Source organism: Phyllopteryx taeniolatus, chromosome 14 (assembly GCF_024500385.1).
Source record: "Phyllopteryx taeniolatus isolate TA_2022b chromosome 14, UOR_Ptae_1.2, whole genome shotgun sequence".
In the NCBI taxonomy this organism is placed as follows: Eukaryota; Metazoa; Chordata; class Actinopteri; order Syngnathiformes; family Syngnathidae; genus Phyllopteryx; species Phyllopteryx taeniolatus.
In genome coordinates this window covers 26,852,044-26,996,222 of record NC_084515.1, presented here as the reverse complement: position 1 = coordinate 26,996,222, position 144,179 = coordinate 26,852,044, and the positions used below count along the sequence as shown (strand labels likewise).

The following is a 144,179-nucleotide window of genomic DNA, read 5'->3' as shown; positions in this document are numbered from 1 at the left end:
ACATTGGGGGAAAAGACGGTATACCAATTTGAATTGTGTAAGGTGGTAAATTGTGCACCCTGGGGCGACGCGGCGGGATACGATATTTACTTTTTATGTAAATATATTTTTATGTAAATTTTATGATATTACACTTTTATGGATTATTATGATGCGGCCCGATGAAGTAAGATGAGGTGTGATTTGTGGTGGATGTGTGGGGATGGTCTGTTGTGGGACTTCCTGCCCGGGGAATGGACAGGCACTTGTGCATTGGTCTCTATGATAGCTCCCACAGTGATTAAGCCCCTCTCTGAGCAGGAAATCACTCAAATGGCGGATTTCACCTGGGAGCGTGACTGGTGGGGTAGCTTGAACCGTTTCCGCCGTATGGTCAGTGGCTTCAACGTGGGTGGAAATGCTTGGGAAGAAGGTGAGGACCCCACCTACCTGGATGCCATTGGAATTCCCAGAGGTATCCCGGATGAGTATAAAGCTCGCTGTCAAATTTCCACAGGTCTTGAGAGTATTTTTATATGGGTAACTCCGAATAAAAATGTTGATTTCATAAATTACCATTATTACCAAATTCAAAAATTGGTGAATTTCACCTCCCAACTAGCGGAGGGCATCCATGAGCAACTATCAGCTACATCTCTCATGGCATTCCAAAATAGGTTGGTCCTTGATAGTATGTTAGCGGAAGAAGGGGGTGCCTGCTCTCGAATTAAAGGACATTGTTATACAATGATCCTGTTAGATTTATCTTACCCAACATTATAAAAAATAGACACAAAAGGAATGAAGACGCTGGTTTCTTTTTCTCATGAGGAGGGCGTATGGGAGATTGTTCAGATCACAGCCTCTCAACACGCTCTAAACCGTTTAACACGGTATAACACGCTCCCCCCCCCTCGCTCCTGCTTTTATTTGAAATAGGAGGGATTTACAAATCATAATGTTCTAAGCAATAAGACACAACACAAAATATTTGATAATAAGAGGGTTTTTCCCAGACATAGTATTCTAAACAATAAGACACGACACATAATATTTGATAATAAGAGGGTTTTTTCCAGACATAGTATTCTAAGCAATAAGACACAACACAAAATATTGGACCAACACTTGTCCCGACCCGACCACATCCGATCACGTCCTTGGTCCAGGCGCCCTTCCATCGGATGATGCTGAGTCATCTTTTCGAAGGCGAGACATCTAAAATCGTCCATAATACTAATGCAAGCTAAGCAAATAAATGATAACTTCTAGAATATATTTAACATTTCCCTCCTGTTTATCATGTATTTGCACAAATTCTCATATCATCTTACAGTCACTTCATTTCGATTTTTAATTGTAGAATCATTTTTATGAAACAAATACATTTACACTCAGAGTAAACTTGTCATACATGAATGTTGTAGTTTAAACATCGTAATCACCTGGATCAGGAAACAAATCAGGTAAAACAACATCATCATCATCATCGTCATTATTATCAACCTCCAATAAAGGATAAATCTGCTCCATACGGTTCCATGTGGGTTATGGCTGTGGTGATTAATTTACTGATTAATGCCCGAATGCATGGGATACAACAACATCCACACAATGTCAGAATGGCTGCAAAAACAGCAATTGATATCAATATTGGTGAAATTAGGGTTTTATATTTACCAAAAACGTCCATTCAGCTGTTTCACAAGGAGTGTTGATTGAGGGTCCGTAGACCATCGATGGCTCTGGTCAAGCTGCCATCTGAAGCAGTATTGTTTGTTCTCCAAACATACCGCAAACACCTCCCTCTCTTGCGAGGAGCATGTCGACAGCTATGCGGTCTTTGGAACGTCCTTGAGCTGCTCGTGCACAGCTTCCAACCCACTCTGAGTCCAATTTCCTAATCTCTGTACATTGAAGTGGATATAGTTTATCCCATCAACATTTTTATTAATCGTACACCAACAGCATATGAAGTATTCAAATCCTCCTGCAACTTGGTCAGCTAATTTGTATTGATTAGGAACCCCACGAGGAACACCATGTATGTTTTATGTTGGATAATTTTGCCTCTGCCAGGATGAATCTCTTTTTTGTCAAGTATGTCCAAAACACACAAGGAATTTGTCTCCGGTAGTTGGAGCCGCTCTAGTACAACAGACAGTCAATTTACAGAAAACTTTGGAGACATAAAGACATTGACAAAAAACAATTGTGCAAAAAGATGCAGTCCTCTAGCAGCAGTTTGAATGACTAATATCGCAATAGTCCGGTGCAAAGATCATTGTGCAAAGGGCGCTGAGACTTCAAGGAGTGTATGCGGTTTAAAGTGACGAGTAGTGCGATAATCTGGGACAATGGTTGTGCAAATGTTGCATATGCTCCTCAATCAGTGTGCAAATGGAATAATACAATCTTGTGATAATTATGCCGGAACTATGCGCAACAAAGGCCTGGGACCCATGCAAACAACACAATCTTTTCTCGCTACATTTGCTGCTTGTTCCATCAATAGTAACCAATTGTTATTTTGTCCTGAAACTCCTGTGACAACAAGGAACCAATCATCAGTAGTTATGTAGTTAACCATTAAAATTTGTCTACCTTTCTTTGAAGTTTTCAATGGCATTTTTGGTTTAACACGGTTCCTATAACACAATACTACTTGGAAGTAGGGATCTTTTCCACCCGAATAGGGCCACAAGCTCACTATCAAACACATTGGGTGACTTGATTTGTATTTCAATATTAAACTATGGGCCGTTTTGCTTATGTTAAACTTCTTTCTTTTTTTGCTGTTCTTTTTGACCAACTGGACCAATCATAACCTGTTTCACCAATAAGGTGTTTCCATTCAAAACCTATAGTTGCATACCAGTCATATCTAAATCCCCAATTCTGCCCATTCTCTTGAGCATCATTAGTGAGAGCCGCATATGGAATTATGATTAAAGCAGCTTGATTTTGGGGGCACAAAATATTAAACCGTTTTGCCGCATTTGGAGGCCATGCCCACAATTTTGATCATCAGCTGTACTCCTTTTGATACGAGTTAATGATTCAAAAAAATTTTTTTTATTATTATTGGGTTCGTCATATTGGTCCAGTTGGTAGGTGATTTTCTATCTAAAAAATGGGTTTTATCATTGAGGGTGGGACGTCCCATGTACCACAAAAACAAAACCAACATCATAGTAGCCAAAGTTGCTACGTAACAACTTATCGAATCTCATAACCAACGTGGGTGTGCCTTTCTGCTGAGTTCTCACTAAAAGGGTTGGTGTCTTTTTTCTTCACTGACCAGCAAGCGTTTTCAGAATCTACACATCTGCTCCCGCTCCGTTATCAGACTTTTGCTCACCTTCCCTATTTGAGTACTCAGCTGAAATGACTCTTACAGTGTGTTAAATGAACCCACGTGTTTCTTTCTGCTATTTTTTAGGGCTGTAAAGTGTCAATCTATCTGTGCCACCATCCCTCCGGTTGAGACGTGACACAGCATGTCTCAATATAGCAGCCCATTTGAATAGGTTTTTTTTTTTTTTTTTTTTCCTGTGCTAATGTAAATTTCATTTTGTAGTTTTGCACTTTGTTTTTCCCAATAATTGCGTTATTGTTGTGGAATACTCATATTGGCTATCAGTATAGATTGTACCATCTTTATTCATCATTAGTTTGCATGCCTCGATTAATGCTACTAATTCAGCAGCTTGTTCAGCCAATTCCTGTCAATCATGCTGCGTGCCTTCATCAAGTAAGGGTATTAGTGTGGCTGGATTTAAGGTTGTGCATCGCTCAACAGTCAAATGTGGTTGTGATAGCAAGATGGCAATGCAAGATAAATGTCTTGCAGGTGATTTGCAATAGGAGAGCAGACACTGTATGTGGGACCTTTAGGGTGAGCTGCTCTCTAGTTGAAAAATAAGCTATTGGTCTTAGCTTATCACCGTATTGTTGTGTAAGTACGGAGGTCATGCAATAGCTTTTACAATCTACCATTTGAATGAATGTTTTATCATTAAATTTGGAAGGCCTAGCGCAGCACTGGACACCAAATGTTGTTTAATGTCACAGAAGGCCTTTTCTGCCTCTGTACTCCATTAAACAGGTGATGTAATTTTAAGGTTGTTTTCATACATTAATTTTGACAATGGTGCAACAATTTCTGCATAGTTTGGAATCCATGCTCTACAATAATTTGTCAGACCTAAAAATGATTATTATATGTTTCTTTGTCTGTGGTTTAGGATTTTTTAAGACTATACCTCTCCTGTCTTCTAATATAGTCTTTCCTCCTATACTTAAATTATGGCCTAGATATTTAACTTGTCTTTTACATCATTGCAATTTATTTTTGTTAACTTTAACTGTTAACTTTGTTAACTCTTCTGTTAGATGATGCAGTAAGGTCAATGAATCTTTGCATGTGTCTTCATCTGTAGATGCCAGAAGACGTGTGTTGTGAATTAACTTGTGAATAAATAGTTGGACTTTCACAGTAATCTTGCGGTAATCTAGTAAATGTATATATATATATTTGTTTTTTTCTCAAATGTGAATGCAAACCAAAATTGACTGTTATTTTCTATTGGTACTGAAAAGAATGCATTACTGCATTAATGCATTAATGTCCACTACTGTAAACACAGTAGCGTCTGGTCTTAATGAATTTAACAATGTGCGTGGGTTTGGTATGCATGCTCTGTATTACTGCAGCTCATCACATTCTTTTTTATCTTCTATTTTTGTGATAAGCTGCAAGGCTGCAGACAACAGGGCCTTTCCCACGTTTAACGGTGGCTTGTCTTTTATTTTTTATATAATTTAATTCCTGCAACGCGGCTATTTTTTGTGTATTTAACCAACCATTAAAGCCGTGTTCGGTTATCCCTGTCTCTAAATATTAAATTTTATCAGGATCCTGTTTTTTTTTTCTTTTAAATTTAATTTAATGAACCTCCAACCTGGCGGCACGGTGGCCGACTGGTTAGAGCGTCATCCTCACAGTTCTGAGGTGCGGGGTTCAATCCCCGTCCCCGCCTGTGTGGAGTTTGCATGTTCTCCCCGTGCCTGCGTGGGTTTTCTCCGGGTACTCCGGTTTCCTCCCACATCCCAAAAACATGCATGAATTGGGGACTCTAAATTGCCCGTAGGCATGACTGTGAGTGCGAATGGTTGTTTGTTCCTATGTGCCCTGCGATTGGCTGGCAACCAGTTCAGGGTGTACCCCGCCTCCTGCCCGATGACAGCTGGGATAGGCTCCAGCACGCCCGCGACCCTAGTGAGGAGAAGCGGCTCAGAAAATGGATGGATGGATGGATGAACCTCCAACCTTTACACTGCAGTGTATTCCTGTTTTTTATTTTACTACTTCCTTTCCCCATTTGAAAGAATTTGGTTCAGTGTAATACTACCTAGGGTAGTCTAGAACACTGTTTTTTTTTTTTTCAGTAGGACGGTGATTCAAATTTACTTTCTGTGGTAATTCTCACTTCAACTCTTTCGAGTGGAGAATTCTTGCCTTTGCATCCACAAAAAGTCCACCGTTTACTTTCCCACTGTTTTGGTATGGAATGAAAAACCTAGTGGTTTCCCATTTCCCATTTACACTCTCATTCAAACAGTTTTCATTCACACTGGCTCATCAGAGGACTCCGCCGTCCTATACGGAATTTAACTACGTCTGTCAACAGCTCATTAGAGGACTCCGCCATCCTATACGGAATTTAACTACGACGCCACGAAACTTTCCTAGTTTCTTTATTCATTAAACACGGAATTTAAGTACGTACAGGACTCCGGCATCCTCGCGGAATATGTCGGACTCCGCCGTCCATTACTTGCCAGTGACTAGTATTACACAAGGTTTATTAAACACGGAATTTAAGTACGTACAGGACTCCGCCGTCCTCGCGGAATTTGTGGACTCCGGCGTCCTTTTTCCTAAAAATTTTTTTTAAATTTAACTCACCAGTCGTCTTCAATCCTGTGGATTGTCGTCAACCTTCAGATCCCAGTTGAGGAGAACGAAGACCAGTCCCGTAAAGGGTCTTACTTGCTGTGGCCACGGTCTCTTAACTGGAAGTCGGCTCCACAACTGGAATCCTCGGGTGTGTTGACATCCGGCTCGAAGGACCAATTTAATGTTAGATTTATCTTACCCAACATTATAAAAAATAGACACAAAAGGAATGAAGACGCTGGTTTCTTTTTCTCATGAGGAGGGCGTATGGGAGATTGTTCAGATCACAGCCTCTCAACACGCTCTAAACCGTTTAACACGGTATAACACGCTCCCCCCCCCCTCGCTCCTGCTTTTATTTGAAATAGGAGGGATTTACAAATCATAATGTTCTAAGCAATAAGACACAACACAAAATATTTGATAATGAAAGGGTTTTTCCCAGACATAGTATTCTAAACAATAAGACACGACACATAATATTTGATAATAAGAGGGTTTTTCCCAGACATAGTATTCTAAGCAATAAGACACAACACAAAATATTGGACCAACACTTGTCCCGACCCGACCACATCCGATCACGTCCTTGGTCCAGGCGCCCTTCCATCGGATGATGCTGAGTCATCTTTTCGAAGCCGAGACATCTAAAATCGTCCATAATACTAATGCAAGCTAAGCAAATAAATGATAACTTCTAGAATATATTTAACAGATCCCCAATAATACGGCGCCGAACGGAAAGATCACCAGAGCCATGAAAGGTTTGCAAGCCATGTCTGTTAAACTTCAATCAATGTCTGGAGTGGAGGACAACCCATTCTATAGCCTGCTTAATAGGATGTTTGGTAAATGGAGAGGTCTCATACTGACTTTGGCAACTACCATCATAATTGTCATGGCTGTGCTTGCTTTTTGTGGATGTTGTATTATCCCTTGTCTCAGGAACCTGGTTCTCAGAATTGTCCTCAAGGCCTTTGTGGGTAAGGACCCCTACGGCCAATATCAGCTGCTGTCCCTGGACGAGGACAGGGTGGCCATGGAATCGATCGCTCCATTGAACGATACCGGTGTATCCTCTCTTTAAAGTTTTAAAATTTAAAGTTTTGTTTTGCTGTGCTTAGATTAGGTTTATTGAGTATTGTAGTGAAAATGGTAGTAGGTATATGGGTTGTTGATCTTCTGATTATCAGAAGATCAACTTGGGGGATTGAAGGGAATATAGAATACTTTATATTGTAATGTGTAATTCTAACTAGTTTGGAAGAGAATGTGTATTGGAGTATAGGGGTATTTGGCCCCATCGGGGGGTATTTGGAGACACATCTCAAGGAAGAAAGAAACTGCGGGGAGCCACTATAAACATTGAATGCAGGAATGTGAGCCGACATCTGCAGGCGACACCTGGAGCAGAAGTCTGGAGCCAGATCAAATGGTCATCATTCTGCAGGACAACGATGACGTCAGATTACGGACCAATCAGACGACAGCGATTACATACATAATTGTTTTTTTCACCAGACCTGATCTTCTTCTTTTCCTTTCGGCTTGTCACTTTAGAGGTCGCCACAGCGCGTCATTCTTTTCCTTGTAAGCCTATCTCCTGCATCCTCCTCTTGAATACCAACTGCCCTCATGTCTTCCCTCACGACATCCATCAGCCTTCTCTTTTGTCTTCCTCTAGCTCTCTTGCCTGGCAGCTCCATCCTCATCATCCTTCTACCCATATACTCACTATTTCTCCCCTGGACGTGTCCAAACCATCGAAGTCTGCTCTCTCTAACTTTGTCTCCAAAACATCGAACTTCGGCTGTCCCTCTGATGAGCTCATTTCTAATTGTATCCAACTTGGTCACTCCGAAAGCAAACCTCAACATCTTCATTTCCGCCACCTCCAGCTCTGCTTCCTGTTGTCTCTTCAATGCCACTGTCTCTCATCCGTACATTATGGCTGGCCTCAGCACTGTTTTATAAACTTTGCCCTTCATCCTAGCAGAGACTCTTCTGTCACATAACACACCTGACACCTTCCGCCACCCGTTCCAACCTGCTTGGACCCGTTTCTTTACTTCCTGACCACACTCACCATTGCTCTGGACGGTTGACCCCAAGTATTTAAAGTCCTCCACCCTTGCTATTTCCCTGTCGCCTCACTCCTCCCCCACCACCCCTCTCATTCATGCACATATATTCTGTCTTACTTCGGCTAATCTTTATTCCTCTGCTTTCCAGTGCATGCCTCCATCTTTCTCACTGTTCCTCCACCTGCTCCCTGCTTTCACTGCAGCTCACAATGTCATCTGCAAACATCATGGTCCAAGGGGATTCTAACTTCCCCCTTACTAATACTGCCACTTCCTGGTCCACCACACTTGCCTCTTGTACTCTCCCTTCCCTCTCATTTTCCTCATTCCTCAACTCCTTGAAGTATTCTTTCCATCTAGCTAGCACACTGCTGGCACCAGTCAACATATTTCTATCTCTATCCTTAATCACCCTAACCTGCTGCACATCCTTCCCATCTCTATCCCTCTGTCTGGCCAGCCTGTATAGATCCTTTTCTCCTTCTTTAGTGTCCAACCTGCAATACATGTCCTCATATGCTTCTTGTTTGGCCTTTGCCACCTCTACCTTTGCCCTGTGTCGCATCTCAATGTATTCCTTTCGCCTCTCCTCAGTCCTCACAGTGTCCCATTTCTTCTCAGCTAACATTTTTCCTTGTATGATTTCCTGTACTGTGAGGTTCCACCACCAAGTCTCCATCTCTCCTTTCCTCCCAGAAGATATACCAAGTACTCTCCTGCCTGCCTCTCTGATCACCTTGGCTGCAGTGGTCCAGTCTTCTGGAAGCTCCTCCTGTCCACCGAGAGCCTGTCTCACCTCTTCCCGAAAAGCTGCAAAACACTCGTCCTGTCTCAGCTTCCACCACATGGTTCTCTGCTCTGCGTTTGTCTTCCTAATTTTCCTCCCCACCACCAGAGTCATCTTACACACCACCATCCTTTGCTCTCTAGTCACACTCTCCCCTACCACTACCTTACAGTCGGTAACCTCCTTCAGTTTACATCGTCTGCACAAGATGTAATCCACCTGCGTGCTTCAACCTCCGCTCTTGTAGGTCACCCTATGTTCGTGCCTCTTCTGGAAAAAAGTGTTCACTACAGCCATTTGCATCCTTGTTGCAAAGTCTACCACCATCTGTCCCTCCAAGTTCCTTTCCTGGATGCCGTACTTAACCATCACTTCTTCATCACCCCTATTTCCTTCACCAACATGTCCATTACAATCTGCACCAATTATGACTCTCTCTCTGTCTGGGATGCTCAGAAGTACTTCGTCTAGCTGCTTCCAGAATTTCTCTTTCACCTCTAGGTCACATCCTACCTGTGGGGCATAGCCACTAATCACATTATAAATAACACCCTCAATTTCAAGTTTCAGCCTCATCACTCGATCTGATAATCTTTTAACCTCCAAGACATTCTTAGCCAACTCTTCTTTTAAAATAACCCCGACTCCATTTCTCTTCCCATCTACACCATGTTAAATAATTTAAACCCTGCCCCTAAACTTCTAGCCTTCCTGCCTTTCCACCTGGTCTCCTGGACACACAATATATCAACCTTTCTCCTAATCATCATGTCAACCAACTCCTGAGATTTTCCTGTCATAGTCCCAACATTCAAAGTCCCCACATTCAGTTCTAGGCTCTGTGCTTTCCTCTTCTCTTTCTGCTGAATAATTCTTTTTCTTCGACTTCGACTGAAGTCTAAGCAAATCAATCACCGTTATACAGAAGTGAGAGAGACAGAGAAGTAAAGGAAAGCAAATCACTTATCTTTGGCCAGCTGCACTCAACTTATCTTTATGGACAAACAGCTAATAGTCACAACATGGCTGGGAACAACCAGGACGCACAAAACGGCTGGAAACCCGCCAGGAGTCACAGCATAGAACAATAAAGCATGTGAAGGTTATATAAAACTAACAGAAGTAATATTTGGTATATATAAAACATACATTTTCCAACTCACCGATTATTTAGCATAACAAGCATTTAAATGAGAAGAATTGATAGCAATATCAAAAATAAGTAGAGGGAGGCTAACCGATGAGATGAAGAAAAGTGGGGTTCCAGTATTTTATCTTAAAAATCTATTGAGTCCCTCAAAGCCTTGTTTCAGTTTTTAAGGATTGATAAAGAGAATCTAGTTTTTCTTAATTAATTAATTTTAATTTATTCCTCGTACTGTACATACAGTAGGTACATACGTATACGGTGACCCAGACTCCGGCACACTGGATGGCAGTAATGCACCTTGGATGTTAGATGCCACCCGCCAATAAAGAAGAAGAAGAGAATACAAAAATACGTTTATGGTGAAAGATACTGGACAAAAGCGAGGGGAACAGCCTGAGGGTGGAATACAGGTGATACCTCTGCGAGTCTGGGTGGTCGGAGGTGATGCTCGATCTTCAACAACATGTAAAAAAATTCAGCAAGTTGAAGACAGAGTTGGCAGGTAGGCTCAAGTGTGCTGTTAATGGGTCATAGTGTGGAGATTTAGTAAATGACAACAGCGATGATGACATAAATGTTAAATTTGACAGTGAAGTGAATGGAGGGAAAAGGGACAATCATTTTGAGGGAGTAGGTACAAAAAAAGCAAAGGATGACTTCAAAGAATGATGAGGTAGGGTATAGAAATAATGTGGTGCTGGAGAGGGAATTTAAAGTGATTCTTCTTCGGTTTAGTGATGAGAAAGGAGATTTTTCTGGACAGCGTAGTATATTTAAATAGTACCGAAGTCAGAATTCCTTTGAGAGGACCAAATATTTTGAGATCAGTATACAAGCCAACCATCTTTTTTTCTTTATGTCTACATCAAAGGAATTCCTTCAGCCATTTGTATGTTTATTAGGGTTTTCCTTCTCTTCTCAGACAATAACCTGTCTTTGGTTCTTTGGTCTTCAAAGAGGACTGATTTGCATCTTATGAGATAAGGGTTCCATTTGGGCACCAGGCCAGTCTGTTAGATGCCAGCAGGTGGGTGTGGGTATTTCACAGACACAGAGTGTCACCTTGTGGCCAGCAGAACACTCCAAATATGGTCATGCGGAGCGACCGCCTTCCAGGTAAACCCAAAGGCGGCTCTAATTCCCCGCCCAGATAATTAAACCTGGCATCCAGGAGTTTCAGTGGCTTTCGGGCAGCCGTGGCCCAATGGTTAAGATCACCGGCTGCCACCGTGGGGGACCTAGGTTCAAGACCCCGACTGGACCATCCGCCAACATCCCCTGGGCTCACGGCTGTGGTGTCCTTGAGCAAGACACTGATACCCAGAAATGCTCCCCATGCGCTTCAGCTACCCCCTGCTCCATTGTGTTCCACTAACATGTGTATGTGTTCACTGTGATGGGTTAAATGCAGAGAACAAATTTCAAAAGTCTTCATTCATTCCTGCCCAACGGAAGCCGGTGTTCTCCCAGGGTACCACCGACTCAGAACCACCGGCGAAAAAATCTAACTCAAAGTGGCGTCGCAAACAGGATTCTTTGAGTGGCTTGTGTGCGGGACTGAAATGGCTGTAGTGGGTGTGCCTGTGGATCTGTGTTGGCAGGGGTGTTTGAATGCTTTGTCAAAATTTGTTGTTCTTTTGTTTTAAGAAAGTAATGAGGGGATGGCCCTCTTGGATGAATGAGACACGCGATGAAGTGAGAGAAAGAAATGAGAGTTTCAAAGTGAAACTAAGTGGTACCGGTAGAATGCTCGACAGAGGGCATGCGCTTGGCTTCAGAACGGATGCATTCGTGCAAATGTTTGAGCTCGCATAACCGCATGATGTCAGTCAGGCTGTATATTAGCAAGTCACGTCACCTTGTGAGTACAATAGCCCATAGTCTTTAGTTACCAATTGAATACAACATGGCCAAGTTACCATTTAGTTGAATGAGAGTGGTCACTGATGGTGTAGTGGTACACTCGCCTGACTTTGGTGCAGGCAGCGTGGGTTCAGTTCCCACTCAGTGACAGCTATCATCGGGCAGGAGGAGGTGTACACCCTGAACTGGTTGCCAGCCAATCGCAGGTCACATAAAAACAAACAACCATTCACACTCACACCTACGGGCAATTTAGAGTCTTCAATTAATGCATGTTTTTGGGATGTGGGAGGAAACCGGAGTGCCCGGAGAAAACCCACACAGGTACGGGGAGAACATGCAAACTCCATACAGGTGGGGCCGGGGATTGAACCCGGGTCCTCAGAACTGTGAGGCTGACGCTCTAACCAGTCGTCCACCGTGCCGCCTATATATATGTGCCCGGGGAAGCAGCCTGAAAACAGTAATGTACATTTTTGTTGTCGGAAGACGCTTCGGTGTTTGGATAAAGGAGGCTGTTAACTCTTTTGTGGAGTCCCGGCTGTGTTAAGGCGCCTTTCCAAACAGGTCGGAGATGTATCGGTGTAGGTCGGGGCGTTTCCGGTCCACTTCGGGCTGCACGCGAAGTTTGAATAAATGGCGTGCAAGTTGCTGTCTGAGATGGAGTGTACGGTATGAGCACGATGTGGAAAATAATAAGTGGGCGAGTGTATTTTAGTGTGTTACGAGTGTCGCGAGTTGTGTATGTGCGGATGACATGAGTGTGCGTGGAGAGACGGCAGTCACAGCTAGCTGGCTAAATGTTTTCGATGGATGAACTGGATGTGGCTAAAAGTGGTGTAAAGGAGTTTTGAAAGTCAGAAAGGGGGAATGCGAAAGACAATAGTCAGGGTTACAGAATAACTTTAGTCTAGTACCGAAGGGATTGACATTAAAAAGCACGGAAGTTTAATATTCAACTCGTGTGATGACAATGACGTTAGAAAGTGGGTAAAGGGCTTTGCAGTGAGCTCAGTTTTAGGGAGAACTTGAGAAATGAGTTGTTAATGCATGTTGGATCGGGGATTTGAAATGTATTGCTTCGAGAGCACTTGAAATGATACAGGATCGTGAGAAGCACATTAACGCATACGGTGGGTCTAGTCTTGTTTGGGCCTAGAAGAAAAGCTATGACATACGTTGCAAAGTAATAAAAGATGTGTTAACTTGCGTGTCAAAGGGAGTCATTTTTCGTCTTACAGAGTGGCACACAAGTAAGCGGCTGGAATTACATTCAGGTTAATAAAGTGAAGTAATGAGGGAAGAGCATATTTGTAATATAAAAGCACCTTCGTGATTACATTAGGCTGTCAACCAGTCTATGGTACATGAAAATTTGGGAATATAAAGAGAGTCTGTAATTATAGTAAGTAGATATATAAAGAAGTTCCTGTTTGTGGCAAACCGGATTAAGAAAATTACTCAAGGGACACAAGTCGACTATAGACATCATTACAATATTAAATTGAGACAGTATAGTGAATATTAATACAGTATAGTGAATGCAATCCTTTCCATTCACAGAAGAGGGAAGATGTGCCAGAGGTGTCAAGTTGATTTGCTACTTAACATAGTGTCTTGCCAATTATGTAGGAAGGGAAAATACAATAGATTAGAATAGAGGGAGTTCGGGTGGTTATAATGACCAGCGACATACGCCATGTGACAGTGCCTAATTTTCATCATGTCCAAGGGAAATTATGTGGAGTACTTGTCTTTGAGAATGACTAATTTGGTATGAGGATTAATCTGTTTGATTGTCTCCCCAAATTCAGCAGAAGAGCAGGGAGGACAAATAGGATTTCTTTTCGATCTGTCTGGCAAGTAAATTTTGAGGAGATTTATTTATTTGCATTCTGTCTCCTAATTCAGGTTGATTGACTAGTTAATGCACCCTGGAGCCATAGCAGACAGAAGAACCTGTGAAGTCCTTATTTGCCCCAGAGCCCTAAAATTTAAGTGAAATGGCACCCAAATGTTTATGACAGGACACAGGCTTCTCAGCTGGGGGGCCAGCTTTACGACTGGGCACGTGTCCGAGTTTATCAGCGGACCAGATGGTTGAGCGTAAGGGACTGAGGTCAGGATGGGTGCAGAGCATGCAAAACTGTAAACCAGAATCAGAATCATCTTTATTTGCCAAGTATGTCCAAAAAAAACACACAAGGAATTTGTCTCCGGTAGTTGGAGCCGATCTAGTACGACAACACACAATGAATTGACAGAGAACACTTTTGAGACATAAAAACATTGACAAAAAAACAGTCACTGAGCAATAAAGGGTTAATAGTTATCTGGTAATGCCGGTACATTTTTTTTGGACAATTGTGCAAAAGATACAGAGTCCTCTAGCACTTAGAGCAGTTTGAATGACTAATATTGCAATAGTCCGGTGCAATGACCATTGTGCAAAGGGCGCCGAGACTTAAAGGAGTGTATGCAGTTTAAAGTGATGAGTAGCGCGATAATCTGGGACAATGTTGATTGTGCAAATGTTGCAGATACTCCTCAATCAGTGTGCAAATGGAGCAGATGCTACTCTGGCATGAGTGGCCAGTATTGGTCAACAACAGATATGCAAATAGTGCAGCGTGGCGAGACTACTACAGTGAGTGCACGAGTAATATATAATTGGCCCCACAGAAATGTGACAACGAACTCAAGTCAGAAAAATTGCCAGCATGTTGGAATAGAAGTTGATCGCAAGAGGGAAGAAGCTGTTGGAAAGTCTGCGAGTTCTAGTTTGCATTGATCGGTAGCGCCTACCTGGGGGAAGGAGCTGGAAGAGCTGGTGACCGGGATGTGGAGGGTCCGAGAGGATTTTGCACGCTCTTGTCTTAGTTCTGGCAGTGTGCTAGTCCTCAAGGGTGGGTAGGGAGGTACCGACAATCCTTTCAGCAGTTTTGATTGTCCGTTGCAGTCGGAGTTTGTCCTTTTTTGTACCAGCACCAAACCAGACTGTGATGGAAGAACACATGACTGGTTCGATGACCGCTGTGTAGAACTGCCTCAGCAGCTCCTGTGGCAGGCCGTGCTTTCTCAGAAGCCGCAGGAAGTACATCCTCTGCTGGGCTTTTTTGAGGACGGAGTTGATGTTGGTTGCCCACTTCAGGTCCTGAGAGACTGTAATTCCCAGGAACTTGAAGGTTCGACGGTTGACACAAGGCACCTGGACAACGTGAGGGGCAGCTGTGGTGAAGGATGCCTCCTGAAGTCCACGATCATCTCTACAGTCTTGAGCGTGTTCAGCTCCAGGTTGTATCGGCCGCACCACAGCTCCAGCTGCTCCACTTCCTGTCGATATGCAGACTCATCACCGTCCTTGATGAGGCCGATGACAGTGGTGTCATCTGCAAACTTGAGGAGTTTGACAGCCGGGTGCGCTGAAGTGCAGTCGTTCGTGTAGAGAGAGAAGAGCAGCGGAGAGAGGACACAACCTTGGGGCGCCCCAGTGCTGATGCTGCGTGTGGATGAGGTGGTCTCTCCCAGCCTCACCTGCTGTGTCCTGCCCGTCAGGAAGCTGTAAATCCACTGGCAGATGGCAGGTGAGACGCTGACCTGGAGAAGCTTGGAGGAAAGGTGTTCAGGTATGATGGTGTTGAACGCCTAGCTGAAGTCCACAAACAGGATCCGCGCGTAGGTCCCTGCACTGTTGAGGTGTTCTAGGATGAAGTGCAGTCCCATGTTGACTGCATCATCCGCAGACCTGTTCACTCGGTAGGCAAACTGCAGGGGGTCCAGCAGGGGACCTGTGACGCTCTTGAGGTGGTCCAGCACGAGACGTTCAAAGGACTTCATGACCACAGATTTCAAGGCGACAGGCCTGTAGTCTTTTAGACCCGAGATTGCAGGTTTCTTGGGGACTGGAATGATGGTGGAGCGTTTGAAACAGGATGGTACTTCGCTCAGTTCCAGAGATCTATTGAAGATCTGAGTGAAGACTGCTGCGAGCTGGTCCGCGCAGACTTTGAGGCAGGATGGGGACACATGGTCTGGGCCTGCCGCTTTGTTAATATTTTGTTGTTTGAAGATGCGTCTCACATCCTGTTCGTGGATGGTAAACGCAGAAGTCAGAGGTGTAATTGTGGTCGGGGTGCGGCCGAGTGGGTATGGTGTGTGAAAGTGTCCTTTTCAAATCTGCAGTAGAAGGTATTCAAGTCGTTGGCTATTGTGCTATTGTTCTCAGCTTGGGGGGGATCGTCGCTTGTAATTAGTCAGCGATTAGAATGCATGCCAGACTGATTTAGAGACGTTAGCACTAAACTGTTTTTCCAACTTTGCTGCATAGTTCCTCTTTGCAATGTTAATTTCTTTAGTCAGCAGGTTTCTAGCGCGATTATACACGGCCGTGTCCCCGCTCTGATATGCGTCCTCCTTAGGTTGGCGAAGCTGCTTAAGTTTGGCAGTGAACCACGGCTTGTTGTTGTTGAAAGTGCGAAATGACTTTGTTGGTACACACACATCTTCACAGAAACTGATATAGGATGTGACAGTGTCCGTATATTCATCCAAGCTGCCAGCTGAATGTTTAAAGACACTCCAGTCTGTGCAGTCAAAACAGCTTTGAAGTTCCATCTTTGCTTCATTGGTCCACTTTTTCACTGTTTTCACTGTAGGCTTCACGCATTTAACTTCTTGCCTGTACGTCGGTATTAAGTGAATTAAGCAGTGATCAGAGAAGCCTAGGGCGGCACGAGGTATAGCACGGTATGCGTTTTTTAGCGTAGTATAGCAGTGGTCTAATATGTTATTTTACCTGGTAGGACAGTCGATGTGCTGCTTGTATTTAGGGAGTTTGTGGTTGAGTTTAGCTTTGTTAAAGTCCCCAAGAATAATGAGGGGTGAGTCCGGGTGGTTTTTTTCAATTTCGTTGACTTGTTCGGCGAGTGTTAGGAGTGTGGCGTTCGTGTTACCTTGAGGCGGGATGTACGCTCCAGCGAGGATGAATGATGCGAACTCACGAGGCGAGTAGACTGGCTTACAGTTCAAAAACAGCGACTCCAAATGCGGGCTGCAGTGTGTGCTGAGCTCCGTGACGTTGATATAGAAGCATATCCCGCCGCCTTTTGTTTTCCCTGATAACTCCGTGATACGATCTGCTCGGTGAAGATGAAAACCCGGAAGCATGACGGCGCCGTCGGGTACAGCGTCGCAAAGCCAGGTCTCCATAAAGCACATGGCGGCGGAATGTCCGAAGTCTTTACTGGTCTTTAACAGAAGATGAAGCTCGTCCATTTTGTTGGGTAGGGAGCGTACATTCGCGAGGTGGATCGACGGGAACGCCAATCTGTATCCTCTCTTGCGGAGTTTCACCTGCATGCCGGCTCGCTTCCCTCTGTGGTGTCGCCTCCGCCTCCATGCGCCGAAAACCGCGGACGCCGCTACGGTGAGTAACTCGGGGAAAAAACTGAGCGGATTTGCGAAAGTTGGTGAAAGAAAGTCCGGAGTAGCCTCCTTGACGGTTAGCAAGTCTCCCCTTGTGTAAGTGAGTCGTGTAATGTCTCCAAAGACGAACGAAAAACACAAATACAAAAACAATACTAGACAGCGCGTAACCGAGGCGACCACACTTGTACGTGCCATCTTGTAAACGACTGTTGGTCGTGATCAGTGGCTCGTCGGAACATTGTGGGGGACACACTTGAGGTAATTTGGTAATTGGTATTAAGCAGGTCACCTGCCCTTGGACAGAAAAAAGGTTAAATGCTATAAAGTACATGGTTAAGTTTTACTTGGAGTCAGACGTCTCCCTTGTCAGCGGGGTTTGTAGAGTCACTCGAAAAGATTGTGGGAGAAATTATGGCAAGAAATATTTTTATCATTACGGGAGTATGGGGTCGTGCAGTCCTCAGACGGGCTTCACTTCAAAGTTTGTATTCAGCTTCGGTAGGGCTTTTAAGAGAGAGGTCAAAAAGGAGCAAACCTGCTACTTGATTTCGCCTACCATTTTTCAAAGATTCTGCTAGTAGTCTTGTTAGAAAATGCCTCGCTAAGCATCCTACGTCGCACATGTAAATATAGATGGACCAAGAACTTCTATGGTACCTCTATTGTTGGCTGACTAGGAGTACTAAAATACAGAAGTTGTCGATTTATGTAAAGGCGTGGTATTAGGGCCTTTTTGGGGTCAACCCTCTTGACTTTGTTCTGGAGTAATAAAAAGTGGGATACAAGGGGGGTGGTATTGCAAAGGCCAGGGAGAGATTTACAATAGGGTCGATTAATTAATGCAATGGATAGAGGCCGGGTCTTAGTGGTAGGGGGTGACTTGATTTTGATAATTTGCCAGATGTAATAATGGGAATTAGGGGACTGCAGCAAACCGTTAGTTACGGCATGTTAGCAAAAGCTATGAAGGACACCTGTAGACTTGTAAAGGAACCTGGGGAAAATTATGCGCAGTAATGTGTGGTTACTTGAGCGACCCGCCGCTTTTACACTTGCAAGCCGCCGCTTTTACACTTGGATAGTGATAAAAATGAATCATTATTAGCCAGAGCTATTTTTAAATCGTTACTCTAGCAGGAATATCGCTTTACTGAGGAGGAAGACCCAGTGTAGTGATTGTAATATTTATTTCAAACCTATCAACTTTCAAATACAAGCTACGTGGTTGCAGGTGATGATTCAACTGTTTGCTCAAACAGGAACGAGGGAAGTTGGATATTAATTGCATTAGAGAAGCCTCAGGTGGCTGTACAAGTTTCATAACTCTCACATTACAGATGTAGATCCGCTAACTGGGTAAGAACACAAATGCTTCAAAATGGGATGGTTGGGAGTTACAGTTCAACCAATAAGTATTCTGTGTTCAGTTTTGTCTGTGTGGTGTGTAATGGGAATGGACATCCACTCCTGGGTCCAGGTCAATGTTATTGTCTGAGAAGTCTCGCTTGTCATGTCGTGTTAAATGTTTATGTTTTGTGTTAAATGTTTATGTTTCGTGTTTAATGTTTGTCGTGTTAATTCAAAGCAGAAATGGAGCACCAATGGTGTCGGCTAACAGAAGTGATTGTGGGGATGTGATCACATGCAAGAGTAAGTCTCACTCAAATATAGCATCCCAAGATGTTGGGAGCGTGAGTTCAAATTAAGTACTCTTGTGCCATGACCCTTTTTTAGGACTTAGAACATTTAGTTCATGTGTGATTTGAAGCACCACTGGGTCAAATTCACCCATGTGTAGAAGGCTTCTATGCACTTTGTGGGGTCACCTGAGATGACGTTGTCATCAGATATGTTTATGACAACCGAGGACAGTGTGACTGACAAGTGAATACGGTTTACACAGACTGTTGAATGACTGACCTTTGCGACTGTGTACATGATGAAGAGGGGAAGACTGATTTGTGGAAATAACATTATTTTTCAGGACGCCCAGGAGGATGCAGCTTGACAGTGTTGTTGTATTGCAGGTTGTTGGAGTGCTGACTTAACGCTGATTTTTCTGTGATTCTTGGCCTATTGACATTGACACTTTTGTGAAACATGTTAACAATGAATTGGGGAATAATATCAATGTTTGGTGACAATCGCCGACTTGTCCCTTCTCTGGGGTATGTATACAGGAATTATGTAGTCCACCCCCTTGGCAGGAGCATCTTTTGCAGAGTTGTGATTAATTTATTAAAAGGCTTGTTTGCAGGACTTGTCAGCTGGGCCTCTGCGATGGGGAAGATGACCTGTTTAAATGTGGATGGTGTTTTGTATTCCTGTTGTCTTTAGGAACTTTGCTGTACTGACTCCCACCAGTAGCATCTACTGTCGGGTGGACCAGGGACAGCTGTCGACAAAGCGTGCCTCGGGTAAAGTGGACACATAGATTCGTAATGTATTCCCAAGGGAGGTTAGTATTCCAATTTCGAACTTTTATTCAACGCTGTACTTTTATTGGAGTTTTCTGATTTTAGCAGGTTCATCACAGGAGGTTGGATGGAGGAGAGAAGCTGTCTCCATGAGGGGACGGTGGATGGATGAAAGCTTAGGAAAAAATGGTGCATGTCTAGTGGGGTACAGACGATGACCAATATAGGAATGTCTAATGCAATAATGTTGAGGAATTTCACATGATATGGTAGTAAGTACATAAGCGTCACAATGACGCTGAGTACGATATGATTGAAGGTAAATAATTAAAAAGAAAAAAAACATCTATTAACACCCCTGCAGAAGTTATAATTCTTCAGTGGCAGCTATATGGAAGTTGGCATTAACAATAAAGATAGAGTAACTATGGTATAATGAGTTATTATAGTCTGGGGTCGAATCTAGTCATCTATGTGCTAGATGATGCAGTCGTGTCCGAACTCGGGTCTAAAAGATGTACTGGACTAAAATGGGAACGGTGAGAAAACTAAGTCAAATTTGAGTTAAAACATTACAAGCAGCTGTGGGTTGATAGGGGAGCGTGCCAAGACTCCACTGGTTTGTAGAGAAATCATGAGGGTCTCATCGTGGCACCCCCGAACCTGTTGGGTCTGTTAATTCAGGAGGCGCATGGGCAAGCCCATGGCGCAAGAGGGGTAGTGAAGCGGAAAATTACGAAAGAATGTTTTGTTGGGCACCATATTTGCTGGAACAAATTGACTATATTATAGGCAGATGCACCATATGTCTGAAAATAAATGTCAGGAGAGGGGTGATAACACCTCCAGGTTACATTCCAACACCCAATGGGCCAATGTGGGAACTAGTTGTGGACTTTGGTGATATGGTAAAACCAATTGAAGGGGAAAGTTTCTTGGTCTTGTATAAGACCGTTATCGAGCAATCGAGTTGACCTTACTACATGGCTAAAGCTAACCTATACGACCCATATAGTCGACCTGGTAGAAGAAAAGGACGAGTTAGAGCCACAGCTAAAAGGATAACTATTAAAGGAAGTATCGTTTCCTCAAGGCAGTAGACGGAATAAAGGTCCCTTAAAGTCTGATGTCAAAAGGAAAACTGCTGTTCTGACCTCTCAAGGTGAACACACATTGCACCGGAGACCAGGCTTGTCGCGAGTGAAAGGGACAAGAACTATTTATTCAGGCCAGTGGGGTCACAAGAAGTAGCAAACTGATTTAGGGGATTTAACCCTCCTGTTATGTTATGGGTCAAATTAACCCGTTTTAAGGTTTGAAGATCTAGGAAAAATAGTTAAAAGTATTTTTGCAGCATGAAACTTCTTCTGCTTGCCTTAATTAGTGCAATCAACATAGAAAATGAAAATGGTTCATCTCACATATTTGCAACCACCCCCTGCATGTTTATATCACATAGATACTGTTCGGGTCAATTTGACCCACCAGTCAACCCTGAGGTAAAAGGGTGTCAGAAATGTCAGCGTATTTCTTTCTTTATAACTGTGAGACTTTGTCTCACTCACACACACACACCCTCTCACACACACACACACACACACCTTTGACAGGAACCATTTTTGTTCTCCACCCACATTCAGTGGACACTCAACAGGGAGGGGCAAAACAAATAAAGATTCTCTGCATGGGAGTCCTACCAACATTACACTCTGTCAGGTAGACCTTTCCAAAATGAGCAACAGAAGAAAAAGGATGACAGTCCAGAAGGCTCTGGAAGTCATCTTTGATCATGACAGTGAAATAGAGGAGGATGTGTCTGAAGATGAAGACTATCTTGAGCTAAATTCTGATTCTAATGATTCTGATTTTGAACCAGATGAGGGAATTGATATTCCTATTCCTCCAAGCAAGACAAGAAAATGGTGAAATACAGTGGTCTTCATCCCCAAATATGTCAGTCAATCTTCCATGTTTGCCTTCACAGACACCACAGCCCTAGTGTCTTACTGCCCCGAAAGGGGGAAAATGTTGTGCTCATGAGCACTGCACAAAACTGCTGAAATCAGCCCAAGAGAGGACCAAAAACCAAGCATGATCCTGGATTACAATGCCACCAAAGGTGGGGTAGACAACTTGGACAAAGTAACACGGCCCTACAGAACCAAGCGAACGACTGCGCGCTGGCCATTGGTCATCTTTCATAACATGATCAATGTATCGGCCTATAATGCGTTTGTCATCTGGACTGAGATCTTTCCTGACTGGAATGTGTCAAAGCTGTACAAGAGGCGCATCGTTCTCGATGAGCTGGGGAAGGCACTTGTGACACCACCCATCCAATGGAGGCAGCACCTGCCAAGGACCCCAGCTGCTGCAGCCACAGTGAGGGAGATCCAGGAGAGGACTGCACCTTGTACACTAGAAGGTGAGGTAAGTGTGCGTATATAAGTGTATGAGAGTGTGTTGTGTGTGTCTTGGGATCACCGAAAAGATACCATAATAAAGTAATCATGGTCCTCTTGTTTCTAGGTTACTGCTGGGGGGGTGGAAGGAAGAGGAAGAGGTGCCATGTCTGCAGGCCATCTGATGATGTTAAGACAAGCATGACCTGTGTGAAATGTGCAAAATTAATTTGCACAAAGCACAGTGTGATGACATGCCACTCGTGTGTTGTGTAGATGTACAGACAGACACACGCACACCTTGTTATATTGCTATTGCTTGTTATTTTGTTCATTTCTGTTTCACAAACAGTGCATGTCTGTCAAACAAAATGTTATGTTTCAATTTTATGTGAAACTATTGTGTTTTATATGTTGGTCTTTCAAAAGTAATAAAGTGGTGAAACAATAAAAAAAGTTTGAACATGGTTTTTTTTTAATGAAAAACGAGTGAATTATCCTAATTAAACCATTACATGTGAGAGGTAAGGAATAAATATTGATAGAATAGTTAGTAATGGAGTTATTAATGAAATATTAACAACGCTTATTGGGAATTTTTTTGGTTTTGGACATCTTTTGGATAATTAAACATGCACCGGGTCAAATTGACCCGGGAACATCATTGATGTACCTGACAAATGAACATAACAGGAGGGTTAAAGAACCGTCAAGCTAAATGGAAGGCATTGGATTTTTTTCATTGTATGGAGTGACATTTTTGGTTGATCACATTGATAATATAACGCACACTTTTGCAGGGTTTTGCTAATGAAACGATTGAGGGATTCAAGCTTTTGTCGAATACACATAGAAGCCATCGACTAACTCTGCTTAAACACGACATGGCACTTGACTACATTTTGGCCAGGCAAAATTTGGTTTGTGTGTTTCTCTGAATTTGACAGGAGATGCTTGTTACACTTTGATACCAGACAACTCTGATAATAACACCAGCGTAATGGAAGCATTACAGGTCATTAGAGATACTTTTGGCCCTTCGGCTGAAGCAGGCTGCTCAGCCAATACCTGGTTACAGGATAGGTTTGGGCCTATGGGTGCAGTGTTAGTTCAAATTTTAGCAGCACTCGCATTGGCTTTGTGTGTGATGTTTTACTTCTACACATTGCTGCTCACGGTTGCAAAGGCAATGATCCTTAGGTGGGTTGGCGTAATGCCGAGTGACAAAGTACAATTGCCGGTATTAAAGGGGGATGAAACTAATGGTGACATGGTATCAATGGAGTCCACTGTACTAGATGCATATCCAATGTGAACTTTTGTGGATTGTTTTTAATTGGAAGTTAAGTCATTTTCTTTACAAAGATTCCTTCGTGCTATTTTGTTTCAAAGAGTAATGATGACATGACATAACAGGAGTCATGTCCACATTGGTTTGGAGGCCTAAGGCGATGCAAGGGGGGTATTGGGCACTTAAGTATTAACCGACTCCCCCTACTGTGTCTGCTGCAGCTTTGTGGATATAACTGCCCTTCATATGATGTATGGTTAGATATCCATTTGAAAAGTTGTTGTATTATGTTTGATTTTGTTGCAGATGTACTGGCAGATGTTTTTGTTTTTCCAGGAGTATTCTGGAGCTGTTCGAGGTCCCTCTTGTATAAACCTGGACTATGGTCCTTGTTCATGGACTGTGATTATGGAAAGCAGGCCCTGGGCAGAATGGTTCTGAATTTCTTCATCAACGTCACGAACGGGAGACCACCATTAAGAATTTGTTTCTATTTTCGTTTGTGTGTATTTTGATGTTTGCTTCCACAGTTGTTTTTTGTGGTTTCCACTGTTTTTGTTCATTTATTTCGATGATTGTATTATTCTGTTGTGTATGTTTTGTTATCCGTGTCAGGGTCCCCTTGGGTGATTTGCTACAAGGGGCTCTGAAGGAGGCTTGATATGGCTTTCTCTCTTTTCCTCGTCTCTTAAGAGAGAGGTTTTTTTGACGGGCAGCCGAGAAACCTTGGCGCTTCCACGAGGCTGCACGTCCAAATGCATAAATTTAGGATTGGCTAGCGTCGTGTCGTTATTGTTCGCGGGGAGGAAATTTGGTTTATTTGGCTGTTTGGTACTCACGTGTGGCCTCAGGGTACGACGAGGGGACGCAGGGAGTAATTCAGCCTTATTAGGATAATTGTTTTTCCTAGTTAATGGTTAACCTTAATTAGATGCCTTGGAGCATGATAGACTTTCTTGACCAAGTAGATTCTTCCAAATTTTAGATAATGGGTTACCTTTTTGGGCTAACGCTGTTTTGTTTTTTCTTGCCAGGTGTCAGTTGCTGCTTCTATGTCTTGTAATGAGTTCGGGGATCTCATTAAAGGGGGGAATATGTACTATATTTAAATAGTACCAAAGTCAGAATTCCTTTGAGAGGACCAAATGTTTTGAGATCAGTATTCAAGCCAACCATCTTTTCTTTGTATGTCTACATCAAAGGAATTCCTTCAGCCATTTGTATGTTTATTCGGGTTTTCCTTCTCTTCTCAGACAATAACCTGTCTTTGGTTTACAGCAGAGGTTCGAGTCTTCAAAGAGGACTGATTTGCATCTTACGAGATAAGGGTACCATTTGGGCACCAGGCCAGTCTGTTAGACGCCAGCAGGCGGGCGTGGGTATTTTATGGACACAGAGTGTCACCTTGTGGCCATCAGAACACTCCAAATATGGTCATGCGGAGCAGCCACCTTCCAGGTAAACCCAGGGGCGGGGCTAATTCCACGCCCAGATAATTAAACCTTTATAAACTGGCATCCAGGAGTTTCGGGGGCTTTTTCATTGTCCTGGCTTTGTAAGCAGCTGCTATGACACTAAGGCTTGTTCAATCTAATTAGCCCAAAAGCCAAGTGTCTCCAAGTCTTCATTCATTCCTGCCCAACGGAAGCCGGTGTTCTCCCGGGAGACCACCGACTCAGAACCACAGGCGAAAAAATCCACCTCAACAGTAAGTCCGGTTAAACTGACTTTGATACTTAAACAACAATTCTGAGATATTAAAATGGCGAGATTGTTCAGGGATGGGAATTTACTGATTAATTGTAAAGATGAGGAGCAAAGGGAAAACGCGCGCAGGATAAAGGAGGAAGGAAGGTACTGTATCAGGTCATGAGTGCGAGTCGGGTGAAAGTAGAAACTGACTTTGATACTTAAACAACAATTCTGAGATATTAAAATGGCGAGATTGTTCAGGGATGGGAATTTACTGATTAATTGTAAAGATGAGGACCAAAGGGAAAACGCGCGCAGGATAAAGGAGGTAGGAAGGTACTGTATCAGGTCATGAGTGCGAGTCGGGTGAAAGTAGAAACTGACTTTGATACTTAAACAACAATTCTGAGATATTAAAATGGCGAGATTGTTCAGGGATGGGAATTTACTGATTAATTGTAAAGATGAGGAGCAAAGGGAAAACGCGCGCAGGATAAAGGAGGTAGGAAGGTACTGTATCAGGTCATGAGTGTGAGTCGGGTGAAAGTAGGGGTTAAGTGGATTAAAGGGGTGATTTGGGGAATACCGGATGAGGTATCAATGGAGGAAATAAAATAAAATTTGAGAGGAGGAGCACTGATTGAGGCGTGGAGGTTGCAAATATCGAGGGATGGGGTGAAAATTAATAGTAAGAGCGTGTTATTGGTTTTTGAGTACACCCGGAGAAAGTGTCACCTGGCTATATGACATACAATATGAGGGAATATGTGCCCAAACTGTCAGAGATTTGGTCATACAGCAATGACATGTAAAGAAAAGAGTAGTTGTGCAAGGTGTGGGGGGGATCATGAGTATGCACAGTGCACGAATGATCAACAACCCAGGTCTTATAATTGTGGAGGGAATCACTGTGTGGTGTATGGGGGCTGTGAGGTGATGAAAAAGGAATAACGGGTACAACAGGTCAGAGTTAAAAAGAAAATAAGAGGCTCTAAGGGTGGTAAACAAGCAGAGTGAGGGAGAGACAGTGGAAAGAAGTGTAAAACTGCAAAATAAACCAGAACAAGCAGGTGAGGGAAAAGTTTGAATTGATATGAAGAGACTCATAACATTCATTGCAGGTGTTATAAAGGCAACAATGGGAATAAACTCAAAAACGGAACAAATACATATAATAGTTAAAGCAGCAGAAAATCATCTTAATATCAAACAACTAACATGGGAAGAGGTGAGAGATGACCTTTGCAACACATTCCAACAGCTTCTTCCCTGTTGCAATCAACTTCTTAAACAGCTAATTTACAATTACATTGCAACATGCTGCCAATTTCTTTTGTCTGAGTTTGTTGTCACATTTCTGTCGGGCCAATTATATACTTCTCGTGCACTCACTGTAGTAGTTTCGCCACGCTGCACTATTTGCATATCTGTTGTTGAACAATACTGGCCACTCATGCCAGAGTAGCATCTGCCCCATTTGCACACTGACTGAGGAGTATTTGCAACATTTGCACAATCGACATTGTCCCAGATTATCGCACTACTAGTCACTTTAAACTGGATACATTCCTTGAAGTCTCGGCGCCCTTTGCATAATGGTCATTGCACCAGACTATTGCTATATTAGTCATTCAAACTGCTCTCAGTGCTAGAGGACTCTGCATCTTTTTGCATAATTGTAAAAAAATAAAATACAATTGTACCGGCATTACCAGATAACTAGCAACACTTTATTGCTAGTGACTGTTTTTCTCAATGTCTGTATGTCTCAAAAGTGTTCTCTGTCAATTGACTGTTGTCGTACTAGAGCGGCTCCAACTACCGGAGACAAATTCCTTGTGTTTTTTGGACATACTTGGCAAATAAAGATGATTCTGGTTTTTATGTGGATAAAATTTAGGAGAAGCGACGAGAAACCTTTTTATCAGTCTCATAATCTGAAGGTTGCTGCACTTTAGATAACTTTGATAAGAGTTCGAGATGTTCCAGAGGTTTTTTTCCCCAAACCCAAACACACACACACACAATGCAAGTAGTGTATTTTATGGAAACTTTAATGATCTAACATGGGGGAATTTACAGGGGAAGAACAAAGAAAAACACAAAACAAACAAAGTACAGATGAACATTGGCAAGGGAAACTGACTTGTGATGTGAGATTAGTAGAATGAGCGTGCAGTGAATGCATATAGCTGGGGATTCCTCTTCTCGTTAATTTAAACCCAAATATGCACTAATCTGTACTTTTAGTAGACCACAATGTTGGCGGGTCACGCTTGTTTTCCCGCACCGGGAACAGGTGGATTTGGCGGAAAGGGAGAAGAGAAAGGGAAAAAAAGGAGACCAAAAAGTTCCCAGGCATGACGTCTCTCGGGCGTCTCTACTCCCCAGACGTTCGGAGCGGCCGCGTTATGTCCGCTTCCATCCCCTCGGAGTGAGCTCAGGTCCCCAAACAGGGAAGCTCGGAGTGCTTGCAGGATGCTCTGCAGTCGAGGATGCTCCGATGTGTCCTTGTCACCTCGTGGTGAGGTGGGCGTCCTGCCTGGGCCAGTCATCGGCAAGTTGGTCGGGTGAGACAAAAATATTAATTGTTTCGGTGTCTCGGTCGGGAGTCTGCGTGGCAATGATGCTGTCATGGAGGTTGGACCTGCTTGACCGGTCCGGTCTCAGTGAGTTGACCATCCTCCGTTTTGTGCATCGTGCATCGTAGGCGGAGTCTTGTGTGACCCCCTTTCACACCGTTAGGCCACGACTGGCTGTGAAGTGCACTTCACGGAGGCGCAATACCTGAAGTCCACGATAATGCAAATGAACAGGTGCAAAGTTAAGGTGAAACCAAAGTCGAGCTTGCGCAGCGCGCAGGAAGGAAGAAGTGAAGGAGCGTCGATCACGGCAAGCCACAGAAGGAGCAAAAGAAAAGCAGGCAACTTTGCCATCACGAACAATGTGGAACAGAAGAGGAAGGCTGGGAACCAGCACAGAAGGAGGCTTTAATCACCAGTGGTTGCTGCTGGTGAATTAGAAGAGCCAGGTCGGTTTTGTGCTCGGCGTCAAGTTGTGCGATGTTATCATTGAGGACTTCAAGGCCAGCATTTTTGACACTCTGCATAGCCCGGGACAAGGTCCCTAGTTAAATTGCTGACGAGCTCTTCCAGATTGTCAAGATTGTTCTATTGACTGAGACTTTCTGAAAGTTCCGCCATGATTGCGTTGCGTGTGCGGTAGCTTGTACGAAGTACGCAACTAACTTGTTTGTAATGTAGGCTCGTTTGAGCAGTGCGTCTAGTTTTGAATTGAGGCACAATATAGGCGATGTAATTATGGGTTAAACACTTAAATTGTGTTTGCAAATTATGGTGTGAGGGTTTATCACGTACTTTAAAGGTGTATGAGAAGGTGCATAGAAGCAGTGATCGAGTAGCACAAACGTTTTGACAGCATCAATCTATGCGCACAAAATGTATTTGATCGAATTAAATTGTTGCGTGAGAGTTGGCAATTTAATTGTTTTTTTTAAATAATTCCGAAGGGCTTTTGGTGGAGTGAAACGAATCAGCTTGTTGACTAAATTTGAAACTAATTTATTTAGTTTGTATAAATAAATACATTTCAGTTATAATTTAGTTAAGCAACTTCATTTGACGGTGTGTGATGGCTATCACTGCAAGTCAATTCAATTGGTGAAGCAATTTAGGACTTCAGCTGATTCACATAAGTTTTATTTAACTTTGGGTGAAAGCCAAATGTACTTATAATTAGGCTTGTGAATTAATTAATTGCTTGTATGGCTAGTAATGGTGTGGGCTTTAGGCCTAGTGAAAAGTCATCACAAAAAAACAAGAAACGATTCAAAGAAAGAAAAAAAAATTTTTTTTCAAAAAGAATTATACAGAGCACCTAAAGGGACATGGAAAAAAAAAGAAACTTCTTTCTCATTCGAATGAGAATTCTCATGTTTCTCATTAGAATGAGAAAGTTTCTTGTTCGAATGAGAAACTTTCTTGTTACAATGGGAAACGTCTACCTGTGAGTGCTTATTTACCTGCTAGCGGGAGCTTCCTGCGTTTGGGTAGCCACACAGTAGCTTATTTACAACTTGCTTCCAGCGCATGTCAGCTGAGAGAATGGCAACAGAAGAGGACTTACTCTCTTTCCTCAAAACAAGGAATATACCTGATAGTGTCATCGACCAACTAAAAGAAGATAAGGTAAATGTAAATCTAAATGTAAACTTTCATAACACGAATATAGCAGTATAGGCTATAGAATAGCTGAGCCATATTTGCTAGTGTGTGTGCGTGTGTGTGTGTGTGTGTGTGTGTGCGTGCGTGTGTGTGTGTGTGTGTGTGTGTGTGTGTGTGTGTGTGTGTGTGTAAATAGGCTACCACTCACAGGTAGACTTTTCTCGAGAAGGGTTCTCATTGCAAAGAGAAAGTTTCTCATTGTAACGAGAAACTTTCTCGTTACAATGAATTGCTTGTCAGTTTTTAATCACTTTGGGTTTTCTTTTTTTTATATATAATTTTAAAAAAAAGAAAAACTTCATTTGATTTAAATTTTTTCAAAAAACGTTTTTTTTTTACTTTTTTAAAAAAAATCATAATTTTATTTTTTTTATATTTTAAATACATTTTTGTTTTGAATTCTACGGAGCCCCTAAAGGGACATGGAAAAAAAAAAGAGACATGTTTCTCATTGTAACGAGAAACTTTCTCGTTACGAGAAACTTTCTCTTACAATGAGAAAGTTTCTCGTAGATTTCAAAACAAAAATTGATTTTAAAAAATAAAAAATAAAAATAAAAAATAATAACGATTTTTTAAAAAAGTTTAAAAAAAAACGTTTTTCGGAAAAATTTTAATCAAATCAAGTTTTTCTTTTTTATTATATAAAAAAATGAAAACCCAAAGTGATTAAAAACAAACAAGCAATTAATTAATAAACTCCACTTTGTAAAAGAAATCTGTTAAAATTAACTGTGGTTGCTGTAAGCGGTTGTCAGTTTAAATCGTCAGAAGGTGTTGTGCGTGTTTGCTGGAGGAAGGTGGCGTCGTTGCTGTATAGCAATGTCACGCCTTCCGGTGGGGAAATCGTTAAGAGTCTCACGTTGTAAATCCCGAAACTGCGATAAGGCTTTAAAGTACGATCGCGGCGTCGGCGTTTTGAAAATGAGCGAAAACGGAGGCTTTTAACTTAAAACGCTCTTTCTAACTGTCGTGAATTGAGGCAAGCTCCGGGGGGTTCGGGTGCCTAGGAAACAGGTGACGCCGGGTCGCGCGTGTTCCCAGTGGAGCAGCGCTCACTGGAAGCCTACCAGCAGAAAGAGCACACGGCGATGCTTATGAAGCCTACGTTTATTGTTTCAAAAGCAACGACCCAAGATGAACGCAATGCCTTAGCACGCAATCGGTAATAGCTTACTAGCTGAGCAGCGGCTAGTCAGCGAAGGTTTCCAGTGCTGGGTGGCATCTTTTCATGGCGTGTCTGCTACAGTGTTCAAGAGACATGTCGGAAGAGTAATTTTGACTTTTATGAGTAAAGATTGTACTGAAATTCAATGTGATAGGCTGGCTGGTGTTGGTGGAGGGTATGCAACTTTTGTCAAGGACAATATACTGTATTAGATAGTAAATCAGGGGAAAGATTAATAATTTACAGTTATAGAGATAAGGACAAACATAGGGCGAATACAAATTAACAAAATTTATAATCCATGCAAAAATGTACATATTAACAAACTAAAACAAATTCAGGGACAGTCGAATGGTTACATTATCTGGAATGCTGACTAATGCACATAGCACATTATGGGGAGGATGGAATACTGTTACAAATGGGGGGTAATAGAGAAATTCTTGGAGGAGGAACACTTGGTGTGTTTAAATGCTGGCAGAGGCAGGAAGCCCAGGTCAACGAAGAATCAGTACTTGCAGTATTTTTTGATGGTGAAAAAAACCAATATGATATGATGTGGAAGGAGGGGTTATTGATGAAACTGTATAAAATGGGGATTAATGGAAGAACATTTACAGTAATTGGATCCGAGATTTTTTGTTGGACAGGCAGATTTAAGTATAGATGGGCACTACTTTATCAACTGCCTACAGGGTGGGAAATGGCACACCAGTTATCAATCCGTTGTTGTTTTCTATTATGATTAATGATTTTTTGTTGTTGTTGCAGCAATAGACCCAGATATAGGAAAGTCATTGCTTGCAGTTGATTGAGCACTATGGAAGAGAAGCAATAATATCCAGTTTATCTAAGATACAAAAAGCAATATGGATGGTTGAGAAATGGTCATATAGATGGGGATTTCAGTTTTCTGTTGAAAAGACAAAGGTAATGTTGTTTACTAGGAAACGGATAAAAGATGTCGATAAAGAAAAGCCCCGAAAATTTCAAGTCACCAGTTTATAAAGTTTTGCATGTGGGCGTACTCTTAGGTACCGCCCCTAAGCCTGATTGGTTCACTAAGGCTTTGAGTTGTACAGCTACTTCCTCTTACCTATATTTGGTGTCACTTTTTGTCCACCAGGTGCCCCTCTTATCATTGAATCAACCGAACCTCAAAAAAATGAATGAGTCTGGTTTTGACCCACGAAATGGCGATCGTAATCTTTGCTGTTACACAAGCAGCCCCCGTTTATGGCTCATCTCATAGTTTACCCAGAGGACGTATTGCCCTGTAAACTGCAGGGGAGATCTATGGATAAGTATTTGGTCTCAGGAATGCAAGATATTTGAAAGAGAAATAGCTGAAGCAGTCACACTTTTGCAGGCATTCTACTATACTGTTAAAATGTCTCTCTTCAGGTGCTTATTAAAAATACACGATATAACCCCCCTTAAAGAGCTCTTTATGAGTTCATTACAAAACATTGAGCCGATAAGTGACACTAGGCAATAAACATTCATAGCCCAAAGAAAATGTGTAACATATCTACAATTTGGAAAATGTCTAATTGGTCAAAGAAATCCGACAATGCTCTAAGGCATCTACTTAAGGTTAACTTTTAACTTGGAAAGGCATTTATCCTATTAAGGTCAAACTGCTCCCTGCATCCCCTTGCCGCCCTGGTGAGGTCACACGGAAGACTCAAACAGCCAAATAAACCAAATTTCCTATGCATGAACAATGACAGAAAGCCAACTAAATCTCATTTTATACATTTGTACGTGCATCCTGGTGGGATCGCCAAGGTTTCGCGGCACCCCAAAAAACCTTCCTCGAGGAGAAGAGGAAAAGAGGGGGAGCCATTCTATTATAAAACCATAATATTCTACTCCAGATAACATAAGACAACACACTTAAGCACAGAAAAAAAGAATACGTTTCAGTTATATATCATCGCTGTTGGGGTGGGACCACGTACCACCAAATCCCAATGTAATGTGGGACACAAAAACAACTATTTCATTAAACCCTCAATGAAACACTTTTTAATGACAAATCTTTTACAAATCCCATAACTACAGACCCCCCTTGGAACTGCTCCAATCATCGAACTTAAACAGTATAATAAATATCAAGTCAAGTAACGGTCCCCTCCCAACACCGACTAATGTACAACTAGAATTAATACATATAAATATATATGTATGTCGCAGTTGACTCTCGGTCCTATGGCAAATCCATCATCCGCAGCCAGTCCTTGTGGTCTCAGCTGCTCCATCCCCGGGCCGCCCTTCTGGTCACTGTCTCCGCGAGACCACACGTCTCTTCTTCTCCTGGAAGAAGGAGACCTCCCAGCAGCAGTGTTCAAACCATCATCTATACTGCAACCCCCAACCACGTCTTAACACAATGTAGATTGGTGACAGTCATATCCAAAATCGGATATCCAATTCGGAGGCCCAAAGGTGGCTTTCCAAGCATTCATCTATCACATGACACACTGTATAGTTCCTAATAGTCAATTAACAATTCACTGGAGCCTTTCAAATATCTGTATCCCCCAGCTATTTCTAATGTTTTAGCACTCAGTCATACTCAAACTTAAATTTGCCTTAATTTTCTCACCGTTCCCCCTTTAATTCAGTATGACTTTTCGAGCCCAAGTTCGGACATGACTGCGTCATCCAGTACAGTATATAGTAGACCCCAAACCTAAAATAACACATTATACCATAATCACAACATCCTTATGTTCTTGACTCTATCACTGAGGAATTATAAATTCACCATATAATTGTGAAATTCCTGGACATTATTGCATTAGACATTATTCCTATATTTGTCATACCCTGCACCCCACTAGACATGCACCATTTTTTCCTATGCTTCCATCCATCCACTGTCCACTGGAGAAGATAGCTTCTCCACTTCTCCATCCTCAGAATCAGAATCATCTTTATTTGCCAATTATGTCCAAAAAACACACAAGGAATTTGTCTCCGGTAGTTGGAGCAGCTCTAGTATGACAACAGACAGTCAATTGACAGAGAACACTTTTGAGACATAAAGACATTGACAAAAAACAGTCACTGAGCAATAAAGGGTTAATAGTTATCTGGTAATGCCGGTACAGTTTTTTTTTTGACAATTGTGCAAAAGATGCAGAGTCCTCTAGCACTTAGAGCAGTTCGAATGGCTAATATTGCAATAGTCCGGTGCAATGACCATTGTGCAAAGGGCGCCGAGACTTCAAGGAGTGAATGCAGTTTAAAGTGACGAGTAGCGCGATAATCTGGGACAATGTTGATTGTGCAAATGTTGCAGATACTCCTCAATCAGTGTGCAAATGGAGAAGATGCTACTCTGGCATGAGTGGCCAGTATTGGTCAACAACAGATATGCAAATAGTGCAGCGTGGCGAGACTACTACAGTGAGTGCACGAGTAATATATAATTGGCCTCACAGAAATGTGACAACGAACTCAAGTCAAAAAATTGCCAGCATGTTGTAATGGAATTGTAGGTTAGGTGTTTAAGAAGTTGATCGCAAGAGGGAAGAAGCTGTTGGAATGTCTGCTAGTTCTAGTTTGCATTGATCGGTAGCACCTACCTGAGGGAAGGAGCTGGAAGACCTGGTGACCGGGATGTGGAGGGTCCGAGAGGATTTTGCACGCTCTTGTCTTAGTTCTGGCAGCGTGCAAGTCCTCAAGGGTGGGTAGGGGGGTACCGACAATCCTTTCAGCAGTTTTGATTGTACGTTCCAGTCGGAGTTTGTCCTTTTTTGTAGCAGCACCAACCAGACTGTGATGGAAGAACACAGGACTGATTCGATGACCGCTGTGTAGAAGTGCCTCAGCAGTTCCTGTGGCAGGCTGTGCTTTCTCAGAAGCCGCAGGAAGTACATCCTGTGCTGGGCCTTTTTGAGGATGAAGTTGATGTTGGTCGCCCACTTCAGGTCCTGAGAGACTGTAATTCCCAGGAATTTGAAGGTCTCAACGGTTGACACAAGGGAGCTGGACAACGTGAGGGGCAGCTGTGGCGAAGGATGCCTCCTGAAGTCCACGATCATCTCTACAGTCTTGAGCGTGTTCAGCTCCAGGTTGTGTCGGCCGCACCACAGCTCCAGCCGCTCCACTTCCTGTCGATATGTAGACTCGTCACTGTCCTTGATGAGGCAGACTCCTCTGTCAGGAATTAATTGGTTGACTTTTAACACGTTGTTATAATTGTAGTTCTTCCACAAAAACGAACACGCATGGAACCTCAAGAGTAATAGGTGATTATAAAATTAAGGTTCCTTCAAAATTCATAACAACCCTGCAAAAGATGCTCTTGCCAGGGGAGTGGACGAAATCCTTCCGGTACAAACATTCCAGAGGAGAGACAAATTGGCAATTGTCACCAAACATTGATATTAGTCCCCAAGTCAGGGTTAACATCCATCCATCCATCCATCCATCCGTTTTCTACCGCTTATCCGAGGTCGGATCACGGGGGCAGTAGCTTTAGCAGGGACGCCCAGACTTCCCTCTCTCCAGCCACTTCATCCAGCTCTTCCGGGGGATCCCGAAGTGTTCCCGGGCCAGCCGAAAGACGTAGTCTCTCCAGCGTGTCCTGGGTCGTCGGGAGGCATCCGAATCAGATGCCCCAGCAACCTCATCTGGCTCCTCTCGATGTGGAGGAGCAGCGGCTCGACTCTGAGATCCTCCCGGATGACTGAGCTTCTCACCCTATTTCTAAGGGAGCCACCCTGCGGAGGAAACTCATTTCGGCCGTTCTTGTTCTTGTTCTTTCGGTCACAACCCACAGCTCGTGACCATAGGTGAGGGTAGGAACGTAGATCGACTGGTAAATTGAGAGTTTCGCCTTTCGGCTTAGCTCCTTCTTCACCGCAACGGACCGATACAAAGCCCGCATCACTGCAGACGCTGCACCGATCCGCCTGTCGATCTCTTGTTCCATTCATCAAGACCCCAAGATACTTGAACTCCTCCACTCGGGGCAGGATCTCATCCCCGACCTGGAGAGGGCAGGCCACCCTTTTCCGACTGAGGACCATGGGCTCAGATTTGGAGGTGCTGATTCTCATCCCAGCTGCTTCACACTCGGATACGAACTGCTCCAGTGAGAGTTGGAGATCACGGCTTGATGAAGCCAACAGAACCACATCATCTGCAAAAAGCAGAGATGAAATACTGAGGCCACCAAACCGGACCCCCTCTACGCCTCGGCTGCGCCTTGAAATTCTGTCCATAAAAGTTATGAACAGAATCGGTGACAAAGGGCAGCCTTGACGGAGTCCAACCATCACCGGGAACGAGTCCGACTTACTGCCAGCTTTGCGGACCAAACTCTGACTCCGGTCGCACAGGGACCGAACAGCCCATATCAGCCATTTATCAACAACACCCAGAAACGCGGCCGCCTTCTCTGAGCCCGAGCTCATCTAAGATGGACTGATGTAAAGTGGAAAAGTGTTCTGTGGTCCGACGAGTCCACATTTCACGAGACCCCTTATGATGACGACAAAATATGGACTCAGGTTTCCCTTGCCCGGACGTGGGTCATTGGGGCCCCCCTCTGGCGCAAGGCCTGGAGATGGGGCTCGACGGCGAGCGCCTAGTGGCCGGGCCTGCACCCATGGGGTTCGTCCGGGCACAGCCCGAAAGGGTAACGTGGGTCCCCCTTCCCATGGGCTCACCACCTGGGGGAGGGGCCTTAGGGGTCAGGTGCAGTGCGAGCTGGGGGGTGGGCGAAGGCGGGGACCTCGGCGATCCGATCCCCGGCTACAGAAGCTGGCTCTCGGGACGTGGAATGTCACCTTTCTGGCACGGAAGGAGCCCGAGCTGGTGTGTGAGGTCGAGAAGTTCCGACTAGATATAGTCGGACTCGCCTCCACGCACAGCTTGGGCTCTGGTACCAGTCCTCACGAGAGGGGTTGGACTCTCTTCCACTCTGGAGTTGCCCACGGTGAGAGGCGCCGAGCAGGTTTGGGTATACTTATTGCTCCCCGGCTCGGCGCCTGTACGTTGGGGTTCACCCCGATGGATGAGAGGGTAGCCTCCCTCCCCCTTCGGGTGGGGGGACGGGTCCTTACTGTTGTTTGTGCCTATGCACCAAACAGCAGTTCAGAGTACCCACCCTTTTTGGAATCCTTGGAGGGGGTGCTAGAGAGCGCTCCCGCTGGGGGCTCCATCGTTCTGCTGGGGGACTTCAATGCTCACGTGGGCAATGACAGTGAAACCTGGAAGGGCGTGATTGGGAGGAACGGCCCCCCCGATCAGAACCCGAGCGGAATAGAGAATAGAGAGATTGATTACAGGTGTAGGTCACTTTTCTTAAAGTTTATGAATATAAAAAGACATGTGGTGCCCCATTATGAAATAAAATCGAGCTAAACCGGAGGCGACGCCGCCTAAATTAATTACGTTTTTATCCAAAACCAGTATAGGCTACAGTCTAGAGTAACGAGGCCAGTTCTCGCCTAGAAAGCCCCAGAGTTGGCTTGGAAGCCAGCCTGTGTGAAGATATCATCCATCCATCCATCAATTTTCTGAGCCGCTTCTCCTCACTAGGGTCGCGGGCGTGCTGGAGCCTATCCCAGCTGTCATCGGGCAGGGGGCGGGGTACATCCTGAACTGGTTGCCAGCCAATCGCAGGACACATAGAAACAAACAACCATTCGCACTCACAGTCATGCCAATTTAGAGTCTCCAATTAATGCATGTTTTTGGGATGTGGGAGGAAACCGGAGTGCCCGGAGAAAACCCACGCAGGCACGGGGAGAACATGCAAACTCCACACAGGCGGGGACGGGGATTGAACCCCGCACCTCAGAACTGTGAGGCTGACGCTCTAACCAGTCGGCCACCGTGCCGCGTGAAGATATCAATGAAAATAAAAAAATATATATGTTAAGCAGGCACTGTGAGTAAATATAAAGCAATAAAAACTGCAAAGGTTTATAAAACCCCAACCAATAGCTGGGGATTCAAACCATTGCCTGTAACTCATCAAAAGGGGCCAATTATAGCATAAAAAGCCCCAGATTTGGCTTGAAAGACAGACTGTGTCAAATTAAATATATGTATTTGTACAGCAGGTCTTGGGATGAACTTTAAAGCAATACAAAAAAAGAAAAGTTGTGTAAAAGCCCAACCAAAAGCTGGGGATTCAAACCGCCGCCTGAAACTAGTGGAACGGGGCCAGTTCTAGCCTAGAAAACCCCGAAATTGGCTTGGAATCCAATATGTGCGAAGTTATCAATGAAAATACAAAATGTGTAACAGCAGGTGCTGTGAAGCAATTTAAAGCAATAAAAACTGCAAAGGTATGTAAAGCCCAACCAAAGGCCGGGGATTCAAACCACCGCCTGTAACTAGTGCAACGTTGCCAGTTCTAGCCTCGAACGTGTGGCGGATTTCCAGGTCTGTGAAACGCCCTCATCCGGTTGAGTAGCCCTTATGTCTTGCAAGAGCAAAGGAAGACTTCGAGACACAGGCATTTGGGTTATCTTTATTATTAAGAAGCCTTTGTGTCATAACAGCTGTTTTCAAGGGGGGCATTGCCGAGTGAGCAAACTGCCCCAAGTATGCAATTACCCTTCTTTGAAGTAGACAGTTCAAAAGGCACCTGATTAAAAGACTAACTCTTACAAGCACTATACTGTACAGTAAGAATGTCTGAAATGAGGTACTATTGAAAATACACACCATAGCCCCCCTTAATAGACTCTAAATTAGAGTCCATTACAAAAACATTGAGGCAATAAGGAACATGAGGCAACAAACCTTCAATAGCCCAAAAGAAATTGAACTTATTACCTACAAAAAGAACAAAATCTGATTGGTCAAAGAAACCTTACAATGCTCCAAGGCATCTACTTAAGGTTAACTTTTAACTAGGACCGACAATTATCAATTTCTCCCTGCGCGTTCTCTGGCACCTCCTACACCACACCCGCAAGGCTCCTAGCCAGACTAACTTTAGACCCTGAGATTAAGAGTCTCATGCTGTACTGACTGAGCTAGCCGGACACACAAAAATAACCTTTCACACTCACATTCACCCCTACGGGCAATTCAGTGTCATCAACCTAGTATGCATATTTTTGGAAGCTGAGAGGAAATCAGAAAACCTGGAGAAAAATCTCACAGGCACAGGGAGAATATGTAAACTCCACACAGGCGAGGCCGGATTTGAGCCCAGTTCCTCAGAACTGTGAGGCAGACGTGCTCAGTTGTTCACCGTGCCACCTTCACCTAAATTTAAATAATTAATGGTGTAGCTATGTGGGGGTGCCAAAGATTCATGGACTGTCAGTCGAAAAAAAAACTTGTCTATTTAAGTTAGAAAAGAGTGACCAGTCATTCCATAATACATAGAACATTCTGATTCACAAAGCATAAAACAGTAAAATTAATACATATCAGTCAGACATGATTGCTGTTGGGGTGGGACCGCCACCACCAAAACTCCTTATAATGAGGTACAAAAAAACAACACTTTTATTAAACCCCCAATTAAACACCTCCATCCATCCATCCATCCATTTTCTGAGCCGCTTCTCCTCACTAGGGTCACGGGCGTGCTGGAGCCTATCTCAGCTATCATTGGGCAGGAGGCGGGGTATACCCTGAACTGGTTGCCAGCCAATCACAGGGCACATATAAACAAACAACCATTTGCACTCACATTCACACCTACGGGCAATTTAGAATTGTCAATTAACCTACCATGCATGTTTTGGGAATGTGGGAGGAAACCCGGACTGCCCAGAGAAAACCCACGCAGACACGGGGAGAACATGCAAACTCCACACAGGCGGGGCCGAGGATCGAACCCCGTACCTCAGAACTGTGAGGCAGATGCTCTAACCAGTGCTGCCCAATTAAACACCTATTAAAGGCAAATAAATCTTGAAAAATGCAATGATTGTAGACCCCCCTGGGGACTGACCCAATTATTAAATTTACACAAAGTATTAAAATACCATGCCCTGTGATTGGCTGGCAACCAGTTCAGGGTGTACCCTGCCTCCTGCCAGATGATAGCTGTGATAGGCTCCAGCACGCCCGCGACCCTAGTGAGGAGAAGCGGCTCAGAAAATGGATGGATGGATAAAAATACCAATTGAAGCAACGGTCCCCTCCCAACAGCGATGAAATGTACAACTATATGTTATATGTATTTTTTCAAAATGCAGCCGACTCTTGGTGCCGTGGCCAATGCATTATCCGCAGCCATTCCTCCTGGTCTCAGCCACTCCAACCCTGGGCTGGCCTTCCGGTCACTGTCCCCACTCGGACAATACATGCTGAGGCCATCATTTCCACACAAGGGACCCCAGACATCTGCCCCGATCTGTAAGAATGAGACCTTCTGCTAGTAGTGTGCAAAACAACAAATATAATACAACACCACACTCAACCACATCATAACACAATGTAATTTGGGGACAGTCATATACAAAGTCGGGTATCAGAATCAAAAGCCACATGTGGTTCCCCAAGCATATACCACATATGGTTCAACAACTCAGTCTAGCATTCCAATTATCTTTATCCCACTGCTATTCCTCTTCTTTTATCACTAACTTAAAGCTGCCTTAATTTTCTCATCTTTCCTCCTGAAAATTAGTACGTCTTCCGACCCGAATTTGGACATGACTGCATCACCTATGAAATAGACCAAACAACACATCATACCATAATCACTATATCTTTATAGTCACGGCCAATATTCTTATTTCTTGAATAAGTCACTGAGGAATGATTATAAATACTGTGGGGGGGGGGGGGGGGGGGGGGGGGTAACAGATGTTGTTGGTTATTACCCGTTAATAATATTATTCTCAGAGCTGTCGAAAAGTACCCACTTACCACCATACCGTTTGAAATTCCTGGAAGTTATTGAAATAGACATTATTCCCATTCATTTGTCATACACTGCCCCTCACTAATTTCCTCCAAAGCTTTCATCCATTCATTGTCCACTCAAGGAGACAGCTTCTCAATTCAACACCTTTGTCTTCTTACCTATTTAGCATATCTAAAATTTTATATAATTTTGAGTTATAAAACATGTACAGCCCCCAGAGCTGTTTTTTATTTATCTGATATTGTAACTTCCATCATTCCTGTCTGGGCAAAGAGTTGACTTGCATACTTCAACTAAAGAACAATTATTCAAAATCTGAAGATGTTTGAAATAATTATTACATTCATCACACTTTATCTCTCACTCCTTGGCAAGTCGACACTCTTGCTAGGCTGACAATTTAGAAATATCTCAGACTAATAATGTTTTAATTCTATCACTACCCAAGTGTAAAGTTAACGACTCGATTGGTTGTCACTCACTTAACCACATACAGTGGGTACGCAAAGTTTTCTGACCCTCTTAAATTAATCACTCTTTTATATTGGAGCCATTTGTTAAAATAATTTCAGTTAATTTTTTTCCTCATTATTGTACACACAGCACCCCATATTGACAGAAAAAAAATGTAATTGTTGAAATTTTTGCTGATTTATTAAAAAAGAAAAACTGAAAAGAAAATATCACACAGTATTCCAACCCTTTGCTGTGACACTCATACATGGATCATTCCACTGTGGTGGTACACAATTTGTGACATGTAAGAAAAATGTAAGAACGTGAATCATTTTGTTGAAAATATGTTAGTAAAATTTCTTTGAAGTAAACCAGTTACATTTAGGGGTTCATGGGATAAAAACATACATAGTTTACTTAATATGACCATTATTTGACCATTGGTCACTTGTAACACTGACTCTAGATGTGAACATGAAAAGCTGTTTATTGTATGAAAACCTTTTTCACACAAATACTAGGGTTAGAGTAGGTTCACAAACCAGGGTTAGGGTTACTTGTTAATGCACCGCAAAGTATCGAGTAAAAAAAAATTACTTAGGGCAAATATAGATGTGTGTAACTTTGACTAAAAATACAACATGGAAAATGAAGGACCTGAATACTAACAGGTATAAGTGAATGTATAATGCAGCCCTATGGGGGGCACAAGTCAGTGCAAACTGTAGGCCGGTCCCAAGCCCGGATAAATGCAGAGGGTTGCGTCAGGAAGGGCATCCGGCTTAAAACCTTGCCAAACAAATATGAGCGTTCATCCAAAGAATTCCATACCGGATCGGTCGTGGCCCGGGTTAACAAAGTCCGCCACCGGCGCCGTCAACCTGCAGGGCGCTGTTGGAAATTCAGCTACTGTGGGTCGAAGTCGAAGTCAAAGAAGAAGAAGAAGAGGTGGAAAGCGGGTTCTTCGGCAGAAAGAGAAGAGGAAAACACAGAGCCTAGAACTGAATGTGGGGACTTTGAATGTTGGGACTATGACAGGAAAATCTCGGGAGTTGGTTGACATGATGATTAGGAGAAAGGTTGATATATTGTGTGTCCAGGAGACCAGGTGGAAAGGCAGTAAGGCTAGAAGTTTAGGGGCAGGGTTTAAATTATTTTACCATGGTGTAGATGGGAAGAGAAATGGAGTCGGGGTTATTTTAAAAGAAGAGTTGGCTAAGAATGTCTTGGAGGTGAAAAGAGTATCAGATCGAGTGATGAGGCTGAAATTTGAAATTGAGGGTGTTATGTGTAATGTGATTAGTGGCTATGCCCCACAGGTAGGATGTGACCTAGAGGTGAAAGAGAAATTCTGGAAGGAGCTAGATGATGTAGTTCTGAGCATCCCAGACAGAGAGAGAGTCGTGATTGGTGCAGATTGTAATGGACATGTTGGTGAAGGTAATAGGGGTGATGAAGAAGTGATGGGTAAGTACGGCATCCAGGAAAGGAACTTGGAGGGACAGATGGTGGTAGACTTTGCAACAAGGATGCAAATGGCTGTAGTGAACACTTTTTTCCAGAAGAGGCACGAACATAGGGTGACTTACAAGAGCGGAGGTAGAAGCACACAGGTGGATTACATCTTGTGCAGACGATGTAATCTGAAGGAGGTTACCAACTGTAAGGTAGTGGTAGGGGAGAGTGTGGCTAGACAGCATAGGATGGTGGTGTGTAAGATGACTCTGATGGTTGGGAGGAAAATTAGGAAGACAAAGGCAGAGAAGAGAACCATGTGGTGGAAGCTGAGACAGGACGAGTGTTGTGCAGCTTTTCGGGAGGAGGTGATACAGGCTCTCGGTGGACGGGAAGAGCTTCCAGAAGACTGGACCACTGCAGCCAAGGTGATCAGAGAAGCAGGCAGGAGAGTACTTGGTGTATCTTCTGGCAGGAAAGGAGAGAAGGAGACTTGGTGGTGGAACCTCACAGTACAGGAAATCATACAAGGAAAATGGTTAGCTAAGAAGAAGTGGGACACTGAGAGGACCGAGGAGAGGCGAAAGGAATACATTGAGATGCGACACAGGGCAAAGGTAGAGGTGGCAAAGGCAAAACAAGAGGCATATGATGACATGTATGGCAGGTTGGACACTAAAGAAGGAGAAAAGGATCTATACAGGCTGGCCAGACAGAGGGATAGAGATGGGAAGGATGTGCAGCAGGTTAGGGTGATTAAGGATAGAGATGGAAATATGTTGACTGGTGCCAGCAGTGTGCTAGGTAGATGGAAAGAATACTTCGAGGAGTTGATGAATGAGGAAAATGATAGAGAAGGGAGAGTAGAAGAGGCAAGTGTGGTGGACCAGGAAGTGGCAATGATTAGTAAGGGGGAAGTTAGAAAGGCATTAAAGAGAATGAAAAATGGAAAGGCAGTTGGTCCTGATGACATTCCTGTGGAGGTATGGAAGCATCTAGGAGAGGTGGCTGTGGAGTTTTTGACCAGCTTGTTCAATAGAATTCTAGTGCGAGAGAAGATGCCTGAGGAATGGAGGAAAAGTGTACTGGTGCCCATTTTTAAGAACAAAGGTGATGTGCAGAGCTGTGGGAACTATAGAGGAATAAAGTTGATGAGCCACACAATGAAGTTATGGGAAAGAGTAGTGGAGGCTAGACTCAGGACAGAAGTGAGTATTTGCGAGCAACAGTATGGTTTCATGCCTAGAAAGAGTACCACAGATGCATTATTTGCCTTGAGGATGTTGATGGAAAAGTACAGAGAAGGTCAGAAGGAGCTACATTGTGTCTTTGTAGATCTAGAGAAAGCCTATGACAGAGTACCCAGAGAGGAACTGTGGTACTGCATGCAGAAGTCTGGAGTGGCAGAGAAGTATGTTAGAATAATACAGGACATGTACGAGGGCAGCAGAACAGCGGTGAGGTGTGCTGTCGGTGTGACAGAAGAATTTAAGGTGGACGTGGGACTGCATCAGGGATCAGCCCTGAGCACCTTCCTTTTTGCAGTGGTGATGGATAGGCTGACAGATGAGGTTAGACTGGAATCCCCGTGGACCATGATGTTTGCAGATGACATTGTGATCTGCAGTGAAAGCAGGGAGCAGCTGGAGGAACAGTTAGAAAGATGGAGGCATGCACTGGAAAGCAGAGGAATGAAGATTAGCCGAAGTAAAACAGAATATATGTGCATGAATGAGAGGGGTGGTGGGGGAAAAATGAGGCTACAGGGAGAAGAGATGGCAAGGGTAGAGGACTTTAAATACTTGGGGTCAACCGTCCAGAGCAATGGTGAGTGTGGTCAGGAAGTGAAGAAACGGGTCCAAGCAGGTTGGAACGGGTGGAGGAAGGTGTCAGGTGTGTTATGTGACAGAAGAGTCTCTGCTAGGATGAAGGGCAAAGTTTATAAAACAGTGGTGAGGCCAGCCATGATGTATGGATTAGAGACAGTGGCACTGAAGAGAAAACAGGAAGCAGAGCTGGAGGTGGCGGAAATGAAGATGTTGAGGTTCGCTCTCGGAGTGACCAGGTTGGATAAAATTAGAAATGAGCTCATCAGAGGGACAGCCAAGGTTCGATGTTTTGGAGACAAAGTTAGAGAGAGCAGACTTCAATGGTTTGGACACGTCCAGAGGAGAGAGAGTGAGTATATTGGTAGAAGGATGATGAGGATGGAGCTGCCAGGCAAGAGAGCTAGAGGAAGACCAAAGAGAAGGTTGATGGATGTCGTGAGGGAAGACATGATGGCAGTTGGTGTTCGAGAGGAGGATGCAGGAGATAGGCATGGAAAAGGATGACGCGCTGTGGCGACCCCTAACGGGACAAGCCGAAAGGAAAAGAAGAAGATAAGTGAATGTATTCAGTGGATAACAGAACTTAATAGGACGGGTGAATTTTTCAATATCAGTTTCCTTACTTGGTATGATACCCTTCACAGTTAGACCATCAACTTCAAGCTTGAACATTGACATGTTCCATCACTTGCCATTTTTAACTTCCAATTGCATCATTTGAACAACTATGTGTATCTAATTGTTTGTACATGATAAACAATGTCAAGTCAACATTTTAGATCATAGGGAACATTAAGGTTGTTTATATTTTTATTTTAATTCAGGTTTAACTATTGCTATTTTTTACTGCTAAAACCCTAGATGTACCTTTCCAGTGTTATGCTTTGTCAGTTGGAAATACACACAAAATTGTTTATGAAGAACAGCATGTATGTTACTTTGACTGGGATTTCTGCCAGTCAAACACATTTCCAGCTACACACACCATGGCATTCCAGAGTTTCAACATGTATTCCAAATACCAATCCTTGACTGAACAATACTATGATTTCAAAATGTTAACACATAGTTCTGAACACAATGTCTCTACAGAAGTCAGTGTTAGTAAACGATAATACAGCCATTGAGACCTGTGGGTAATTTTGAATCAGCGGTCTTTGCCAGTGCCCATGTCATGTTACAAGCACCAGTAACAATCCACAGTGCACCACACAACCTCGACATTTTTATCAACAAAGTGAATCATGTTTTAATCAAAGATAGTTAAAAACGTTTGACAGGAGGCCTTTATAATCGAGCACGATGCCTATTTCTAATAAGTGCCTCTAAGAAATCTTGCCGTGGAATGTCATTAACTTCTGTTGAGTGGTAGGTGCACCCTTTTAGCAGATATTGGCGAACTGGTTGCATGATTTTGCCGATATTTTTCACACTGTGCCTATTTCCGTTGATGATTGCTAAAATGTCAAAAATACCTCACAGCGCATGTCAGAGCAAATGAGTATCATGAGGTCAAAGGAACTGCCTGAAGAGCTCAGAGACAGAATTGTGGCAAGGCACAGATCTGGCCAAGGTTACAAAAAAAAATTCTGCTGCACTTACGGTTCCTAAGAGCACAGTGGCCTCCAAAATCCTGAAATGGAAGACATTTGGGACGACAAGACCCTTTCTTAGAGCTGGCCGTCTGGCCAAACTGAGTAATTGGGGGAGAAGAGCCTTGGTGAGAGAGGTAAAGAAGAACCCAAATGATCACTGTGGCTGAGCTCCAGAGATGCAGTCGGGAGATGGGAGAAAGTTCTAGAAAGTCAACCATCACTGTAGCCCTTCACCAATCGGGGTTTTATGGCAGAGTGGCCCGACGGAAGCCTCTCCTCAGTGCAAGAGACATGAAAGCCCGCATGGAGTTTGCTAAAAAAAACTCCTGAAGTACTCCAAGATGGTGAGAAATAAGATTCTATGCTCTGATGAGACCAAGATAGAACTTTTTGGCCATAATTCTAAGTGGCATTTGTGTAGAAAACCAGGCACTGCTCATCACCTGTCCAATACAGTCCCAACAATGAAGAATGGTGGTGGCAGCATCAGGCTGTGGGTGTGTTTTTCAGCTGCAGGGACAGAGAGACTGGTTTCAATCGAAGAAAAGATGAATGCGGCCAAGAACAGGGATATCCTGGACAAAAACCTTCTACAGAGTGCTCAGGACCTCAAACTGGGCCGAAGGTTCACCTTCCAACAAGACAATGACCCTAAGCACACAGCTAGAATAACAAAGGAGTGGCTTCAGACCAACTCCTTGACTGTTCTTGAATGGCCCAGCCAGAAACCTGACTTAAACCCAATTGAACATCTCTGGAAAGACCTCAAAATGGCTGCCTACCCACATTCACCATCCAACCTGACAGAACTGGAGAGGATCTGCAAGGAGGAATGGCAGAGGATCCCCAAATCCAGGTGTGAAAAACTTCCCAAAAAGACTCATGGCTGTATTAGCTCAAAAGGGTCTGAATACTTATGGCTGTGTGATATTTAAGTTTTTATTTTTTAATAAATTTCCAAAAATTTCAACAATTCTGTTATTTTCTGTTAATATGGGGTGCTGTGTGTACATTAATGTGGGGGAAATGAACTTAAATGATTTTAGCAAATGGCTGCAATATAAAAAAAAAATTAAAATTTAAGGGGGTCTGAATACTTTTCCTACCCACTGTATATCACTGCAAATAGTTTCCCCCCAGAATCTTCGTGAATCTACAGGTGTCATTCATGGCTTCTGCTAATACGCTGCAACTAACTAACTTGCTTAAGTCCCCACGATTCCCACTATCCTATCTTGGGAACTATCAAAATCAAGTCAAAATTCACTAGAGCAAAATAAGCCTTTACTAAATTTCAATAAAATAATCGATCCAATTACAAATCGTATTGCCCTATGCAATTCTACCCCCCTTGTATCCCACTTTAACCTGCCTCCATTGGGAACAACATCGACAAAAATACAAAAAGACTTCTAAATCCAATACCTCTTTTCTGTATTCCACGTTTACCCCTAAGCAACTACTTTCACTACATTGCTTTATAATGTTAACCTTGTACTGTCATAATGTCAAACGTTTGCGCCATAATTTCCACTGTAGCGTGTACTGGTTTGGATAAAAATGGAATTAATTTGGAGAAAGATACGAAGTAAGGTAACGCCTGCGTTCACTTCCGGGTTTGTCCTATTTACGCTTTAACGTTAAAATCAAACTAATTTGTCTCGTAAAGGGGCACCACGTCTCGTATAAAAATTTAGGAGAAAGTGACGACAAACCTTTTATCAGTCTCATAATCTAAAGGTTGCTACATTTTATGTAATACGAGTTCTAGATAACAGAGGCTTACTTAAACTCAAAACACACACAAAACACAACCAAGATTGAAATTCTATAGAATATTTAATGACATCTACAAGGGATGGATCAAGAGGGAAACACACAAAGGGGTCTAACTCAAGAAAGAAAATAATACTAATAATGATACAAACAAGAAAAATAGGCATACGAAAAAGGGAACTACGACATCGTGTGTTGGTCTAAAGTTGAAAATGCGAGCGTTTAATGCGTCCAGTCTGGACGAGAGAGAGAGGACAAAGTTGGGATTTTGTGTGAAGCTAGCAATTTCCCCCGAAATTATTAGGCACTAATATTGTACAGTCTGGCAAACACTGGTGTGTTACTAACGAACGTAGATCAGCTGGTCTTTGGGAGTTGCCTTTCCTCGCATGTCTCAGGAGGCGAGGAGGTAGGTCTGGTGGACAAAAAAGATGCAAAAAATAAAACAAAAACAGGCAGAAAAGGGGAAAGAAGTTGTTCGTCACGGGTTCTGTGGGAGGTTTCTCTCCCTGCCTTGTCATGGACTCAATTTCAGAGCAATCACGCTTGGCTGGAAGCGTACTTGGTACTATAAGTAGGAGCTACTCTGATCGCCTTGCAGTCGCCCATGTAGAGGCTGGGAAGCCGAGTCTGTTCTCATCCCAGCATTCGCGTTGGCCGAACTGCGTGTCCGAACAAAAGGAAAGGGGGGGGGGGGGGCGCGGAGGGGGGGGCCGAAGGCCGCCCCATAGCTGGGGAGCTGATAGCAGGAGCGAAGAACCAAAAGACAAGAGAGCTTGGCAGTGGGAGTCAGGGGTTAAATACCCAGGGGGCGTGTTCAAAGAGGACCAGACAAGACCACACCCATCAGCTTGAATCTAGTCTACAATTTTGACCCATAAAATGGGTTTAAAATCATATATTAATACAAAATACTCCCAACTTTGTACTCTCTCCTCAGGGGTCAAGCATATAGAATGGCTGTTTATACTTTATTCTTGGCAAATCAACTGCTTTTGGTTCAAATCACATTTCATGCTGCTTGGAGTCAAATCAAGACAAACAGTTCTCAAAATCTCACAGCTGTGCTTGTAAAGTTGACACACTGACCTGTCAAGGCATACATTTGGCATAATTCGGCAGAGTTTGTAAAATATCAAAACTGAATTATTTTCTCTGGTTAGACATCAACTGAATGGCAGTTCATGGATTGCAGTACTCTCAAACGCCAGTGGGTGGCGCTCTCTCTCTTTTGGCTGCTGTCAGTTCAAACGAAGAAAAGGACTCTTTGATGACTGTAAACCAAGATTACGAGGGGACCTGCTAATTACTCTAAGGCCCAGTAGGCATCTTCTTGTAGTCTCACAGCCACTTGGAAGAATACAGTTTATCAAGCTATGGGGGAGTCACTGTGACAGGTTGCGGGGTGCATGTCCGCTACACCACATTTTCTCCGAGTGAAACTATAAACTCCAGCTGACGAGAGAGGAGTTCCTACTCTTTCTAAGCAAAACATTACACCAACAAGTCATAAGTATATATCGTTCATCTCATTTAGCCTTTATTTCTGTCCTTCAAGGGCAAGTGCTTAATACCATTACCAAATTACCTCAACTGTGTCACCACCAGATTCTGACCAGCCACCGATCATCAACCAGCTCCGACATCAGCCAATTAGTGTCCTTTATTGCCCCACTGAAACAGACTTTCATCACATTACTACTACCAACTTGGTAAACGTTGATTCATAGGATTATTTTGGTCTCTTTTGGTCAGCCATTCAATGTCTCCCCCACAACGGCCTTGCGCTTCCAATTTCATCAAATTCATTTCCTCCGAAAAATAACCAGCTTCAACTTGTTTGAAGTCCTTCCTACTTGTTCAAACAAACCCCATAATATTAAGATATGGTTAATATTTGTTGTTAATGTTCTCTGTAGAGTCGTAAAATGTTCTGCAACCATCCTGACCTCAGGTCTCTTTTGACCACTCATTTGCTCCACCTATCGTAAACAGGCTCCCCTTGGACTCCTTGCAAAAGTGCCCTGTCATAAATTTGGTCCCCCAACTGGGACCCCTGCGTCCTGTCATAAACATTAACAGTGGTCATTTTCCTGCTAATTCAGGGGCTTGGCGACGAAGAAATCATTCTCCTCATGTCCTAAACGTTTGCTACAAACTGAAAACGAGTATCAACCATCCATCCATCCATTTTCTGAGCCGCTTCTCCTCACTCGGGTCGCGGGCGTGCTGGAGCCTGTCCCAGCTATCATCGGGCAGGAGGCGGGGTACACCCTGAACTGGTTGCCAGCCAATTGCAGGGCACATAGAAACAAACAACATTCGCACTCACATTCACACCTACGGGCAATTTAGAGTCTCCAATTAATGCATGTTTTTTGGGATGTGGGAGGAAACCGGAGTGCCCGGAGAAAACCCACGCAGGAACGGGGAGAACATGCAAACTCCACACAGGCGGGACCGGGGATTGAACCCCGCTCCTCAGAACTGTGAGGCTGACGCTCTAACCAGCCGGCCACCGTGCCGCCCGAGTATCAACCAGTACCTATAAATTAATATACTGTGCTCTACTATTAAACTTTCTTAATTTATTATGACTTTATGCCAATCATGATCATCACCTTGAATAAGCCCCTCATCCATTATTATCCTATTCTCCTAATTATTCATTCATCTTCCGTTCCGCTTATCCTCACTAGGGTCACGGGCGTGCTGGAACCTATCCCAGCTATCTTCGGGCGAAAGGCGGGGTACACCCTGAACTGGTCACCAGGCAATCACAGTTCTCCTCATTACTACTTCTTAAATTTAACCACAATCTCCTCAACATTCATGATCTCCAAACTTCTGTTGCCCTAATCTACCTCAGAAATTCCTTAAAAATAACCATAATGCCTATAAAACATTCCCTTTCTTTAACTCAAATCGTACTTCTTCATTGTATTCAACAGAAGACCTCTCTGTTTACAATTCGCTCCTCCAGCAACTGTTCAAATTGGTTATAACCAAGCACTAAATCTATATGTCTGGGATTAAAGTACTCTCCAAACTGATAATCTTATCAGAATCCAATCACTACTGAAATAATATCTGTGCAAAAATAGAATACAACTGTACTATGTTGCCTATACAAATGCTTCTGTCTGTCTCACTCCGTACTATAGGTGACTTAAACTTTGTGAAACATAAAAATAAAAACTCTAATAAAATTTGCCCCCTTTAGTTTAAAATAAACTCTACAATTGTACATAAATAATCTCAATTGACCTAAATAATGAGACTGAATGCAAATTAATCCCACTCTTAAAGATGACTTGACAACTGCAACAGTCATTTCGTCCTCCTTGCCTCTAGTGTTGCATCTAGGGGAGACAATCAGACAGATTAATGATCATCCAAAAATGTGTCATTTTGAAAAAAAACAACCAAAGAAACAAGTACTCAACATATAATTTCCCCTGTACATCCTGAATTTCCCTGTCCCAAATTAGGCGCTGTGTAACTGGTCCCTGTAATCACAAGAAATCACGCTCTTCTATCCATCCATCCATTTTCTGAGCCCCTTCTCCTCACTGGGGTCGCGGGCACGCTGGAGCCCATCCCAGCTATCATCGGGCAGGAGGCGGGGTACACCCTGAACTGGTTGCCAGCCAATCACAGGGCACATACAAACAAACAACCATTCGCACTCACATTCACACCCATGGCCAATTTAGAGTCTCCAATTCATGGATGTTTTTGGGATGTGGGAGGAAACCAGAGTGCCCGGAGAAAACCCACGCAGGCACGGGGAGAACATGCAAACTCCACACAGGCGGGGCCGGGGATTGAACCCCGGTCCTCAGAACTGTGAGGCTGACGCTCTAACCAGTCGTCCACCATGCCACCCACGCGCTTCTAATTACCCTTATTTTTCTTTTGTCCTTCCTGACTAACCAAAAAGTCGCTATGTAAACCAGCAAAATGTTCCCATATATCTTCTACTTAAAATTAACGGCAGTGGAAATTTTGTCAGCTAATCAGCAAAATAACTTGACATAACATCCCTCGTCCCTCCATTTTATTAGAATGGAAAGAAGATGGTTTTACGATACTAATTTAATAACCTGTTTCTCCTTATATTGTCTAATTGTGTCTATTTATTTATTTTCTCCAAAGCGGTTTGCCACAAACAGAAACTTCTGTATATACTGTACAGATTTAGTATAATCTCTCTATATCCCAAATGTTTTATGTAGCACGGACTGGTCGTCATCCTAATTTAATCATAGATGTGCGTCACATTTTATGCACGCTTTTTCAACTCATTAGTCAACATTAATACACTATGAAATTCTTCCAACACTCACTCATGTGACGCTTCATAAACACAAATAATGCCCCTGACGCATAATTTAATACTTATTCCAGTCTTTTACAATGCACGTCAGAGCTATTCTCCCGGGAAAAAGCAAAAACAAAACGCCACATTAACAGATAATTTATTCCTCACGATCATCTGTTTCAACTGTTCTCTTAACTATGAATTTTAATCCCTGAGCCATTTTAATCCCTGGGCCAATTTACATTACAATCTTTTAAATAGGGGGAGATTCTTCCCCTCTTCTATTTATTTCTCCACAAATTTCTTTCATTCCTTTCTGATTTTCCGACTTTTATTTACCGCCACTCATCCTATGTTACTGTTTGTCATATTATCAAAACATCTCTCAATTTATCACGAACATCTGTCCACCGCAAAATCCTATTGATAATTCTATTTTCAATCCCATGACGTAAACCGAATATTAAACTTTCGGGCATTCTAACTTCACCCCCCCTTTAACTTGTGTTACAGTCGCTCATTGTATTCTCTATTTACTTGTTTTGTCATTCCCTTTCGCTTCTACGCCATCTAGTGGTGATTATTACTGCGAAGCAATTGTTTACCGGAAGGGTTCCAACCGACGCCAATTATACGAGAGCATTCGTTAACCAGCACACACTCAGCCGACTACTTTGTTAGTCGTACGCAGCATTGAACATATACAACTAAAATGACGCCAAAGAATGAATAACTATTAACTACAAGGTAGAAAGAAGGCTATTTAGCCCCTTGCGGATGTGAACCGAGGTGTGTGTATCTTTTGTTTTAATACTTTGTCTTTCTAAATGTTTATTTTTTCATAAGGCCAACATATATTTATTTGCTTTATGTTTGTGACCAGTTCTCACGGGTTGTCAAGCTGAAGAATAAACCCTGTTTTTTGCTAAACCTCGTTTCGTGCTGACGCGACATTCGGAGGGTGCTCCAAAGTGCATTCCCACTTTCAACCCTTCAATAACTCAATAACACCAAACAAATTCGTAGTTTACCAGCATTTTAACCACTTCCATTCCAAAGTTTTAAAAGTACATTTACACAGCTGCTTCCGTCATCTCCTCGTGCTCACACGTGAAATTATGTCGCCACCCCCGCCGACCGGGCTGTAATAACGTCATAACACTTCCGCGGCTCCACAAATATGCCCGTGCAACTTCAACAGCCTCCTTAATCAATACCGAAACGTTTTCCATCGACCAAAGCTCACCCGGAAGTGGAAAGCCGCAACTTGTGTTGTTTTGTTCGCGAGCGTTTCGTTCAGAAGAACGAATCTTTTTAGTGAACGAACTGAACTGAATCAGTTTATGAAATGATTCGTTCTTTTAGCTTGGCTGCCGTTCGCTGCCGTGAGGCGAGCAAGTCGGCTGGGAGCGGAAACGGAAGTGCTTGAGCGTTCTGTCACTCACTTCTGAATCTTCGGTGAATGACCAATGAGCAGCTAGCATGCAGGCGGGGGCGGGACTTATTTAAGTGTACAGCCATGTGATTTGCGATTCGCCGGCGTTGTCACTCACTTCGGTGAATAACCAATGAGCAGCCAGCGTCAGGCAGCACCGTGCAGGCGGGGCAGCGACTTAAGTGATTTTAATATGCTGGAGAACCGAAGAGTGATTCGTTCAGGGGAGGGATTTAAGTGAACTGAGTGATTCGTTTAGTGAACTGGTGAACTGAAGAGCTATTCGTTCAAGGTTGGGACTTAAGTAAACTGAATTGGACCGGTGTACTGAGGAACTGAAGAGTGATTTGTTCGTCGAACTTATCATTCGCGATCCGATAGACACGAGTGATTCGTTCGTTGAACATCTTCGTTTGTGATTCGCTAAGGGGCGATGTACACCATGGTACGATGAGTGATTTGTTTGCGCAAGGAACAACGTACTACGCAGTGAACGTACTCATGAGTCCTAACGTCTTCGCGAGTATAGCTTTCACTAGCAGTAGTTTCTTCAGGCTAAAAGCCTATGTTGAGTCAGTCAAGCCCATGAAAACAAGCACACAACCATCAATCCATTTTCTGTACCGCCTATCCTCACTCGGGTCGCGGGGGTGCTAGAGCCTATCCCAGCTATCTTCGGGCGAGAGGCGGGGTACGCCCTGAACTGGTCGCCAGCCAATCGCAGGGCACATAGAACAACCATTCGCACTCACATTCACACCTACGGGCATTTTAGAGTCTTCAATTAACCTACCGTGCATGTTTTTTGGGGATGTGGGAGGAAACTGGAGCACCCGGAGAAAACCCACGCAGACATGGGGAGAACATGCAAACTCCCCACAGGTGCCGCCTTTTTTATTTCATCATAATAATAATACATTCAACTTATATAGCGCTTCTCAAGACATTCAGACGCTTTCCACTCATCATATGACAATACTGTAACAGTTAGGTGAGTGAGTAGGAAGCCCGGGTGGCGGAGGCTGGTCAGCGATGCTGTCCACCGCGGTGGAAAGCAGAAAAGTCACGCCGGCCGGCGAGAGCCTTGCTGGACGTCAGGGGACGCGGAAGGATGGTCGGCAGCTAAGCTCGCTGCACGCATGTTCACGAGTCACAACCGAGGCCGGGTGTTTAAGAGCTTGCTGAGAGAGAGAGAGGTGATAATTTAGCTTAAGTTTTTTTTCCTTTCTTTTTTAATTTCCCCACCTTTCCTAGTTTACAATACGTGACAACAACGCATAGTCCTTCGGTGAATGTGTTGAGTGAACATGAACCTCAGGGATGGATCATTAACTGAATGAGGAAGCACTTGAATCATTTTGTGAAAAAGAACTGAACGATTCAGTGAACAAATCATTTTAAAAAACTGATTGGAATGATTCAGCACTCAAAAGAACTACCGTGCCCATCACTCATGTGGTGGTAAAGGAGAGCCAGCTTGGGTGTGCAGATGTAGTGAAGAAATCTCATTCCCCAATCCTTGAAAGAGGGTGCTGGCCACTGAGGGGGCAGCCGAGGGCTTTTAGTTCAACGGTCAGCGCACTCCCCTCGCAATGCATTCACTCTAGCGGCGTGGAATTGAACCTCGGTGCGGTGAAGCGCACAGAAGAGTCACCGCAATTACGTAAAAAAACCAGGCGGGTTACACGCGCTCAGCGTTAGTGAAAGCTTGTGTGCATTTAGACTGGCTGTAAGCTGCGACGGTGTGTACCTGGGTTTAAATTTTTTTAATCGTTGCAAAATCAGTGGCAGACTTCCCCGTCATTCATGAAAACAGTTGCCAAACCACATCCACACTAAGCGACAGTTCAGCCAGGTCACTCGGTGTGTGGCAGCCTTTAGCTCGGCAGAGGGCAGCAATTTTTTTTCAAACTTTATTGCAATGGATGACTGTTTACAATACAACTGTGCAGATTTAAACATTTAACTAATACAGTATAAGAGAGGGCAGCAATGTACGGTGTTACCATTATACCTTATACATTATACATGTACGCCATCAATACCAGAATGTACTGCGCATGCAAAAACATGGCAGTCACTGTGTATCAAATTATGGTGTAAACAAAAACTATTTCAAACTTAAAACAATAATCTATAAATATGTAAACCATATTTCAAAAGTAGAGGTCAGTGGTTTATTGTAACACATTTATCATACAGAAGGGAACCCCCTTTTAAAATTCAGCGAGTTATGATTTTTATTTATTATTTTTTGTGCGGTCATGACCAGTGTCTCAATAGATATTAATGGAGTGGAGAGGTCGGACCACCACTCCTGGTTCAAGATGGCAGCCACTTCTGCAGGTCGCTCGAAATCCAGGGTCCATCTATTGTTGTATATGATATCTATGGTTCAACATAATATCTGCAATGCCATAGATATCTTCAATAGGGTTGATGCTGAGGGTGGCACATGGGTTAACTGGATAGCACATCTGCCTCACTGTTCTGAGGACCGGGGTTCAAATCAATGCATGTTCTCCGTGCCTGTGTGGTTTCCTCCCTTCCTCCTCAGAGAGGCAGGCAGGAGAGTACTTGCTGTATCTTCTGGCAGGAAAGGAGAGAAGGAGACTTGGTGGTGGAACCTCATAGTACAGGAAAACATAAAAGGAAAAAGGTTAGCTAAGAAGTGGGACACAGAGGACCGAGGAGAGGCGAAAGGAATACATTGAGATGCGACACAGGGCAAAGGTAGAGGTGGCAAAGGCCAAACAAGAGGCATATGATGACATGTATGGCAGGTTGGACACTAAAGAAGGAGAAAAGGATCAATACAGGTTGGCCAGACAGAGGGATAGCGATGGGAAGGAGGTTTGGTTGATTAAGGATAGAGATGGAAATATGTTGACTGGTGCCAGCAGTGTAGTCTAGATGGAAAGAATACTTCGAGGAGTTGATGAATGAGGAAAATGAGAGAGAAGAGAGTAGAAGAGGCAAGTGTGGTGGACCAGGAAGTGGCAATGATTAGTAAGGGGGAAGTTAGAAAGGCATTAAAGAGGATGAAAAATGGAAAGGCAGTTGGTCCGGATGACGTTCCTGTGGAGGTATGGAAGCATCTAGGAGAGGTGGCTGTGGAGCTTTTGACCAGCTTGTTCAATAGAATTCTAGCGGGTGAGAAGATGCCTGAGGAATGGAGGAAAAGTGTGCTGGTGCCCATTTTTAAGAACCAGGGTGATGTGCAGAGCTGTGGGAACTATAGAGGAATAAAGTTGATGAGCCACACAATGAAGTTATGGGAAAGAGTAGTGGAGGCTAGACTCAGGACAGAAGTGAGTATTTGCGAGCAACAGTATGGTTTCATGCCTAGAAAGAGTACCACAGATGCATTATTTGCCTTGAGGATGTTGATGGAAAAGTACAGAGAAGGTCAGAAGGAGCTACATTGTGTATTTGTAGATTTAGAGAAAGCATATGACAGAGTACCCAGAGAGGAACTGTGGTACTGCATGCGGAAGTCTGGAGTGGCAGAGAAGTATGTTAGAATAATACAGGACATGTACTAGGGCAGCAGAACAGCGGTGAGGTGTGCTATAGGTGTGACAGACGAATTTAAGGTGGAGGTGGGACTGCATCAGGGATCAGCCCTGAGCCCCTTCCTGTTTACAGTGGTGATGGATAGGCTGACAGATGAGGTTAGACTGGAATCCCCGTGGACCATGATGTTTGCAGATGACATTGTGAGCTGCAGTGAAAGCAGGGAGCAGGTGGAGGAACAGTTAGAAAGTTGGAGGCATGCACTGGAAAGCAGAGGAATAAAGATTAGCCTAAGTAAGACAGAATATATGTGCATGAATGAGAGGGGTGGTGGGGGAAGAGTGAGGCTACAGGGAGACGAGATAGCAAGGGTGGAGGACTTTAGATACTTGGGGTCAACCGTCCAGAGCAATGGTGAGTGTGGTCAGGAAGTGAAGAAACGGGTCCAAGCAGGTTGGAACGGGTGGAGGAAGGTGTCAGGTGTGTTATGTGACAGAAGAGTCTCTGTTAGGATGAAGGGCAAAGTTTATAAAACAGTGGTGAGGCCAGCCATGATGTACGGATTAGAGACAGTGGCAGTGAAGAGACAACAGGAAGCAGAGCTGGAGGTGGCGGAAACGAAGATGTTGAGGTTCGCCTTCGGAGTGACCAGGTTGGATAAAATTAGACTTCGATGGTTTGGACACGTCCAGAGGAGAAATAGTGAGTATATTGGTAAAGGATGATGATGGAGCTGCCAGGCAAGAGAGCTAGCGGAAGACCAAAGAGAAGGTTGATGGATGTCGTGAGGGAAGACATGAGGGCAGTTGGTGTTCGAGAGGAGGATGCAGGAGATAGGCTTACATGGAAAAGGATGATGGGCTGTGGCGACCCCTAAAGGGACAAGACGAAAGGAAAAGAAGACGACGACGACGACGCTGGTTTCCTCCCACATCCCAAAAACATGCGTGGTCGGTTGACTGAACACTCTAAATTGGGTGTAGGTGTGAATGTGAGTGTGAATGTTTGTTTGTTTATATGTGCCCTGCGATTGGCTGGCGACCAGTTCAGGGTGTACCCCACCTCTCGCCCGAAGATAGCTGGGATAGGCTCCAGCATGCTCGCGACCTGAGTCAGGATAAGCGGTACAGAAAATTGATAGATGGATGGATGGATGAAATTAACATTTTTATTTTAAATTATCCTGAATTCCTTACTTTGAAAAGGGATATGAATTAAATGATTAAAAAAAAACAATCAATTAATTGAAAAAGACCAATTAATCGATTTTTGAAATAATCATTAGTTGCAGCTCTAATTAAAAAACATTTCAACGAGTTGTATGGGTTATACTGTAGGTCACATTCATGGTGGAAAAAGTTAGGAAATTATTTATCTTGGTCCCATATTTTTCTGTCAATAAAACCTGACATTTGAACAGTATTGTGGATATTTTTTGTGTCCACTGCAAGTGCCCATGTGACTTTTCGTATTTCGAGAGTTCGAGTTATAAGTCACGCGACATACAAAAATACAACCTGTTAATGTCGTCTCCCGGGAATCACATTAGATACAAATTTTTACCCTGATTCAATGTTGTTGTTATTTTAAACAGTGTTGTGAACTATCGTTCCATGGAAGACCTCTGGACTAAAGTCTACTAGGACACTTGTAAAGGCCTTTTCACACCGCACTTGGCTACGGGCAAGCCACCGTCACCTTCACTGTGATTGGTTGCCTCCGTGTAGAAGACCCCCTGGCTAGAGCACACGTTTGTTACAGAATGATGACAGCGCTGGCTCGGGAACGTACAGGGAAGGCGGAGATCTTCGCGAGTGACAAAAACAGTCCCCTCGAAAAGTATTGGAACGGCAAGGTCAATTCTTTTGTTTTTGTTGTTAACTGAAGACATTTGGGTTTCAGATCAAAAGATTTCCAGTTCAGAATTACAGCTTTCCTTTCATGGTATTTACATCTAGATGTGTTCAACAATTCAGGACAGAGCACCTTTTGTTTGAAGGCACCCACTTTCCAAGTAAGCAAAAGTATTGGAATAGACGATTAAATTAAAGTGAATAACATTTAATATTTGGTGGCATAACCCTTACTTGCAATAACTGCATCAAGCATGCAACCCATTGACTTCACCAGACTGTTCCATTCTTCATTTGAAATGATTTTCCAGGCCTTTACTGCAGCCTCTTTCAGTTCTTGTTTGTTTCTGGGGGTGTCCCCCTTCAGCCTCTTCAGGAGGTAAAATGCATGCTCTATTTTGTTAAGGTCTGGCGATTGACTTGGCCAGTCCAAAACCTTCCACTTTTCCCCCCTGATGAAGTCATTTGTTGTTTTGGCACTGTGTTTTGGGTCATTGTCTTGTTGCACGATGAAGCTTCTCCCGATTAGTTTGGATGCATTGCAAAATATGTCCCCTTTAAAATAAGGAAAGCCAAATACAAATACATATTGTCGAGTTGCGGTCTACTCAGCGGGGAAAGCCTCCCAACTTCCTCGCAGGCTGCTACGTCAGGACTTCCAAATAAGGACATCGTCTGCAGTGGCCGCACTGGGGTGCTGTTGTACTTGCGTGTTGCCATACGTACCTTTCACGCTGGCCAAGTGTAGTGAGAAAAGGCCAACTCCCTTAATTGAGAAGGTACAGCATTCCAGGATTTCCAACTCCAGAAACTACTGATTGAAAAACACTTTGTTACCCATTATTGAAAGAATTTGTGACCCTCCAGCACAAAACCGACTGGAAGTCGCACAGCCGTGTTTTGAGCTACAGTGCTGTGGTATTGGTATTGGCCCCCTTCTCAAATTCTTTTATTTTGCCTAATTTGCCCACTTTAATCTTTAAGATCATCAAACAAATGTAAATATCAGACAAATATAACACAAGTGAACTTAAAATGCTGTTTAAAATGGCGATTTCATTTATTAAGCAGAACAAAACTTCAGTTACCTGGCCCTGTGTGAAAAAGTTATGGCAGATCACATTTGGTGAAACAAGTCAACATAACATAACATAGTAAAAAGATTCTGCCAAATCGACAAAAGTTTCATGATTAGCACATGATCATGACGTCATCGTGGTGCGTAAATAAGACTGTAATATGCAACTTGTTTCACTTAACATTAAGGGAGTCTTGAGACATAATTCCCGCATCCCTTTCTCAAACTTGCACCCAGAAATACTGATTCATAGATTTGTCACAACTATGAATGGGGGTCTTTAGTGCTACACAGCCCCATGAAGGTATAGGGCAAGGAATTTGGTGAATGTCTCTGGCTTGTATCCTGCAAGACCAGCTGGTACCTAGAGAGGATGATACAAAATTAAAGACGTTTTAGTTACACTGGAAATTTTGGCACTCAAAATGCCTTTAATATAGGGTGATAAAGCATTATGAGCACTTCAAGACAGACCTAGGTAAGATCGCACACCATGATCTCTTCTTTTTGTTAAAGTCAGCAATGAAGTAGCATTATTCTCAAGTAGGAGACTGAGACTGTAGATTGCAGATTCTAAAGCCCTCTTTATACTCTCGCAGTTGCGCGGCCGACAACGCCTGTATTGCATCACGTGACCGACGAATTGGCCCTCTTTGTAGCTTGACGCGCACATGGCAAAAATTGTTGCTGGACGTAGAATGCCGGAGATCATCTCTCCTGATTGGTCCGTTTTAGTCACATGCTGTGATGACGTACGCAGCATGCCCCTTGGTTCTACATACCATCGACGCCGCTGCCTTCTCGATCAATTTGGCAGCATAATTAAAGGTATCATCTGGTCATCTCGGTCCATTTGTTCTAGCAGACACTGTTCCACGGTCGCCATTGTTGTTGCTTTGTTCCTTGTTACTGAAAGGAAAGTAAAAACGGCTACCGGAAATGGCCAAAAAATGCAGAGGAAATTCCACCCTGTGGTGTCCGAGCCAATACCCACCGTAGCGACACCCCCGACTTGGAGGTGAACTGCAGTACATTTTCAAAACTGCGTGCGTGGGTTGTGCTAGAGCAGGGGTGGCCAACTAGTCAGAGACTAAGAGCCACTTTTTTTTCTGTGTTACTGCAAAGAGCCACATACACGGATACACATGAACATCATCTTTTAATCATGTATGCACGCATACACAGACCTCTGCTCAGCCAGATCTAATGAAAATAACCACACCAACATGATAATATCAGTAATTTTCAACAGTTAACATTGTGTGCACTGTCTCACACACACAAACTCTCAGTTCAAGCAAGTCCACAAACAATAATAGAATAATTTTCAATAACATCTTTCTCTTACTATGCTGCTTAGTGAGACTTCTGGCATTCCTTATCTTGAACAATCCTCTTCAAATCTGGCTTGTATTCTGTTGTTGCCACTCTAAGCAATTCTTTCAAATGAGTTTCAGTCAGAACAGATCGATGCTTTTATTTCACATGTTTCAGGGTAGAAAACACAGACTCGCAGACGTACGTTGACCCAAACATGGACAGTATCTTAAGCGCAGCTCGTTTGATGTTGGGGTATTTTTCAATTGGCACACTTTTCCAGAACTCAACGGTCCCTTCCCTTAAAACAGCTTTCAGTTGATCCTCCTCACAAAGGTCGATCATCTCCAACTCAGCCGCAGCCTCATCTGTGACGAGCGGGGCTTTCAAACAGTCTGTCTTCCAAGCCAGCTGATATGATGCAAGCGTTACGGTCTCTGAGTGTTTTGTAATTTTTTTGAAAAACTGCACCTGCTTTTCTGCCTTGCTTTTCAAAGCGACCAACTTGTTCTTGCGAAGTTCAGTCCCTTTTGGAAATACCTGTTCGATGTTAGGGTGGAGTGAGCTGAAGTGACGCTGAAGATTTGAAGCTTTGAAATGCGCTAATGCTGCGTGACATATAAGGCAGATCGGCTTGGCATTACGTTTAACAAAAAAAATATAAACTCTCCCACTCTGGCAAAAACGTCCTGTGTTCTTCTTCATATTTTCGTTTGGCTGTGCTTTTTTTCCCTGCCATTTCAAGAGGTAACTTGACGGAAATTGTTTACAACACAAATTATGTCACACCAAAGATTCTCTCGTCGCTCGTTTGACGTCACTCAAACAGGCTTACATGGTCAGTGTGCCATCTAGCTGTAGGGGGAGTGAATGACAGCGCCAGCCAAGCATTTTTGACGCATGTCATGTGACAGCTCCTGAAGAGCCGCATGAAACTAGTTAATGAGCCGCATGAGGCTCGCGAGCCGCGGGTTGGCCAGGCCAGTGCTAGAGTATAAAGGCAAACTACGCGCAGGACAGCCGCAGTGACGTCAGCGCGGTCGCCGTCCGCGGGAATATAAAGAAGCCTTAAAGTGTTGGCAAAGGCAGCCAACAGTTAGCAATGACATCTGGCTAACAAGCTGAGCTTAAGCTGTCTCCCAATATGCCTGTTCACACAGATGAAGAAATTATTTTAGCTTCAAAAATAGTTTTAAATGTACGGCAGCACTGACATTCATACTGTATGTGTTGTATATTGTGGATTGTGTCAATTGTGTTGTGTGTTTGATATTAGATTTATGTTGCAACCAAGAGGACTGTTGGCAAGAGTGACACAACAGTGGTGTGAAAAAGTGTTTTCTCACTTCCTGATTATTTCTTCTTTTAAGTTTGTGACACTTAAATATTTCCCATCAGATATCTATCAATGTGGAAAAGGTTATAAAACCATTTCTAAAGCTTTGGCACGCCAGGGAACCACGGTGAGAGCCATTATCCACAAATGGCGAAAACAGAGAACAGTGGCGAACCTTCCCAGGGGTGGCCGGCCGACTAAATTTACCACTAGAGTGCAGTGGCAACTCATCCAAGAAGTCACAAAACACCCCACAACAACATCTAAAGAAATGCAGGCCTCAGCTGAAGTCAGTGTTCATGACTCCACCATAAGAAAGAGACTGGGCAAAGATGGTGTGCATGACGAAAACCACTGCTGCAATAAGAACATTAAGGCTCGTTTCAATATTGCCAGAAGACATCTTGATGATCCCCAAGACTTTTGGGGAAATACTCTGTGGTCTGATGAGACAAAAATTGAACTTTTTGGAAGGTGTGTGTGCCATTGCGTCTGGCGTAAAAGTAAAAACATTTCAGAAAAAGAACATCATTCCAACAGTTAAGTGGTAGTGTGCTGGTCTGGGGCTGTTTAGTTGCTTCAGGACCTGGAATACTTGCTGTGATAAATGCAGTCATGAAAAAAACCTAATAGAATGTGATTTGTCAAACGAGTGATTTATGACCCTGACCCCAGGTTTATGGCCGCTAAGTATGGCTCCCTCTAGCGGTCATAAAACTGGTACTTCAAAGGGTCATGCGAGGTCAACTGGCACTTCAAAGGGGTTATAAAACAATAACACGCACGGACATTGGACATGTCAGGACAGGAAACACGGGGGTCGACATAAGGGTCAGTGAGAGGAGTCTATCAGCTTTTAGAAGAAGTCATGAGGTGAGACAGGGACATGTGTCACTTGGTGTAATTAATGCATTCTTGGAAAACAATAAGATGTTATACAGTAAAGTTACGCGCGGTCATCCCTGAACATGTCAGGGCAAGTCCGGAAACATTAGGGTTGACAAAGGGTTATTGTCCCAGACTTTGTGGTTTCAAAACTAGTTCGCCAACATTTAGTTGTGTATATGCAGTAATATGCTAAGTCAATTAAGAATGCAGCCCTATGGCGGGCACAAGCCAGTGCAAACTGTGGCCGGTCCCAAGCCCGTTTAAATGCAGAGGGTTGCGTCAGGAAGGGCATCCAGCTTAAAACTTTGCCAAACAAATATGAGCGTTCCCTACCAGCTTGGTCATGGCCCAGGTTAACAACATCTGCCATCGGCGCCATTAACCTACTCGGCACCGGTGGAAATTCAGCTACTGTGGGTTGAAGATGAAAGAGAGGTGGAAATCAGGATCTTAGGCAGAAAGAGAAGAGGAAAGCACAGAGCCTAGAACTGAATGTGGGGACTTTGGATGTTGGGACTCCAACAGCAAAAGCTCTGGAGTTGGTTGACATGATGATGTGGAGAAATGTTGATATATTGTGTGTCCAGGAGAGCATGGGGAAAGGCAGTAAGGCTAGAAGTTTACGGGCAGGGTTCAGATTATTTTACCATGGTTTAGATGGGAAGAGAAAGGGAGTAGGGGTTATTTTAAAGGAAGAGTTATCTAAGAATGTCTTGGAAGTGAAGAGTGTCAGATCGAGTGATGAGGCTGAAACTTGAAACTGAGGGTGTTATGTACAATGTAATATCCCACAGGTCCACATGCCCCACATGTAGGATGTGACCTAGAGGTAAAAGAGAAATTATGGAAGAAGGAAGACGAAGTAGTTCTGAGCATCCCAGACAGAGAGAGAGTCGTGATTGGTGCAGATTGGAATGGACATGTTGGTGAAGGAAACGGGTGATGAAGAAGTAATGGGTAAATTCGGCATCCAGGAAAGGAACTTAGAGGGACAGCTGGTGGTAGACTTTGCAAAAAGGATGGAAATGGCTGTAGTGAACACTTTTTTCAAGAAGAAGGAGGAACATAGGATGACCTACAAGAGGGCAGGTAGACTCATGCAGACAGATTACATCCTGTGCAGACGATGTAATCTGAAGGAGTTTACTGACTGTAAGGTAGTGGTCGGGGAGAGTGTAGCCAGACAGTATAGGATGGTGGTGTGTAAGATGACTTTGGTGGTGGGGAAGATATAGAAGAGAAAGGCAGAGCAGAGAACCATGTGGTGGAACCTGAGAAAGGAAGAGTGTTGTGCTGCTTTTTGAGAAGAGGAGCGACAGGCTCTCGGTGGTCCGGGCCTTAAAGCTTTAAACGAACGTCCTCGCCCGAGCACCGGTGACCACCAACAAGGATTTTTCCCCATTGTGTTCTTACAAACACAAGGCGCGATCCATTGGTGTTGTCGTCGCCATGGTAACAAGTGTATCTGGCCGCGTTAGAGTTGACAAGATGAAGCCCAGTGATCATAAAAAAACGGGCTGCAGTGGTATCGGAATACAAGATTTTATTTTCAGTAGTTTGACATAGCGCAATCGTAAAAGACCAAATTTGTCTTGTAGTCTGATCCAGGCATTACGTGTTGTCTGTCTCAAAAGTGTTATCTGTCCCACCCCGCCGACATGTTTTTTTTTTTTAAATAACTTTATTGGTGGTCAGATATTTACAGTACTACGTCAAAAGATTTTGGATTCAAATATACGGTACACGATGGCGACACAGAGTAAATGTATTTTGCGGAGCTGATCAATGATGGCGGATTATGACAAAGGCGATCAGCCGATCAGGATAAAATGCTAATTACGGCCGATACCGATCAGGCCGATCAGATCGGTGTAAAGTCTAATGACATGTATGCCAGGTTTGACACAAATGAAGGAGAAAAAGATCTATCCAGGTTGGCCAGACAGAGGGATTGAGATGGGAAGGATGTGCAGCAGGTTTGGGTGGTTCAGGATTGAGATGGAAATGTGTTGACTGGTGCCAGTAGTGTGCTGGATAGATGGAAAGAATACTTTGAGAAGTTGATGAATGAGGAAAATGAGAGGAAGAAGGAACAGAAGTGGCAAGTGTGGCGGACCAGGAAGTAGCAATGATTAGAAAGGGGTAAGTTAGAAAGGCACTAAAGACGATGAAAAATGGAAAGGCAGCTGATCTTATGACATACCTGTGGAGGTATTGAATCATCTATGAGAGGTGGCTGTGGAGTTTTTGACCAGGCTGTTCAACAAACTTCTAGTGGGTGAGTAGCTGTGCTGTGCTGGTGCCGATTTTTAAGAACGAGGGTGATACGCAGAGCTGTGGGAACTATATAGGCATAAAGTTGATGACCCACACAATGAAGTTGTGGGAAAGAGTAGTGACAGAATGTAATGTGAATATAACAAAAATAAAATGAAAATTCGTCATTCATTATAAAGTAAATGACTCATTTCCTAGTGTCTTCATAACTGCTCTTTAACCAAACCAAGATTTTAGCTGATTAATTGATTATTCCATAGAACTGTCAGTAGGATACTTTCACTACTGGTTGCAAATTCTCATATGTGACAGGCCTGTTTAATGTCACTTCAGAAATAAAGTGAGAAAAAGTAAGTCAGAGCATGTTGTATAATTATTCATAGAATAACTGAAAATGTAATACCGTATGTTCACGACCATAAGGCGCACCATATTAAAAGGCACAGTCTCAGTTACGGGGTCTATTTCTGTATTTAACACATTCGTAAGGCGCACCGTATTATTGGGCGCTGCTCGAACAACAGTGCAAGCAGACACGTTAGCCCAAGTATCCACAATCCATTCACAAATTGTGGCGTAACTTGACCGGCGCTGCCTCCTAGTCTTAGTTAGTAAAGCTGTGTTCGCCATCTGTCATCCATCGCTCCCACGCCGCTCGCAACTTCACTTTGAACGCCCTGTTTACACCGATGTCCGGCGGTTGGAGTTCCTTCGTCAAACCTCCCGGAATGATGGCAAGCTCCGAGTTATTGCACTCTGTCGAATGGTGACTGTAGAGACGCTTCTCCCGGCTGTTCTTTGCTCATTAATCCATTGCTAGAGTTGGTCTTCCAACTCGGGCCACCTCGCCTTGTTTCTGCGGAAACTCAGCTTCGTCTTCTTGAGTTGGCGAAGCTCGCTTTCCTGCTTCCTCCACTTGCGAACCATGGATTGGTTGATCTTGAATTCTCTCGCGGCTGCTCGATTCCCATGTTCCTCCGCGTAACTGATAGCTTGCAGTTTAAACTGCTTCGTAAGCGTGTCTCTTTTTCATGGGTCCTTAGCCAAACCGATGTTGTTTTGGACAATGCACATACCGGCTCTATATACCTACTGGAGGCGTGCCTTTAGCGTCCTCTGCCACGCGCACCCTTCCCCCTTTAACGGCCGCATGCTGTCCTCAGCCATGTCTGCTTTTCCTCTATATAGGCAGCGTGTCGGCAGGAAATGCTCCCAGTCAGTCAAGCGGAGCACTCATCACACAACATTTATAGATTTTGGAACACAACAACATTTATAGATTTTGGAACACACATAAGGCGTGCTGCATTATAAGGCACCGCGTTCCTTTTGGGGAAAATTTAAGACTTTTAAGTGCGCCTTAAGGTCATGCAAATACGGTAATTGGTTTTGAGGGGCAAAATCGAATATTTCTGCTTTGATTTGCAAGCCAAAATTTGAGAAACAAGTGCTGTATGGCAGCAGGTGGCTTCGCTCACTTGACACCCAAGCAATAATTAGTAAATATTCGTCAAAAAAAGAGACTACAAGCTGTACATTGCCACTATCAGTTGGAGTTTACTTAAACACACACGCGCGCACACGTAAAATTAAGACAATCGTATGTGGCGTCACTCGGGAAACAACTTTTGGTTTTATTCCCATGACAAATGTAGCAGTAATGATAGTGATAATGTGTGTAAAAAGAAAACCTGTGGGTGACTTTACTGGCTTACTGGACTTCACAAGGTCGGTGCGGGCTAGCTAGCTTGCTCACCAGTAGTCCAGATGAGTTGAAGGCTCACAGTTGTCATTAAAAATGAGTAAGTAGTGGGCCAGCGTCAATATAAGTACATGGTGGCCACCGGCCAGACACAACGGCGTACGTTGTAATGGCATATGTGGTGCACGTGTACATGATGGTGCTGATGATAATAGCATGTCCTATCTGGAAGAAGCAGTCAATTATGTTGCAGCAGGCTGCCAATCATACTGCAGCGGGTCACTTTTAACTCAAATTGAATTCATAATGATTGAGATGGCATTACACGGTCCCAACTCTCTCTCTCTCTCTCTCTCTCTCTCTCTCTCTCTCTCTCTCTCAGGAGGACCAGAAAAAAGGCATAATTCAACCATTAAAACACACTCGCGCAAATGTGACAAGATGAAATTTTTAATTGCACAAGCTGAAAACTTGGTCGCAGTCTCGAGAACACAGCCACCCTCAGTCCATACTTTTGTTGGCAAGCCTAAGACTCAAATATACCACATTCACGGTTGAAGGATTCCAACAGAAAGTCCAAATTGTTCTGCTGTACACACTCGCTCGCCTCCTTCTCCAACCCCTCACATAAGTGTACCTTTACCCTAAAGAACCAACGGCTGCTGGCTGAGTTTCTCCATATCCAAATAATGGTAAATCTATCCCATAGTACAGATGAACACATATTTCTGCATGACTTGCAGGATGAGATGGTTTAGTACAGCCTAATCATTTGGGTTAAATGTACCTAAATGTACCCAATCCTTCATCTTTCTTGTACAAACACAGCTCACCCTTGTCTTACTGGAATCTGTACCCCCACAATTCCAGAGGCTGTCAATGGCCAGTTCTGTTCCAATTAATCAGTTAGCGGTTGTTGAACCAGTCATCAATATATTTGTTTTTTGCATGGCACATCAGTGTTTGATCTGGAACCCCCCAGATAAATGCACATGCTTGTTTCATTGATCATTTTGATGACGTCGTACCCCTTGATGTCACTGACTAGAAGATTTTACAACATATACTTTCTGCTAAAAGCTGCTAGACACCTCCTGCCGACCCTCTGTCAACACCCTGTGTTTCCTGACCAGACACAACATGTTCGTGGGTGACCCTTGTCCCCTCCTCCTATCCTCTCCTCTCCCAGACATGTGCTTAGGCATGTTCTTGGGGCGACCTTGCATGACCCTCTCCCCCTGATGTTTTTATTGCTCTACAAGAATGCATTAATTATACCACATGACACATCATGACCCTGCCAGACCTCACGTAACCTTTTGAAGCACCAGATTTTATAGGACGTGACCAGCACGCTTCTGACCCTAGTGAGGATAAGCGGTATAGAAAACGGATGGATGGCTGTATTGTTTTACAACACTGTGAAGTGACAGATTTTACAGGAGAGACAGCGATAAATAAGTATTTCCCATATCACCATTTTTTGACTAAATATATTTCCAAAGCTGCTATTGACATGAAAATTTCACCAGATGTTGGGAACAACCCAAATAATCCATACATACAAAGAAAGCAGAACAAATAACCTCAGAAATTAAGTTATATGTAATAATGTGAAATGACACAAAGAAAGGTTTTGAACACGCCAGCTGGTATTTATTTAATACTTTGTACAAAAGCCTTTGTTTGCAATGACAGCTTCAAGAGGCCTCCTCTATGGAGAAACTAGTCGCATGCATTGCTCTGGTGTGATTTTGGTCACAGCAGTCTTCAAATCTTGAAGGTTCCGTGGGCTTCCTTTGTGGACCTTGAGTTTCAGTTATTCCCATAGATTTTTGATTGGAGTTTTGATTCAAGTCAGGTGATTGGCTGGGCCATTCTAGCAGCTTTATTTTTCTTTGAAACCAACTGAGAGTTTCCTTGGCAGTATGTTTTGGATCATTATCCTGATGAAATGTCCACCCACGTTTCATTTTCATCATCCTCATAGATGGCAGCAGATTTGCCCATTCATTCTACCTTCAATATATAAAATTTACCATGTGCTGAAAAGCAGCCCCAACACCATCATGTTCCCATCTCTGAACTTCACTGTTGGTAAGGTGTTTTTAGGGTGATGTGCAGTGCCATTTGTCCTCCAAATATGGTGTGCATTATGGCATCCAAAGAGTTAAATTTTGCTTTCATCAGACCAGACTATATTCTCCCAGTAATTAACTGGGTTGTCCAAATGTTGTTCAGCAAACTTTAAACGCGCTTTGACATGTTTTTTTTCAGCAATTTGTCTTGCGTGGTGAGCGTGCATACAGGCCATGGCGGTGGAGTGCATTTACTCAGTGTTTTCCTTGATACAACAGTACCTGCCAATTCCAGGTCTTTTTGAAGCTCTCCACAGGTGGTCCTTGGCTCTTGGAGAACTCTTCTGATTATTATTTTCACCTTCTGTCAGAAAGGTTGAGAGGAGCACCTGATTGAGGCCAATTTATTGTGGTATGATTGGCTTTCCACTTACAGATTATGGCCCCAACCATGCTCACTGGAACATTCAGAAGGTTAGATATGCGCCTGTAACCAACGCCATCGTTATGTTTTGCAACAATTACTCTGCGATGGCCTTGAGACAGCTCTTTGCTCTTACCCATCATGAGATGTGTCTTGACTCACACCTTGACCTTTTTGTAGGCCATCAATTAGGACTACAGCAGCTGGTATTCATTTGCACTGACAAGGGGCTGTATTGCTGTTTGATTATTGATAGATTTTAGGTGTTGTCTTGGCTTTTCATGCCTTTTTGCACCTCCCATTCTTCATGTACTATTAATACTATTTCCCTGTGTCATTTCACATTGTTACAACTTCATTTCTGATCTTATTTGTACTACGTAGTTTGTATGTATGGATTACTTGGGTTGTTCCCAATATCTGGTGAAAATTTCATGTCAATAGCACCTTTGGAAATATACTAAGAAAAATGGTGACGTGTTAAATACATATTTCAGCCGCTGTACTTTTGTCTTATAACCCTTTAAAGTACCGGTTTTATTGTTTTACGACCGCTAGAGGAAGACATAATTATACCACAGGACCCAGCATGCTCATGGATGTCCTCGCGTGACCCCTGTCTGACCTCACAAAGTCTCTCTCGCCACCAAGGCACAACCTGTCAAAACAGGGCCATAAATCATATGACGTCATACGTCATAAATTACTTGTGTGGCATAAAGTCCCTTCTCTTACTTTTTAATAAGGTATACCAGTGAGTATACGTTTTGAAAATGGTGTACTTTCATATTAATGCAACATTTATTGTCTATAGTTGTAATTTAATATACTGTATATTTGACGGTTTACAATCTAATAATTGAAAAAAATCATTATTAATACTGAGTCTTAATTACTCCTAAATAATGTGTTTAATATTATTATATTATGGGTGCACCCTAGTGTTATAAATATGACACTGCGGCTTTGATGAAGGAACTTACCCTCCAACGTGTCATTGACACGGCCACATACTTGCACTCGTCAGTGACAACGAGGCAGGTCATTGGTCATGATGTGACTCATTTTGGTACAAAATAAAAAATGTAAAAAAAAAACCAAGATGAAGGGTGGGATTAAACAAGGTTGATTAACTATTTAGGGCAGGGGTGTCACACTCATTTTTGGCGCAGGCCACATCATAGTTATGGTTTCCTAGAGGGTCATTATGACCATATAAATGCATAATTGCCTCACGAAAACAATGCATCATTTGTCAACTTTAAATTAAAGAGCTTGCTAGGGAGTAATTGATTTACCTTCAGTTGCTTCTTGATGAAGGGTGGTCTGACTTTTGCAAAATCGTAGATCTCAGCATCTTCATCCAACCACACCTAAGACAGGGGAATTAAATAATACTAACTTACAAAAAGTAAACACAGTGCATAAATTAATTAGAGTCTTTCTAATCATTGCTATAGAGTCTGGAACATGCTATTTTTGGTACAATAACAGTTTTATGGGTGAAGCCGTCCATCTATGGCAACAGATTTGGAACTAGGAAGCACACCAATTCGTAATGGCTCATGAAAGCGACCCGCCTTGGCCCGCCTGTGAGTACGTCAATGTCACCATCAAGCACACCAGCGTGCAAAGTTTCGATTAAAATTTTTTTTTACAAAAACTTAGTACTGTTTTAGGCCATGAAAAAAAGTACAAAACAATTTTGTACTGTATAGTAATATCATAATCTTTATTTGCCAAGTATGTCAAAAACACAAGGAATTTTTCTCTGGTAGTTGGAGCCATTCTAGTATGACAACAGACCGTCAATTGACAGTGAATACTTTTGAGACATAAAAACACAGTCGCTGAGCAATGAGGTTACAAGTAATGTGGTAACGCCAATAAAAAAAAATTGACAATTGTGCAAATGATGCAGAGTTCTCTAGCAATTTAGAGCAGTTTGAAATTACTAATAGAACAATAGTCTGGTGCAGTGACCATTGTGCAAATGGCGCAGAGGCTTCAAGAAACTATGCAGTTTGAAGTGATGAGTAGTGCGATCCTCTGGAACAATGTCAATTGTGCAGATACTTCTCAAGCACGAGTGGCCAATATTGTCAACAACAGATATGCCAGTAGTGCTGAGTAGCGAGACTACGGCAGTGAGTGCATGAATAATGGCCAAACAGAGATGTGACTATAATCTCAAGACAAAATTGGCACCATGTTTCAATAGAATTGTAAGTTAACTGTTTAAGAAGATAATGGCAAGAGGGAAGAAGCTGTTGGAATGTCTGCTCGTTCTATTTTGCATTGTTCGATAGCGCCTGCCTGAGGGAATGCGCTGGAAGAGGTGGTGACCCTGTTTAGTTCTAGCAGCAAAAATTTGTCGGTACCCTCCTATCTACCCTGGATAGGAGGGTACTGACAAATTTTTCAGCAGTTTTGATTGTCCGTTGCAAGCGGAGTTTGTCCTTTTTTGTGGCAGCACCAAACCAGACTGTGATGGATGAACACAGGAGTGATTCGATGACTGCTGTGTAGAACTGCGTCAACAGCTCCTGTGGCAGGCCATGCTTCTTCAGAAGCTGCAGGAAGTACATCCTCTGCTGGGCCTTTTTGAGGATGGAGTTGATGTTGGTCTCCCAATTCAGGTCCTGAGAGACTGTAATTCTCTGGAACATGAAGGTCTCACAGGGTAGTTGGACAGCGTGTGAGGGGCAGCTGTGGCGAAGGATACCTCCTGAAGTCCACGATCATCTCTACAGTCTTGAGCGTCTTCAGCTCCAGGTTGCTGTCTTCAGGAGTTTGACAGCCGGGTGCGTTGAGGTGCAGTCGTCTACGAACAGGATCCTTGCGTAGGTCCCCGCGCCGTCAAGGTGTTCCAGGATGAAGTGGAGTCCCATGTTGACTGAGTCATCCACAGACCTGTTTGCTCGGTAGGCAAATTGCAGGGGGTCCACCAGGGGTCTTGTGACGCTCTTGAGGTGGTCCAGCATGAACCGTTCAAAAGACAAACAGACGTCAGGGCGACAGGCCTGTAGTTATTCAGACCCGAGATTGCAGGTTAATTTTTAAATTTCTTTAGTCTGCTAGTTTCTAGCGCGATTATACAGGGATCTATCCCCACTTCGATAGGCGTCCTCTGTAGCCTGGCAAAGTTGCTTAAGTTTGGCAGTGAACCCCAGCTTGTTGTTTTTGAATGTCCAAAATGACTTTGTTGGTACACACACTTCTTCACAGAAATGGACATAGGATGTAACATTCATCCATTCATCTTCCGTACCGCTTATACTCACTCGGGTCGCGGGCGTGCTGGAGCCTATCCTAGCTATCTTCAGGCGAGAGGCGGGGTACACCCTGAAGTGGTTACCAGGCAATTGCAGGGCACAAACAACCATTTGCACTCACATTCACACTTACGGGCAATTTAGAGTCTTCAATTGACCTACCATCCATGTTTCTGGGATATGGGAGGAAACCGGAGTACCCGGAGAAAACCAACGCAGCTCCAACCACACACAGGTGGACTGAAATGTGCTAACCAGTCATTCACCGTGCGCCTACGATGTTAACAGCCTGCCAGTTGAATCTGAATGTGGTGGTTTTTGAAGCTGTGACTCCTGCCTCATTCCAAACCCCGAACTGAGCTGCATTGGTGTCTCCACTCCCCCGCCGAGACAGACGGCCACATGGATGCCTGGTTTATCTCACACGGACGCTAAATTAATTATCAGCCAGTCCGAAGTAGCCTATCAAAGATGAAAACTAGCCTTCTGGCTAATTCTGGCTTTTTTAACCATGTTTATTTCATGTGTTTTATGAAATTGCATTGTCCCCTTTCAAATAAAGTGATTAATAATAATAATAATAATCAAAGATGAGACACTGAGTTAATTAACGTTCACCCACAGCCAGCCTGAAGAGTCTCACCAACAAAGACTTGTTTTTTTGTGATACTGGTTATAAGGCACCACGAGTCAAATGTTCATTTTAGTCTATGCTGCTAAGAAATGGATGTTCATAATTTGCACACCCTTTATTTAAACCACGCAAACTTTTTTGACCCAACCCCTAAAAGAATCGGAATCGAGAATCGTTTGAAACCGGAATCGGAACCAGAATCACTCAAATTCAAAGGATCCCCAACCCTACTCATGGGAAGGTTCACCACTGTTCCGTTTTCTCCATGTGAGAATAATTGCTCTCCCTATGGTTCGCTGGAATCTTAAAGCTTTAGAAATGGCCTTTGTAACCCTTTACAGACTGGTAGATGTCAATTACTTTTTTTTTTTTCAAATGCTCTGGAATTTCTTTTGATCATGTCATTTTGTTGCAGCTTTTTTAGATATTTTGTCGAACTTTTGAAATTCTGTTTAAAGTGATCTCTTGATTGAAAAAGTCTAGAGGTAATCATGCTTCGGTGGGATCGGTGAAAATTAACCAATATCCTATATATACCAATATCCTATATCCACAATTGCTTCTGAAACGATGCAAATTTCCCCATTTTGGGACTAATGAAGACTAATATATCTTAAATTACAAAAATATATTAATAATAATAATAACATACTTTTAACCTGCCCACATTCTGAAGTGATGTGATAAGTCACGTACAAAATAATTTTCGTTTAAGACGCGACGTCTCGTGTGGACGTGTATTATTTTATATTCAGACATGGAAACACCAAAGGCATGAAAAAGGTGACAAAAACAAAAACGTAGGGGACTTAAGACTTAGACGCGTAGACTTTAAAACAACTTTTTTTTTAACATAAATTAAGCAATCTGTAAGACTGAAGAGTACAATAAGGCAAAATAAACATTTTCTTCAAACATAAAAACATTTATTTACACCGCTCAAGTACATGTTGATGTACAAATTTAAGATTCAAATTAAATTTGGCTCATTTCTTTGCTCTTTGCAGAAGGGAAAAAAAGAAGCAAAACTTGTTTTAAATAATTCATTGTCATTTGTTTTTTCATTAGACAAGGGGAGTGCACTATTTTTTTTATGCTTTTCTATGGTCCAGCCCTAGAGTGAATCAAAATTAAGCAAACCGCATAGTTTGTTTGCAATCTGATTGATATATATGTCTTAAAGCTGTTTTAGTCTTTTGAAACTTAGAGGAGCTAGTGCATCACTACCTCTCATAGAAAAACAGAGACAATAAGTACAAATCAGATAAAAACCTGGTTTTTGATGCCATCATCACCGCTCAGATCTGTGGTGTTGAGTTGAAAAACAATGAACTGGAAAAGTCTGCCATTGGTCCCGACAGCCTGTATTGTGATAGGATGATCCAAGACTTGATAGGTCTTGGCCTTGGCGTATGTGTGCATGTATGAACAGATCCAGACATGACAGAGAGGAAGAGTGGGGGAAACAAAAAAATGCAAAGCAGTCAATTTCACACAGAAAAGGTGTCAGGAGGAATTTTTAGTTTAGAGGCTAAGTGAGAGGCTGAAGATTTCCAGTCCCCTCCAAAGGTATTGGAACGGCAAGGTCAATTCCTTTGTATTTGTTATAGACTGAAGACATTTGGGTTTCAGATCAAAAAATTAATATGAGACAAAAGTTTAGAATCCCAGCTTTTATTTAATGGTATTTACATCAAGATCTGTTAAACAACTCAGGACAGAGCATCTTTTGTTTGAAGTCACCCGCTTTTCAAGTGTTCAAAAGCATTGGAACAGACATGAATCAATAAACATAAATGAATAACATTTAATAATTGGTGGCATAACTCTTACTTGCAATAACTGCATCACGCCTGCGACCCATTAACTTTGCCAGACTGTTGCATTTTTCATTTGAAATGCTTATCCAGGACTTTACTGCAACCTCTTTCAGTTCTTGTTTGTTTCTGGGGGTTTCTCCCTTCAGTCTCCTCTTCAGGAGGTAAAATGCATGGGTTAGGGTCTGGTGATTGACTTGGCTTCCTCCTGATGAAGTCCTTTGTTGTGTTGGCAGTGTGTTTTGGGTCATTGCCTTGTTGCATGATAAAGCTTCTCCTGATTAGTTTGGATGCATTTTTCTGTAAATTGCCAGACAAAATGGTTTTGTAGACTTCACAATTCATTCTGCTGCTAATATCATGAGTTACTTCATAAACTAGTAAGACCGTTCCAGAAGCAGCCATGCAAGCCCATGCCATGACATTACCTCCACCATGCTTCACAGATGAGCTTGTGTGTTTTGGATCATAAGCAGATCCTTTCTTTCTCCATACTGTGACCTTTCCATCATTTTTTAGAGGGTCATCTTGGTCTCATCAGTCCGTAAAACTTTGTTCCAAAACATTTGTGGGTCATCTCTGTATTTCTTTGCAAAATCCAATCTGGCCTCCCGATTCTTTTTGCTGATGAGTGGTTTGCATCTTGTGGTATGGATTGTATAATTCTTCTCTTTAAGTCTTCTTCAAAGAGTGGATTGTGATAACTTCACCCTTGCCCTGTGGAGGTTGGGAGTGATGTCACTGACACTTTTGGTGTTTCTACACAGCTCTCAAAATAATTCTGTCACCAACTGCTGTTGACACCCTTGGCCGACCTGTTCAATGTCTGTTGCACAGTACACCATTAGTTTTTACAACATTCCAAATTGTTGTATTGGCTTTGCCCAATGTTGGTGCAATAGCTCTGATCAAGTTCTCTTCTCTCAGCTTCAAAATGGTTTGCTTTTCTCCCATGGACAGCTCGCTGGTTTCATGTTTGTTTAACAGCTAATGCAGTTTTCAAAGTGAAACCCAAAGCCAAAAACAAGCACTACTGTTTAAGCAATCAATCTAACAGGCAACACCTGAGCAACGAAAAACACCCATCAGTCACATGTTCTAATACTTTTGGTCACTTGAAAAGTGGGTCGCTTCAAATAAAAGCCGCTCTGTCCTGAGTTGTTTAAAATCTAGATGTAAATACCATGACAAAAAGCTGGAATTGTGAAATTTTGTCTCATATTCATCTTTCGATCTGAAACCCAAATGTCTTCAGTATACAACAAAAACAAAGGAACTGACCTTGCTGTTCCAATACTTTTGGAGGGGATAGTCTGTAGATAAAAAAGACAAAGTTGGCCTCAATCCAACAGTCTGCAGTATTCAAACTTCAGCTTACAAAAAGAAAACTCTTTGTAGTAAGAGTAAATTAAGTATTTTTCTTTGTTTTTTAAATTTTTATTTATTAAATTTTTTTTACCTCCATCAAGGAACAAACTGATTCTGAAGCCTGGTTATTTTCCAGAAATTAAAAAGCTTTGGAGATTCTGACAAAAATCTGTTACAAAATGGATTTGAAAGTATAGGGAATTGCAAATGACAAAATATTTAACTAAACAGTCTGTGACTTAAAAGACCCTTTAAAGTTATAATAGTGATTTGCTTCTAAATAAATATGTTTGATGTGCTGAAAACGTGCAAAGACAAATATTTAGTATTGAATGGTTGAGATTAGGGGTGGAACAGTTTACAAAATCCATGGTTCTGTTCGTATTTCGGTTTTGTGGTCATGGTTTTTCGGTTTGGTTTGGTTCGGTACACTGACTATTAGGAAAATAAATTGTATTGTCTCGTTAGGTTAAAAGTGAAAGTTATTCACAGTATTACGATTAACTATTTTGTCATTATTGTAATATAATTATTTAACTCTGAAATTTGTATTTGCTGTTCTATCTCTGCAAGTCACGTACAGTGAAATGGTGGAAAAATTAAATGCTCTTCTCGTGGATGGCAAAAGGTACAATAAAGGTGCATCCACCTGTTGTGATTCATACAACAGAACAATTCTTCGTTTCCTGCCAATATATTACCTTTGTATTCAACTATAGAAGCCCAGATTTCACACCAAGTAAATTTGTGACTAAACTGAGACAAGGTAATTATGTCAATATTCATACTTTTTCTGATATTTTTGTTTGGTGGTTGACCATGAGGTTTTCCCAATGTTTTTCCTTGGGTCAACAAACGTCAACTGATGATAATCATACGTGAATGAGCTCGGCTTTTGCATGAAGTTCACTAGAAACTTGGGTTGCACGATAATTATCGGACCGATATTGAAAAAAAAAAAAAGACGTCACATAGAAAACTGGACCGATAACAGGAGTCATCTCATTCAGCGGCACGCTGGTCGCTAGCGGCCGGCAAAGAAGCTGCTGTTGCATTGGCTTGTGACAGTCATGGATATTTTGATCAAAATTCTTCACCTGTACTGTACTGGACAGGACTGTACAACTACCAAAATAGTCAATATTTGCAGCAAATTAGCATTAGATTGCTATGACATGCTGAAATCACGATCATCCAGTGATTTTGAGTTTGTAACTACAGTATGATGTTCACGACCGTTTACGTGCAGCTCTCGACAAGACCCAGCGGCCTACGAAGCAGCAGACTCGATAAGCAGCTCGAGCAGAAAGAGGCGCAAGCAGGGGTAATTTGGTCGCATGCAGAAGGACGGTTATTGCGATGGGCTAAACGCTAACCACTGCGGAACACCGCTCCTATCCCTCTTCCTTTCCAACGTTCGCTCACTGGAAATTAAATTAGATCATCTCCAAATGGAATTCAAATCAAAACACAACACAACAGCCCTCCTTCATTCAACGAGGCAGGCGCAAATACACTAATAATGTGCGTCTGCTGGCTTGCTCACGACGAAGACTCCCATCGTCCCACCCCCGGGGCCTTGCCACCGAGGAGCTTCTTAACCACCTCGGTGACCTCAACCCCAGAGATAGGAGAGCCCGCCTCAGAGACCCCCGAATCTGTGCCTCAAGGGAAGGCATGTCGGTGGAATTGAGGAGGTCTTTGAAGTTATCTCCCCACGGACTCACAACGTCCCGAGTCGAGGTCAGCAGCGCCCCATCCCCACTCTACACATTGTTGATGGTGCACTTCTTCCCCCTCCTGAGACACCGGATGGTGGACCAGAATTTCCTCGATGCCGTGCGGAAGTCATTCTCCATGGTGTCACGGAACTCCTCCCACACCAGAGTTTTTCCCTCAGCGACCACCAAAGCTGCATTCCGCTTGGCCAGCCGGTACCCATCAGCTACCTCAGGAGTCACACAGACCAAAAAGGCCCGATAGGACTCGTTCTTCAGCTTGACGGCATCCCTCACCGCTGGTGTCCACCAACGGGTACGGGGATTGCCGCCACGAAAGGCACAGACGACCTTACGGCCACAGCTCCGGTTGGCCGCCTAGGCAATAGAGGCGCGGAACAGGGTCTACTCAGACTCAATGTCCCCCGCCTCCCCCGAGACGTGGGTGAAGTTCTGCCGGAGGTGGGAGTTGAAACTCCGTCTGACAGGGGATTCTGCCAGACGTTCCCAGCAGACCCTCACAATACGTTTGGGCCTGCCAAGTCAGACCGGCATCTTCCCCCATCATCGGAGGCTACTCACCACCAGGTGGTGATCAGTTGACAGCTCCTCCCCTCTCTTCGCCAGAGTGTCCAAGACATGCGGCCGCAAGTCTGATGACACGACCACAAAGTCGATGATCGAACGGCGACCTAGGGTGTCCTGGTGCCAAATGCACGTGTGGACACCCTTATGCTTGAACATGGCGTTCGTTATGGACAATCCGTGGTGAGCACAGAGGTCCAAGAACAGAACACCACTCGGGTTCTGATCGGGGGGGCCGTTCCTCCCAATAACGCCCTTCCAGGTCTCACTGTTATTGCCCACGTGAGCATTGAAGTACCCCAGCAGAACGATGGGAGTCCCTTGCGCTCTCCAGCACCCCCTCCAAGGACTCCAAAAAGGGTGGGTACTCTGAACTGCTGTTTGGTGCACAAACAACAGTCAGGACCCGTCCCCCCCACCCGAAGGCGGAAGGAAGCTAGCCTCTTGTCCACCGGGGTGAACCCCAACGTACAAACGCCGAGCCGGGGGGCAATAAGTATACAGACATATGCTCCATGGGCAACTCCAGAGTGGAAAAGAGTCCAACCCCTCTCAAGAAGACTGGTACCAGAGCAATGTGTGGAGGTGAGCCAGACTCTCTCTCTTCGGAACTTCTCAACCGCACACAAAAGCTCGGGCTCCTTCTCTGCCAGAGAGGTGACATTTCACGTCGCTAGGGGCAGTTTCTGTACCCGGGGAACGGATCGCCAAGGTCCCCGCCTTCAGCCACCGCCCAGCTCACACTGCACCCGACCCGTATGGCCGCTCCCACAGGTGGTGAGCCCATGGAAAGGGGGACCCACGTTACCCTTTCGGGCTGTGCCCGGGCAGTCCCCATGGTTGCAGGTCCAGCCACAAGGCGCTCGGACCCCCGCAGAAATTATTATTATTATTTCGTTTTTTTAAACATAAATCAAATCTGGAAGACTAAATAAATAAATTTTCTTCACGCAGAAAAACATTAATTTACACCGCTCAAGTACATGTCGATGTACAAATTTAAGATTACCGTATTTTCACGACCATAAGGCGCACTTAAAAGTCTTAAATTTTCTCCAAAATGGACGTGGCGCGCCTTATGTGTGACTGACTGGGAGCATTTCCTGCCGGCACGCTGCTTATATAGAGGAAAGGCGGACGTGACTGAGTACAGCATGCGGACGTAAAGGGGGAAGGGTGCGTGTGAAGGAGGACGCTAAAGGCACGCCCCAGTAGATATATAGCGCCGGGGTGTGTATTGCGCAAGACAACATCGGTTTGGCTAAGGACCCCCGAAAATGGCACCTACGAAGAGACACGCTTATGAAGCACAGTTTAAACTGCAAGCTGTCACTTACACGGAGGAACATGGGAATCGACCAGCTGCGAGAGAATTCAAGATCAATGAATACATGGTTCGCAAGTGGAGGAAGAAGGAAAACGAGCTTCACCAAGTCAAGAAGACGTAGCTGAGTTTCCGCGGAAACAAGGCGAGGTGGCACGAATTGGAAAACCAACTCGAGCAATGGATTAATGAGCAAAGAACAGCCAGGAGAAGCGTCTCTACAGTCACCATTCGACTGAGGGCAATAATGCTTGCAGAAGAAATGAAAATGGAACATTTTCAAGGAGGTCTGTCTTGTTGCTTTCGTTTTATGAAACATTGCCATCTATCCATCCGGGCAAGGACTACCGTGGCGCAGCAACGTCTGGCGGATTACAAGGAAAAGCTGGCCATCTTCCGCTCCTACTGCAGTAAAAAGATTGCCGACAAATACATCTAGCCCAACCACATCACCAACATGGACAAGGTGCCGCTAACTTTCGACATCCCGGTGAACCACACTGTAGAGAAGAAGGGGACCACCACAGTAGCGATACGCACAACGGGGCACGAGAAGTCGGCTTTTACTGTTGTGCTTGGTTGCCATGGTAATGGACAGAAACTGCCACCTATGGTGATTTTTAAGAGGAAGACGCTGCCTAAAGAAAGGTTTCCAGCCGAAGTAATCGTTAAGGCCAATCAAAAGGGCTGGATGGACGAGGAGAAAATGAGAGAGTGGCTGAGTGAGGTGTACGTAAAGAGACCAGATGTTTTTTTCCACGTGTCACCGTCTCTGTTGATCTGTGACTCCATGCGCTTCCCATCTCACAGGCGCTGTGAAAAACCAAGTGCAACTAAGACTGGGAGGCAACGGCGGGCAAGTTACGCCACCATATGTGAATGGATTGTGGATGCTTGGGCTAAGATATCTGCTTTGACTGTTGGCAGAGCTTTCGCGAAAGCCGGCAAAAGTATTGGCCCCCTTCTCAAATTCTTATATTTTTGCAGTTTCTCCACACTAATGTTTAAGATCATTGAACAAATGATAACAAACAATTGAACAAAAATATCAGACAAATACGACCCAAGTGAACTTAAAATGTTGTTTTTAAATGGAGATTTCATTTTTTAAGGGAAAAAAAATATTCAAAGTTACCTGGCCTTTTGTGAAACCCCTATAAACCTTATAAGTGGTTGGGCCATCCTCAGCAGCAACAACTGAAATCAAGCGTTTTCTTAAACTGACAATGAATCTTTCACATCTCTGTGGAAATATTTTCACCAACTCTTCCTTGCAAAACTGTTTGAATTCAGCAAAAATAGAAGGGTTTTGCGCACGAACGGCCTTTTTAAGGACATGCCACTGCATTTCAGTCGGATTCAAGACTGGACTTTGATGAGGCCACCCCAAAACCTTCATTTTGTTTTTTTCAGCCATTCAGAAGTTGACTTGCTGTTGTGTTTTGGATCGTTATCCTGCTGTAGAACTCAAGCACGCTTCAGCTTGAGGTCACAAACTGATGGCTGAACATTCTCCTTCACGATTTTCTGTTAAACAGCAGAATTCATGGTTCCATCAATCACAGCACGTTGTCCAGGTCCTGAAGGAGCAAAACAGCCCAAGATCATCACCCTACCACCACGTTTGACTGTTGGTATGATGTTGTTTTTCTGAAATGCTGTGCTACATTTACGCCAGATGTAACGAGACACACACCTTCCAAAATGTTCAACTTTGATCTCGTCAGTCCATATAATATTCTCCCAAAAGTCTTGGAAATCATTCAGATGTTGTTTTTTTTTGCAAAAGTAAGATGAGCCTTTATGATCTTTTTGGTCAGCAGTGGTTTTCCATGGAACTCTCAAGAAAGGTCTGAAGTTCTATAGAAGTTCTCCTGAGTTCCTTTGAGGACTTTGAATAGTTTTTTTTTTCTTTAAGAAATAAATTCACCGTTTAAAAACAGCATTTTAAGTTCACTTGGGTTATATGTGTCTGATATTCACATTTATTTGATGATCTTAAACAAAGTGGGGAAATTATGCAAAAATATAAGAATTGAGAAGGGTGCCCATACTTTTTGACAGCACTGTATGTAGAATTCTGCATTTCAGGCTTTTATTTTGAAAATCAAAGGAATTGTAGGAATTCACAGGATGGCGTGAATGAAATGAACATGTTGAAGATGGAATGGTTTGAATCAGTCGAGAAATTAAGAAACTGGAGGTGATAATTTCAAAGCCATATTTTTGGTAGTTTCTTTGGGAATTGCGTCATCATGGTAAAAGAGAATTTAAAAAAAGTAGTTCCAGTCATAGTCCGGCCGCTGACATGCATCTTTTGATACCTTCTTTGTGCAAATACGTTAAACTTTACACAGCGCCCTATTCATCTCAATGGGGAATTTTTTTTTTTTTTGGGGGGGGGGGGGGGGGGGGGGGGTTGCTTTGTCATGGTAACACGAAAAAAGAAAAAAAATAATTCCAATCCTCGGCCGGTCGACATGGCGCTTATAATGCCTCATTTGTGCAGCTTACGTTAAACTTTTTCGGCACCCCATTCATTTCAATACGATTTTTGTGGTAGTTATTTATGAACCGTGTCGTCATGGTAACACATAAAAAAAAAATTCCAATCCTAGTCCGGCCAAGACGCATCTTTTGATACCTAATTTGCGGGGATATGTATATATGTATATGTATACCACAGCGCTTCATTCATTTCAAAAGGACGTTTTTTTTTTTGGGTAGTTTGTTGGGAATTTCGTCGTTCATGGTAATAGGGAATTAAAAAAGAAAAAGTCATTCCAATCCTAGTTCGGCTGAGACATCTTTTGATACCCGATTTGTGCCGGTACATTAAACTTTACACGGCGCCCCATTCATTTCAATGGGACTTTCTTGGTAGTTATTTAGGAATTGCTTAGTCATGGAATTCAAAACACAGGAGAGAAAGAACACAGGATTGATTCAATGTCTGCTGTGTAGAACTGCCTCAAAACCTCCTGTTGCAGGCCGTGCTTCCTCAGAAGCTGCAGGAAGTACATCCTCTGCTGGGCCTTTTTGAGGATGGAGTTGATGTTGATCTCCCACGTCAGGTCCAGAGTGACTGCAATTCCTAGGAACTTGAAGGTCTCGACGGTTCACACAGGGCAGTTGGACAGCGTGAGGGGCAGCTGTGGTGAAGGATGCCTCCTGAAGTCCATGATCATCTCTACAGTCTTGAGCATGTTCACCTCCAGGTTGCCTCGGCCTCACCAGAGCTGTAAATCCACTGGCAGATGGCAGGCGAGACGCTGAGCGGGAGATCTGAGTCCACCGCGGCGTAATATTCAGATCTGTGATCAACTCGAGCGAGCTGGTCCGTGCAAACTTTGAGGCAGAATGGGGACACAAGGTCTGGGCCTGTCGCTTTGTTGATCTTTTGTTGTTTAAAGATGCGTCTCACATCCTGTTCGTGGATGGTCAATGAAGGAGGGGGAGTCAGAGGTGCGATGGTGGTAGGTGGTGCAGCTGGGTGGGTTTGGGGTGTGAATGTGTCCTTTTCAAACCTGCAGTAGAAGGTGTTCAAGTCGTCGGCTCGTCTTATTGTTCTCAGCTTGGGGGGTTGGTCGCTTGTAATTGGTTAGCGATTGTAATGCATGCCAGACTGATTTAGAGTCGTTAGCAGTAACCTGTTTTTCCTGACTTTACTGCATAATTTCTCTTTGCAATGTTAATTTCTTTAGTCAGCTAGTTTCTAACACGATTATAGAGGGCACTATCCCCACTTCAATATGCATCCTCTTTAGCCTGGCAAAGTTGCTTAAGTTTGCCAGTGAACCACGGCTTGTTGTTATTGAACGTGTGAAATGACTTTGTTGGTACACACACCTCTTCACAGAAACTGATGTAGGATGTGACAGTGTCCATATATTCATCCAGGTTCCCAGGTCAATTTTCAAAGACACTGTGTAGTTTAATCAGCTTTGAAGTCTATCTTTGCTTCCTTGGTCCACTTTTTCACTGTTTTCACCGTAGGCTTCGCGCATTTAAGTTTTTGTCTGTATGTTGGTATTAAGTGAATTAAGCAGCGATGAATGGCACGGTATGCGTTATTTAGCGTAGTAAACCAGTGGTCTAAAATGATATTTTCCCTGGTAGGACAGTCGATGTGCAGCTTGTATTTAGGGAGTTCGTGGTTGAGTTTAGCTTTGTTAAAGTCCCCAAGAATAATGACAGTTGAGTCTGTGTTTTTTTTTCCAGTCGTTTACTTGCGAGTGTTTGCACTGGGGCATTCATGTTAGCTTGAGGAGGAATGTAAACACTGGCGAAAATGAAAGATGCGAACTCACGCAGCGAGTAGAATGGCTTACAGTTCAAAAACGACAACTCCAAATCCAGGGTGCAGTGTGTGATGAACTCTGTGGCGTCGGTACACCATTTTTCGTTGCAATAGAAGCATATCCCGCCACCTTTTGTTTTCCCCGATAACTCCATGACGCGGTCTGCACGGTGTAGTTGGAAGCCATAAGTACAGGGCGGGGGAACGTCCGAAGTCTTTACTGGTCTTTGTCAGATGATGAAGCTTGTCCATTTTGTTGGGTAGGGAGCGTAGATTCGCGAGGTGGATCGACAGGAACGCCAATCTGTATCCTTTCTTGCGGAGCTTCATTTGGATGCTGGCGTGCTTCCCCTTCGTTGCCTTCGCCTCCATGCGGCGTAGACCGCAGTCACCACTCCGGTGAGTAACTCTGAGAAAAACTGAGCGGATTTGCGAAAGTTGGTTAAAGAAAGTCCGGGGTAGACTCCGTAATGTTTAGCAAGTCTTTCCTTGTGTAAGTGAGTCGCGTAAGGTCTCCAAAGACTTCCGAAAAACACAAAGGCATAGACAATACAAAAGAGCACGTAACCGAGGTGACCACACGGTAGGCGCCATCTTGGTAGAATCCCACATTCCTAAAGCATGGATGGTAGGTGAACTGAAAACTAAATTGCCCATAGGTGTGAATGTTGGTGCGTTTATTTGTGCCCTGCGATTGGCTGGTGACCAGTTCAGGGTGTACCCGGCCTCTCGCCGGAAGCCAGCCGAGACAGGCACCGGCACGCCCGTGAAAATGAGAGTAGGTGAAGGAGTATGAATACTTTTACAAGGCACTGTACATACAAGACTTCAAGAAGTGTGCAAAGTTTGCCAGTAGGTGGTGTGATGACTACGAATCAATAATTGTTGGTAGATGTCCTCCCGGCCGGGACTTTAACCAAGTTTGTGACATTTTGAAAAGATGGGCATTTGTGGCAAAGTGAAAACAGCTATGCTGACGTTTGTCACGTCGCCAAGGCAACAGCGCTGGACAAATTAAAAAGCTTCTAATTACTTTTTGTCTTCAACATCTTTTGATGAGACAGCTAAAGCTTTAAATGGATGAGAAAAAATATCTCTGAGTTTGTTAAAATATGACCTCTATAAAAGGCAGAAAATGATGTAAAATGTGAAAGTAAATTCAAAATGGCAGACTTCCTGTTGGATTTAAGGTATGGTTCCAAGAGACTTTTTTTATAGGTCTTGGGCTGTTATACATGCCTCACAATTTTGGTAGACGAAGGTGAAAAGTACAGCCAGGGGTGCTTTTTTAGAACATTTGTAGAGGGCGCTACTGAGCCATGTTTTTAAAAACTGCACAAACAACTTGTAAAATGTTCACCAGGCTTGATGTGTGTACAAAGTTACATGAGTTCCATCCATGTTTAGACCCTCAAAATAACGTTGGTTTCTTGGTGAACAACGCAGCGAAGTGCACGTTGCCACGGCAACAGCATGTGTCGAAAACTCACAAACTTTGTATTGTGACATCATGAAGGCCTTCACAGTCTTCTGAGCAAATATTAGGTAGATCTGATTAACCTCCTAGCAGTAGAACAATCGTGTACTGTCATCAACTGTGTGAAATTTTGAAAAGATATGACCATCTGGAGTCAAGTTCCAACAGCTATTGATGTCACGACGAATCATCAAAATTTGCCACGCCACCACAGCCACGCCTTGTGCCGAAACATCACAATTTTATTTATTATTCAAATGTAAAGGAAGACATTTGTTGTCACCACTAGGTGGCACTACATGTATAACAAAATATTGTCGTACAGATGTCTTCAGGGTGTGGCTATTATGTAACGAGAAGTTTTGAATCTTTTTGGAGCATGTACAGGAAAGTTGTTGAGCATTTCCTCTTTTGTGGCGAAGGAAATTTGATAGTCAAAATTTTATGCCCCGCCCCATTCATATAGTATGGCAAAATTAAAAGCCTTTGAAAATTTTTTATGTCCCAGGTCTTGAGGAGGTGCACACCAAGTTTATCTTCAATTGGATGAAAGCTGTGGGACAAATTCGTGAAGGTCTAACCTCTGTAAATAACGAAAAATGGGCAAAAAATGGTATATTAAAAAAATTATAGCTAACTTCCTGTTCATTTTAGGATATGGCTTCTGTTCACTTTTTGTACATCTCAAGATGCTACACGTGCCTCCCAACTTTCTGTAGCCTAAATAACAACAGAGATTACACTGCAGGGAAAGCCCAGCCCACTGTGGCTAGTTTTTTTCGCCCCGCCAAAAAAATCTGGCCAAAAGAGATGCATAAAAAGTCTTAACCTATATCTCAACAATTCAGTACTATATTAATCTCAGTCTATGCATATTTTTTCAGCACTTCAAACAATGTATTTAGATACAAAACAAGGGTGACTTTGGTGGCACTTTAACTGTAACAAGGTATTTGTAATCGGTTACATTACAAGATTGCTAACTATATATCGGGAGGGGGGGGGGGGCAGCTATAGTTTAAAGAGTAGTTAGAAAAGATGTGAAAAGAAAACAAAACAGTAGGACCATAGATAATCAGAGAGCACTCTGGATTGTGACCCCCAAAATGGGTGAGTGGCTTGAACAGATTGAACATGAGAGAGATCTCCTTACCGATAAGCATAGTTTTGGGTACAGCCAAGATGCATAAAAGTACTTTCGTTACTGTAAGCAGATTTTTTAGGTATCTGTACTTGAGTATTTATTTTTCTGGTGACTTTTTACTTTTACTCTTTACAGTTTAATACAAATTTCTTTACTTTCTACTCTACTTTAAATTTTAAAATGAGCTCGTTACTTTCTAAGGTCAGTGAAGACACTGCGTAAAAGACGGCGGGGTGACGAATTGGAAAACAGCTGACCTGTACTTTTACCAGAGTAGTTTTTTGCAAAAGTATCAGTACTTTTACTCAAGTACTGAATACCAGTACTTTTGACACCTCTGTTCAAAGGGCTCTGGTTGAGAACCCTGAAGGAAGAAGCATGCACACGCATACACTTACCCCAAATAATGTATGTGCTTGTGCCAGAGCATTTCCAAAAAGAAACATGATCATCTTGGCTCTGAACTGCTCTGGGCGAAGCTTGCAGCGAGCATCTTCTCCCTCCAGGAAGTAAAGTGTGTGGGCATGTGGGTAAAAATGCTGTCCTCTGAAACCTGATAGAAAACAATTGAAAAAGGTCTAAACAACATAAAAGACACAAAAAGGCTGTCAATAATGTAGTGTGGAATATTATGATCATACACTGCATATACTGTATGAGGAAATGATTTTAAACGTTTGCATAAAGAAATTGTGTTTATTCATTATGGTAATCGGGAGAATATAGGTAGAATTGCTGTATATTGGCAGGAGGCGCAAGTTGGAGTTTACTTGAAAAATAACTATAAAACAAAAGTTTTTGGAGCGTAAATGCCAGAGGTGGGAGTAAGTCACATAGAGTGGGTAGGAAAAGTGTTCAGACCCCCTTAAATTTTTCAATCTTTGTTATATTGCAGCCATTTGCTAAATCATTTAGGTTCATTTTTGTTCCTTAATGTACACACAGCACCCCATATTGAAAGAAAAATAACAGAATTGTTGAAATCTTTGCAGATTTATTAAAAAAAGAAAAACTGAAATATCAACACAGCCGTAAGTATTCAGACCCTTTGCTGTGACACTCATATTTAACTCGGGTGCTGTCCATTTCTTCTGATCATGCTTGAGATGGTTCTACACCTTCATTGGAGTCGAGCTGTGTTTGATACTGATTAGACTTGATGAGGAAAGCCACACACCTGTCTATGGGCCTTACAGCTCACAGTGCATGTCAGAGCAAATGAGAATCATGAGGTCAAAGGAAATGCCTGAAGAGCTCAGAGACAGAATTGTGGCAAGGCACAGATCTGGCCAAGGTTAAAAAAAAAATTCTGCTGCACTTAAGTCATTCCCTGCCAATGCCATCCAAAGACGTCATTAAGAATCCATCTTTTCCCTGCCAATGCCGTCTAAAGACGTCAATAGCGTTTTTTAACGAGGATGGGTGAGGGAGGGTCTTGTGCAGTTTGTGTGATCGTCAAGCCTCTGGATAACTGCAATGAGGAATGGCACCCTGTAGAGGGCAACAATGCCTTGAGGTAAACGTCCCTCCCTCAGAGGAAGAAGAGGAATAAGAAGGAGGGGCCGGGGTGGAAGAGAGAATGAGAAGACAATATATAGAGCAAACATAATGGCGGAAAAGAGAGAAGACAAAATAAGAAAAAAAAATTGTTTTTAAACTTTCGGTACTAGAAATGTATTGCGCCAAGGCGAGAAAAATATCCCTGCGACCGATAGGAATGACGCCTTAGACCGTGTGGGGGAATAATGGATGACACTCCAAGCCGATCGCTTTGTTGCAAAGCTATCGCCCAAAATGCCGGCCCATACATATGGAGAGATGCTCTGGGCCGCTTGCCAGCTGATCGTCTGCCGACCAGGGTTTAAATAAATGAGATCCGTAATCGTCAGATGAGTGAACTCCCTCTGGATAGCCACGAAACAGCCGAGCTTCATTCCAAGCTTCCTCCGATGAAGACTAAGTTAACTCGTTTGCAGCTGGAGTTAGCTACATTTAGCGAGCAAACACGCTCCTTCAATCCTTGTTACATGCATAATCCTTGTTTTTTTTTGTCCCCACGTCCCACGACAGCAATTTCAACAATGTATTTTTATAGTAATAGTTATATTTCTAAACGCCACAGTCTGTGGTTCGAGCCGAAGTAGGGACTGGTTTCAAGGAGAATCACAACCACAAAAGATCCCATTCACTGCCACCAAAGAATAAAATCCAGAGAAGTTGGAGGAAAACAGTCCAAGAGTGGGAGCCCCATTTGTTCATGAATTTTTGTCTAATGTAAATTCTGCACATAGTTATACTTGTAAATTAAATTATTTTTCTGTCAAAAGTGCTTTCTCAGTGTTCTTTTATGTTCAGATGTTTGAGATTTTCACTAAAGAAAAAAAATATTGGTGTCAAAGTCATTGTTCTGCTTAATGTGTCTGCTTTCACAAAAAGGCTGTTTTCTTTTTCCTCCAGAAACAGATTTGACTGAAAGTAGCCTATATTTGACTGCTGGTTACTAAAGAACGGTATAAGCTTGAGACAAACTTTTTTTTCTGATGAAAGAAGAGAGTCTAATCTTTGTTTTGGTGTTTACATCGTCACAGTACACAATATTCTGTGGGGCTTGAAAAATCAGTGAAATTGGTTGAAAATGCCTGTCAGTCTAGGGGTTCCCTACTCAGGAAACGGCTGGCAGTGAATGAGTTAAGGTTCCTAAGAGCACAGTGATCTCCATAATCCTTAAATGGAAGGCGTTTGGGATGACCAGAACCCTTCCTAGACCTGGCTGTCCGGCCAAACTGCGCAATCGGCTGAGCTCCAGAGATGCAGTCGGGAGATGGGAGAAAGTCAACGACCAATGCAGCCCTCCACCAGTCAGGTCTTTATGGCAGAGTGGCCTGCTGGAAGCCTCTCTTCAGTGCAAGATGATAGAAAAATGTAAATAAGTTATCATGTGTTGTGCATTTCTGCTTACTTCAAGTTAGAGAAATGTTTTATCACTGCGTGCAAAGCTTTCTCCCACAGGATGAGTCATGTGCTTGCAGGTGCAAGGACAAATTTGAGCCGAGGAGTCTTCCTGTGTCTTGATAATAAGTATATAATTCTTCTACTGTCTCAACCACAACAAAGAGTGCTATGTGCTGATCACATGAGTTGCAACAACCATGTATGCCCCCACCTTTTTGACGTTGTAACTCATATGTAACAAGGGAACTGCCCTAAAGTAATAAAAAGAGAGAATCCGGCAGAGTGAACTCAGAAAATGGTTGGAGACTGTAACTAAGTACACTCTTGGCCGTTTTCTCCTTGCAAGTCTGAAAACTGAACTGCCTTTGTGTCTGTCTTGTTTTTACAAGTGTTTTAGGTGTCTTGAACCTGACATTTACTTGGTCCTTCGAGCCGGATGCCAACATACCCAAAGAATCCAGCGGGCGGGTGGATTGCAGTATAAAGACCATGGCCATGGCGGACTCCATTTAAAGTGAGTCCAAAAGACCCTTTCTGGGACTGAAATCGGCCCGCCAGCTGGAATCCAAAGGTTGACGGTACTCTGAGAAGACAGACAGGGGTGAGTTGAGTTTTCATTTAAAAAGGTATGAATGAATAAGGAAAAGGTTTGCGAAACCTGAGACAAAAACCCTGCGAATACTAGTAAATGGCAGGTCAGACAAGAAACTAGGAAAGTTTCGTGGCGTCGTAGTTAAATTCCGTATAGGACGGCGGAGTCCTCTAACGAGCTGTTGACAGACGTAGTTAAATTCCGTATAGGACGGCGGAGTCCTCTGACGAGCCAGTGTGAATGAAAACTGTTTGAATGAGAGTGTAAATGGGAAATGGGAAACCACTAGGTTTTTCATTCCATACCAAAACAGTGGGAAAGTAAACGGTGGACCTTTTGTGGATGCAAAGGCAAGAATTCTCCACTCGAAAGAGTTGAAGTGAGAATTACCACAGAAAGTAAATTTGAATCACCGTCCCACTGAAAAGAAACAGTGTTCTAGACTACCCTAGGTAGCATTACACTGAACCAAAATTCTACAAAATGGGAAACGGGTCAAGTAAAAAAGGAGGTAGGGAAGACTTACAATGTAAAGATTGGAAAATAATTGAAACAAATAATCCTGAAAAGATAGAATGCACCTAGATAAATGGGTAAAAAAACAATAACTTCAGCGGAAGGTTAAATACTCAAAACCTAACAGCGTTAAAAGACTCAATAAAAACAAAAAAATAAAAACAACCAAAAAAGAATGACTAAAGAAGGGCACATCGATGATCAAGGGCCTTTCAGACAACAACTAAAAAATGCACTCCATGCAGGGAGCAGAGAAGGAATTCGCATGTGGGTAGACAGACATTACATTGGTTTGTCTACAGGAACCATGGAAGAGTACGTAAACCATGCTCTCCATGCTGAAAAAGTTATAAAGAAAAAAAGAAAGTTGAAAGGTGGAAGAATTGATACTTTCCACATAGACAGTAATGAGGAAGTGTTTTATCAAAACGACAGAGGGAGAGGAAGAGGACAAAGAGGGAGAGGAATGCAGAGAGGAGGTTTTAGAGGAAAGGGTAGAGGAGGATTCAGACAGAACAGAAAGGAATGTTGGTGTTGTGTAAAGGAAGGACACATATCAAGAGACTGTCCAGACAGAAAAACTACAGATGCATGACTAGACCGAGACAAAGGGGAAATGGAACTGACTTTAGAATATGACGGTACTGAAGAAAATCTAAATCTTCAGGAAATACTGACTATGCAAACAGACAGACCAGAGGTGACGTTATTAGTAAATGGCAAACCTATAACCTTTCTGTGTGATACAGGGGCATGTAGAACAACTTGTAAAGACAAAATTCCTGGCATACAAATGTCACCAAAATCAATAATGATCTGCGCAGCAAGTGGGGAGATAAAAGCAGTCCCACAGTCATTACCAGTGTGGATAAGAGACCCTGATGGCATATCATGCAAAATGAGTATTCTAGTGTTTCCAGAATGTCCAGTAAATCTGCTGGGACGAGACGCCCTATTGGTTTTAAAATTAGCTTTGATACCCACTCAAGATGGAAGAATAGTAGTAAAAAGACAATTCAAAATAAATAACGAAGAGACGTTTGTAATACAAGGAATAGGTTTGCCATTGTACTATTATTCACTGGATGTGTTGAATGTACATCCGTGTGAGACAGGCTCAGCCCTCCTAACAGAGGGGCGAAAAGCCATCACAGACGCACAAGATAGAATGACACGCGACAACTTACATGTGACAATGTGGTACAAGACCAGACCAGGACCAGACGCTAAGTATGAAGACAAACTTAGGAAAACACCACAAAAAAAAAAATAAATCATGTCTATTTGGATGCGGAAAGCACCTCCGTAGCCGGAGTAACGCTAAGTGCGGAAGCAAAGGCATTACATAAAGAATGGACACCACCACATGTATCACTTTACAAAGACTACCACAGTGAGTGGAAAGATCTTTCAAAAATGGTGGAAGAGGGCGAAAGAGCTACAGATTGGGTAGCTACATCAGTAAATACGTGGACCAGTGCAAACACAGGTCTCACCAGAAAAGCACTCTTCTGGTGCGTAAGAATCAAAATTGGAGTACACCTACATAAAAGCCCAGAATGACACATTCTCCTGACCGAGGAGGAAGAGATAATACTTAAAGATTTGCCTACAACATTGTGGTCAAAAGGCGCCACTGATGTAGGGTGAGTGAAAGGAACATTACCTGTACAAATACGACCAAAAACAGAATATAGACCTTGTGTAAGACAATATTCATTAAGATCAGATGCAAAGGTATTTTCAGTCATAGACCTTAGTAACGCTTTCTTTTCGGTACCAATACACAATGAAAGCCAATTCTGGTTTGCATTTACATTTGAAGGAAAAATATATACTTACAAAAGGTTACCACAAGGATATTGTGAAAGCCCAACTATCTATTCACAGGTTATGAGTGCCAGTATGGCAAAATTCCAAACCCCTGGGGAAAGTCAAATCCTACTCTACGTAGATGACATTACTGGCCTCCCCAGACAAACGTACCTGTGAAAGTGATACTTTGGCTCTCCTAAAACACTTGGCAGACGAGGGACATAAAGTGAGCAAAAATTGTCCTAAAGGTAAACCTGTCTTACCAAAAAAACTTATATAAATGGGCATCAGTATTGAGCCATGGTTCAACACGTCTCAACAGGAGGGATGGTAAGACAGATAAATCAATATTATACTACCTATGGCTTTAATTCTTATTCAAAAAACTTTTGTAGAGCATGTATGATTTGTGCAAGGCATAATCCACAAGGCAATTTGAGGCCCAGGAGAGGAAAATTTCCTGCACCTCAATACCCTTTTCAAATAATTCACATGGGCTTTATTGAATTAAACCAAAGTTAAGGGAAAAAGTATTGTTTGGTCATTGTTGATGCATTCTCTAAATGGATAGAGCTGTTCCCCACAAAACATCCTGACGCACTAACAGTAGCGTAGGTGTTATCTAAAGACGTTATACCGCGATATGGAATACCAGAGAAAATATACAGTGATAATGGAGCACATTTTGTGAATCAATTAATAAAAAGAATAAGCGACATGTTCCACATAGATTTAAAAAATCACTGTTCATACCATCCTCAAAGTGCCGGATTGGTAGAAAGAACAAACGGAACAATTAAAAACAGACTAAAGAAATGTATGGAAGAAACAGGACGATCATGGACAAAATGTTTAGATTTAGTAAAAATGTACATAAACATTACAAGCACAACAGGCTTGACTCCGTACGAAACACTGTTTGGCAGAATGTACAGAATACCACAATTTCAAAATCAATGGGAAACAGATGAAGAAACAAATCTAGCTGATTACATGAGAAAGAAGTTGTTAGAAACAGAAGGGAGGGCATTCTGATGAGATACCCTTTGATTCCCGACAGGCACAACAATTAGTGGAACCAGGAGACTGGGTACTAACACGCAGCATCAAGAAGAAACATTGGCACTCTGCCAAGTGGGAAGGGCCATACCAGGTGTTGTTGACAACACCCACTGCAGTGAAAGTAGCAGAAAGATCAACTTGGATTCATTTGTCACATTGTAAAAAGGTCATTTCTGCTGAAACCTCCGATAGGGAAGGTGAGCCAAAGCCTGACAATAACGTGGGTGCAGATATATAGAATCTGAAAATACCTGAAGGTCAGTGAAGAAATTTAAAAGGACACTGACCCTGATAGAGGAGGTTCAGCAAAAATGACAACACCAAAATGGTTAAGTACTGCTGTGGGATGTTGGGGATGTACGTTCTTCACCATTGTAATATTTCTCTTTGTATGGTATCTATGGGAACCATTGGATTTTGAAAAAGCACACCAAAACGTCACATATCTACAAAGAGCAAATTGTGACGTTAAAAAATAAATCAGTACCGGAAAACAATGCGATAATGCAACGGCTCACCAGTCCATACCGACTATATGCTTGCCAACTCACACAACCACAATAATAAAAATCCCATGGGCCAGCATAACCCGTCGGGGTGAACAAGCATAAAAAATGGTGAAGGATACTTGTGGTATGACAAATGATCAGGAAAACACAGGGTGGGCCACTCTAGTGGCTAACCCACCGGGAAAAACTGGTCAAGCTATACCAAAACAGAGGATGCGCGACGACAAAGACCATTGCTACGATTGTTCTAAACAAATACAGGTAAAAAAAGACTTCGTATCTGTAATTAGAGCAGACATATGGTGGTGGTGTGGTGATAATAGATTATTTGACAGACTACCCAATAATGTATCTGGATTGTGTGCACTGGTTACCCTAATAATACCTATATCAGTCTATCAGATGACAGCAGAAGAAATGTCTATACTAATAGAAAAAATGATACCTCGGGACTGGCACAAAAATAAGAGAGCAATCTGCCTGGCAATTCCAGGCAGATCCAACTTACATAGATGCAATTGGAATTCCAAGAGGGGTACCTGATGAATACAAATTAGTAGATCAAGTAGCAGCAGGGTTTGAATCTACAATCTGTTGGTGGTGTACAACCAATAAAAACGTAGACCGAATAAACTACATCCACTACAATGTACAGCGTTTGGGAAATTGGACACAGGACGGTTTTGAGGCCGTACATGAACAACTGGCAGCCACATATTTAATCTCATTTCAGAACAGAATTGCACTAGATATGTTGCTTGCGGAGAGAGGAGGAGTGTGTGCAGAACAGCGGTGTACGCATCGCTGCAGATGGCAGCCTGACCAGGGCCATTGATGGCCTGCGCACCCTCAACCGCAAGATGAAAGAGCATTCTGGTGTGGACACATCCATGTGGAACGAATGGATGAAAGTGTTTGGCAAGTATAAGATGTTGGTCTCATCAATTTTAATATCAATAGCAGTATTTGCTGCAATACTGACATTGTGTGGATGTTGCTGTATTCCATGTTTACGAGCACTTCTGAATAGATTAATCACCACCGCAATCCAACCTATGAGCAATCGTGCAGAACAAATGTACCCCCTTCTAACAAAACAGAACCAGGATAGTTTTGATGACGATGATGATAAAGAAATGGAGATTGGGACATTATTTGATTCAGCTGAGGAGATCAAATAAAGCATTTCATGTCTTGTGTTCATGATAATGATCTTACAGCCAAAAAAAATCAGAAGAAGCGGCTGCTAAATAAGTGATGTGAAACATGAGCAAAAAAAAACATGATAAACAGGAGGGAAATGATGGAAACATGTAAATAAGTTATGTGTTGTGCATTTCTGCTTACTTCTAGTTAGAGAAATGTTTTATCACTGCGTGCAAAGCTTTCTCCCACAGGATGAGTCATGTGCTTGCAGGTGCAAGGACAAATTTGAACCGAAGAGTCTTCCTGTGTCTTGATAAGAAGTATATAATTCTTCTACTGTCTAAACCACAACAAAGTGTGTTATGTGCTGATCACATGAGTTGCAACAAGCATGTATGCCCCCACCTTTTTGACGTTGTAACTCATATGTAACAAGGGAACTGCCCGAAAGTAATAAAAAGAGAGAATCCGGCAGAGTGAACTCAGAAAATGGTTGGTGACTGTAATTAAGTAAGCTTTCGCTCGTCTGATCACTGCTTAATTCACTTAATACCGACGTACAGGCAAGCCAAGGAGGACACATATCAGAGCGGGGACAGGGCCCTGTATAATTGAGCTCGAAACCAGCTGACTAAAGAAATTAATATTGCAAAGAGGAACTATGCAGCAAAGTCAGAAAAACAGGTTACTGCTAACGACTCTAAATCAGTCTGGCATGCATTCCAATCGCTGACAAATTACAAGCGACGATCCCCCCCAAGCTGAGAACAATAGCACACTTGCCAATGACTTAAATACCTTCTACTGCAGATTTGAAAAGGACACTTTCACACCCCACACCCTTCCCGCGGCACCCTCGACCACAATCACACCTCTGACTTCTGCGTTAACCATCCATGAACAGGATGTGAGACGCAGGTGCAAGCACATGACTCATCAAGAGTGTCACAGGTCCCCTGCTGGACCCCCTGCAGTTTGCATACCAAGCTAACAGGTCTGCGGATGATGCAGTCAACATGGGACTGCACTTTATCGTAGAACACCTCGACAGTGCAGGGACCTACGCGAGGATCCTGTTCGTGGACTTCAGCTCAGCGTTCAACACCATCATCCCTGAACTCTTTTCATCCAAGCTTCTCCAGCTCAGCGTCTCACCTGCCAGTGGATTTAGAAGCTTTCTGACGGGCAGGACACAGCAGGTGAGGCTGGGGGAGGCCACCTCATCCACACGCAGCATCTGCACTGGGGCGCCCGAAGGTTGTGTCCTCTCTCCGCTGCTCTTCTCTCTCTACACGAACGACTGCACCTTAGCGCACCCGACTGTCAAACTGCTGAAGTTTGCAGATGACACCACTGTCATCGGCCTCATCAAGGACGGTGACGAATCTGCATATCGACAGGAAGCGGAGCGGCTGGAGCTGTGGTGCGACCGACACAACCTGGAGCTGAACACGCTCAAGACTGCCCCTCACACTGTCCAGCTGTCTTGTGTCAACCGTCGAGACCTTCAAGTTCCTAGGAATTACAGTCTCTCAGGACCTGAAGTGGGCGACCAACATCAACTCCGTCCTCAAAAAGGCCCAGCAGAGGATGTACTTCCTCCGGCTTCTGAGAAAGCACGGCCTGCCACCGGAGCTGCTGAGGCAGTTCTACACAGCGGTCATCGAATCAGTCCTGTGTTCTTCCATCACAGTCTGGTTTGGTGCTGCTACAAAAATGGACAAACTCCGACTGCAACGGACAATCAAAACTGCTGAAAGGATTGTCAGTACCCCCCTACCCACCCTTGAGGACTTGCACGCTGCCAGAACTAAGACAAGAGCGTGCGAAATCCTCTCGGACCCTCCGCATCCCGGTCACCAGCTCTTCCAGCTCCTTCCCTCAGGTAGGCGCTACCGATCAATGCAAACTAGAACTAACAGACATTCCAACAGCTTCTTCCCTCTTGCGATCAACATCTTAAACACCTAACCTACAATTCCATTACAACATGCTGGCAATTTTTTGACTTGAGTTCGTTGTCACATTCCTGTGTGGCCAATTATACATTAGTCGTGCACTCACTGTCGTTGTCTCACCACGCTGCACTATTTGCATATCTGTTGTTGACCAATACTGGCCACTCATGCCAGAGTAGCATCTGCTCCATTTGCACACTGATTGCGGAGTATCTACATTTGCACAACCAACATTGTCCCAGATTATCGCACTACTCGTCACTTTAAACCGCATACACTCCTTGAAGTCTCGGCGCCCTTTGCACAATGGTCATTGCACCGGACTATTGCAATATTAGTCATTCGAACTGCTCTAAGTGCTAGAGGACTGCATCTTTTTGTACAATTGTCAAAAAATAATAATTAAAAAATTAAAAATGTACCGGCATTACCAGATAACAAGCAACCCTTTACTGCTCAGTGATTGTTTTTTTTTTTGTCAATGTCTTTATGTCTCAAAAGTGTTCTCTGTCAATTGACTGTCTGTTGTCGTACGAGAGCGGCTCCAACTACCGGAGACCAATTCCTTGTGTGTTTTTTGGACATACTTGGCAAATAAAGATGATTCTGAAAGCTGGCGTCATTGCTGAACAGCCCCCCGCCAACAAGACTGACTCGGACAATGACGAGAGGGAACCCGGCATGTTTGATGAAGAACTTACCTAGCTGTTCATTTCGGATACAGATGAGGACTTTGATGGATTTGTGGATGAGGATTAATCAAAAAATAACGTGAGTACATTGTTAAATACTTCAATAAAGTACAACCGAACTCACTGTTTATATTGTAAAATACTTCAATAAAGTACAACTAAACTCAGTTTGGCTCCCGCTGCCTTTTTAAAAACATACGCTAGGATATGTTTTAGCGTGCATGCATGCTACCGTATGTTTTAAGCTAGCGTATGTTTTACCATGCCTGCGCCCAATAATACGGCGCGCCTTATGTATGTGTTAAATACAGAAATAGACCCTGTAACTGAGACTGCACCTTTTAATACCTTACGGTATTACGGCCTTACGGTCGTGAAAATACGGTAAATCCTGAGCAAACGGTCTGAATACTTCAGAGTGACAAATTTAAGGGGGTCGGAATACTTTCTGTACCCACTGTACATAGTATTATCCATCCATCCATTTTCTGAGCCGCTTATCCTTACATGGGTCGCGGGAGTGCTGGAGCCAATCCCAGCTATCATCAGGCAGGAGGGGTACACCCTGAACTGGTTGCCAGCCAATCGCAGGGCACATATAAACAAACAACCATTTGGACTCACATTCACACCTACGGGCAATTTAGAGTCTTCAATTAACCTACCATGGATTTTTTGGGGATGTGGGAGGAAACCGGAGTGCCCGGAGGAAACCCACGCAGACACAGGAAGAACATGCAAACTCCACACAGGAGGGGTTGGGGATTGAACCCCGGACCTCAGAACTGTGAGGCAGACGCTCTAACCAGTCGTCCACCGTGCCCCCTACATAGTATTATACACAATAAATTAAGGTAGTTATTAAATGATTAAACCAAACAAGTAAATACAGTAAAAAAAATGTATTTACAATTTATTTAAGTACATGTGAGCAAGAATTTTCAAATACATAGGTAACAATGATTTCATCTTGTATCACAGGAAGTTGAGATCACTTAATTGCATTTGATTCACTTCCTAGCATTTTAAAAATGACATTCTGAATGAACTCTTAACCTGGGTGCAGCGTTTTGGGTAACTGATATAAAAGACCTAAAATTCTTTCAAACACCCATCAACTGCACCCAAAAGGGACAAAAGCTCCAATGCTGCCCCCAAAGCATTAAAAATGAAGTGGTACTCTGTGGTTGCTATGGCTAGGTACTGCACCAGGTTTGTTCCAGGCTGAAGAAAAAAAACACAAAAGAAAAAGGACATTATTACAAGTGGATGCAACATGTAGGTCTGTCACTGTATACTGTATTTTTTACTGTATTTACCCTGTGCAATTTCAGATTACAAAGCCTAAAAGGCAAACAGAAATGTAATTTTTTTATTCATGAGGTGTGTGCAGGGCTGCAGTCAGAAAGTTTGAACGATGACACAGTGATGGCAGTTATACTGTTAAGAATTCATTATTACGTTCATATTTTCATGTGTAGCTGAGGCTTGACTGTACACTGGAACTGGGGTCCTCTTTCACACGACTGCTCAAACGGAAGCATCAACCAAACTAAAAAATGTGTCCTCAGAACTAGAGGGTGCCTTGCACCTGCACTGAATTTTGTACAGGAATGTGCCAGGTAACATGTCATAATCGCATAATTGCAATTATTTTAGCTTATCACAATTATTTCATCATTCAGTAAACCCCCGCTATATCGGGGTTCACGTTTCGTGGTCCGATTATTTTGCAGTTTTCCATTATTGCGCAATACCCTTTTTTTTCTTCTTTTTTTTTTTAAACCAGTTAAGGCAATTTGATAGTACAGGTAGTCTCTCCTGGATGCAAACACCTTATTTTTTGTACTGTATGTGTTGTGAATTTTGACATTTTCACAATTTGTTTTAATCCATTGCTTTGCACTCTCTCAATACATTCAGTGTTTAAAGGTGTGTGTATTGTTTTAAAAGTGTGTTTAAAGACCCGAAAAGAATTTCAAGTAAGAAAAAAATTAATAATAATGTAACGTAACTTCCGCGATGGAGGGGGGTTTACTATAATCCTTTCCGTGTTCCTTGTCCATTCATGGAAAAAAAAGAAACCGCAAATGTTACAAACAGTTCCAGGGACGTGAAATGTGCATAACTGTTGAGAGCAAATCTATGTTGGCGAGAAGGTTGCCCATCTTCGCCTTCCTGGCCATGCGTATAGGCTTCGCAGAGAACTCAGTGTTCCATTTTTCAGTTAATTTCTTAGCACACACAATGTAACGCGAAGAAATCCTTAAAAAATTTGAGGTTGGAAAATAAAAATAAAAAAAAAACTGTGTAAGGAACAAACTATTTTATATCAATCCAAGACATCTTGCTGTACCTGGCAGAATGACTTGGATCTCTTGTGGCAAATTTATTCGCCTGCCCTGGCTTTTTTCATGAAGACATTGCTAAGGCGCTATGAACCCTGTTGCTGGTTTATGAATCCTACCTGGGGTCACAACCAGGCATCCTGAATCGAGAAAATAAACAGAAAGGAACAAACAGCAACAAACACACGCACACACACAGGAAATAACTAACAGCAACAAAAATTTGACAATAATGGTTCAAATTACAGTCTGGCTCAAAATGGAATGTTTGTAACACTCACAAAATGATCACATACAACCCTAATTCCAATGAAGTTGGGACGTTGTGTTAAACAAATAAAAATGTTCAACCTATATTTAATTGAATACACTACAAAGACAAGATATTTAATGCTCAAACTGATAAACTTTATTGTTTTTAGCAAATGATCATTAACTTGGAATTTTATGGCTGCAACACGTTCCAAAAAAGCTGGGACAGGTGGTAAAAAAGACTGAGAAAGTTGAGTAATCCTCGTCAAACACTTGTTTGGAACATCCCACAGGTGAACAGGCTAATTGGGAACAGGTGAGTGCCATGATTGGGTATAAAAGGAGCTTACCTGAATTGCTCAGTCATTCACAAGCAAAGATGTGGCGAGGTTCACCTCTTTGTGAACAAGTGCATGAGAAAATAGTCAAACAGTTTAAGGACAATGTTCCTCAATGTACAATTGCAAGGAATTTAGGGATTTCATCATCTACGGTTCATATCATCATCAAAAGGTTCAGAGAATCTGGAGAAATCACTGCATGTAAGCGGCAAGATTGAAAACCAGTAAATACAGTTTGGCGCTACATCCGTAAGTGCAACTTGAAACTACTATGCAAAGCAAAAGCCATTTATTAACAACACCCAGAAAAGCCGCCGGCTTCTCTGGGCCCGAGCTCATCTAAGATGGATTGATGCAAAGTGGAAGTGTTCTGTGGTCCGACGAGTCCATATTTCAAATTGTTTTTGGAAATTGTGGACGTCGTGTCCACCGGGCTAAAGAGGAAAATAACCTGTTATGGACGCAAAGTAAAAAAGCCAGCATCTGTGATGGTATGGGGCTGTGTTAGTGCCAATGGCATGGGTAACTTACACATCTGTGAAGGCACCATTAATGCTGAAAGGTACATACAGGTTTTGGAGAAACATATGCTGCCATCAAAGTAACGGCTTTTTCATGGACGTCGCTGCTTATTTCAGCAAGACAATGCCAAACCACATTCTGCACGTGTTACAACAGCGTGGCTTCGTAGTAAAAGAGTGCGGGTACTAGACTGGCCTGCCTGCAGTCCAGACCTATCTCCCATTGAAAATGTGTGGCGCATTATGAAGTATATTGTATTCTGTTTTTATTTATGTTTAACACAACGTCCCAACTTCATTGGAATTGGGATTGTACATACTAAAATCATTGACCCCCTGCTAGTACCATCTTCAAAGACGAAGTAAGTTCAGGTTGTTTTTTTTTGTTTTTTTTTTGTTTTGTTTTTACTTTTCTACTTTTTTAACCTCCCACCAGGACAGAAGTGTACTTGTGCCATCTGAGTTTGAATTTGAATTAAAATGGTACAATACATACCTTCAAAAGAAGGGATATATCAGTCCAATTTCACACATTGAGCTTTTCCTTCACAAAGTCGTCCATCTTTTCAAAAGGAATACAAACACATTTAGGGTAACAAATGGCCATTTCTCACTTGCTTTGACACAAAGCAAGCTATTGCTATTCATTACACTTTTCACAAATAATAAACATTGCCACACTGTTTCTTCTTACCCCCAACTCTGGCTGGTTCACCCCTCCTCCCCGATGCCCCCTCTTTTTCTCTTGCCTCTTACGCTCGTCAGAGCCAGCCAGCGAGAACTCCAGGGGGTCATATCAGAACAAAACCCTGGGCGCCGTTTACGGGAACGATGCAGCAAGCTACAGCTAGTCATTATACTTTCACACAAATAATAAACATTGCCACACTGTTTCTTCCGCTATTTGTAACCTGCGGTGGTGGTGGCCATTCTAGTGTTCACGTGGCCTGTTGGCGGCCACCACGACGTACGATGCACTGCTGACTACTGGTTGATGCTGGCTGGTTCTGGTTTTTGTTCCCACTCTCTCTCTCTCCAAGTCCAATCGCGGGCAAGGGAGAACTCTAGGAGGGCTAAACCCCGGCTACCAGTTAGCTGCTAATCTAATTACGTTATCCGTAGTTGGCGTCCGTCTACGCTGTGGTTGTTTAAATATAATAACATGATATACCTAGCTTCACAGAAAATGCATATTACAATGTAAAAGGCGGTGTAATGCAACTAAACCTGTACTTACTGTTCCACTTCACCATCAAAACAGGCATGTCCCAGTCCAAGAAGGGTTCCGCGTGGGGGAAAAAAATTGCAAATTCTAGGAGGAGGAGCGTCTATTGGTGTACCTGTAACCCAACGTTGATCAAACTCAAACCCAACAGCCAATACCAAAAGTTGGATTATGAAATCAATGCATTTTGTTTTATGTTGTGGGCAGGGCATCTGTGACCTAACAGATGCTTTAATATTTTAATCTAATTTTAATCCAATGTTGGTTAAAACTGACCCAACCTCTGACCCAACACTGTCAGCCCAGCAGTTGGATTCCAAAATCGAACCAGCAGTTTTAAGTATGTAAGAAAAATGTAATTGTGATAATGTTTTGTCATATTGCCCAACCATATGAGTGACCTATATTCTCACCATGTCTACCCCGCCCTCCCTGAGTGCGCCATGTTCAGTTTGGCAGATAGCAAACAATTAAAAAAAGATGCCAAGTGTGCTTCAAGGTTGTTGTTTTTTTTTAACCACTCCACAAGTTAAATTCTACTGTCAATTAGACAAAGGAACTGCAGGTGAAAAACTCATTTATTCATTAAAATATTAGTGATTCACGGAAATAAAAATTCTTGTCCGAAACTGAAAATGAGGAAGCCAAGGCCAAAAACCGACACACCGAAATAAATTATTATGACAATTATCAGTAAAATTGCATACATGGCTATGACTGCAGAGCTGCCAACCTACAGAAAATCACTTCCAGAACAATTTGTCTGAAGGTCCATATTGTTAAAATTATATCAAGAACATAACTGCGAGACAGTTATTGCAGGATATTATGTAATAGGATGAAAAGAAAAAAAAAGAAACTACGCACACATTTCAACTGCACAAAATAATCATTACTCTACAATCATAATCATTAATACATTATGGCTTCATTGTAATACTTCCATACTGTTCCATGCTGTATTTATATTTCTTTTATCCCCTATTGCTGCTGAAACAATGCAAATTTCCCCATTGTGAGACTAATAAAGGATAGCTTTCTTATATTATAAATATTTATTAGATTAATATACAGTACTTTCAACCTTATAAACCCAAGTTCTCTGGGGGTATACTAATTTCCCCAATACAGAGAGGAAGGAAGTGTTGAACTTCCCAAGAATCACTGGTCTGTATTCAAAAATATAATCTATAGCACCTCTCTATAGTTTTGCTCGGTTGGTGTTCATCACTTAACTAGCTGGGGGCCGCAATCCACTAAATGTGCCCAGTCTGCTAGAAATCAAGAAGAATAAGGACGTCCTATTTAATGTCCGGTTCCGTGTAGCGTTATTTTGTAACATTTTCTCTCTACACACTTTTTAATTTGCATGGTATTTTGCTGTTCAAAGTTGGTTACTTTACACAATAACCTGGTTCCAGCCAGACTTATGTGACAAGTGTCTGTTATCACGATAGCTTAGCAATTAGCATGGCTTCTCTATCTTTGTCCTGGTAATTGCTCCTCATCCCTCCTGATCACCTGCATGCATTACAAACTCTTCAAAGAAAGTGTTACTCGCGTTGCTTGAGAACTATGGAAGTTATTCCTGAGACACTAAGAGAGAGACACTCCTCACCTGTGCAGTTCACCTGCTCCTTATACACATGTACTTTTTGCAGGTCCACCGTAGGAGACACAGGATAAAAGGTTTCAAGAGGATTATGGGCTGTTTCTGAAACCTGCTGTTTCCCAGAAATCCTTGGTAGTGGATCCATGCTGTTATACTTTAAGCCATTTTGACCCCGAACCTGAAACAAGTTTTTGCCTGGGACACAAACATAGAAAAAAATCATTTAAGTGCACTTATTATCTCAAGAAGCATTAATTAAATAAGATTAATTCTTGACCAAGTATGTTTTTGATCCTTTCATGAATAAATGTTTAATTCATACTGTACCCTGAGCTGTTCTTAAAATTGAACTGTGCCAAAAATGCACACAGCCCCCCATCCAGTTTTGAAGACAAGCAAAGACTCTCAACACAGTCAAGGCAGGAGCTGATCACACAAACTCTATTCAATAAATCAACTGCAGACAACTTTGGATAATACAGTGTTCCCTCGCCACTTCGCGCGTCACGTTTTGCGGCTTCAGTGCTTTACGGCTTTTTCCAAAATATTCATTAAAAAAATATATATTTTTGTTAAATACAGCCGTAATCTCAGTTCTATTCCAAGCGTCAACAACCTGCATATACATCCTCAGTGACATGACAAAAAGAGAAATTAGGTGAGCCCTAAAGCCTCTGTGGCCTCCCACAGAAAGCCTTGCGGGCGGAATAGTTTTCTCACACATTTGTATCTATCAAACATTTTCTATTGATATCGATCATGTGTCTATTGGAATACATATTGATTTATAGCCCAGGCCGAATTAGTTCCTGCATCGCGGAAAGGGCAGGTTCCACAGATGTAACATGATGAAAATTTCAAATATGTATTACATTTGCACAAAACAAAAACAAAGACATTTGTTATGGTTAGGTTTAGGGCTACAGGTGGAGTTAAGGCGGTTGAGGAAGGGTTAAGGTTAGAGTTATTGGGATTCATAGTAACGCTGCCACACTTAAGTCACTGGTTAGGGTTAGTGGGATTCATATTAACGCCGCCACACTTGCAGTGCATCCAGAAAGTATTCACAGCGCTTCACTTTTTTCACATTTTGTTATGTTACAGCCTCATTCCAAAATGAAATTAATTCATGTTTTCCTCAAACTTCAACACACAACACCCCATAATTACAATGTGAAAATTATTTTTTTTTTAATTTTGCAAATTTATTAAAAATCAAAAACTAAGAAATTGCATGTACGCCTTTGTCACGAAGCTCAAAATTGAGCTCAGGTGCATTATGTTTCCACTGATCATCCGTGAGAGATTCGTGCAGTTTAATCGGAGTCCACCTGTGGAAAATTCAGTGGATTGAACATGACTTGGAAAGGGACACACCTATCGATATAAGGTCCCACAGGTGACTGTTCATGTCAGAGCACAAACGAAGCATGAAGTTAAAGGAATTGTCTGTTGACCTCAGACAGGATTGTCTCGAGGTGCATATCTGGGGAAAGGTACAGGAAATTTACTGCTGCTTGGAAGGTTCCAATGAGCACAGTTCCAAACTACCAGGACTCTTCCTAGAGCTGGTCACCCGTCTAAACTGAGAAATCGGCAGAGAAGTGCCTTAGTCAAGGACGTGACCAAGAACCCGATGGTCACTCTGTTAGAACCCCAGCGGTCCTCTGTGGGGAGAGGAGAAGCTTCCAGAAGTACAACCGTCTCTGCAGCACTCCACCAATCAGACCTCTATGGTAGAGTGGCCATACAGAAGCCACTCCTTATTAAAAGGAACATGGCAGGCCGCCGGGGGTTTGCCAAAAGGCACCTGAAGGACTAAGGAGGAGACAAAGATTTGTCTGAGGAGACAAAGATTTGGCATGAATGCCATGTATCATGTTTAATGGAAACCAGGCACCGCTCATCACCTGACCAACACCATCATTACAGTGAAGTATGGTGGGTGGCAGCATCATGCTGTGGGGATGTTTGTGAGCGATAGGAAATTGGAGACGAATCAGGATTGAGGGAAAGATGAATGCAGTAATTTACAGACATTCTGGATAAAAATTTGCTCCAGAATATTCACCTCACCTCACACTGGAGTGAAGTTTTACCTTCCAACAGGACAACGACCCGAAGAACACAGCCAAGCCAACGGAAATGCAGCCTCAGGACAACTCTGTGAATGTCCTTGAGTGTCCCAGCCAGAGCCCAGACTTGAATCCAATCGAACATCTCTGGAGAGATCTGGAAATGGCTGTGCATTAACACTGTCCATCCAACCTGATGGAGCTTGAGAGGTGCTGCAAAGAGGAATGGGCAAAACTGCCCAAAGATACAGTGGGGGGGGAAAGTATTTAGTCAGCCACCAACTGTGCAAGTTCTCACACTTAAAAAGATGAGAGAGGCCTGTAATTTTCATCACAGGTATACCTCACTTATGAGAGACAAAATGAGAAGAAGAAAAAAAATTTAAAAAGAAAATTCCAGAAAATCACTGTCTGATTTTTAAAGAATTTATTAGCAAATTATGGTGGAAAATAAGTATTTGGTCAATAACAAAAGTTCATCTCAATACTTTGTTATACACCCTTAATTGGCAATGACAGAAGTCAAATGTTTTCACACTGTTGCTGGTATTTTGGCCCAATCCTCCATGCAGACCTCCTCTAGAGCAGTGATGTTTTGGGGCTGTTGCTGGACAACACAGACTTTCAACTCCCTCCAAAGATTTTATATGGCGTTGAGACCTGGAGACTGGCTAGGCCAACTCCTGGACCTTGAAATGCTTCTTCTAAAGTCAGTCCTTCATTGCCCAGACTGTGTGTTTGAGATCATTGTCTTGCTGAAAGACCCAGCTAGTTTCATCTTCAATGCCCTTGCTGATGGAAGGAGGTTTTCACTCAGAATATCACAATACATGGCCCCATTCATTCTTTCCTTTACATGGATCAGTCGTCCTGGTCCCTTTGCAGAAAAACAGCCCCAAAGCATGATGTTTCCACCCCCATGCTTCAGAGTAGGTATGGTGTTCTTTGGATGCAACTCAGCATTTTTTCTTTTCCAAACATGCTGAGTTTTTATCAAAAAGTTTTATTTTGGTTTCATATGACCATATGACATTCTCCTAATCCTCTTCTGTATAATCCAAATACTCTCTTGCAAACTTCAGACGGGCCTCGACATGTTACTTTGGTCCCAGCTCTCTGCAGGTCATTCACTAGATCACCTGTGTGGTTCTGGGATTTTTGCTCACCGTTCTTGTGATCATCTAGACCCCACGGGGTGAGATCATGCGTGGAGCCCCAGATCGAGGGAGATTAACAGTTTTATCAGTATTATCTTCCATTTTCTAATAATTGCTACCACAGTTGATTTCTTCACACCGAGTTGCTTAACTACGGCAGATTCAGTCTTGCCAGCCTGTTGCAGGTCTACAATTTTGTTTGTGGTTTCCTTTGACAGCTCTTTGATCTTGGCCATAGTGGAGTTTGGAGTGTGACTATTTGAGGTTGTGGACAGGTGTATTTTATACTGATGAGTTCAAACAGGTGCCATTAATACAGGTAACGAGTGGAGGACAGAGCAGCCTCTTAAAGAAGAAGTTGCAGGTATGTGAGAGCGAGAAATCTTGCTTGTTTGTAGGTGACCAAATACTTATTTTCCACCATAATTTGCCAATACATTCTTTAAAAATCAGAATGTGATTTTCTGGATGTTTTCCCCCTAATTCTCTCTTTCATAGGATAGGTATACTTATGATGAAAATTACAGGGCTCTCTCATCTTTTTAAGTGGGAGAACTTGCACAATTGGTGGCTGACTAAATACTTTTTTGCCCCACTGTAGGTGTGCCAAGCTTGTGGCATCATATTCAAAAAGACTTGAGGCTGTAACTAGTGCCAAAGGTGCAGCAACAAAGTATTAAGCAAAGGCTGTGAATCAGAATAAGAATCATCAGAATCATCTTTATTTTGCCAAGTATGTCAAAAAACACAAGGAATTTTTGTTCAGTAGTTGGAGCCGCTCTAGTACGACAACAGACAATCAATTGAAAGAGAATACCTTTGTGACATAAAGACATTGAGAAAAACAGTCACTGAGCAATAAAAGGTTGCTAGTAATCTGGTAATGCCGGTCCAATTTTATTTTATTTATTTATTTATTTTGTCAATTGTGCAAAAAGATGCAAAGTCCTCTAGCAATTAGAGCAGTATGAATGACTAATATAGCAATAGTCCGGTGCAATGACCATTGTGCAAAGGGCGCAGAGACTTCAAGAAATGTATGCAGTTTAAAGTGACAAGGAGTCCGATAATGTGGGATAATGTCGATTGTGCAAATGTTGCAGATACTCCTCAGTCGGTTGTGAAAGTGGTGCAGATGCTACTCTGGCATGAGTGGCCAGTATTGGTCAACAACATATAGGCAAATAGTGCAGCGTGTCGAGACTACTACAGTGAGTGCACAGGTAATGTATAATTGGCCCGACAGAGATGTGACAACAAATTCAAGACAAATAATATACAGCATGTTGCAATGGAAATGTAAGTTAGCTGTTTAAGAAGTTGATGGCAAGAGGGAAGAAGCTGTTGCAATGTCGGTAGCGCCTACCTGAGGGAAGAAGAAGAAGAATGAAGAAGAAGAAGAATCATCTTTTATTGTCATGAACATGCATGCATGCACACGAAATTTGTTCTCTGCATTTAACCCATCACAGTGAACACATACACATGTTAGTGGAACACACTGGAGCAGGGGGCAGCTGAAGCGCCCGGGGAGCATTTCGGGGTATCAGTGTCTTGCTCAAGGACACCACAGCCGTGAGTCCGGGGGATGTTGGCGGATGGTCCAGTCGGGGTTTTGAACCTAGGTCCCCCACGGTGGCAGGCGATGATCTTAACCATTGGGCCACGGCTGCCCACTGTAAGAGCTACTGACCAGGATGTGGAGGGTCCAAGAGGATTTTGTACGCTCTTGTCTTAGTTCTGGCAGTGTGCAAGTCCTCAAGGGTCGGTAGGGTACCGACAATCTTTTCATTAGTTTTGATTGTCCGTTGCAGTCGGAGTTTGTCCTTTTTTGTAGCAGCACCAAACCAGACTGTGATGGAAGAACACAGGACTGATTCGATGACCGCTGTGTAGAACTGCCTCAGCAGCTCCTGTGGCGGGCCGTGCTTCCTCACATGCCGCAGGAAGTACATCCTCTGCTGGGCCTTTTTGAGGACGGAGTTGATGTTGGTCGCCCACTTTAGGTCCTGAGAGACTGTAATTCCTAGGAACTTGAAGGTCTCGACGGTTGACACAAGACAGCTGGACAATGTGAGGGGTAGCTGTGGCAAAGGATGCCTCCTGAAGTCCACAATCATCTCTACAGTCTTGGGCGGGTTCAGTTCCATGTTGTGTCGGCCGCACCACAGCTCCAGCCGCTCCAATTCCTGTCGATATGCAGACTTGTTACCGTCTTTGATGAGGCCGATGACTATGGTGTCATCTGCAAACTTCAGGAGTTTGACAGCCGGGTACGTTGAGGTGCAGTCGTTCGTGTAGAGAGAGAAGAGCAGCGGAGAGAGAACACAACCCTGATGCTGCGTGTGGATGAGGTGGCCTACCCCAGCCTCACCTGCTGTGTCCTGCCTGTCAGAAATCTGTAAATCCACTGGCAGATGGCAGGCGAGACGCTGAGCTGGAGAAGCTTGGAGGAAAGGAGTTCGGGGATGATGGTGCTGAACGTAGAAGTCCACAAATCCTTGCGTAGGTCCCCGCGCTGTCTATAACTCAAGGTCCGGGGGCCAGATGCATCCCACCACATCATTTTATGTGGCCCGCGAAAGCACATCATGCTCGTCAACTTCCGTGATTTTTGCTAAAATATGTACCCAAATTGTCATAATAATAAACAATAATGTTGAGAGATTGCATTTTTCTGTCACCAAACCCTTCTTCTACAGTAACTTAAACAATACTTGAACAAACTATTATCCTTATCTTCTGATTTCAAAACTAGTTATCCCTCAATATGCATTGGGCCGCGTCACTATGCGTCACTTGACACGCACACGCCAGAAATTGTTGCTGGGCGTAGAATGCCACGGAGATCATCTCTTGTGATTGGTCCGTTTTTGTCACATGCTGTAATGATGTACTCACCGTTCCCCTTGGTTCCACATACCACCTACGCCGCCGCCTTCTTGATCGATTTTGCAGCATAAAATGTATTATCTGGTCATCTAGGTCCATTTGTTCTAGCAGATACTGTTCCACGGTCGCCATTGTTGTTTCTTTGTTCCCGAAAGAAAAGTAAAAACAGCTACCGGAAATGGCCAAAAAATCCAGAGGAAACTCTACCCTGTGGTGTCCTCGCCAATCCCAGGCGTTCCGACTTGGAGGAGAACTGCAGTACATTTTAAAAACTGCGCACGTGGGTTGTGCTCGAGTATATAGGCAAACTGCGTGTGGGATAACCGCAGTGACGTCAGCGCGGTCGCCACCCGTGCGAGAATAAAGAAGCCTTAAGAGTTGAGAGGACAGAGGGAAACAAGACGAGTACAAGGATAGACTCACAATTGAACATAAGGAATACTCAACTTAAGAAAAGGAGTGACAGCAGGAAAATAAGTAAAACATGGACACATTTCGATTTCATGGACAATTCAAAGTCGGAGTGTAGAGTCTACAATAAAGAACCACCAGAGGCATGTGAGGGCTGTCCACCCATCGGTGCAATGGGAAGAAAAGAGAGGCAATTGAATTGAAAGGCAACTGAACATTGCATTAATGAAGACTGCAATAAAAAACATTTTTTTAATTACGTTAGTAATTCAGTTTGCGCATGATTTTATTTGTTCTACGTTTCAATGCGAATGTTCAATATTTTTGAGAATTAAAAGTTAATTGCTCTTAAAAAGGATGTACTTTAATTATGCGCTAATATTATATTAGTGGGATAAAAACCAACAAAATCAAAGATATTGTCGTTTATCTTAATAGTTTCTGGGAAAATAGATCATAAAAAATGTGCTATTGTAGCAGGCCTAGATGGCCTAGGCCCATCAGATTTTAGAGTGGAAATAATTGTTGATGATTAGATGAAAAGAACAATTGACAACTTATATTACTGGCGATATTCGTCAATGCTTCAAATAGAGAACTTTATGTTGACCAGTTTGTTAGTTAATCATTTACCAGTCAAAATTGCCAAAAAAGACAGCCAACTATTTTATTTATTTTTGTTTGTTTTTTTCACATTGAACCTGTAAAACTGTGATGCGGTCAAAAAAATAATTATTGGGTGCACTAGCATAAACCCAAGACAAAAGGTTAAGCACACTAGTGCAACCAGTGCAAAAAGTTAGCCCTTAATCGCTATTTTGTTGTTTTTTGGTCAAGTGCGGGGTCCGTCCATACTATGCGAATCACAGGTAAAGCGCACCCCACTGGGCAGGAGGTGAATCGATATTGAATTGCGGGGGGAAGAATTGCAATGCATGGATAAATTGGTATTTTCACCCACCCCCTAATGTACTGTGCAACATGGCTTTGTGGTGCTAAAACTGTTTAATAACAGCAGTTGTTTTATAAAACTGTGCTGAAGTTTAAAAAATATATATATATAGTGTTCCCTCGTTTTTCGCAGTTAATGGGGACCAGAACCCCCTGCAAAAGGTGAAAAACCGCGAAGTAAGATTTGCCCCCCGCCCAGGAGTTTTCGTGGATGTTTATGTGGGTACCAGAATGTTTAAAATATGTAAACAGTATTTATACTTTACATATTTGAGACAAAGATTACAACAGTACACATAATTACTTAACTCTTTAATTATAAAACCTTATACAGTAATTAACATTTATTATACAGTAATTAACATTCATCAACATTGCCTTCTGAGAGAGGCGAAGAGGCTTGCCACACATGACGACAGTCACACGGTCCTTGTGGGGTTTGAAGCCTGGCCTCTTCACTTCGTCCTTGAAGGGGAATGTACGCGAAGGCATCCTCTTCCAAAAAAGGCCTGTTTCATCCATGTTAAAAACTTGCTCAGGGAGGTAGCCTCCCTCACTGATGAGGTTAGGAAACTCTTCCTCCACGTAACGACAAGCGGCATCGTTGTCAGCAGAGGAAGCCTCACCATACAGAGGCACGCTTCTGAGGCCGTATCTTTTTTTTACATTTTCCGAGCCAGCCTTTGCTGGCTGAAAAACCTCGTCCTCGATGAGACGAATCACTCCTGGCAGCGCTAGTACTGGCTTTAGGTTCATCAGCACCTTCTTCAGCCTCTTCATTGTCCTCATCGGGCAAGATTTGGTCGTAGAGAGCTTTGGCCTTTGTCCTGATAATATTAGTGTCCAAACTCACTGTCTTTTCCCTGCAATCCACAATGCCAATGCAGTCCCGGAGGAAGCTTTCGCAGGGGCATAGCGCTTTGGCGGCATTGTAAGGGCTTGCTTAACTAATCAAAAGAATTATCGCTGAAACAAAAAAGTTATTGCGAACACAACAGCATGGACGAGACTGGCGAGACACAACAAGGGAAGGTGCTGGGTGAGGCTGCGATGATGCGCAGCCAATCAGCTCACGGGATAAATCCACTCGTGCTCTCATTGGTCGATGTCGCGCCGGGAACCAAATCACCTGCCTTGTATGTGCCCGTACAGTACAGGCATGTACAAAGCCTCTGAGTCAACTCTCTCGCACGAATCAACATGAAACAACTCGTCTTTCCACAATATGGCTGCTGATATGGCTGTATTCTTTTATGTTGTTTTTTTTAAATGAATATTTTGGAAAAACCCTGAAGCCGCAAAACGTGAAGCACGAAGTGGCAAGGGAACACTGTATATAAATCATTGTCAGCACAGCAACAACACATAGCAAGAATACCAGTCCAGACCCTCGCCAAAACCAAACTATTTTAGGTTTTAAAAAGATAAGCTGTTTGCGTCGTTGTTCTGTTAGCGAGCAAGCTACCTCCCCAGTTCATGGGGATTCATGACAAACAGACGGCAATTCTGATTGTGATCATACATTCGTGATGTCAAATGGTGAACATGAATTCCTGTGTCCGCACTTTGATCCAAATCCTCATCTAAATTAAACAGTCACTTAGTACAGTAGGTGCTAGTCAGAAGGCAAAGCATTTGGAACTGTAATCACTTCAATACTAGGCTTTACCTCTTTTCCATGAAGCTGCCAATATGTATTTCTCAGTTAACATTCTCCTTCCAATCAATGGATGGCTGGACTGTAGAGTGGCACAAAGATGAAGCAGGTTGAAGAGGAGTGTGTTGCTAACAAAGAGAAATACAAAAACATTCAGAGACTCGAGAGGGAAGTTAGGACATTGATTTATGTGTAATAATACAGTGGTGCCTTGAGATACAAGTTTAACTCCTTCAGTGACAATGCTCTTAACTCAAATCATCTCTCCCCATTGAAATGAATGAAAATGCCATTAATACCTTCAAGCCACTGGCAGATCTGCGGGGGGGGGGGGGGGGGGGGGGCTGCCACCCGCACCAAATGCCTCGCCACCCCAATTGCCACTCCTACTGTCGGCAACGAATCTATCAATAATACATAACTACATTAAAAATTTGACTACAAATGTTTGTGATGCTCCCCTCCTGGAGTTGTCACTTTATTGTGGTGGAGGGGTTTGTGTGACCCAATAATCCGAGGAGCCAAGTTGTCTGGGGCTTCACGCCCCTGGTAGGGTCACCCATGGCAAACAGGTCCTATGTGAGGGAGCAGACAAAGCACTGCTAAAAGACCCCTATGATGAACAAAACAAATGGATGTAGGTTTCCCTTGATGTAGGTCACCGAGGCCCCCCTCAGGAGCCAGGCCAGGAGGTTGGGCTCAAAGGCGAGCACCTGGTGGCCTGTACCCATGGGGCCCGGCCGGGCACAGCCCGAAAGGGTAACGTGGGTACCCCTTCCCATGGGCTCACCACCTGTGGGAGGGGTCATAGGGGTCAGGTGCAGCGTGAGCCGAGCGGTGGCCGAAGGCAGGGAACCTTGGCGATCCGATCCCCGCTGACAGAAGCTGGGTCTAGGGACGTGGAATGTCACCTCTCTGGCAGGGAAGGAGTCCGAGCTGGTGTGTGAGGTCAAGAGGTTCCGACTACATATAGTCGGGCTTGCCTCCACACACGGCTTGGGCTCTGGTACCAGTCCTGTTGAGAGAGGTAGGACTCTCTTCCACTCTGGAGTTGCCCATGGTGAGAGGCGCCAAGCAGGTGTGGGTATACTTATTGCCCCCCGGTTGGCAACTGTACATTGGGGTTCACCCCGGTGAACGGGAGGGTAGCCTCCCAAAGCGTTCGGGTGGAGGAAAGGGCCTTGCATGGGAGTTCGCCCAACCAGTCAACATGTGTTTTGTGGACTTGGAGAAGGCGTTCGACCGTGTCCCTTGGGGAGTCCTGCGGGGGTATTTCAGGTGTATGGGGTACCGAACCCCCTGATACGGGCTGTTTGGTCCCTGTACGACCAGTGTCAGAGTTTGTTCCACATTGCTGGTAGTAAGTCAGACTCATTACCAGTGAGAGTGGGATTCCTCCAAGGCTGACCTTTGTCAACAATTATGTTCATAACTTTTATGGACAGAATTTCTAGGCGCAGCTGAGGCATGGAGGGGGTCCGGTTTGGTGGCCTCAGTATTGCATCTCTGCTTTTTGCAGATGATGTTTCTGTTGGCTTCATCAAGCCGTGATCTCCAACTCTCACTGGAGCGGTTCGCAGCCGAGTGTGAAGCAGCTGAGATGAAAATCAGCACCTCCAAATCTGAGACCATGGCCCTCAGTCGGAAAACGGTGGCGTGCCCGCTCCAGGTCGCGGGATGAGATCCTGCCCCAAGTGGAGGAGTTCAAGTATCTTGGGGTCTTGAAGAATGGAACGGGAGATCGACAGGCGGATCGGTGCAGCGTCTGCAGTGATGCAGACTTTGTGTCGGTCCGTTGTGGTGAAGAAGGAGCTCAGCCGAAAGCCAACCACTGACAATACCAGAGCGATCTACAAAATATTTTGGATTTTAAGGAAGTTCTAAGCATTTTTCTCATAACGCGTTAAGCTTTTTCGTTGCGAGCGCGTACCGAGAGGAAAATCCTCATCCATAAATTCCAAAATATTGAGTAGTTCACACTGATGAGAGATTGAAGCTTTTTTACATTACAGACCCACTAAAGATGCCGAAAAAAAAGTCTTGTAAATTTGGGACATCACAGAGAAGAGTGGCTAGGCTAATACTTATTAGCCACTTGTGGGCTCGTGGACCAGCGGCGGGGCGGAGCAGCGTTGGCTTGGTCCAATACTACACAGTAGAGGTGGCACAATTAGTCATGACAACCTTTACAACGATCAAAATCGTTGACAATTTAAAGGTCAACGATGTTTTTTATTTCTTTAAGCCTTGTTTTTCCTCTATTCCTCTCGCTTGCTTGCGCTTCTTTGTGTGCCTCTTATGGCCGGTAGCCGTGACGCACGTGCGCAGTTATCCTCTATGGTGTCAAACTCAAGGCCCGGGGCCAGATCTGGGCCGCCACTTGATTTTATGTGGCCCGCGAAGGCAAATCTTGTGTGTCAACTTCCATGATTCTTGTTAAAATCGCCACCGAAATTTCAATTAGTCATATATCATAAATGATAATGCTGAGATACTGCAAGCATTTTTGTGTTACCGAACATGAACAAGAGTTGAAAAACCATTACCCTTGACTTCTGATTCCAAAACTAGTTCAGAAATTTCATGTGTAAATATGATTAAAGATTTTTATAGTTTCACGGTCATAGCGGCCCTCTCAAAGAAACTGTAACTACAGTATGGCCCACGACAAAAATGAGTTTGACACCCCTGCTCTACGGGTATTTCTAGTGATGCACATGCGTAGTATGGTCATCCGGTGTCGTAGCCAGAAGAACAACCGCACACGTGATATCTCGCATTCGCAACAAGCTTTAATTATTCACCAAAGATGTGATGCATAACCTGCGTGAGAGAACGTGCTTTTTATGGCAGCACAACAGTGATACACGAGCATCTAAAAAGGTAGTACGTTGTGGCTGATTCAATTTCTGACGAAAAGTAAGTTATATCCGGTAAACTATATGGGTAGTTACAAGCGTCAAAGCACAGCAAAGTGCTGTGAGCTACTTGTTTGAAGCTGTAAACGTTAACATGATGACGATTTCCATAGCCACGCAAAGTGTATGTGGTTCATATACTGTCCACTCCAAAAGTATTGGAACAGCAAGGTTAATTCCTTTGTTTTTTTTGTATCCTGAAGATATTTGGGTTTCAAATCAAAAGATAAATATGAGACAAAAGTTCAGAATTCCAGCTTTTATTTCTTGGTATTTACATCTAGATATATTAAACAACTCAGGACAGATCACCTTTTGTTTGAACACATACACTTTTCAAGTGAGCAAAAGTATTGGAACAGACATTATTAAATTAACTTAAAGTGAATAACATTTAATATTTGGTGGCATAACCCTTACTTGCAATAACTGCATCAAGCCTGCGACCCATTGACTTTACCGGACTTGCATTCTTCATTTGAAGTGCTTTTCCAGGGCTTTACTGCAGCCTCTTTCAGTTATTGTTTGTTTCTGGGGGTTTCCCCTTTCAGTCTTCTCTTCAGGAGGTAAAATACATGCTCTATTGGGTTACGGTCTGGTGACTGACTTGGTCAGTCTAAGACCTTCACTTTTTTCCCCCTGATTTGTCTTCTTCTTTTCATTTCGGCTTGTCCTGTTTAGGGTCGCCAGCGTGTCATCCTTTTCCATGTAAGCCTATCTCCTGCATCCTCCTCTCTAACACCAACTGCCCTCATGTCTTCCCACACTATATGTATCAACCTTCTCTTTGGTCTTCCTCGAAATCTCTTGCCTGGCAGCTCCATCCTCATATCCTTTTACCAATATACTCACTACCTCTTCTCTGTCCAAACCATCGAAGTCTGCTCTCTCTAACTTCGTCTCCAAAACATCCAACTTTTTTGGACCCGTCCTATGAGACTACATTCTCTTCAAAGACGTGAGTGGGATACCCACAAAAAAGTTGGCCAACCTCTATAATACTGTAAAAGATTAAGCCCAACTGTTTAAAAATATATAATGTAAACTGTACATTTTCAGTCTCATCTTCAAAAGTAATTTTTTTCTAGGTACCCCACTCACGTCTTTCAAGGTCTGGCACAGATACGATGCTTCCATTTTGAGCTCACAAAATACCAAGTATGCCGCCGGTACATTGTCCTGAATACAAATGGTGTCATGATACCAAAATTCTGAGTTCGATACAATACCGGTATTGCAACAATACCACAGCAAAAAATCTAAAACATCAGTAAAAGCAGTATAATGAAAACTGACAAAAACAACTTAAAATACTTATATATTTAGAATCAGAATCATCTTTATTTGCCAAGTATGTAAAAAAAAAAACACAAGGAATTTGTCTCCAGTAGTTGGAGCCGCTCTGGTACGGCAATAAACAGAAAATACTTTTGAGACATAAAATCATAAAAACACACAACAGAGAGTCACTGAGCAATGAAAGGTTACCAGTAATGAGTAATGCCGATACTTTTTTTTTTGACAATTGTGCAAATGATGCAGAGTCCTCTAGCAATTTAGAGCAGTTTAAAATGACTAAAAGAGCAATAGTCTGGTGAGGTTACCATTGTGCAAATGGCGCAGAAACTTCAATAAATTTAAACAGTTTGAAGTGACGAGTAGTGCGATAATCTGGAACAGTGTCAATTGTGCAAATAGTGCAGATTCTTCTCAAGCACATGAGTGGACAGTATTGGTCACCAACAGATTTGCAAATAGTGCCGAGACTACAAAAGTGAGTGCACAAATAATGTATAATTGGCCTGACAGAGATGTGACAACAATCCCAAGACAAAATTGGCTGCGTATTTCAATGGAATTGTACGTTAACTGTTTAAGAAGTTAATGGCAAGAGGGAAGAAGCTGTTGGAGTGTTTGCTGGTTTAGATTAAATTGTTTGATAGCGCCTACCTGAGGTAAGGAGCTGGAAGAGGTGGTAACCAGGACGTGGAGGGTTCCAAGAGGATTTTTCATCCTTTTGTCTTTGCTCTGGCAGCACACAAGTCCTCAAGGGTAGGTTGTGGGGTACTAAAAAAAAATTCAGCAGTTTTGATTGTCCGTTGCAGTCGGAGTTTGTCCTTTTTTGTGTTCAGCACCAACCCAGACTGTGATGGATGAATATAGGACTGATTCGATAATTGGTGTCGAGAACTGCCTCAACAGCTGTTGTGGCAGGCCGTGCTTCCTCAGAAGCCGCAGGAAGTACATCCTCTGCTGGGCCTTTTTGAGGATGGAGCTGATGTTGGTGTCCCACTTCAGTTCCTGAGAGACTGTAATTCCCAGGAACCTGAAGGTCTCTACGGTTGACACAGGGCAGTCAAACAGCGTGAGGGGCAGCTGTGGCGAAGGATGTTTCCTGAAGTCCACGATCATCTCTACAGTCTTGAGCGTGTTCAGTTCCAGGTTGTGTCGGCCGGACCACAGCTTGAGCTGCTCCACTTCCTGTCGATACGCAGACTCGTCAGTCTTTGATGAGGCCGATGACTGTGGTGTCTCCTGCAAATTTTAGGAGTTTGACAGCCGGGTGCGTTGAGGTGCAGTCGTTCATTTAAAGAGAGAAGAGCAGCGGAGAGAGGAAACATCCTTGGGGCGCCCCGGTGCTGGTGGTACATGTAGATGAGGTGGTTGTCCCACAGCCTCACCTGCTGTGTCCTGCCCGTCAGGAAGTGTAAATCCACTGGCAGATGGCAGGCGAGACGATGAGCTGGAGAAGCTTAGAGGAGAGAAGGTCAGGGATGATGGTGTTGTACAGTCCGTTGTTGACTGCGTCGTCTATAGACCTGTTTGCTCGGTAGACAAACTGCAGGGGGTCCAGCAGGAGACCTGTGACGCTCTTGAGGAAGTCCAGCACGAAGCGTTCAAAAGACTTCATGACCACAGATGTCAGGGCGACAGGCCTGTAGTCATTCAGACCCGAGATTGCAGGTTTCTTGGGGAGTGGGATAATCGTGGAGCGTTTGAAACAGGATGGTACTTCACACAGTTCCAGAGATCTACTGAAAATCTGTGTGAAGACTGGAGCGAGCTGGTCCGCCAGACTTTGAGATAGGATGGGGACAAAAGGTCTGGGCCCGCCGCTTTGTTGATCTTTCGTTGTTTGAAGATGCGTCTCACATCCTGTTTGTGGGTGGTCAACACAGGAAGGGGAGTCAGAGGTGTGATGGTGGTCAGTGGTGGAGCTAGGTGGGTGTGGGGTGTGAAAGAGTCCTTTTCAAATCTGCAGTAGAAGGTGTTCAAGTCGTCAGCTAGTCCTTTCTTGTTCTCTGCTTGGGGGGATGGTCACTTGTCGTATAGCGATTGTAACCCCCGCCAGACTGACTTAAGAGTCGTTAGCAGTAAATAGTTTTTCTATCTTTTCTGCATAATTTATCTTTGCGATGTTAATTTCTTTTGTCAGCTGGTTACTAGCACAATTATACAGGGCTCGATCCCCACTACGATAGGAGACCTCTTTAGCCTGGCAAAGTTGCTTTAGTTTGGCAGTGATCCATGGCTTGTTGTTACTGAACGTGCGAAATGTCTGTTGGCACACACACACACACATCCTCACAGAAATGGATATCGGATGTGACACAGTCCGTATATTCATCCAGGGAGCCAGTTGAAGTTTCAAAGACACTCCAATCTGTGCAGTCTAAACAGTCTTGAAGTTGTAACATTGCTTCATAGGTCCACTTCACTGTTTTCAGCACAGGCTTCGCACACTGACGTTTTTGTCTGTATGTTGGTATTAAGTGAATTAAGCAGTGACCAGATGAGCCCAGAGCTGCACAGGGGATAGCACAGCATGCGGCATTTAGTGCGGTATAGCAGTGGTGTAGAATGTTGTTTTCCCTGGTAGGACAGTTAATGTGCTGCTTGTATTTAGGGAGTTCATGATTGAGTTTAGATTTGTTAAAGTCCCCAAGAACAATGAGGGGTGAATCTGGGTGGGTTTTTTTCAAGTTCGTTTACTTGTTCAGCGAGCGTTAGCAGTGAGGCATTCGTGTTAGCTTGAGGAGGAATGTAGACACCCACGAGTATGAATGAAGCAAACTCATGCGACGAGTAGAATGACTTCCAGTTAAAAAACAGTGACTCCAAGTACGGGCTGCAGTGTGTGTTTAGCTCCGTGACATCGGTACACCATTTTCGTTGATATGGAAGCATATCCCACCGCTTTTTGTTTTCCCCGATAAATCCGTCACACTATCTGCCTGGTGTAATTGGAAGCCCGGAAGCATTACGGCGCCATCGGGGACGCGTTTACAAAACCATGTCTGCTTGAAGCATAGGGCAGCGGGGAACATCCGAAGTCCTTACTGGTCTTTGTGAGAACATGAAACTCGTCCATTTTGTTGGGTTGGGAGCGTAGATTTGCTTGGTGAACCGACGGGAGCAGCATTCGGAATAGTCCCTCACGGAGCTTGACCTGTACTCCGGCTCACTTCCCCCTATGCCGTCGCCTTCGCCTCCATGAACCGTAGACCGCGGCCGCCGCTCCAGGAAGTAACTCAGAGGAAAAGCTGAGCGGATTAATGAAAGTTGGTGCAAGAAAGTCCAGGGTACACTCCCTAATGTTTAGCAAGTCTTCCCTTGTGTAAGTGAGTCACATAATGTCTCCAAAGAAGAACGAAAAACACATAAACATAGTACTAAAGAGCCCGTAACCGAGGCGACCACACGGTTCAGTGCCATCTTGAATTTTATTTTTATTAATTCAAAATATGACGCTCATCTTGAAAAATAATGTAATAAAGGAATTAGCCCAACAGTAATTTTGTAATGAAAAAAAAATTTGATCAATGCCTGCATTGCCTTTGTGTGTGTGTGTAAAATTGCAGTAAATATAAAGTAAATGTAGGATGCATACAGTAAATGTATGATGCATACAGTCGAAAAAAATTTGCCTACACCTTTTCTTCAATTTCTTATTTAAATGCCTTCATGGTACTACTCAAGGTATATTACCCGAAGAATAGTTTTATTGGATTATTAATTATGATTTTGGTTATTATCAAGAAAACCATGGAAATTGGCAAGATATCAGCTCTTAAACTCTTTCGAGCTATTTGCCTTGTCATTATACAACCCCAATTCCAATGAAGTTGGGACGTTGTGTTAAGCAAAAATAAAAACAGAATACTATGATTTGCAAATCATGTTCAACCTATATTTAATTGAATACACTACAAAGACAAGATATTTAATGTTCAAACTGATAAACTTTATTGTTTTTAGCAAAAAATCATTAACTTAGAATTTTATGGCTGCAACACGTTCCATAAACGCTGGGACAGGTGGCAAAAAAGACTGAAAAAGTTGAGGAATGCTCATCAAACACTTGTTTGGAACATCCCACAGGTGACCAGGCTAATTGGGAACTGGTGAGTGCCATGATTGGGTATAAAAGGAGCTTCCCTGAATTGCTCAGTCATTCACAAGCAAATATGGGGCATGGTTCACCCCTTTGTGAACAAGTGCGTGAGAAAATAGTTGAACAATTTAAGGACAATGGTCCTCAACGTACAATTGCAAGGAATTTAGGGATTTCATCATCTACGGTCCATATCATCATCAAAAGGTTCAGAGAATCTGGAGAAATCACTGCTTGTAAGCGGCAAGGCCGAAAACCAACATTGAATGCCTGTGACCTTTGATCCCTCAGGCAGCACTGCAACAAAAACCGACATCAATGTGTAAAGGATATCACCACATGGGCTCAGGAACTTCAGAAAACCAATGTCAGTAAATATAGTACGGCGCTACATCCATAAGTCCAACTTGAAACTCTACTATGCAAAGCAAAAGCCATTCATCAACAACACCCAGAAACGCCGCTGGGCCCAAGCTAAGATGGACTGATGAAAAGTGGAAAAGTGTTCTGTGGTCCGACGAGTCCATATTTCAAATTGTTTTTGGAAATTGTGGACGTCGTGTCCTCCGGGCCAAAGAGGAAAATAACCATCCGGACTGTTATGGACGCAAAGTTCAAAAGCCAGCATCTGTGATGGTATGGGGCTGTGTTAGGGCCAATGGCATGGGTAACTTACACATCTGTGAAGGCACCATAAATGCTGAAAGGTGCATACAGGTTTTGGAGAAACATATGCTGGAATCCAAGCAACGTCTTTTTCATGGACGCCCCTGCTTATTTCAGCAAGACAATGCCAAACCACATTCTGCACGTGTTACAACAGCGTGGCTTTGTAGTAAAAGAGTGTGGGTACTAAACAGGCCTGCTTGCAGTCCAGACCTGTCTCCCATTGAAAATGTGTGGCGCATTATGAAGCGTAAAATACGACAACGGAGACCCCGGACTGTTGAACAGCTGAAGCTGTACATCAAGCAAGAATGGGAAAGAATTCCACCTCCAAAGCTTCAACAATTAGTGTCCTCAGTTCTCAAACGTTTATTGAATGTTGTTAAAAGAAAAGGTGATGTAACATAGTGGGAATAATGACCCTCTCCCAGCTTTTTTGGAACGTGTTGCAGCCATAAAATTCTAAGTTAATGATTATTTGCTAAAAACAATCAAGTTTATCAGTTTGAACATTAAATATATTGTCTTTGTAGTGTATTCAATTAAATATAGGTTGAACATGATTTGCAAATCATTGTATTCTGTTTTTATTTGTTTAACACAACATCCCAACTTCATTGGAATTGGGGTTGTATTTGAACACCAACTCGTGATTGTGCAACAAATATTTGAATAATTAAGTGAAAGTCAATAGCTCAGCAATAAATGAAAATGAAAAATGTAAAAATCTACAGAAATATGTGCAAAACAAATGCTGAATTATGTCATTATTTTAACCACAATTTCTACAGTGAGATTGTTCTACAAATACTAAGGTATACAATGACAAAATACCTGTACCTGTATTTTACTGGTTGCTCTTCAGTTGTGTCCCAGAAGCAGGCATGTTTGATGGCATTCTGAACACGGATTTCCTGATTTGGTATTTTATTGGCAGGACTCTCCGCCAATGATAGAAGCTGAGGTGGCAAACCAGAGACTGCCTTGCTCTTGGTTAACCAAAGAGCCTGACGAACACCTGAGAGGAGATTACAAAGTCATTATGATACGTTCCTGCCCCTTTCACTCAAAAATACGGTGCCTTGAAAAAGTATTCATTCATTCTCCCTGAACTTGCTCACATTTAGCATCTCAGAATCACAAACTTGAATGCATTTTGCTGAGATTTGTGATAGACCAACAAAAGTGGCACAAAACTGTGAAGTGGAACAAAAATGATGTTGGTTTTTCAAAAATGTAAGTGAATACAGTAACCTCGTTTATCACAGGGGATATGTTCCAGACCGCTCCCGCAATAGGTGAAATATATATATTTTTTATTATTTATCCATCCATCCATTTTCTGAGCCGCTTCTCCTCACTAGGGTCGCGGGCGTGCTGGAGCCTATCCCAGCTGTCATCGGGCAGGAGGCGGGGTACACCCTGAACTAGTTGCCAGCCAATCGCAGGGCACATACAAACAAACAACCAACCATTCGCACTCACAGTCACACCTATGGGCAATTTAGAGTCTCCAATTAATGCATGTTTTTGGGATGTGGGAGGAAACCGGAGTGCCCGGAGAAAACCCACGCAGGCACGGGGAGAACATGCAAACTCCACACAGACGGGGCCGAGGATTGAACCTGGGTCCTCAGAACTGTGAGGCTGACGCTCTAACCAGTCGGCCACCGTGCCGCCTAATTATTTATCCATATTTTAATTATTTATACAAATTTTAAAACTGAATGAACCTCCCCAGACTGTTATTAGTCTTCCCCACACTCCTATTAACCACTATCGTACTCTTATAAACACTTTTTTATCCTCTTAAACACCTTTTAAACTCTTAAACATACAGTAATGCCACAGCACGACAGTGTGGCCAACTTGGTTGCACATGCACCCTAACTTCTCAGTGGTCCACCTAAAAAATAAAATAAAAGGGCGCACCCCTATGCCCAGCCATTTGAGGAAAAAGAAAAATCTCTGCGACTTTAAAAGCAGACATACATGAAACCCATCGTGGTCTCTAAACCAATCAGAGATATTGAAGGGCAGGACCGATTGGTGTGTGATATGGCCTAAATTTGATATCACAATTTTTTTCCCCCTAATGTCAACATTCAATAGGACAAAATCTTTATTGTATTAAAGTTTATAAATACAATCGGACCGGACCAAATTGATTTACATTATAAAGCACAAGGTTAATTTAACACTGATAAACACCACAAAGAAAAAAATGACTTTTCCCTTTTCACCGAAATGAAAATTCTTGAGCAACCCCACCCAAACAAAAAAAAAAAGAAAACGAGAAACCCAGGCCGAAAAAACGAAACGCTGGAAGAAATTGTTTGTAAAATTGCATTTGTGACTATGACAAAACAATTTGTATGAAATTCCATATTTTGTAAATTATATCAAGAACTTACCACAGGACAGTTACTGCAGTATATTATGTAATAGGATAAAAAAAAATGCAGCCCTATAGGGGGCACAAGCCAGTGCAAACTGTAGGCCGGTTCCAAGCCCGGATAAATGCAGAGGGTTGCGTCAGGAAGGGCACCCGGCTTAAAACTTTGCCAAACAAATATGAGCGTTCATCCAAAGAATTCCATACCGGATCGGTCGTGGCCTGGGTTAACAACGTCCGCCACCGGCGTCGTCAACCTGCAGGGCGCCGGTGGAAATTCAGCTATTGTGGGTCGAAGAAGAAGAGGTGGAAAGCGGGTTCTTCGGCAGAAAGAAAAGAGGAAACTACAGAGCCTAGAACGGAATGTTGGGACTATGACAGGAAAATCTCAGGAGTTGGTTGACATGATGATTAGGAGAAAGGTTGATATATTGTGTGTCCAGGAGACCAGGTGGAAAGGCAGGAAGGCTAGAAGTTTAGGGGCAGGGTTCAAATTATTTTACCAAGGTGTAGATTAGAAGAGAAATGGAATCGGGGTTATTGTAAAAGAAGAGTTGGCTAAGAATGTCTTGGAGGTGAAAAGAGTATCAGATTGAGTGATGAGGCTGAAACTTGAACTTGAGGGTGTTATGTATTATGTGATTAGTGGCTATACCCCACAGGTAGGATGTGACCTAGAGGTGAAAGAGAAATTCTGGAAGGAGCTAGACAAAGTAGTTCTGAGCATCCCAGACAGAGAAAGAGTCGTGATTGTTGCAAATTGTAATGGACATGTTGGTGAAGGAAATAGGGGTGATGAAGAAGTGATGGGTAAGTACAGCATCCAGGAAATGAACTTGGAGGGACAGATGGTGGTAGACTTTGCAACAAGGATGCAAATGGCTGTAGTGAACACTTTTTTCCAGAAGAGGCAGGAACATAGGGTGACCTACAAGAGTGGAGGTAGACTCACCCAGGTGGATTACATCTTGTCCAGACGATGTAATCTGAAGGACGTTACCGACTGTAAGGTAGTGGTATAGGAGAGTGTGGCTAGACAGCGTAGGATGTGGTGTGTAAGATGACTCTGGTGGTGGGGAGGAAGATTAGGAAGACAAAGACAGAGCAGAGAACCATGTGGTGGAAGCTGAGACAGGAGTATTGTGCAGCTTTTCGAGAAGAGGTGAGACAGGCTCTCGGTACTTGGTGTATCTTCTGGCAGGAAAGGAGAGCAGGAGACTTGGTGGTGGAGCCCCACAGTACAGGAAATCATACAAGGAAAAAGGTTAGCTAAGAAGAAGTGGGACACTGAGAGGACCGAGGCGAGGCGAAAGGAATACATTGAGATGCGACATAGGGCAAAGGTAGAGGTGGCATAGGCCAAAAAAGAGGCAAACGATTACATGTATGCCAGGTTGGACACTAAAGAAGGAGAAAATGATCGATACAGGTTGGCCAGACAGAGGGATAGAGATGGGAAGGATGTGCAGCAGGTTAGGGTGATTAAGGATAGAGATGGAAATATGTTTACTGGTGCCAGTAGTGTACTAGATAGATGGAAAGAATACTTCGAGTTGATGATGAATGAGGAAAATAAGAGAGAAAAGAGAGTAGAAGAGGCAAGTGTGGTGGACCAGGAAGAGGCAATGATTAGTAAGGGGGAAGTTAGAAAGGCATTAAAGAGGACGGAAAATGGAAAGGCAGTTGGTCCTGATGACATTCCTGTGGAGGTATGGAAGCATCTAGGAGAGGTGGCTGTGGAGTTTTAGACCAGCTTGTTCAATAGAATTCTAGCACGTGAGAAGATGCCTGAGGAATAGAGGAAAAGTGTGCTGGTGTCCATTTTTAAGAACAAGGGTGATGTGCAGAGCTGTGGGAACTATAGAGGAATAAAGTTGATGAGCCACACAATGAAGTTATGGGAAAGAGTAGTGGAGGCTAGACTCAGGACAGAAGTGAGTATTTGCGAGCAACAGTATGGTTTCATGCCTAGAAAGAGTACCACAGATGCATTATTTGCCTTGAGGATGTTGATGGAAAAGTACAGAGAAGGTCAGAAGGAGCAACATTGTGTTTTTGTAGATCTAGAGAAAGCCTATGACAGAGTACCCAGAGAGGAACTGTGGTAAAGCATGCGGAAGTCTGGAGTGGCAAAGAAGTATGTTAGAATAATACAGGACATGTATGAGGGCAACAGAACAGTGGTGAGGTGTGCTGTAGGTGTGACAGACGAATTTAAGGTGGAGGTGGGACTGCATAAGGGATCAGACGTGAGCGTGTTTGCAGTGGTGATGGATAGGCTGACATATGAGGTTAGACTGGAATCCCCGTGGACCATGATGTTTGCAGATGACATTGTGATCTGCAGTGAAAGCAGGGAACAGGTGGAGGAACAGTTAGAAAGATGGAGGCATGCACTGCAAAGCAGAGGAATGAAGATTAGCCAAACTAAGACAGAATATATGTGCATGAATGAGAGGGGTGGTGGGGGAAGAGTGAAGCTACAGGGAGAAGAGATAGCAAGGGTGGAGGACCTTAAATACTTAGGGTCAACCGTCCAGAACAATGGTGAGTGTGGCCAGGAAATGAAAAAACGGGTCCAAGCAGGTTGGAACGGGTGGAGGAAGGTGTCAGGTGTCTTATGTGACAGAAGAGTCTCTGCTAGGATGAAGGCCAAAGTTTATAAAACAGTGGTGAGGCCAGCCATGATGTACGGATTAGAGACAGTGGCACTGAAGACAACAGGGACCACAGCTGGAGGTGGCGGAATTGAAGATGTTGAGGTTCACTCTCGGAGTTACCAGGTTGGATAAAATTAGAAATGAGCTCATCAGAGGGACAGCCAAGGTTCGATGTTTCGGAGACAAAGTTAGAGAGCAGACTTCGATGGTTTTGACACATCCAGAGGAGAAATAGTGAGTATATTGGTAGAAGGATGATGAGGATGGAGTTGCCAGGCAAGAGAGCTAGAGGAAGACCAAAGAGAAGGTTGATGGATGTCGTGAGGGAAGACATGAGGGCAGTTGGTGTTTGAGAGGAGGATGCAGGAGATAGGCTTACATGGAAAAGGATGACGCGCTGTGGCGACCCCTGAAGGGACAAGCCGAAAGGAAAAGAAGAAGATGTAATAGGATAAAAAATATTCAGTCTTTTTTAAATGTAATCATTACTTGGCCTGGTCACAATAATTACTATATCGACTTATCTTTCGATAAATAAAATGGACACGATAGTTTTTCCACACTGGATAAATTGTCATTGACAATTGACAGATTTTGAAGGCTGTGTCATTTGCTGCTCGGGGGCTCATGGAATGCCGGCAGACCGGTACACTCTTGCCCGGTGTTTGCTCCGTCCAATACTCTACAGCCTTGCTCCATGTGCAACACGTAGATTCACACAACAGAGACAAGGCGGTTTACGCTCAAAAACTCTCCAATGTGGCTGAATTACAACAATTCTGCAAAGATGAGTGGGCCAAAATTCCTCCACTGCGCTGTAAAAGACTCATTGCAAGTTATCGCAAATGCCTGATTGCAGTTGATGCTACTAAGGGTGGTCCAGCCACTTATTAGGTTGAGGAGAGAATCGCTTTTTCATACAGGACCATGTAGGTTTGGATTTTTTTCTCCCTTAATGATAAAAACCTTCATTTAAAAACTGCATTTTATGTTTACCTGTGTTGTCTTTGACTAACATTTAAATTTGTTTGATGATCGGAAACATTGAAGTGTTACTGATCATTTGTATTATTGTATTACCGTATACAGGAATAAGGATTGTAAACATTAATATTTCTTATTCTACTTTAGTACTATATAGATGTTCTAGAAATTAAATATTTGTTTGATGATGGCAAAGATTTAAGTGTGACAAACATGCACAAAAAAAAATCAGCAAGGGGGCAAACACTTTCACACCACTGAATTTGTTTTTACACTTGTTAATGTTTGCACATTGCTTCAACTGCACACTCATCTGTTCATTAGTCTCACTCCATTATTTGAAATGCAGATTTTTTTAATTATTATTACTATTGTGGTTCTACATTTTTGGATCCTAAAATTTGTCTCATCTCTTAATTCATATTCCCTGTCTTTCCTGAAACATTTTCAAGGTGAAGTACAAGTGGATGCGCCAACGAGATCTGCTGAACACCTGGATCCATGCAATGGTGATGATCATAATGCCGGCTTTTTATTCTACACAAGATCTGCACGGGTGCGTCGGACATCTGTCAGAAACATCCAAATAGTAAAGCCTTCATTTGCAAGGATGGCAGGAGATGCTGAAGGGATGCAGGGAGCATTCTCCTCCAAGATACATGAATAACTGGCTATCAAGCGTTGTATTAAAGCTTGTGTTACTTTTCCTTTTTTTTTTTAACCTGTTGTGATGTGCTTGTCTTCAGACATAACTAGCTTCACCAGAGTGGCGCATGCAGTCGTGCTGATGTAGTTTGCAGCTGCATCGTGTGTTCTTTAGAACAAAGGATCCAGGAAAAAGTGTCCTAGTCCCAGCTAGTGCGCCATTGTCAACATAAACTGTGGAGGTGGAAAATGTTTACATTACAGCAATTTCCCAAAGTAATTTTTTGTATCACAAATATTTTGGAATAAAAATTGAATGATAAATTCTGTTATATCTAGATAAGGGCTATGCTATGGTCGTTGAATAACGATTGATCATTTAAAACTAGACTTTACACCGATCTGATCGGCTTGATCGGTACTGGTCGATAAGTTGCATTTTATGCTGATCAGCTTTCATGTCATAATTTGCTGATGCGATCAATGACATCATTGATCGGCTCCGCAAAAGACATTTACACTGCGTCAAAATCGTGTACACTATATTTGAATCCAAAAGATAGTTTATTTTTAGCCTTGTCGCGTGTCTTTTGACATAGTACTGTAAATATGTGACTGCCAAAAAAGTTATTTAAAAAAAAAAAAAAAAAACGTCAGCGGAGTGAAACAGACAACACGCCTGACACAGACAACACGCCTAGATCAGACAACGAGAAATTTGGTCTTTCACGATTGCACTATGTCAGACTACTGCAATAAAATCTTGTATTCCAATACCACCGCATCCCGTGTTTTACGATCACTGGGCTTTATCTTGTCAACTCAAATGCGACTGGATACACTCGTTACCATGACGACGACAACAACAACAATGGATCGCGTCGTGTGTATTATAAGAACAAAATGGGGGGGAAACGTAAGCTGGTGGTCACCAGTGCTCGGGAGACGACTTTCATTCAAGGATTGTTTGAGGTATGTTCACATACTTTTAATACGATACCGCTCGCAAGCAGGCAACAAAACGTTATGTAGCCTAGCAAGCTAGTGCTAGCACTAACGGTTGTACGTAAACATGCCGGCGTTCTGTCAAATCATGATCTAAAGTTTCGGTGTGTGTTAAGTAATTTAATTAAAATTTAATTACAGTTTGATAGCACCCATTATTTCTGTCATGTTGTAATGTTGGTTTGAACTGACTGATTGGAATACATGACCTGAATAGAGAATATTTTTGCAGATACACATTGCTCCATCTTGTGATCGGATCGGTGATTGGTTATCATTTTTTGATGATCGGCCCCAAAATCCTGATCGTGTGAAGCCTATTTAAAACAATGTTCAGAATGTGCATCCCTAGTCCAGACGCCATTTACTACTACACAATAATTTACTTTTAAACATTCTCCACATAGTTGCGAAAACATAAGCGAAAACGAGATTTCTAGCACGAAGCCACCGCTAGTGTTGGCCATTGTTACCACGGGCTGGACTTGAAGCTCGCATATACCACATGAGAAAGGTTGCACTACAGCAATAATACCATAAATCAGGGGTGTCTCGGGCCGCATTGTAGTTATGATTTCCCTCAGAGAGCCGTTAGAACAGTGAAACCATATAAATGCTTAATCACCAAAACATATTATTACCATTACACAACAAATTGAGGGATAACTAGTTTTGAAAACAGAAGACAAGGATAATAGTTTGTTCAAGTATTGTTTAAGTTACTGGAGAACAAGGGTTTGGTAACGGAAAAATGCAATATCTCAACATTATTGTTTATGACAATTTGGAATTTGGGTACAGATTTTAGCAAAAATCAGTTGACGAGCATGATTTGCTTTTTCGGCCCACATAAAATGTGGCGTGCCGCATCTGGCCCCCGGGCCTTCAGTTTGACACCTATGCCATAAATCAACCAATAACTATGTATTCGGTTGATTTAGTGTGACAAAAACTATTCAGAAGTGATAAGAAATGGATTATTACACAAGCGTGTACTTACTGTTTACACTCGGGATAGCCATCTTTGAAAACCAACTCGGGGTCGTGAGAAATGTCCGACTTTCTGAGTGTGATATCAGACTTATGAGGGCGTTCCGTTTGAAACCTCTGACAAGGAACTCAGGAACACACACACACACTCACGCTCTCTCCTCTGTACATCTCTAAACCATCGAAGTCTGCTCTCGCTAACTTTGTCTCCGAAACATCTAACCCCGGTCATCCCTGATGAGCTCATTTCTAAATATATCCAACCTGGTCACTCGTAGAGAGAACCTCAACATCTTCATTTCTGCCACCTCCAGCTCTGCTTCCTGTTGTCTCTTCAGTGCCAGTGTCTTTAATCCGTACATCATGGCTGGCCTCACCACTGTCTTGTAAACTTTGCCCTTCACCCTACCAGAGACTCTTCTGTCACATAACACAACTGACACCTTCCCCCACCCATTCCAAGCTGCTTGGACTTGTTTCTTCACTTCCTTACCACACTCACCACTGTCCTGAGTCCCCTACTCTTTCCCATAACTTCATTGTGTGGCTCATCAACTTTATTCCTCTATAGTTCCCACAGCTCTCCACATCACCCTTGTTCTTAAAAATGGGCACCAGCATACTTTTCCTTCATTCCTCAGGCCTCTTCTCAACCGCAATAATTATGTTGAACAAGCTGGTCAAAACTTCCACAGCCCCCTCTCCCAGACGCTTCCATGCCTTCACAGGAATTTCATCAGGACCAACTGCCTTTGCATTTTTCATCCTCTTTAGTGCCTAACTTCCCCCTTACAAATCACTGCTATTTTCTAGTACACCACACTTGCCTCTTCTACTCTTCTTTCGCTCTGATTTTCTTCATTCATCAACTCAAAGTTTTCAACACATTTCCATGTCTATCCTTAATCATCTGAATCTGCTGCACATCCTTCCCATCACCATCCCTCGGTCTGGCCAACCAGTATGGTCTTTTTCTCCTTCTTTAGTGTACAACCAGGCATACATGTCATCATATGCCTCTTGTTTGGCCTTTGCCACCTCTACCTTCACCCTACATCGCATCTCCATGTATTCCTTTCTCCTCTCCTCAGTCCTCTCAGCGTCCCACTTCTTAGCTCGTCTCTTTCCTTCTATGATTTCCTGTACTTTAAGGTTCCACTACCAAGTCTCCTCCATTTTCTGACCAGAAGATACACCAAGATTCTCCTGCCTGTTTCTCTGATCACCTTGGCTGTAGTGGTGCACTCTTCTGGAAGCTCCTCCTGTCCACCGAGAGCCTGTCTCACCTCTTCTAGTAAAGCCGCACAACACTCTCCCTTTCTCAGCTTCCACCACATGGTTCGCAGCTCTGACTTTGTCTTCTTAATCTTCCTCCCCACCACCAGAGTCATCTTACACACCACCATCCTATGCTGTCTAGCTGCACTCTCCCCAATCACTATTTTACAGTCAGTAACCTCCTTCAGATTACAATGTAATCATTACATCATCTGCACAAATATGTAATCCACCTGCGTGCTTCTACCACTGCTCTTGTAGATCTTAGCTCTTCTTAGCTCACTCTTCCTTAAAAATAATAGTACAATAATTTGAACCCTGCCCCTAAGCTTCCAGCCTTACTGCCTTTCAACCTGCTTTCCTGGACGCACAATATATCTAACGTTCTCCTAATCATCATGCCAACCAACTCCCTAGATTTTCCTGTCATAGTCAAAACATTCAAAGTCCCCACATTCAGTTTTAGGCTCTGTGTGTTCCGCCGAATTGGCCGATACCGATAAGCCCAATAAAATCGGTGTAAAGTCTAATTATTACAGGATTAAATATGTCCATCTTTGTTTGTGTGTTTATGTAACTAGTGGTTTGTTGAATGTATGTTATTTAACATTTATGCTCATTTCACATTTATGGTAGATTCATGGCAGTATGGCACTATGTCATAATTAAACCATGAGTGTAGGGTATATGTAATAAAGTGACTGCAAAGTAAATTCAACTGGATATTCAGGAAAGCTGTACATGCATTGCTTGTGCATAGTAACTGATTCTTTATTCTGATGTGTACACACTTGTGCACCGGCCGTCAGAGATCAACATGTGACGTTGTGCATCAGAATCATAATCACCTTTTCGTAAAGTATGTCCAAAACTAGGCTTTACACGATCTGGATTTTTGGGGCCAATCAGAGACTTAAAAAAACTGATACATGGAGCAATGTGTCTATTTAAATGACTTGTTCATTTTCCGTATATACTTGTGTACTGTATACTGAGTGTATTCTAATCAGTCAGGTCAAACCAACATGACATGACAGAAATAATGGTGCTAACTTACTGCAATTAAATTACTTTGTTGTAATTTAATTTCTTCACACACACCGAAACTTTAGAGCATGATTCAACAGAACGCAAGCATGTTTACATATAACCATTAGTGCTAGCACTTGCTTGCTATGCAACATAACGTTTTGTTGCCTGCTTGCAAACCATAACGTATTAAAAGTACGTGACCATACCTCATGCAATCCTTGAATGAAAGTCCTCTCCTGAGCACCGGTGACCACCACTACGCGTTTCTCCCCATTTTGTTCAAATAATACATTCTGTGCGATCCATTGTTGTTGTCGTCACCATGGTAACGAGTGTATCCGGTCACGTTTGAGCTGACAAGATAAAGCCCAGTGATCGTAAAAGACGGGATGCGGTGGTATCAGAATACAAGATTTTATTGCAGCAGTCTGACATACAGTTGTGCTCATCAGTTTACATACCCTGTCAGAATTTATGATTTCTTGGCCATTTTTCTGAGAATATGAATGATAACAAAAACCTCTCTTTCACTCATGGTCAGTGCTTGGGTGAAGCCATTTATTATCAAACAACTGTGTTTACTCTTTTGAAATCATAGTGTCAACAGAAACTACAAAAATGACCCTGATCAAAAGTTTACATACCCCAGCTTTTAATACCGTGTCTTGCTCCTTTAACATCAATGACAGCTTGGAGTCTTTTGTGGTAGTTGTGGATGAAGCTCTTTATTTTCTCTGATGGTAAAGCTACCCATTCTCCTTGGCAAAAGGCCTCCAGTTCCTGTAAATTCTTGGGCTGTCTTGTATGAATTGCACACTTGAGATCTTCCCAGAGTGGCTCAATGATATTGAGGTCAGGAGACTGAGATGACCACTCCAGAACCTTCACTTTATTCTGCTGTAGCCAATGACAGGTCGACTTGGGTTTGTGTTTTGGATCACTATCATGTTGGAATATCCAAGTATGTCCCATGCGCACCTTCCGGGCTGATGAGTGCAAATTTTCCTCTCGTATTTTTTTTCATAACATGCTCTATACATTTTGCCATCAATTTTGACAGAGTTTCCCGTGCCTTTTCCCGTGCCTTTGTCGCTCACGCATCCCCAAAACATCAGCGATCCACCTCCATGTTTCACAGTAGGAATGGTGTACCTTTCATCATAGGCCTTGTTGACTCCTCTCCAAATGTGGCCAAAAAGTTAAATTTTGGTCTCATCACTCCAAATGATTTTGTTCTATACGTTTTGAGGCTTGTCTCTGTGCCATTTGGCATATTTGCAATCGTGAAAGACCAAATTAGTCTTGTCGTCTGATGCAGGTATTACGTGTTGTTTGTCCCACACCACCGACATGTTTTTTTTTTAATAACTTTATTGGCGGTCAGATATTTACAGTACGACGTCAAAAGACACACGATAAGGCTACAAATAAACTAGTCAACCGTCCAGAGCAATGTGGAAGTGAAGTGAAGTGAAGAAATGGGTCCAAGCAGGTTGGAACGGGTGGAGGAAGGTGTCAGGTGTGTTATGTGACAGAAGAGTCTCTGCTAGGATGAAGGGCAAAGTTTATAAAACAGTGGTGAGGCCAGCCATGATGTACAGATTAGAGACAGTGGCACTCAAGAAACCACCTGAAGCAGAGCTGGAGGTGGCAGAAATGAAGATGTTGAGGTTCGCTCTCGGAGTGACCAGGTTGGATAAAATTAGAAATGAGCTCATCAGAGGGACAGCCAAGGTTCGATGTTTTGGAGACAAAGTTAGAGAGAGCAGACTTCGATGCTTTGGACACGTCCACAGGAGAAATAATGAGTATATTGGTAGAAAGATGTTGAGGATGGAGCTGCCAGGCAAGAGAGCTAGAGGAAGACCAAAGAGAAGGTTGATGGATGTCGTGAGGGAAGACATGAGGGCAATTGGTGTTCGAGAGGAGGATGCAGGAGATAGGCTTACATGGAAAAGGATGACGCGCTGTGGCGACCCCTAACGGGACAAGCCGAAAGGAAAAGAAGACTACTTCATAGGATTCGGACATGATGGAAAACTATATGGAGGTCACGTGATTCACTACTATTATTCTTGTTCGCTGTTAAATTCTGACAGTTTGACCCGGAAAATGAGATAGCTCGAGCAGACACCATCGAAAAATCTGAAAACACCTCCATTTCAACTATCAAGACTAACATACAGGCATTTATCTACCAAACAATAAAGGTTTTGCCCACGAATTATTTACATTGATTTCTGGGTAAGAACATTTAGGCCGGTTTGCGACACAATAAAATGCTTACCCAAGTTTTACAAAATAGGGCTCATTTTATTTGTTTATCACTCCTTTATCCAATGATATCGTCTATTTTGATAGACAGCCATTTTGAACATTTTTGTAACATACCGAGAAATAGCCTGACGTTTTCCCGTGTGGTAACCTTTTCTTAAAGATGTTAAAAATCTAAGGTAATAATGAAATTTGACGTGACGATACCTTCCAGTGCACTGGTCCTCTGGTTAAACACATAACATGGTGTCTCTTGATACAAGGGCATCTCTTGACTTGGAGGGGATCTGAAATGCTTGGGGTCCTTGTAGTCCCGTTCCCACTGTGGCCAAACGGGTTTAGCTAGCCACGGGACAAAGTGCATCTTTTCTCCATAAGTGACCGTATCAAGTCCTGGGATAGCCACTTTTTCTTTGGACTCCTTTACACTCGGAGCCTTCCCCGCAGAAAGCCGACCAACACACAAACGTCGGGCCTGGAGGAGGTTTCTCGCTCCATGTACAGAGAGCCAGCTCAACTTGCTGAAGTGTCGAAAAGAGAGCAAAGCCGCTGCTGCCACAGTCACTTCCGGATATATTGACATTCCTGATACTTTGTTGCCTCTCAGGAAAGAAACGACCACACCGCTGATGCTGCTGCACCTTTTCCGATTCTCGTTTTTGCAAAGCAATTTTCCTTTCCGATCCTATCCGAGCGAGATGAACCGGAAGTACTCGGGATGAGTCGTTGGAATTCGAAGAGCCAGTCTCATAGATATGAACACTTAGGTACTCCAGCGCGCTGGAGCCCCTCGATTGACGTAGGTGGCTACGTGGTGGCCATGTTGGGGAGGTCGACGTTCCCACAAACGGCAATCCATACACACTGAAATTAAGACATAACTTGCTCGTTTGTTTTGTCAACGCCAAAGCAAATGCTAGCAAGCAATATATATATATATATATATATATATATATATATATATATATATATATATATATATATATATATATATATATATATATATATATATATATATATATGAGAATGTTGGAGTCCGAATAGACTGGAAATGAACTTCTTTAAGATCTTTTATTGCAGAATATTCTGGGTACAAATGTTCTACAGGCAAAGGCTGCATCTGCACAAAATGTGCTCAAATGTGCGCTTTCTCAGCGTTCAGTGCGAGATTATATACAGTGTTCAGGGCGGTGTTTAAAGCTTGAGCAGGGTGGATCCAAGGTCACAGCATTATCTCTTCTTGGGACAAAACATCCTGTTTTGCGGCTGACATGTAGTTTTCACACTTACGTGATTATCAGAACATTTTAATACTGAGGTTAGGTTACACAACATAACAGTGCACAAATAAGTCTATGTATGATCATGACATCAGTATATCACGTGCGAGGGCCTTCAATATATATATATATATATATATATATATATATATATATATTTATTTATATATATGCAATATATATCTATATTGCATATATATAAATAAATATATATATGCAATATATATATCTATATTGCATATATATATATTTTAAAATATTTTATTTATTTATTTTTCTTTCCCTTTTTTTTCTTTCTCACATTTTGGACCAAATTGCATGGTGAGAGGACACATGCATGGAATGGGGATCTTCTCCTCTTGTCCCTGTATTTGCGGTTCTGGCGTCTGTGGGGGCGGGACTTTCTTCACTCATTCCCGATCTCGGTGGGTGGGGGGGGGACCACTGTAGTGACCCCCCGGAGAGCATTAATGGTGTTATGGTGACTCGCCCATGTTCTGTGGGTGCTGGGGAGGTGCCAGCTGGCGCCCGCCTGGGTACCCCGCTCTGGCTACTGTTTTTTTCTCACTTGTCACATCCGGGCACATGTACATATCCAGGGGTTCCTGGGGTACTGATATGGGGTCGGGAGGGTGTGGGTGTCTGTAGGATTTATCTTACCCAACATTATAAAAAATAGCAACAAAAGGAATGAAGACGCTGGTTTCTTTTTCTCATGAGGAGGGCGTATGGGAGATTGTTCAGATCACAGCCTCTCAACACGCTCTAAACAATCTCTCCCGTCGCTCCTGCATTTATTTGAAAATAGGAGGGTTTTTCCCAGACATAGTGTTCTAAGCAATAAGACACAACACAAAACATTGGACCAACACCTGTCACGTCCCTGACCACATCCGATCACGTCCTTGGTCCAGGCGCCCTTCCATCGGATGATGCTAAGTCATCTTTTTGAAGGCGAGACATCTAAAATCGTCCATAATACTAATGCAAGCTAAGCAAATAAATGATAACTTCTATAATATATTTAACAGTGTCGGACCAGGTTTCAGTACGTCTGTGCAGTTTCCCAGTCTGGGCACCCTGCCTGCCCCCCAGGATTCTAATGCATCACACACACTCATCCTCATGTTTTAATGAACGGAGGGGTGGGGGGGAAGGTCATTGATACACGGGGTAGGGCCAATGACTGCCAGGGGCGGTTGGGGGGGGGGGGGGGGGGGGTAGTGTCTGGCGGACCGCCCTGGGTCCCTCGGTGTGGGACGTGTCCTGTCCACCAGGCTGCTCTCGGGTAGACCTCTGGGCCCGATCCTGCCACTCGATTGATTGGGTGGGGTCCTCATCCTCCGCGGTGCAGGCACAGCAATTACAGGACACTTCTGTAAATCTTTGTGCATGTGAAACGGTGTCAATTCACTTGCATGTATCCGCAGGCACACACCCATGGGACTCTTTCGCTGGGTGTGGGGCCACTCACTTACTGTGACAAATAACTTATGAATATGTAAATTGCTTAGGTATCTCCTCACTCATACTCTCGTCGTATAGACTTTTATAATTTACATAGTCAATCCCACTACACTTCAGTTGTACAGCCTGGTTCACGACACATGTCCTGCATGCTTCTTCTCCTGTCCTTGTCCTGTTCTATCTTGTCCTGTCCTTCCCTCGCAGAGTGTAGCACTACAACCCCATGCAACACTCATATCTAATGTTTCATTGTTGTCGATATGTAATGATTTACTTTTCTCATCTTGTTTACAATTAGTGATTTGTCTTTTGTCTTCGTTTCTCTCTTCCCATGAGAATCTTTGATCTGTTCGACTGATGGACTCTGATTCTCAATAAACATCAATTATAATACTAAGAAACCACAGTGGCATCTTAAAAACTCTACTGTGACACAGTAAAGCTGTTCCGGCATAAAAGGGACACAGATCCACCATTCTGCTTGACCTAACAGCCGAACAGGACGAAAAAAAAAAAAAAGAATCAATACCTGAAAGGGGTTTAAACAATTTCAGTGAGAGGCGTAGGATTAGAGGTTATGGTAGACTCAGGTGCATGGTACAGCACCATTAAAGGTGACCTCCCTGTCTCACCCACTTATGTCAGTGTGGTCGGATTCTCGGGCAAACCAGAAAATTGTCACCTCAGTGCACCAGTTCAGTGTAAATACACAACACCGCTCTACAGAGGAGAAAGAAAGAGAAAGAACAGGTAGCTAGCTTCAATTTAGCACCTAGGGGGCACAGCAGTCAGGTGTAGCGCCTGGCTCATCAATCAAGGAGAGGGAAGGTGCCAAGTAAAGGTTTTAATCTTGAAGACAGCTGAATCCTAGTCTAGATTCAAAAAGTAGTAGAGAGGTCCCGGGCAATTTAGGTCAAGGAGGACCTCCTCCCCTGTCTGTATGGGGTTAAGTTCGGGTTCAGTCGTTGTTTTCCTACGGAAAATTATGGGTTGCGCATTTGAGCACTGGTTCAGAAGACCCTGCAAGTTCTAAGTCTCTCGATAGAGCAGGTCGGCGATGCCGAAAGTCATGCAGTAACCGAGACTGACCAAGGCTATTAAGATGTTATCTGCTGCGGACCAGGAGTGCATGAGCGGGAGCTCAGGTGTTCTGGCCTCAGTGCTTATTGCACGTAGGGGGTTGTCAATGTGGGTTATATCAAGCACCTGAGTTCCTTCAAATTGAATCTGTTTAAGAGTCTCGGGATCAACCTCCAATTTGTACTGTCTGAAAAAGTTAGAAATCTCGATTTCGCTCTCATAATTGTCAGCTGGCAGATGGTAGAGGGCAACGTCCTCAATATCCAAAATGGCATCTTTGGGGACGTCGAGCCACATGGTTTGATTTGGCAGGGTGAGTCCCGTCACGGTGTCATGGTGGTCGTAACTCAGCATTGCTCTGAGGGCTGGCCTGTTGACTAGCCATTTGGTCCCCCAAATTTCCACGTGAGTAGTAGTAACCTGGTAGCGAGGAGTAGCTTCTGCTCTACACCTCGACATCCTTCATGGGCTTTAGGCCACAAATCCCATCCGCTACATCTCAGATGAACGGCTTACTGGGACACAGGTAATGGCTGTCATTTGTGAGGATGTGCAAATTTGGCACCAGATACAGATCAGGATTACTATCGTGATAGGCGACTACCGTGGGAGTACTTATTCGGACGTAAGTGTCGCTTTGCCAGATGCCAACAGTAATTACGTCTTTTAGGCGATAGATGTTGCAGGAGTCGATAATTGGGAGAGTAACAAGGAAGGCTATTTCTCGGAACTCAGGGTTGACATAGAAGACAGTGGAACTCCCGAGAGAAAAAGCCAAGTGGGCTTGGACAGGGCTAATGGGGCTTGCTAGAGCTTTAGAAAGGATGCTTTCGACTAAGCTCAGTGGTACTCAGTATGGAGGAATTCTACCCATTGCTAATTTGTCTATGGGTGAAGAGATTTCACGTACCATGTCATTCTTCAATGTGGTAACAATCTGTGTGTGAGCACAATCCGTTTGGACCACCGACAGCAGTTTACTTATGCTCTGTCTAGTTTGGTTCAGGATGATACTGTGAGTGTTGAGGACACGGATAGTGCCCTTGAGTGTCTCGCCTAAAGACTGTAGCTTAGCGGTTTATCTATCCATGCTGCATCGGATGTTAGGAATTTCGGTTTGGAGCTCCCCAATTTATTTCTTAACCGTGTTTAAGCTGATGGCGCTAACCGTGGCGGTTCCTATGCTAAACAACGTGCCGCTGGATGCGGCAGACATGAGTAGACCCCCTACAAAACGCTTTGAACGTCTGGGGATTCTGCTGAGGTCGGCCTGAGTGACAGCAAATATTTCTAATTGCTGGAGCATGTGTGTGGTGTCGAGCAGTGATGGGGACCAGGTACAGCGCGAGTCTCAGCAGCAGCATCATTTTCCACTGGCAACGACAGGAGAACAGGTAGGTGACTATCCTGGCTTGGGTTGGTCTGGTGCTGAGACTCAGAGGTGCCAAACCTTGAGGTTGAACCTCCGAGGACCACCGGTTTTAAGTCCGCTCCCGGGTCAAGGTCTTGATGATGGCAGAGATACTGGTCCCTTGTCGTTGGGACCGACTTCCGGTCGGGGTTCCGGTGGGGAACTCGGTGGTCACTCACTGAGGACCACAGGATGGTGGTGTCTCTTTATTTGATTGCGATGAACCCACTTTAACAGCGTGCCTTTACGGCCTTGGGTCATTTCAATTTGGTAAGCGACGGGCGAGAGTTTGTCCACAATCTCGTAGGGTCCCGCCCAACGGGGAAGGAATTTACGAGATATGGGGCGTAGGGTTTTCTGGTTAGTGTTGCCTGGTTGTGCAAACAGGTAATACCACACCTTTCCCCCTATTTGGAGTTCATCCTGTGAAGTTTTCTGGCCGTAATATGCGGCCAGGTTGGTATAGCAAGTGCAGAGGCCTTCCGGTCATCATTTCGAAAGGAGACACTCCTGTGGACTCTGGGATGGCTCTGATGTCCATCAATATCAGTGCGAGTTTCATGTCCCGTCTCTGTGATTTGAGGTCACAAATTTTTTTAAAAGAGTCGCCACTGTGGGGTTAGCGAGTTCGACCTGCCCCGACTAATCGGGTGGTGGCAGATGTGCAACTGGGCCTTGATCCCAAGGAGTCGCCACAGTTCTTGTACCACCTTGCTGGTGAAGTGGGTTCCCCTGTCTGAGTTGATCCGAGAGGGCAACCCATATCTGGAGAACACGTGGTTCATCAGCAAGTAGGCGATAGTTTGTGCCGTGTCGTTTGGTGCCGGCAAACACTCTATCCATTTGGTGAATGTGCATGTGACTGTGAGGAAGTATTTATTTCCTCTTGTGGACTTGACCATTGGTACCACCCAGTCAATCTGTGGGTCAGACCACGGGAATGCCACTCCTCTTTGTTGGAGAGGTGCTCTGTGGTTAGGGTTGGTTGGATGAAATTGGCAACATACCAGGCGGCCTTTGATGTAGGCTGCTACATCTTTGTGCATGTGTGGCCAGTATGCTACTTGGCACAGTGCCATGGTTGTTGCTTTGAAGCTGCGGAGTCCTGCACAAGGCGCGTTGTGGGCGTAGGTAAGCATCACCCCCCCTTGGCCCCGAGGGACTACAAACCTGGCCAGGGAGTGATCCTCGGGGACATAAAGTAGGCCTTTGACTAGACGCAGCTTGTCTCTTTTTAGCCACAAGTCCGCAAGGCCTTGGTCGGCAGTCATGTTGTCGGCAGAGATTGGGTTTGCGTCAGAGTCGGAGAGCCAATTGGAGAGTTTGGAGAGTCCTGGGTTGCCGGATTCTTGGGCAGTCAAGTCACAAAGTCATATGAAGTATCACCATTGTAGCTGTTTTTGTAGAACCCCGGAAGTTAGTTCGCTCAAGATAGTGGCTTGGGTTGGTTTATCGTCGTCATAGTTTAATTCGCCGCTGTCTTTAGACGGACGTCAACTGTGCAGGTGCAGCAGTGAGGTCGGCTAACCGAGCCTCTGCATCATCACGTTGCATTTCAACATCAAGGAGGCGGGCTTTGAGTTTAAGTTCAGCACCGGGCAACCAAGTGTTTGAGCGAGATTTTTATCTTTTGGATTTTTGTGCTCGGCGTCGGTCATAAATTGTGCGATGTTATCATTGAGGATTTCAAGGCCAGCATTTTTGACAGACTCTGCATAACCCGGGACAAGGTCCCTAGTTAAATTACTGACGAGCTCTTCCAGTGTGTCCATATTGTCGTATTGACTGGGACTTTCGGAAAGTTCCACCATGATTGCGTTGCGTGTGCAGTAGCTGTATGCGGTACGCAACTGAATTGTTTCTAATGTAGGCTTGTTTGAGCAGTGCGTCTAGTTTGGAATAGAGGCACAATATAAGCGATGTAATTAATTGTTAAATAATTAAATGATGCTAGCTAATTATGTTGTGAGGGTTTATCACGTGACTTTAAAGGTGTTTGAGAATGTGCACAGAAGCAGTGCACAAAAGTGTTGACGGCATCAGGCTATGCGTACAAGATTTATTTGATCAAATTAAAATTGCTGCGTGAGAGTTGGCAATTTAATTGTTGATTCAAAATAGTTGCAAGGGGCACTTGGAGTGAAGCGAATCAGCTTGTTGACTAAATTTGAAACTATCCATCCATTCTCTGAGCCGCTTATCCTCACAAGGGTCGCGGGAGTGCTGGAGCCTATCCCAGCTATCATCGGGCAGGAGGCGGAGTACACCCTGAACTGGTTGCCAGCCAATCGCCTGTCTGAGTTGATCCGAGAGGGCAACCCATATCTGGAGAACACGTGGTTCATCAGCAAGTAGGCGATAGTTTGTGCCGTGTCGTTTGGTGCCGGCAAACACTCCATCCATTTGGTGAATGTGCATGTGACTGTGAGGAAGTATTTATTTCCTCGTGTGGACTTGACCATTGGTACCACCCAGTCAATTCTCCCCGTGCCTGTATGGGTTTTCCCCTGGCACTCCGGTTTCCTCCCACATCCCAAAAACATGCATGGTTGGTTAATTGAAGACTCTAAATTGCCCTTAGGTGTGAATGTGAGTGCGGATGGTTGTTTGTTTGTATGTGCCCTGCGATTGGCTGGCAACCAGTTCAGGGTGTACCCCGCCTCCTGCCCAATGATAGCTGGGATAGGCTCCAGCACTCCCGCG

The 144,179-nt window shown here is 43.2% G+C and overlaps 1 protein-coding gene and 2 long non-coding RNA genes across 9 annotated transcripts; all 3 read right to left on the bottom strand.

The window, feature by feature from the left end:
* Positions 1–39,072: 39,072 nt before the first annotated feature.
* Positions 39,073–53,856, bottom strand: LOC133489267 (uncharacterized). The gene is made up of 3 exons (XR_009791850.1): positions 53,013–53,856; positions 50,710–50,804; positions 39,073–39,815 (listed from the first exon to the last, which is right to left on the bottom strand). It is a non-coding gene; the product is annotated as an uncharacterized LOC133489267 (long non-coding RNA).
* A 5,750-nt stretch (positions 53,857–59,606) lies between these two features.
* Positions 59,607–136,973, bottom strand: mrpl37 (mitochondrial ribosomal protein L37). 6 transcript variants are annotated; one of them, XM_061796473.1, is made up of 8 exons: positions 136,446–136,969; positions 123,816–123,993; positions 114,009–114,124; positions 104,860–105,048; positions 87,711–87,865; positions 74,852–74,983; positions 70,969–71,043; positions 59,607–60,012 (listed from the first exon to the last, which is right to left on the bottom strand). In XM_061796473.1, the coding sequence occupies exons 1-8, from the start codon at positions 136,819–136,821 to the stop codon at positions 59,935–59,937; spliced, it is 1,299 nt and encodes a 432-aa protein (XP_061652457.1). In that variant the 5' UTR covers positions 136,822–136,969; the 3' UTR covers positions 59,607–59,934. The 6 variants fall into 6 exon arrangements, with proteins under 6 accessions (XP_061652457.1, XP_061652459.1, XP_061652460.1 ...); XM_061796475.1 differs by lacking the exon at positions 70,969–71,043 and having other exon boundaries at positions 136,446–136,970; XM_061796476.1 differs by lacking the exon at positions 74,852–74,983 and having other exon boundaries at positions 136,446–136,970.
* On the bottom strand, positions 99,442–102,704 carry LOC133488527 (uncharacterized). Of its 2 annotated transcripts, XR_009791679.1 has the most exons (3): positions 102,513–102,704; positions 100,911–101,042; positions 99,442–99,778 (listed from the first exon to the last, which is right to left on the bottom strand). It is a non-coding gene; the product is annotated as an uncharacterized LOC133488527 (long non-coding RNA). The 2 variants fall into 2 exon arrangements; XR_009791678.1 differs by lacking the exon at positions 100,911–101,042.
* Positions 136,974–144,179: the final 7,206 nt, after the last annotated feature.

Bases quoted from the DNA above. Each gene is read 5' to 3' on its own strand.
- mrpl37 (XM_061796472.1), bottom strand. From the start codon at position 136,821: ATGTCAATATATCCGGAAGTGACTGTGGCAGCAGCGGCTTTGCTCTCT. The intron at 105,049-114,008 runs GTAAAGCCTAGT...TTTGTGTCCCAG, and splicing joins GGCAGCTTCATGGAAAAGAG to GCAAAAACTTGTTTCAGGTT. The intron at 74,984-87,710 runs GTAAGTGTATGC...ACATACGCCAAG, and splicing joins AAGCACATACATTATTTGGG to GCCAAGACCTATCAAGTCTT.